This window comes from Ammospiza caudacuta, chromosome 2 (assembly GCF_027887145.1).
Source record: "Ammospiza caudacuta isolate bAmmCau1 chromosome 2, bAmmCau1.pri, whole genome shotgun sequence".
Taxonomy (NCBI): domain Eukaryota; kingdom Metazoa; phylum Chordata; class Aves; order Passeriformes; family Passerellidae; genus Ammospiza; species Ammospiza caudacuta.
Genome location: NC_080594.1, coordinates 59886013 through 60030191, shown reverse-complemented (window position 1 = coordinate 60030191; position 144179 = coordinate 59886013). Strand labels below are relative to the sequence as shown.

The 144179-nt window shown below is 41.5% G+C and overlaps 1 protein-coding gene across 4 annotated transcripts; it reads right to left on the bottom strand.

Moving 5' to 3' along the window:
* Positions 1-45083: 45083 nt before the first annotated feature.
* On the bottom strand, positions 45084-135664 carry TSC22D1 (TSC22 domain family member 1). Of its 4 annotated transcripts, XM_058825198.1 has the most exons (4): positions 135302-135664; positions 131823-134674; positions 47484-47535; positions 45084-46493 (listed from the first exon to the last, which is right to left on the bottom strand). In XM_058825198.1, the coding sequence occupies exons 2-4, from the start codon at positions 134639-134641 to the stop codon at positions 46236-46238; spliced, it is 3129 nt and encodes a 1042-aa protein (XP_058681181.1). In that variant the 5' UTR covers positions 134642-134674; positions 135302-135664; the 3' UTR covers positions 45084-46235. The 4 variants fall into 4 exon arrangements, with proteins under 4 accessions (XP_058681181.1, XP_058681180.1, XP_058681182.1 ...); XM_058825197.1 differs by lacking the exon at positions 135302-135664 and having other exon boundaries at positions 131823-134683; XM_058825199.1 differs by lacking the exons at positions 131823-134674; positions 135302-135664 and adding an exon at positions 47945-48226.
* Between the last annotated feature and the right edge of the window lie 8515 nt (positions 135665-144179).

Below are 144179 nucleotides of genomic sequence, written 5' to 3'. Positions count from 1 at the left end.
CATAAAACAGCAGGTTCCCAGGGCTGCCACACAGTGTGATGCACAAAGAAGGGCTTCATACCAGACTCAAGCCCCGTCATCCCAGAACACCAGCATGAGCACCTCTACTTTAATGTTTCCTGAGGGTTTGGAACATCATCGGGGTCAAAACTGATCTCCCATCCATGAATAAAAAACTGAGACCACCCCTACTTTATTTGCTCCCAAGGGGACACCATATGGAAACCTGTCAGCTCTCAGAAGCTCCAAGGATCTCCACAGCAAGATACGGTCTGTCTTAAAAAGTTATCTTGAGATAGCTTCATCTTTTCTGAGGGCACTTGGTGACGAGTAGAGTTGACCTTCATGGTGTTCACAGGGGACAGTCCTTGCTTTTGCACAAAAGCCCATAAAGACAAGGTTAGGTGAGCCAAACTGCCACCTCTTAATGACTTACAGAAACCTTCACTCCTTCTATTTATAAAATCATACTGTCTTGGCAATAGGAAAGAAGGAGTTGGCATCAGTTTTGTATTTTCTAGATCTGTCTAAATTCAGCCTTACTCTTTTTTCCACTGTACTTTTCTCCACAAATCAGCCCACACTTCCCACTCACCTATAGATTTTTCTTTCATTAATTTTCCCAGTAGGCAATTGCTCACAGAAACTATAGGAAATATAAAGCTAGGAGATTTCTCAAGATGTCATGTGAACTGTAGCTTTCTCCAAAAATGCCCAGATTCTACCAATCTATGTGCACTCATCACCTCCTTACAAAGGCAACAGGACTCTAGTGCCTTGAGGACTGGGCTGTCTGCACAGTATGTAGGTACACCTCGGACAGTCTGGGAAAATCAGATATATCCCTCTTTTCCTACTTTTTAAAATGGCAGTATAGAGAATTAAAGGCTGTAACTGAAAGTTTTCCATAGACCTGTGAAAAAGCCTGCATAATTCACTTGCAGGGAGATAAATTCTACATGAATTTATTCCACTAGGTTGATTTAAAAGTTATATTAAAGAGATGAACAAAGTGTGATACAGATTATGAATCATTCTATCCAGATTCTAGATGTCATATTCTTCATTATCTCTAATTTGTCTGAAGTTTCCCACCCCTTCCCCTCTCATTTAAGACACCTTTTGCTGTGTAAAGCACTCCTTTCCAGCTCTGCCCTGTAGGTAGAGCAATGATCCCGAATGCAGAGCTGACCTGGCTAAGGTCTGACACCTACCCCCGATGCAGCAGCCACCCAGTGTCTTGTATATCGGGGAGAACCAGCACAAATGTGTTTGATTTGTAACTTTACAAGGACTTTCACATTGAGGTTTCAGTTCCTTTTATTAGTAGACCTAAAGAAGGGCACCATTAACACATAACAAAGGAGGCAGAACTAAACTATTACCATAACAGCAGTGTTTTAAAAACCCCACTACTTAGAGGTTTATAAGGTTCCTTGGAGAGGTTATTGCAGAAGCCACAAAATGGAAACAGAGGAGAGAGTTTCTCAGCTGCTTTGTGCCTTCCCACATGCTTTCGGCCCTGTGCAGAGAGACCTGCCTGGTTGAAACACAACTAAAGCCTCTCTTAAGCAACCTGCTCATCTTGGGGCCATCCAGGAGCTTTCCCTGCACCAGGAGGATCCCCCATCAAGATTTAAGAGCCCACTGTTCCATTGCTCCAGAAGAGTTTTAGAAGAAAAACTGAAGGGATAATTTAGCAGCTGAGACAGCCAGTGTTTCTCTCCCAACAACCTTGTTTCAAACAAGACCCTCAGTTCAATCCTTTTTTTTCTGTTCACTTTTCATGTTTTATTTTCCAGGTATTTTGAATTAAGGGTATCCAGGCTCTGAAAATTCACCAAACGAAACATCAAAGTGTTTCAACGTGTCTAAATGAAATGCTCTATCTTTTCTAACACTTTCATATTTGTTTAATACTCTCCATCAAAAAAAGTGTTCCCAACATTGTTTATCCAATTCAAGGTCCACACACTCTTAGGCTGTCAAAAAATAAAGACATCAGCAAAAGCTGTATTATTTCAAGACATTTCCTTATAAAGCAATGGCACTGTGTATTAGCAGCCTTTATTCTCTGCAGATCCCTGTCTCAGCTGCAGAGGAAGGAAAGGGCTGGCTGGTCAGAGAGAAGGGACCTGGCTGAGCCTCTGCTGACTCGTGCCAAAGCACATCCCCATGCCTGCACAGCCAGCACAGTGCCATCCTGGGGCTTTCCTCCCTCTCCTCCACTAGCCAGAAAAATCTGGCACTCCCCTTGGGGCACTGAGCCAGAGTCCCCTCCCTGGCTGGCCCAGCTGTGCTGGAGATCAGGGGGAGCTGGAGATTGGAGAGGATGAGTAACCATGGAGCAGGCAGCAGCTGCCTTTCTTTATCCCAGGAAGAGTCGTTGCTCTGAGGTGGCATCCCTGCAGGCAAGCCAGATTTCCAGTCTATTAAACTGACTACTTCCTTCATCACCTGTATTTTCCCTTAGTTTTTTTAGGAGTTGCCTTAACCTTTGTGCAGCATGACTTAATTCACCATTTCTGATGATCTAACAGATTCCAGCGCTCAGACCTCTCTCTGTGATTTCACTGCTCTGCTGTCTCCTCTTTGCCTGGTTGCCATCTGATGTGGAAAACATCCCTTTCTCAGCCCTTCCTCCCCCTTGCCTTATCTCCTGACCACCCCCTGTCCCCAGACCTGTTCGACAGAAATCCCACCACGCACTCCTTGCCCATTGGAGCCTTACCCCTCCTGGCCCCCCAGAGCAGGGAAGGACCACAGCCCACACCTCCTGGCTGCCAAGAAGGCAGTCTGGAATGTGAGCTCATGTTTTCCTAAAATAAGCAGGAGCTGTGCATTTAAGCCCAGCACCTGTGGCGAGGCGGGAGCGGCTGTTGGCGCCGTGCAGCACTCAGGGCGCTGCTCGCACGTGGCGTGGCGTGGCACAGCGCGAGCCAGCGGCACGGAGCAGCCAGCAGCCTTCCAGGGGTGACTAATGCCGTGCTGCTAAAAACAGCTTCCAGGGGTTTTCCATGAGCAAATCTCACTATAGGTCGAGTGCTGGCTTTTCACCTGCTAAATACAAGAGCCTCACTGTAATGTCCACGCTGATGGATTTATTTATTTTTTTTTGCCGGTGCATAGTACAACTGGCAAAGGAAAGCTCGCTCTTTCCTAAGTGATGGCAGCATCTGATCCTTGTTAACACTGCTCTTAAAAGCTAAAAATATCACCCTTTAAATAGATTATGTGAGAGTGTAGAAACAAGGATCTGTGGTAGACATGCAAGAGAAGACTGGAACACAAAGTATATTGCACGCATGGACACAAAGGTACAAGGGCCAAAGAGAAGGTATGGAAAGTAACCTCCTGGTGTGGCTTCCCAGAGATGCACAGTTACATCAAATAACTCATCTTGTCAAAAACACATGACACTCAGCTAGCTCACAAAAGGACCAAGCAAAATTCTTCAGAGCCTTGTTTCAGAAATAAAGTGACAAGAACTGCCATCAGTCCTTTGGACTTCCCAGGGTCTGTGTCCCTTCTGGCCTGCAGGGCTTTGCTGCTCCTCTCTCAGGCTGCTGGGTTATTTCAGCGCCTCTGTGTGAATCAAAGCCACATCTCCAAGAAAACTGAATGAACACATGGCTCGGCTCACTGTGAGGACAGAGTATATACAGTGTGAATTTCTGGACTTATTCAATTAATGTCTTGCCTAAACAGGCTCCAGAGCTATGTTTTCCTGCATAGTTGAGGGTTTCAGTCAAGCAGCTGAATCGTGTAATCCACCATCTCAGACATGACATATTACTTGCCCGTTCTCACTGTCCCTGACAAGTTGGTTCATCTTATAAATCATTTGGGGCTTCCAAATGAAATATAGATTCATTTTATTTTGCTTACTTCATTTTAGGAGCAAGCAGCCCAGAGATGGGTGTGTCAAAGTTCCTTCGCAATACTGCTCCTAGGAACAATAAAGTCCTTGCACAAACATTAGTGGAAAGTAAAAGGCGAGTTGTGCAATTACAATTGAAATCAGATTGCCTTGAGAAGCTGTCAAAATATCTATGAATACATCACCCCCATTAGCAATGTTATACCAGCTCCTGAATTTTGTGGGAAATACATATCCATATCTTCTTCTAGCTTAGAGCACCCACTTTCCCACCTTAGAACTTCCTATTGTGACTTCTGTTCAATATTAAACACCACCAGGGGCAATGTGAGCACGATGGCAGGGACCACAGATCTTCTCCTCAGAGGCTTCATTTAGTTCATGCTGCTGTTAAGGTGATGAAGAAGAGGTACCAGATGTGTCATTTGACAGTGCAAGGGGCACTGCAAGATTGGCATGGGGCAGCTCACAGTGGCCCAGGTCCTTGAGAAGATGGCCAAGTTTGAAGACCCTGTATCTTCATCCTGAGGGCTCCACAGAATCCCAGTGTGAAAAAGATGGATGCCATGGAGTGGCCCTGTCCTGGCCTGACTAGAGAGAGAACATAAATTTTCTAACATGGTTTTGACTCCAGAGAGGGGTCAACCAGCCCAGTGTGGCAGAGACGAGGTTTCACCACCTTGAAGCAATTAATTGTAGCATTCCCGAGGGGCAGGAGACTGCCTTCAACTTACTTCTAATTAATTTACAAATTATCCTGCTGGCCCATAAAGAGCATCATGCACTAATTAAGCCCAGCTGCTTCATGAGAAGAGTTACAAAAAAATCTGTAGATTTCGGGTACCTAAAAGAAATGTCCTATCTGCAATTTTTTCAACTAGCACTCATTGTTCCTGGAAGTTGTAAAAGCTGAGAATGTGTTCAGTAACAAAGATTTAAGCATTTGTATTAAATCCTGGGGATGTCCACAATTATAATCAACAGGAGATAAAGATAGTGCCAGTGACTACCTAGGACTTGCATCTCATGCTGATGGAGAGCCATGGTTAAAACTTTTCCCACCGATGGAACACTTATAAGATGCTCTCCTGTGTGCTTTCTTTGGTTTCTGATGAGGTGTAAGGTCACCTTGAGCTGGCATGATTACCTGTCTCTGCTCACTAGGGAGCAGGTTATACTCATGATACCTGTAGGAAATTAACTGATTGTGAGACCTGCTCCTCCCTGCTCCATGTGGCAGAGTTTGGACGTGTTCAGAGGTTGCTGGAGATGGGGGATTAGACAGAGAGGGAGGGAGTCAGAGATTTGCACAGCCAGGCAGCTCACTGGTTGCATAAGCCCTGTGTCTGTGGGAAATCAGACTAAACCTTTTCAGAAGCAATACAAACATGTAGCCTTTTAGGACTAAAGTCATTTATGCAGAAATTTCCCCTATGGTCAGACTATTTCATAATTATCCACACTGGGATGTCTTGCATTTTGCTTTGAAGCATCTGGTTCTGGGCATGTCACCATTAGTTTGATCTAGCAGTTCCTATCCTTATATAATAGCAAACCACTTCATGGCTATTTCACACAAAATGTCTCTCTTTTTGCCCACTAAATGACCTGGAACTAGAACACAAACATTCTGTTTGCACAGTTTTACATAACATTCACCAGAGTTTTCACACAACACTATTAAAGACTAATTTGTTTCTGTTCCCAGGCTGATGGAAAGCAGCTCTTTTGGTAGCTTGATTGCGTCAGTGTTCTTTGAATATGTAAATAAAGATACTGAGATAAGACCTGTCCAACTGCAGAGCTCTTTTTCTCTTTATGTTTACCAGATACTTCAAGCTAAATAAAATTACTCTTTGCACTTACTCTGCCTAAGAACATGCTCAACGAACAGGTAATCAAATTTTCTTGGCCCTCCCCAACATATTGTGGTCACAAGCAGCATCTAAGAGGATTTACAATCCCACTTTTCAAAGAGGCATTCTGAAAAATTACTTAGGATCCCAAATATACCACATTGAAAAGCAACTTAACTCCCAAGAAATGAGTTTTTCAGGGAGATTTAGATTCTTGAGCATTTAATGGCCAGCTTAGAAAGAGAAGTTTCTACTTCACAGAATGTGAAAAGTGTTACCTTGCCGACTCCTATTGATCTTGACAGAAATGCATTACTGGTTGGCATCTGACAATGGCACTGAGCACCCATCCTCATCTTCATTGCAAAGTGATTGAAAGATGCTTTTCTAACTGTCTTTAAATATCATTTGCTGGGAAAAGGGCAGAAATGTTTTCACTGCCTGGTTTCTTTAGGTGTAGTGACTTGGTGGTCCATTTCCTTGGCAAGACTTCCTGAAGTGCCTGAATTGTCAATATAGACAGATGATTTTGGAACAATATTTTGCAAAACTGGCCTTAGTCTATTTAGAAAAGATATTGATATGTCCCACCCAACATGTGAACTGTCCTCTTGAGATGCCCAATTTTGAAAGACATGAGAGATCAGTCAGCTGCATATCTACTTCTGGATGAATGCGGCCCTAAACCTCATACATGTAGCCTCAAAATATGAGGTTACAAGCCTAACAGTACAGGTTCATCAAATCAGCTCATCAGATGCTGGGGACATGGAGCAGGGGTGCTGGTAGAAGGTGCCAACAGTTAAAAGGAAAAAGACACTGGCTCTCTCTGTCTTCATCTGTGTCCCTGCCTTCTTTGCCAGCTTCTTCCCTCCTGGACTTTAATTCACCAGATGCTTTGCATGGATATTCTGGTGTCTGAAGCAGGGAAATCACCTCCTATTAGAATAATATGACGATATTCCATTCATTTTGCCAGAGTTAATTTTAAACAACTGCTACAGGTTAAAGTCTTTTACGTAACATCCCCAAGCAAAAAGCAATGCCAATAGTATCTTAGGGCAAAAACAAGTGAAAAGAAAACTAAGAAATTCAGAAGCAGAAAATTATTCAGATCACATTTTAATTTTTTTTTTTTTAATAATGGCTGAACAGAAGGCATGTACCAGACAGTTACAGGAGTGAATTAGAAGGGTTCATTTGCCCTTCAGAAGGGCACATGAGCTACCTGCTCTTTATGGTATGATATGAAACTGCAAACCTACATTGCAAAGAGAATATTATATAAAGTAATAGAACTTTACTTGCCCAGTCAGTCCTTCTGACATTTCTTGGGATTGTTTTTGTCTGTGTATTTTGACAAGTCAAAAGAAATGTTCTCTATTTGCAATTGCTACCTTACACCACACCCCAAGAATTATCATTTTTTTAAAAGATCAATCAGAAAAGAAAGATTATTATTCACTAATATTAGTCATTGATAGAGGAACAAGGTCACTTTAAAGGTCAGAATATTTCAGTAGCTACAGGAATTCTGCCTAAATTACTCAGCATCCCATCCAACAGTGCATAACAAGAGGTTCTGGAGGCAGAATGGCCCAGAGAAGCATTTGGCTACCATCAGGTTTATGATGCTGCTTGAAGCAACACAGAGCCTGATGCTATTCCATGGCATCAGCTGTTGATGGAAATGTGTTCAGCCCACCAGAGTTTTCCCAGAGTACTGCCACTTCAGTATGCAAAAAACCCCCAAGCCCTTAAAAATATTTTGATGCAAAACTGCCTCTGAAATCAGTGGCCTTTATGAGGAGCTCAACACTGCCCAAGGCTCCCCAAGAGCTGCTCTGCCCTCCTCCTGCTTGGGAGAGGGAAAACCCACATGTCCTATAGAGGCATGGATAGTTCAAGGAGGCAACAAAGGCTGTTCCCTTTCCACCTGTTTCCCCCCTGGGACAGCCTGGAAATGCCACCAAAGATCCAGCATCAGAAGTTATGCCTTGCTTTAGAAATCCCCACACCTTTTCCTCTTCTTTTCCTGCAAAGCAGCAGGAGGGTGATGAGCCAGGATGTTCCCACCATTCCCACCACCCTGTGGGTCTCAGGCACCTTTTCCTGAGCCCTTCTGCAGGCATCATTGCCCTTGCTGGGGAGGAAAGCACAGCACCAGGGTCTGAGGCATCTCCTGCTGGCACCGTGCCCCAGGCAGGCTGCCGAGGCCAGTGACCGTCCCCACCACAGCCAGCTCAGCCTTATCTCCATACTGAATAAACAACCAAGCATCTGCTTTAGGATATCAGCTGGAACAAAAGCTCTGGACATTTTGAGTGCAATTTAACAATGTCTACGACCTCAGACGATTTGTTGTTTCTTTAGCGTGTGCGGAGCCTGACCCCATTCACATCCTCTAAATCCTTTTGCTGTCTTCTTCTTTTCCTGCCCTCAAAAAGGCCACAGGATGAAAACAAAAGAAAAAAATCCAAGGGGAACCAGTATTAAATTTTAAGCAGCAACAACCAAGCACTTCATCAGTGTGAACACGGTATTCATAAATCTTTATCACCAACAATTTTTTTATATTTGGAAACCACTCTCCTACAAATTAGTCCCATTTGTCCACTCAGTGCTAATGTCATTAAAATCGACCTCGTTTGTCAAAGCATATGAATCCAGAAATCTGTGGACTTGTTAATTTCTCAGTTTGAAAACGTAATCTTGATTCATAAACTAAATTTTATGGAAAGAAATCTTGTTGTATTTGGAAACTACACTCCTGTTACTCCAAGGAAAATTAAGCATAGACCACCCTTTGTTTGGGTTGGCACTGGAGGACACTTTAACACCTGTATAGCCCAAGAGCAGCCACTCATTCCTTTCCATTTCAACCCAATATTTTTCACCTCAGTCTCTGGCTGTGGTTGCCACAGAAATTTCAGAATGGTGGAGGTGAGGTGACAACAATAAACGTGATTTATCACAGCTGCCTGAGACTATTCTGAAAAAATGGGATCCTTTTCTTTTTCACAGAAGGATAACTCTGGGTATGGGCAAATGCTTGGGGAAAAAAATAAAAATCAAAAAGAAAAACAATGCCAACATTTTCCTGAAGCTCATTAATTTTGTTATTTATAATTTTTATTCCATATTTCTTTACTAATTCCACTGCCCCTTAATGCAACCCGTTCTTTTACAATGAAATCTAACTTCTAATTTCACTTTCGATTTCTGAAGTAACATCAAAATTGGTCTTAGCTGATTACAACCACTAAAATGTTCAGCTCTTCACTAATGGGCTGCTACAGGAAGAGATGGATACAAATCCTACTTTGAAAGAGAATGTGAGTGGGTATCAGAGGTAGTGCAAAAGTGTGGCTGTGTATTTGTTTTTTGCATTTGATATAAAAACAGGGAAAGCAAAAATAAAGAATCATAGGCTAGTTCACCTTGGAAAAGACTTCCAAGATCATCAAGTCCAACCATTAACCCAGCGATGCCAGGCCCACCACTAAACTATGTCCCTAACCACATCTTTTTGTTATACACACTGGAACTAAAGGATAAAAAACCCCAAAACAATGCACCAATTTCCCATCTACTCTGTGTCTTGTTTGCAGATGAAAACTCTGCAGTGTCCTGCAAGAAGCCTTAAAATGGGTACTGATGACAGGTGCAGTACAGCCAAAAGACAGCTTTGATAACAAAGTATTTCACAGCCTGCTGTTGCTTTTAAAGAGGGTGTGCAGCCCTCACAGATTGCTGAGGAGGCAACCAGGTGGGTGAGATGCATACAGTGCATGAGAACAGGCACAGATCGTGCAGGCAAGAAAACAACTTTTGAAAAACAAGCTCTTTTTCGTAGGGGCTTTGGCAAGAACCCACCGAAAGGGTTAAGACCCATCTGACCTCAGTAAGGCCAAACTTTTCTTCTCTCTTTTGGGCATCTCTGAAACAGTGACTTAGGTTTATGTGGTAACCAGCACTGTCCCGTTGCAGGTTCGTGGTGTAAACAGCGCTGTTTACACCTACAGCTCCTACAACTTCAAGCCAAATGCCTACAAAATATTACGCATCCCACTGAAGTGCTATTTGTCTTGATCAGAAATAGATTTTGACTTGCTGCTCGGAGACTACCAGGTGCTGTGGAAGAGGGGAGGAAGTCCCTAAGGACCCTAGCTCGCAGCCACAGCTCCAAAAATCTGCAAAAATGCTGCATGGGTGGCACATGGCCTGTCCCTGCTGCAGGCAGCTCACCATCCCACCAAACCTGAGCCTCAGCATCGCTCCCCTTCTGCCTCCTGCCCACGGAGCCTGTCTGGGCAGCTGCAGCATGGAGAGCAGCTGGCAGGCAGACAGGGCAGGAGGCTTCTAAGGAGCTGCCAGCCACTCCTGGGTACAGCAGCATGGCCACAGCCCCCCACAAGAGTCAAAAAACAGTGGACTTTCCTGGCCTCACCCGTGTGTCCTCCTCCAGGTCCTGGCTGTCACTTCTCTTCCTGCCCCCTACCAGGGTTCATCCCTCTGGGCGGTGTCATGCAAAATACAGGACAGCAGAAGAACCAGCTGGCCCCAGACTGGGACATGATGGTGGGACGCAGAAGACATCTTCCTATGTGCAATTGCTTGTTGCTGCACACAGGCTGGGGAGCAAGGAAATGAGGCCAGGATCGTGGGATGTGAAGAGGAGAGAGCCAGATCCCATGTGAAAGCAGTCTGTTGGAGCTGGAGACATGTCCCCACTAATGTCCAGGTGAGATGGAGGAGAGTTGCCCATCTGTGGAGCAAAACATGAGGGATGGATGAAGGCTCAGCATGGTCCCATCCCCTCAGCTGTGATCCAGGGCAGCCTGGACTGTGCATCTTTGGTGGTTTTCCCCATAATAGCCCTGGCCCATGTACTGCTCAGCCCACCTACAAGCAGCTCCTATGCTGCTGAGCCCCTGGCAGCCAGATCAGCAGGGCTGGGAGTCTCTGGGACAGCCCTGACCTGGCTGCTGCACTCAGCCCCTCTGCCTGCCCCTTCAAAGCTGCCTGCTTCACCTCATGTTTCCCTGCTGTGCTCCAAGGGCCATGGCTTTGGGAAGTATTTATGTAGCAATAAAGCAGCATTTTCACTGGGGAAAGCTGCATTTTAATAGTAAGAGGAGAGGACTGTTAAAGGCTGCAGAAGGCCCCGTTTGGCGCCAGGCACTGCTTTTTTTTCTCTCCTCCATATGTACCCCATATGCAAGTACAGCTGAGAAGCTGACATGAAAATTTTTTTAAAAAGGAGACAAATATCTGAAACTGCCCTGAGAAGGAGGTTCGGGGCTTCTGAACTCTGCTTTTCCAAGAGCTGTGAAGACCCCAGAGATCCCTTACCTCTGTACTTTCTAATTCCCTCCTTGGAGGTAATTAATAGCACAGGTAACTGTGATGTGGGTGTATTGGTGAGAACTTTACACTCTTTATGCCCTCTCAACAGCGCAGCTGCTATTCAGTGTTTTGGTTCTGTGCTGTGAGAACACATCTGTGGCTGACAGGGCACAGGCAGGGGCTGTTTTAGCAATAGTAGCACACTACTTTGGATGGCTGTGATGGGTCTTAGGGAGCAGAGGTAGGTCTGTGATGGGAGTACTATCCCAGCCTCTCCTACTGGCCCTCCACTGTCACTAGTCTAGAGTATCCAGCACTGCCTAAGGCATCAATTTACCCTCACCTCAAGAGTTCCTCCTAGCACAGACCACCAGGTCAATCAGAACCTAAACCCTCTCCAGGCCGTGTTTTCAGCTGCAGGAGAGGCATGGCAGTGCTGTGCTGTCAACAAGGAAGCCATGCTCACAAGCTCTGTCTTCGTTTCAGCTGAAAAATTCACTGCCCATAGATTCATGTGGATGGGTCTGTCTGTGTCCTTTGCATGGAACTGTTAAGGGATAAGGACTCAAAACATTCCTCCCTTTGTGGAGATGCCGTGTTCTGTGGGTTTTCCCAAGGCTTTTCTCCCATCACTGCTTAGGACATCCCCCAGCTCCTGATGGATCAGGTCTGCAGCCACCATTTCAATGGAGCCCAGTCTCATCGCAGGGCCTGCAGGTGGTGGGACCTTCACACTCTTGTCCTTTCTCTTTCTTTCTTTTCCCTCCTGCATGTCCTTGGGTGATGTTGTTGCACATCCATATTGCAAAACAAAGATTTTGTAGTTTTATATTGCAATAAACAATAATAACCAAGATGGTTACTTACCTGTTTTCTTTTGCAACCAAAGTGTTCTGTAATAACCCTTACATGTACGTATTTACAAACACTGATCATCCAGTGTCATTTCACTCTAATCCACCCCAAGGAATTAACAAGGATCTGGTTACCCTTGTCTTCTGCAGTGTTGTAATACCCTGCTGCTCACTGCAATACTCAATAGCTTCATATAGACATGTGAAATGTATCTTTAAATATTTTTTAAATGTCATAATCTCTCCACTAGAACAAATATTCCTTGGACTTCTTCCTTTCAGACTTGGAAGCACTCCCAGGATTCACTTTGGTGTCTAAACAAAAATACGATCTTTAATCAGGTAGCATGAGAAATACATAAATCTGGGAGTTTGAGGGGAATAAAACCTACATCATTACATTTCTTTGTTGTACTTTTCTCATCATCCTGGAGAACTCTTTGGCATTAGGTGAGCATCCCTCCAAGTATCCAGAACTCAACTTTTGAAACATCTGGCTTGTTCATCACATCTCCAAATCTGACTCAGCCTAAGACATCCTCATACCTGCAGTAAAAGGGGCTCCTCCCTTCATGCCTCCTCTCCCATAGTTCCCTTAATTTCACTGTGCATCCTCCACTGAGCAGACACATCATTGTCATGTGGTGGCTTACGGTGGACTCAAGGACCTTTTGCTCCCCAAAGGCTGCCCTGTGTTGAGGCTTCTGATCAAATGTCCTTCCATGAAAGCAGTAGGAGAGGAGACTGGTTCTTGCTTGCATTCAAAGAAATGGAGGTTACATTCCCAAAACTCAATATATATCAAGCTTACCAGGAGCAGTTAACATGTGGACAGATTCTATGATGCCAATTTTTTTTTAAATATTTGTCAAATGTATGTTAGCATAGAGGTCTGCAGCTAAGGCAGTCACAGTATTTCCCTGTCCCATGTCCTAGACCCAGATTCCCACCCTTGTTTGCTGCATCCTTGAGCTTCTACAACTCCTCTGGGAAGTTATTTGGTATTGCTTGTATTTCAGCTGTGTTCAGCACTGTCATCGTGCCAGACACTGTCAAACTAGACAAATCAGATAAAGCAAGGGCAGACACACAATTTCTACCTCCTATTTTATACCTAGGGGAGATCTTAGCATGCCACTTAAAAGGACCCAAACTGCAGCATGAAAAGTTCTTTGTAAGCTGGTCAGGCTCCTGGGTGGCCACAGTGCCTCTGTTTCCCCCAGCAAACATCTGCTTTTTTAAAGTTCTGGTCCTTGTTCCCACACAGACCGCAGGGTTTGTGGCCCTTTCAACGCCATGCACATGAAGAAGCAGGCATCCCCAGGCTCCCTGCCACCCCTCTCAGCTGGTCCCTGGCCAGGAAGGATGCCTGCTTCCCCAGTCTCCCACTTCCAGTGCTCTGTGTCAGCAGCTCCCAACAACGTCCTTGATGGGGCCACCTGAGAAAGAGTTGCTGCCCTTCCCCTCCTCACAACAGCCATGCAGAACAACAACCGCCTGCTGCCTGCTCTCTCCTGCAGTGCATTTTAAAACATTTAAAACATCCCTTTTCATGGCCCATCAGGTCCCCTAAGTCCCTCCCTGTTTGTTAAAATGTAACAGGAGGATGGAGATGAGGATGTGAGTCCTCTTGGCTTGCTTCTCAGCTAAGAGAAACTGGGGGGTGCTGCTCCCCATGCTTCTCAGCCCACAGGAGGAGGAGGAGGAGGGCTGCCAGGGACAGGCAAGAAGACCTTTTCTAGGAGCAGCTCACTGGGGAGCATCACCCTCTCTCGGCAGTAAGATGGAGAAGAGAAGCAGACAAGAAAGGAAAATGGATAGCAGGGAGTCAAGCTGATGAGTAATGGACTTGGGAAGTGGACTGTGGCAGGGAAAGGTACTTTTCACAGGTATAAAATGTCTCCTGCAATAGTGCCTACTGAAAAAGATCATTTTGCTCCTACTTTAACTGGTTTTTACACTTCAGTAGAGCAGACAATGATGCAGTATATGATTCTCTTACAAAGAGTGAGTTTTCTGCACTGTAATAAACACTACATTGATGGTACTTGAGTCACTTTTCTATATGGAACATCAGGGAAAATATTCAAAAACCTATGGCAACATCTTTTCTGTAGCTTTGGGGAGTCAGCCTTGAACAGAGAACAATTCACTGGAATATCCTATAGGGTAGAAAAGGTAAGATTTGTTATTTTCCATTAAAATCTTTAGGGTATTTTCTGTAAAAACTCTATAAAGCTATTAGTCTTTGGGAGATCTGAATGCCTCTGAATTTTGTTCTACCACTTGAAGTGTTGTTTTAGAACTACTTCAGCCTTTTAAATGTGTGTCTGCCAGACAATACAGCTGATAAGAATTTGCCATTAATTGGAGAGTGGGGCATGTACCAGACTAAGTGATTTACTTTTAGAGTGCTGTTATTATGGTTGTAGACTGCATTTGGTTGCTTAGAAACCATCCTTATCGATGATTCAAGTTTTCTCCTGATAGCGTGGTGAACAGATAGCACCTTCTTTTTCACTCAGTGGTTGTCAGGGGGAACAATTTTGTAAAAACCGCTGCAAGAGGCAGTATCCCTCCACAGACAGGCAATAGCATAGATGACATGTTGCTTTTGGCCAATTTGATCCTTATTCCAAAGGATTAAATAAGATTTTTAGAAAACAGCATTTGGCAACACAATGCTTAGAGACCTATTGTTCAGCTGGGGGGAGAGGGAGAAAAAAACTTGCACATCAAGTGGGAAGAATTATCTGACAAACAGCATATCTAACAAGCAAAAGATACTGAGAAAAAGGTCTCTGTAATGTTTCATTAAAACCACAGACACATTACCAATGTGGACTTTTAGGCTGGAACTCATTAGTAAATGAATTCTATCTGTGACAGCCTTGTCAAACCCAAGCTTTACTGATTACATTTGGCTTTCAGGCAGTAATCCCCAGAGAAAATTATTTATTTCAGCACTCGATGAGTTACTTCATCGATGGCAGTGATAATGACATTATCTTGACTTAGGTTAGCATTTATAGGCCTCTTGGAAGGACTGAGTGTTCAAGGGGGATTTGAATGAAGACAGGTGGGAAGTCAAGCATGATGGTGCACAAATAGTTAGAAATGTTTGGAAAGCCCAGCCCAATAGCAAAGGGATTCACCAAACTGGGCTGAAGTGGGGAATGCTAAGAGGAAATGACCCCCAGCATAGGCAGCAAGGCCACAGTGGAGAGGGACTTCAGGCTGCCTGCCTCCCTTGGCCAGCCCCTTGCCCTGCTGGCATGCACGGGCTGAGCAATGCTGGCTTTGACTCCTGCCAGCTCCCAGCTGAACCTGGGATGGAACCCCTCCGACAGAGAGGATGTCAGATTTCCCAGAGGGAATGAGAAAATGAAGCTGTATGGGTGATGATCAGCAGGTAATGATATGCAAAATCAGAGAGGTAACAGGCACAGGCAGAGCTGAGCTGGGAGGCTGAGGAGTAGAAACAGGCTGTTAATGGATCAGGCCAATATCAACTTGCTTTCTTAGCAGTAAAGAAGAGACAAAGGGAAGAGGGATGGATCAGAGCAGCAGCAACTCTGACTCCTCTTTAGGCAATCCTTTTTTCCTTCCACTGACCTTGGGTCAATAGAGACACATTGGGATCCTTAAGGGAATTTCTCCTCGAACTCCAGACATTAATGGTCCCAAAGGAATTAATGTTTTACCTTCACACATCTGCCATGGCAATTCATACAATACAGATCTGGTGGCCCAAAATACCTGCTTTAACAGGCCAGACATGGAACAGGAGCTCCAGGAGAATTCAGAGCTACCTTTGAGATATGTCTGATACAGATACCACAGGTGAGATTGCACCACAAGATCCCAAGCTTTGCCAGTTTGAGTATGAAGACATTTTCTGAAATGCAGGGACAAAACCTAAGCGCAGGAAACAAGGCTATCCCAGCAACAGCTGTTTGGAAACTCCTTCCTTTGGGAAATCTTTTCCAGTTTAGAGGACATCAAACAGGGATCTAAGGATGCTTGACAGCCCTTTAGCATATCCAAAGCAAAGGATGCCTGTTAATGTTTCTGTTGTCATCCAGCTAGCCTAGTAAGGCTCCATCTCCATGAGGAAATGCACAGCAAACCACCCTGGGTGTGCCAGGGACAAGAAATCAAAGCAGTAACACATTTGAGGGCTCATAACCTCTAAGACCACATCACATCACCCTTCTCCTGAACTGTCTGTATGGAAACTTACTCTGTGGCAGGAGCATCTGCAGGCCTTGTGTGAATTCAGGAGGTTTTATGTCTGCTGAAATTGTTCTGTCAATTTTCACTGTAGAATATGTCTCTCAAAGTGCAATGAGCATGTACCAAGTCATTCTGATCCAGTATCACCCCAGCTGTAACAATGAAAGAAAGAACAGCTTATCTTTCCCAGTAATTAACTCTAATCTGACAAGACATAGGTGAATAATTGCAAGAATAAAGGCTATTACATCTCCAAGAAATGAAATTTGATCTGCTTTTTTTTAGCTCCAGTCTTCAGCTGGACCACAAAATTGTTTCTGTTGCAAATCAGAAGGGTGATATGATTAAACAGCAAATCTACTATTACTGCTTTTAAGGCAATACTAACTTTTAATATCCTAAGCAAGTAAGCTTAAGATAGAAGCTGCAAAATTCAATTACAATTTCTGGAACAGAGTCTAAGCCATAGGGAGCAAATGGCTCAACTTTAGAAAAACTTTATTTAGGGAAAAGGAGGCTGGGTGTTAGGGTAGTACATAGTCCTAAGATACTGCTTCAAAACAAAAAATCTGCATATTAAGTCTTTCACTCAGTATCATGCATATTGTCAAAGGAAAGGAGTGGACTTCAATTTGCTAGATGACCATGACCATCATAAATTGCAATGAAACTTTCCTCAGGGAGTTTGTCAGTAAAGAGGAATTCTGCAGAAACTGCAGGAGGAGAAGAAAAAGTGAAGAGATGTTTCCTCCAGCACACCTGGTATTGAGGACACTCTATGAGCAAAACCTTGAAGGGCACCACCTCCTAAATTTCCAGAACAACAATCTAGAGAACAGCTGAGCTTATAAAGTACTTGAAAGTGCTGTGTGCAATTTAAAATAAAAACTATAAGGCTAAATGAAGTGAATTGTTTAGCCATAGCCTAAATTAACAAATAATGCAGAGGATAATACTTTTCACCATGTAGCCATATTAATTTCTGTACACAACAGTGTATTTTGAAAGCAACGTGGTTCAGAGCTACCAATAATACGTGGCTGCTGTGCTCTTTCAAATGGCCTGTCTGTGCTGAGGACAATACAAAATATGATTTTATTAATCTTTCATTCTAATTTCGTGGCACTCAGCAGTGTTTGTGACTGTGCACAATGGCAGGCACCAATCCAGAGGCTGTACTGGCACAAGCTGGGTTTGTTCCATTGACCCCAGCAGAGCCATGCTGATTTACACCAGCTGAAATCTGGCCCATGGTTTCAGCCTCGGAAGGATTAAACTTAATTAGTTCTTTATGTTTGACCCACAACATGGGGATATCCCAGCATCTCAGACCCGAGGGTGCCCATCTCTGCCCTCAGCTGTAGTAAAGATCCCCATTTAGACCAACATCATGACAGCTGCCTGGCAAGAAGCAGAAACTCTGCTGGGGCACCAGGCCCACTGACTGGTTGGGATGGCCACGAGGGGGTCACACAACAGGTTTTTCAGAGGTGGGAGGGCTCCGTGGGGAGCCCAATTCCTGCCCTGACAGAGGCAGCTTTCAAGACCAGCCCTACAGGACAGCAGCCCTTGAAAACCATCTTCTGAGACTTTCTCTACAAGGAAGAAGGGTTTGACTCTTCCAAGGAGTCCTCCTCATGCTTGGTCTGGATGTGCTCTTGGTCTGGTGGTGCTGGGAAAGGTGAGTGTGGGGTCCTTGTCTGCCTCACACCATGGCACATGTGTTGTGGCCCTCCATCACATCACCCTCCTGCTGGCTGGCTCTGCCTCCTTGTTTTTCTGCTGCTAAATTTCCCTCCTTGAAAGCTAATGTGGGATGGGCAGACTCACACAACTGCTAGCTTTGCAGTATGCTCTGAAAGTTTCCAAATCTCTGACCAACAGGGAAGCAGAGCGCCCTTTGCAGGTAAAGATTTAACACCCAGGTCCTGCCACCCAGACAGTGCTCCTGCTTCTTTGACCAAAACACTCACTGCCGACCCTCTGAGGATATCAGAAGTCAAATAATTTGGGATTTTAGAGGTTAAAACACAAGCACCTTAGCTTGCCTTGCTGTGCCAGAACCCAGCAGCAGTCTGCCGGGTTCCCAGCATGATCCATGGGCCATGGGAACCACTGCTGAATGAGGACACATTGCCACACTGTCCTGTGCTCACTGCAGTTTGACAAATGCCTCTAAGGAGCAACTTACACAGAACTCATTGTAATCATCATGCCTTGGGGCTGTGTCCTTTCTTTCCAAGCAGAAGGAGCTGAAAGCATGTATGGAAACTATTTCTCACTGGGCACACTGGTGCAGAGAAATCCAAAGCCTTTTTCCCTGTGCTTCTCAGCCTGCACACCCTCACTCACCCTCCTCACAGCCTTCTGGTTTATTAATCACAGAATTATTAAGGTTGGAGATGTCTGAGATCATCAAATCCAACCATTAACAAGCACCACTGTGCTCAATATGCAACTATTATGCATAGGACAGCTTAGGGCACCTGCTGTTGAGCAATCTGCAGTTGAGGGATTATTTTCTGGTCCTCAGCTGAACAGGTTCCCTGTGATGTGGCTACAGAGTGAACAGGAAGAATAATAAATGCAAAACTCATGGCATTCACCCTGTGCAAGCCTGAGGGAAATCCTAACTCTGACAAAGTCAATGGTTACCTCCTCCTACTGCATTAGGATTTTGCCTCTTTTTTTTTTTTTTTTTTTTTCCCCTGTTTGGAACTGAGCAATCTGTCATGCCAGGAATGGTGCCTGGGTTTGTTTTGCAAAACATAGCTAGGAATGTCACAATGCCTGCCTTCCACGTAGGCACAAACATCTTCAGTATAATCATATAAAAATCCCCTGCTGCTAAGCTGTACCTATGAGGAGTTGATTTCACTGTGTCCCTTCACTTGAAGGCTTGCTGAAATGCAGCTGTTAACCCTAAGGTATATCTCCTTACAGATCTGAAGACTGTACACTGGTTCAGTAATTTTGTCATTTCATCTGGGAAAGATCAAGTCTGGAAACCTTTTTTTTTCCTCTGTTCTCTCTAACTTGGTAATTACACTGTCTGTGAGAAAACAGAGCAGAAAGGAAATTGCTTCTAAAGGACATGGTAATAAACGTGTCACGTATATCACTTAGCTGGGTTGTGTTTGTTATTAGCTCAGAATGGAAGAAGACTCGAGCTGCAGTGCAGGAGCATGATGGACGGGTTCTCCCAAGAGTGCAATTCCAGACTGCACTGATTATCCCACATTTGCACCAAGGGGACCCAGCCCATGCCATGCACCTCATTAGCTTTCAGAGGGACCTGGGAATCCTATTTCTGTGTACATTTATCCACAGTTCAGCAGCAGAGAATTCCCTAACATTTCCCTCTTTGATAATTTCCATTGACTGAGGATACGACTAATTTTAATTAAACCAATATGTACTGAGGATTACTCCTCTGACTTCACACTAATGCCAGCCAACAGAGGTGAAAATCCTCCTTGTGGGGACTCCTCCTTGGGAGCTGTCAGCTCCATGAACTTCAGCTGTGAGGTTCACCTGTGGAAATGAACATAATGATGTTGGCTTGATGGTGAATCTCAGACAGGACTCACAGGCTAGTGAATGCAAACACTCATAAATTTCCCTGTAACCAAGATTTCCCCTTTATGTCTTCAAAATGTATGTACTCAGGATAGGCATGCTAAGCTACTGCTTTAGATCAATCCCAAGCTGTAAAATAGAGATAAATGTGTTGAACAAATAGCTGCTTTACTTGTGTTTCCCACTACTTTGCATAAATGAAATGGCAAAAAGCAGCTTGGACATGTAGTTGAATCAGGCCAAAGGTTGTCTGGAATTTCCTGTTGGAATATATGTGTTCCTATATAGACAGACCATGGATGGGCAACCAAGCAGCTGGGCTTTTGGCTAGCACTGGAGCTAGAGAATTGTATTATGGACATCCTTAATTTTTATCAAAACCCAAAGTAGTCCTGCTCAGAGGTGAGAAAGTCAGGCAGCTGCACCAGGGCATGCAGAACAGACACTCCTGGGCTTTGAAATGGGGGAAGCCATCCCAAGACACTGAAATATCTCCCAGATTTAGGGAGGACTTTCAGGTCAGCTGAGCTTGGGTCACTCCAGGGCGGTGAGTGTAGATCTGCTGCTAAGTGAGAAAATATGCTGTGATGGCGGCTGGGTCACAGTGACAATCAGATCAAATGGGGCCAGTTTAGTCTCTGTGGCCAGTCCTGGGTCAAAGACTACATACCATCAAAAAAAAAACCCTAACCAAAACAAAAAAAAATCCCACATAAAAACCAAAAAAAAAAAAAAAAAAAAAAAAAACAAACAAAAAAAAAAAAAACCAAAAAAAAAACAGGACACATATATCTGTAGCTCCTCCTTGGTCACATGAAGCACATCTGTCAAGGCACATCTTTTGAAAGCTGTATATTGGCTTTTGTTTTTTTTTCCAGGACATTACAAAGGCGGCATCCATTCACAAAATCTCTTTCTGCCTGATTTAAGTTAATAAGCTCCACCAAGACAGCAATTATTGTCCTGTTTGGCTGCTGCCTGCATCCATTATGTGTGTGTATATTATTGCTATTTATCAGCAATCTCCTTGGAGCTATACAGTGACACAGGATTATGACATTCGTTGCTCCCAGAGCTTGCTATACCAATTACAAACAAATGATCAGCAACAACCATAACTACAGAGCTTCTGGTACAAGTCAGCCAACTTTTGAGCCATGGTTGGGGATTCAAAGAATCAAACTGTGGCTTGTCAGATTATCAGGACCTTGAGTTTTAATATGATCCATCAGAAAAAGCCAGTGCTTTGGCTAGAGTACGTTTGATGCACATTCCTGTGAGGATGGTTTTCCTTGTTTGGTTGGGGCTTTTTTTCCCCACACATGGCATTGGTTTTAAAGCATTTAAGTGGTGATTATCCCTTATTTTCCTCCGTTATTGGCAACAATGAATTGTGGGGATAAACAGACTATATGCAATGGTTAAAAAAAATAAAAGCACTTTTCTGAGCTAAGAAAATGAACTGTGGAGCAAAGACCATGGCGCAATTACACAGGCTTATTCACTGATAGAAGTAAGTGCTGCAGCAGGCAATTATTTCCAGATTCTACCATGCAAGAAAGGCAAACTGTCTGCTGGAGAGCATTCATGAGGGTCAGATGATGGAGGGAAAGGCCAGGAAGACCAGAAGGAAAGCTTTCACATCCCTTTTTCAAGCTGTCACATGAAAGAAATGCCTGTAGTAACATTCAGTGAATATGAACAGGGGGACGTTTGCAAACTGCCAAAACGTCCCTCGGTGAGGCAGAGAAAGGAGAGAGAAGAAAATTATCATGAAATAAAACAATAGGAGAATTGACACCATTTTGTGCTATTTTTGTCATCTGGAGCTGTGGGAAGAGAAGCAAGCTGTGCCTATCCAGCATGTTCTACCCTGGTGCAGCTGCAGCTCCTGCACAGACTCCTCACGTGCTGCTGGGGAAGCACATCCCAATGATGGTGATAAACCTTGATGGCAACAAGGAGAAATGGAGAGAGCAGAGTTAACAAAGGTCATGGACCTGACTCACCACCACGTGAAGTAAACAACAGTGTTAAAAACATGTGCCCTGAGCCCTGGCCCAGCTGCAAAATCACCTGGGCCTGTTCAGAAACCACACTGCTCCTGGTAGCACGTGTGCATATACCAAATTAGCCACGTATTCTTACAGACTTCTGCTGAGCTAAGACTGTTGCTGGTTGCTGTTCAGCCCTGAGTTGGTGGCTGCAGGACCCCCAGATGATGGCATCTGCTCTGGATGATGGGCAGAGACCAGCCCCTTGGAGAGTCTGGAGCTGTTGCCCTGCAGTGACTGCATGGGGGACCCAAAACACGCACGTTTCTACCAAAGACACCAAGGCAGTGGGGTGGCTCTGGAGCTGCTGGCACATATTCCACCATCCCAAGGCTCAGGCAAGCTGGGACCAGCACACCACTCCTGTGGGCACAACAGCTCCATTAGCCCAGGAAGCTGCTCAGGATTAAATGAGGCTGCAGAGAAAGCTCCTCAGGAAATACAGCCACTCAGGCATAAGAAAGCGGGTCCTGCTATCTACAAGCAATGGGCTGAAAAACAGGAAATGGAGGTCAGGAGAAGACAGCCAGTTCTCATATGGCAGCGTGATAGCAGTGACCTTCCGCCGGGGTCTGCCTCTGTGCAGTGACCTCGGCTGCTCAGTCCTTCACAAACGGCCTGGAAAAGGGGTGAGGAGGGAGGGGAGAGAGCTGGCCACTGATAAGGAGCTGGCTGAGGACAAGAACAGGCTGTGAGAACTGCAGACGGCGAGGGGTCCAAGGGCAGATCAAATTCAACATACACAACTGCAAAACTAGGTATTTTGAGGGGGAAAAGAGTCCTGGATTCACATGGGCTCTGCACAGACCACTGCTGGTCCAGAGCCAGGTCCTGTGTTTAGTGTCCACCAAAGCATGAACTCAGCCCTCAGCAGCAGTCAAGAAAGCAGGTCAAACACTAGGAGCCTGCAGGAAGTGAACAAAGATCACAGAGCCTGGCAGGAGAAGAATTACAAACCTTGTCCTCCCTCCTCTTAAAACAACTGGACATGGATGCTGGACTGGATGCGAAACCAGTCTAACCCACACAACATGGCCTTCTCCATCAGCCATGCTGTCACCTCAGTGCACATCCAGGGTGGGAGGTCTGTGCACCACTCAGTGTCACTGACACAGCCTTGCTCTCTCTACACACAGTAAATGAGAAGGCATGCAAATAATATGAAAAGGAGGCCTCTACACCTTTCCACAAAGATAACTCTGTCCCAATCAATAAGTGACTTTTTTCCCAGCCCTTAACAATGGGATATAAAATGTCAATAACCAAAGCAAACACCAGAATACCAGCCTTGGGAAGGTCCATCACATTCCTTGTTTGCCAGCCAAAAGCTGGCCTAAAACGCATGTAGCAATAGGTTTATTGCTTTTTGGTTGTCAATAACAATCTACATTATTTACAGTAAAAGTCACCTGGCCATGGAGCTATGCCATGGGGCACCCTCTCTCTCCTGCCATTTTTAGCCATACTTTCACAATACAGATCTTGTTGCAGGGCTACTGCAAGCAGCTGGACAGTTTGCCATGTGTTTTCTTGCTACAGCTTGAAATAATTCCTGGGGACGTGTTACATCCTGAAAGCTGAGACAGCCCCAGACCAAAGCAGCCAGTGAGCCCGCTGCACTCTTTCAGGAACTGGTCTGTGTGTCACAAGCAGGCAATTTACACCAAAACACTCAAGATTGTGCTCATATGGGCTTGAAACAAGTAGTACTTGTGGCAAGATGAAAGGGGGTTTTGCTTTCATCTTAGATGGTAACCTTGCTCCTTCTCCCAAAATCAGAAACTGACACCTCAAGCTTTGGTAGCACAAGATGTCAGCAGACTCTGCTGCCCAGGGACAGTAAGGAATGGGGCAGCTGGGAGAGCTGGTGAGGAACACACAAGGAGAGTGCATGGAACAGGCATGAAGCCATAGTGGGAGAAGCATTGGGGACCTCTGGGGACATGCAGGGGGTTTAGTGGGGTGTGGGAAGGGTGTGGGAAGCATGCGTGGCACACAGAGACACTTAAGAAGGTGCAAAGGGACAGGTGGGATACAGGAGAGGTGCATGGGGGGGCACAAGAGACCCATGGGTGTGTGGTGGGGCACGGGGAAGCATGGCAGGACATGCAGGCAAACATGGAAGGACAGGTGTGGAAAAGTGGTCACATGTCCTTCTCCACAGCAGGACACGTGTAGAAGTGGTGAGACACATGGGAGAGCATGTGGAAACATGAGGGAGACACAGGGGTTTGGGGGCCAGGCACGGCATGACACAGGTGGCAGGAGGAATGGGGGTCACAGAATGGGGGCCCACTGGGGATTGAGGGCACCCACAAGGCTTCTCCAGGCAAGTGTCCTCACCTCCCATAGGGCCCCCCTGTGTCCCAGCCTGTGGTGGGCAAGAGGACTCAGGGGGATGTGCACACTTCAAGGGCCAGAGGAAGGAGCACCAGCAGCCCCTTTGCACCAGCCCTCCATAGAAAAGGTGGGTGTGAGAGAATTATACCTAAAACACAGAGATAACACTAAGATATGTAATTATTTGTGCATACGTACTTACAACTAATTAATATATAGATATGAAATAAGAAAGCAAAGATGGCCAGACAGCAGATCTGGAAGGCAAGTGTGAAGCACAGTGAAACCCCCATCCACCAGGGAGGAAAAGTAGCCCAGCCCTGGTGAGGCGATGCTGAGGTGGTGTGAAGGTGGGGGAGGGCATTAGGGGGGCTCTCTGAGGGTCACTCAAGTATGCTCCCCTGGGGCCTGGAGAAGGCAGGACTTCTTTTCCCAGACTTCCTCTTCAAAAGGAGGAAAACCTTCTGCCTGTTCATTGCAAAGTGTATCTCTGACCCAGTGAAACCAGTAGAGGAAGTGTCAAGCCACACCCTGCAAAAAAAAACAATGCTGTGTGAATGTGTATGTCTGTATCTGTGCACAGATGGCTCAGGGCAAGGGAGGCTTTGTGGCCCAAGGGATGCAAAATCTGCCCTGTGGCTGTGGGGCTGCTCCATGGGCTGAGAGCCCATCTGGCCACAATGGCCCACCAGCTCTCCAGCACTTGGGCTGCCAAAGCTGGTCGCAGCCAAAAGCTGGCTTATGGACGGCTTCTCATCCCAGCCTAGTGTGCCTCCACTCAAAACTAATTTACAGTTCTTCCTTGATCTAAACCCACCAAGAAAAGGAGATAGGTGGAAAGTGCACAGATGTACTTCTTTCCCTTCCCTCCATCTCAGCAGTAGAGTTTTCCCCAGGAAGGCAGGCAAGGAGATTTTCTGGTGTCCCAAAGGGGTGGAGGGATGTCACCATTATATTTTCTGAAAAATTCTTTCGCCAGGATTTTTCTCCTGAGAAGCTGAAAAGCATCAGAAAATAAATGTAAACAATAATTATCTGATTGCTTGGAATGTGGTCTGGAGGTTGCTTACCAACAGGTGCATCTTTGATTGGTTCCATGTGAATTGTTTTTACTTAATGACCAATCCCAGTCCAGCTGTGTCAGACTCTATGGTCAGTTGCAGGTTTTTATTATTCATTCTTGTCTAGCCTTTCTCTTTCTTTAGTATAGTTACATTATATTATATTATGTTATGTTTTATGTTATGTTTTATGTTATATTATATTATATTATATTATATTATATTATCAGTCTTCTGAGAACTTGGAGTCAATTCTCATCTCTCACCTCGTCCTGTGGACCCTCACAACACCACAACAATTGGTGACCACAGTGGGAGACCCACAGCCACAATTTTTGTGTGGCCAGGCAGAATGACCCACTACACCATGGTAAGTGGGACTCTTCCCCAGATGTGGTTGGCCACAATCCAGCTTTACTGTTGAATTGTCCTCACATCTCTGAAGACAAACTTTAAAAGAATTATGTTACAGCTCTTGGTGTTTTCCTGTCCTTAGGAAAAACTTGTTGATTTGCTTTTCTTACAAAAAAAGAGCAACTCCAAATCAGCTATTACAGGCTAATTTAGCCCACACCATTCCTACAGCCTGGTACCTTTCTGATAACACGGCGTGAGGGTTTGGGTGGATTTGTTTTTCTCGTGTTTACTTTAAATCAAGTCAGTCTGTTTTTCTCTTTCACTTCTGCAACTCCCTGATGTGTGAGGCAGCATTTTAGCTCAAAGTGCCCCCAGCTAACGGCAGGAGCTACCACTCACAGCATAAACAGCCAGGGATTCTCCACTGCTGCCCATCTCCTCTGCCCACAGCCCCACGCAGCTGCAGGTCTCACCCCTTGGAGTTAATGTGGTGTTTCTGCTGCATTGCCTTGTGCTGGTTACTGGGACTTTACACTCCCTGCACCAAGATTGTGTTTGAAGCTCAATTTCCATGCTTGGCATCAGGCAGACACCATGTTGGCCTCCATGAGAGGGGGACCAATGTGGGTGACACCCCTCAGGTTGATTGCTCCCAACCTCCTTCCCTGCTCAGCAGCTGCCTTGGGGACAGGGTGGCTTTGGCAGCTGCCAGCAGGGACCTGCCCCAGGACCTGAATCCGTGGGGTGGGTACCCAGAGTGGGGGGAGAGGCTCTTGGAAGGCTGATATTAAAAATGGCAAGGAAAAGGAAGAAGAAAGGGAAGCCAAAGTAGAAACTGAGAGCTCTGGAGCTGGGAGAAGGAGTCAGTCTGTTACTCTGCTTTTACTCTGCTGCTGTTAATCTCTACCCACTAAATGAGTCCAATTAGTAATTATCAGTGTATGCCAGCTGTTAGTACTGGCAACACCTGCATTTAGACAACATCTGTTTTTTCTGTGAAGCTGCAAGTGCTATAGTTAACATATTGGTATTTAATGTTTTTTTGGTTTGGGTTTTTTTCTTTTAAATCTTCAACCTGTTCTGTAGTGCTGTGCTAGCAGTACACAAGCAAACGAAACTCAGCAGTTCAAAATTACTATAAATTAATGAACTTCTCCTTTCCACATTTGTCCCCAGCCTCAGAGCCGCCCTGCCTTTTGCTGCTTCATCGTACTCACTCAAAATAAATCCAATAGAAGTTGCAACATCTTAGCACATTTCACATAAGGCTATTCCTGGCACATGCTGAAAAGCATCTATTTTAATGGGACTTGGGGGGGTGGGTAAACCATTTAGCCAGTTTTAGGAGGAGGTGCCTGTATCAATAGCAACTGAAGCATCTCTACAAGAGAAAAAGAAGAAGAAACCTTCTGAGAGAGAGAGATGCTATTAAGTTGTTGAGGCTTTCAGATCTCAGGGCATCTTCTATTTTATTTATAGCTCCTCTGTGACTAAATATTATTTTTCAATTACTATATTATGTTTTTTTCAGTTGGGCTTCTTATCCTTTCTTCGAAGCAATGTGACCACATAGTAAACTGTTTTTGAGTAGTGTTTGCTGTTTGAGGTTACCAGATGAAACCACAGAGTTCCTTATCTTGTCTTTCTGCATCTGTTTTTACATGAGCTAGCAGAGCAAAAGAGCAAAGCACTAACAATCGAAAACTCCTTTTTCCCCTCTCCCCACCCATATTTTTGAAGCCACAGGAGAAGTCCCCTGTAGGATCCAGCAGCTGGCTCTCTCTGTTTTTTCTGTCTGCAAACCAGGTAGGAACATACTTCCAAAGGGTGGGCAGCGAGGGAAAGCAGGAAAGTGGAAGGCAGTCACCAGCCTGGCATGGGCCCCCCTGAAACTTGTGTTTGTGCCTTAGGAAACAGCTCTGGAAATAGCAATAAAGTTTGATTTGCTACCTTTCCTCCCCAAACTTTCAGCGTTCAATATTTAATGGCTACTAAGTCTTGACAGAAAACCTGTCTGGACATGAAAGCTGGTGGGAGTTTGCTCAGTTCTTGGGATCCTGGGCAGCAGTGCAGGGGGTTTGGGGGCTGTTCTCCCAAGGGTTGTTATCTGGTGTTGGGAGGGCAGTGACTGTCACTGCTGCCATCTGGAATAGCTTTAATCACTCTCAAGGGAAAACTTTTGGGTGAGCCCCGGTGACAAAATCTGCTCCTGTATTTATAGTTTTAGATTACAAGCTCATTAAAGACTTCTAGCAGGGATGAACTGGGCCACTTTTTCAGGCAGGGATGTGGGGATTGGAACATCTGGTCCCTGAGCTGTGCTGTGCTCTGCTGGTACCTAGAGGCCTTTCCAACCCACTGAAGATTCCACAGACCTTGAGGTGCTTTCAAAGGCATGTTTTACATGTTCCAGTGATCATGCTGGATGTATCCCAACACAATGTTTCTACACAGGTGTGCTAGTACAAATCACCGTGTAAGGCTGTCTCCTTGCAAGGGTTCAGCAAAGTCTGGCCAGGCTGGGATTGGTGCTTAAGAACAGCCATACTTGGACTGCTGTGGCTTTTTGATCTTGTGACCTTTAGCTAAGAGGGAAATTATTTAAGAAAACATTATAAACAGCTTCTTGGAAGTATGTCTTCAATTATCATTATCTCCAAACTATTGCTCCATGTCACAACGAGGTGCCCAGCCATTTCAGGGATACTTGGCCAGACAGCACTAAGCTGCCTCTTGTGCTCTGTTCCCACATGTTCATCACACTGAACCAGCTCTGTAGGAAAACAAAGTCTGGCCCAGATCACCTGGAGCACCTGGGATGGCAAGGAGGAGGAGGAGGCAGTGGAGGAAGCAGTGAGCACAGGAGCTCAAGTGTGTTCTGGTGGAGATCAAGTCAACAGCTCATCTGCTAGGTAGCCTCCTCTCCCTAAGCTCATGGCTGGATTTCAGAGACAACACAATTTTTCTAGCATGGAATGACCTCCTCAATCAACAGATTAATTTCTGAGCAAAAATTTGTAATATCAGACTCTCAGGGATTTCATTTTTTGTGCACAGCCTCCAGTAAATCACGTGGAAATTTTGCCTGAGAAACAGAATTAGTGTCATTATCTGGAGACCCAACTTGAAAAGACAGCACTGATAATGACATGGGTTTAGTGCTGTCTCTCAGAAACTCCAGCTTTAATAAGATGGCCGGGAGAGCTGCGTTTAGACAAACATTTCCTGCTGGCAGAAGCCATTTCTGAATCACTTGTCAAGCTCCATGTAAGTCCAGGAAGCTTCACCCCAGCGGGTGACTTCTCACTGCTGGGCCATATCTAAGTCTAACCTGAATCCTGCTCCTCCTTCAGCTTCAGGCCATTGCTACTAACCTGCCACCTTCAAGAGCAGAGCAACAGCTTGCTCTTGTTTCTGTTGGTATATATCTTTGAAAGCTCTTTCCCGTCCTCATTCTGCTCACTTCTCCCCAGGGAGGACCCTAAGTGACCCCAGAGGTTATATGCACAGGCCTGTATCTTTTATGTATTAGCATGGTTCTTATAGGCCTTTTCTAAATACCAAAGGTGAAAAGCACACACTGCATCTCAGGTTGGCTGCTACAGATTCCTGAACCTCGTGGCTTTTACCCATAAACCCTTTTTCATAGAATGATAGTGTGGTTTGGGTTGGAAGGGGCCTTTAAAGATCATCTCATTCCAGCCTCCCTGCAGGGACACCTTTCACTAGATCAGGCTGCTCAGAGCCACATCCAGCCTGGCCTTGAACACTTTCAGGGATGGGGCATCCACAGTTTCTCTGAGCAACCTGTGCCAGTGCCTCACCACCCTTAAAGAAAATAATTTCTTCCTAATACCTAAAATAAACCCACCCTCTTTCAGTTGGAAGCCTTCACCCCTTGTCCTAGCACTACATATCCTTGTAAAATATTCCTCTCCAACTTTCTTGTAGCTTTCTTTTCCTATGGGACCAGCTGTCACTTCTATTCCCAGTGCTTTTCTCCCCAACACTGTAGCATTTCAGCTAACGTCCTCTTCCCTGGTAACTGCTCCCTATCCCATCCCCCGGGAGTTGGGTTCACAGCCCCAGGGTCCCTTCCAGCAGGGGCTTATCACACCCAGCCCCAAAAGGTGAGGGCAACCCAAGTTCTTGCTAACAGATCCCTTGGGGTGGATTAGAGTGAAAGGACATTGGACAATCAGTGTTTGCAAACATATAAATGAATATAAAATTAACCCTACATATACATATATATACATATATATACATATATATATATATATATGTGTGTGTGTGTGTGTGTATGTATATTTATATATATGGAGGGTTAATTTTAGAACAATTTGGTTGCAACATAAAGCAGGCATGCAGCCGTTTTGGTTACTGTTATCTACAGTAATATGTCAATATGAAAGCATAAAAATATCACTCACTTAAGAAAATGTGTAAGGGAAAAGAAAGATAAAGAAAGAAAAGGTAGGAGTGGAAATGTGTCACCACCCATGGATCTCACAGCAAGACTTGACTGTTGCAATTTAGTGTCCCTGGGTCAAAGTGATGATCACAGTCTTGATCTGTTCAGGGTGGGGAAAAAAGGCCATAAAACACAGGGTCCAATGGGTTCAAATACACTCGGGCTCCTTGGGAGCACCCAGGCACCTCCCCTGGGGGTGAGCCTCAGAAAGCCTGGTGGAAAGCCTCAGAAATGAGTCTGGGGGCACTTTGGGGTCTTCGATGGTTTGTGACACCTCCTAAGACATGACAGCTCCCTCTCATATCGGTGCAGTTCAGCCAGGAATGCCCCATGACGAGGGATGAAAACCCTCAGGACCTTTCCCAGGTGGAGCTGTGAGGGGAGCTTTACAACTGAGTGGCTTATGTAAGGGAGGGCAACTGGAATGATGAAAAGCACCATCCCACCTTATAGGATCAGCCTCTTATCAGCCTCAAAACCAGTTTGTAGCTCCAGTGGTGATTGTTCAGCCCCTCTGGCTTATGCAGACTAGAGGTTTGCCATCACACACACAAAAACTCACCTCCTCCCCTTCGGGGGGGTGCAAAGCACCATGCCACCTCCCCAGAATGGGCCATTGTTTTGAGTCATTAACCATTAACATTTCTCCAGGCTGGTTTATTGCAGGATGTGGTGGTGTGGCCTTCCCACCAGGCATGAGTGGTAACCTTCTCCCGTGGGCATTCTTACACGGCATGTCACACCTGAAAGGCATCTTCTTCATAACAATTTCATCTCCTACACTGAGTGGCTTCTTTCTCTCCTTTTTTTTTTTTTTGGTGTTCTCCCTGCTTCACCTGTTGCATGAAGGGAGGCGCCGACAGGCCTCGCAGGAGGAGGCACACCGAGCAGCCAGTGCTCGCTCTCCTCCCTGCTTCACCCTGACTGCCTGGGACAGAGCTGACACAATTCACAATTGCTTTTGCCAGTCCCAGGGGACCTTTCCCCATCCTGCCCCATCCACATCCCCGCTGTGCCTCTCCAAGGGCACCCAAAATCCGGCTCTGGTCACAGGCCCACATGCAGAGGTGGGCTCAGTGCTCCAGCCTTGCAGAGGTAGAAGGCATCCCTCCATGTGCCCTCTTTGCCCTGACCCATTTCACTCCCTTTCTCTGCTTTACTTCCTGTGACAAATGTGCTGTGCCGGGTCTGTGGAAAGCAGCTGGAAGAGTTTCATGCCCGCACTGTTTTCCTCCTTTATCCCGCTCAGCAGGCTTGGATCCATTCAAATCTCCCTTTCTTTTCTTTATTTTTTTCATCTTTTCAGTGCAGCTTCCTACAATTTCAGCTTTTTGGCTGACTCGAGGCTTGAAATCTGTCTTTCCTCTTTCCTGTGCTTCCTCCTGCAGTAACCCTTCATGTGCCATGGCCTTGCTTTCCACAGGCACGTGGAGGCCTGGTATGAACATCAGAGTGGAAAGCTGCTGGCACCCAACAGAGCCACATATAAGGAATGTCAGGGTGAAAAGTTTTCAGGACACACTGCAAGGTGTGCTGGCTCCATCCTGCAGAGAGACAAGGCAGGTAGATGCCCTTAGCACCGCACAGGAGGACTGCAGGCTCAGGCAGGCCCTCAGGGACAGGCAAGAAGCAGAGCCATTCCATGTCACAGCTGTGCCTCGGGCTCGGACACCCCTGTTCTGATGGCACAAATGCAAACACATTTCTGGCCACCTCATGTCTTCTGAGGACTTGCCACAGCCTGATGCAGGAACGCCGGCAGTCAGCTGCTCTTCCATTTGGCAGATGCCTGTGCAGCTGGAAGCCTGTGGTAGGAAACCAGAGGGATGTCCCACCACCAGCCAGCCGTGCTGCTGGCAGCTGCAAGCTCAGCTGGTGCTCTACAGTTGGACTAGATGATCTTTTCCAGCCTAAATGATCCTACAATCAGCAGTGAAGATTTTACATTATTGGATAACAGAGCAGGATGAGTTATCAGAGGGGAACAGGAACCCTCACTGGGCTTCTACCAACCTACCTAACTACAAGGACCTGCAACAGAAAAGGACATTTTTGCTTTGTCCTGATTTAAACCATATTGGTGAGCCAGCCTGAAGCTGGTCTGACTTCCCTCTGCTCTCACCAGGAAGCATTTTTTGTGTCTATTTATTTCTGGATGCTGTTCACTGTGTGCACACTATCATATGATTCTGTTTGATGCTGGAGTAATAGTAATAATAATAATAATAATAATAATAATAATAATAATAATAATAATAACGATAATGATGATGATGATGAGGATAGTTATTGTTATATGCTTACACATACAGTGTGACACTGGCACCCCATTCCCAAATAGCTGGAGTCAGACGTGGAGCTCAGCATGCTGTTTCCTGGAACAGATCCCCAAGTACCACAGATAACTGTCTCAAGTTAATGCTCCAGATTGGGCAGCTCTTCGAGTTTTATTTTTGTTTAAGAAGCGTATTTGCCAAGAATAGGCATATTTGCTGATCTGGAATTTTCCTCGGACATTAAACGAGCCAATGGCAACAACGCAGGAGTCATCCTTGTCACATGGGTCAACCTCATCTCTCTTTTTAAACAAGTCAGGCATTTCCAGCCTCACAGCCCTGTCAGCTCCATGCCCATATCCCAGCAGCAGAGTGCAGGGAAGACTCAGTGCCTGGCAAACCCAGCTTGGTCAAAAGCAAATGACAAAAGAAAATACCCATACCAAAAAAAGTCATTTTCTCTTAAGAAATGCTCTTTCCTGCTTTTTATCTCTGGTTTAGGGCTTTTTTCATATGATTTCATGGCATTTCATTTGTCCTGCATATTATAGAGGAAAACCTTATTATTTTTTAATTCTGTTTCATTTTAAAACTATTAAAACCATCTGCCACTTAGTAAACACTAGCATACTTTCTTTTCTAGATCAAAGTGTCTCCTGTCTGTGTTGTAATGGAAGTTTGACATTATTTTTTTTACAAGACAGGCAGGAGACACTTTGATCAGGTGCCAAACTGTTTCACTACAACAAACAGGCAACACTCTGAGCTAGGAACGATAAGATGTTATTATGCGCCGTGATGATTTCATGACATGTCAGCCATGATGTTAAAAAACCCTACAGAATATATAACTTTAAAAATATCACTGTGAAATTCCAGATTTTTTTAAATGAACAACTTATGAATTGAAAGTGTTCCTATTATATTTTCCCCTACAGATTTATGACCTTTTTGTAGCATAATTGGCTATTTTTTTGAGTTATTTTAATTTTGATCAGTATCTTCTGTCAAAAACACTTAATTTGAAAAAATTCTGATGGATTCAACTTAAAAAGCTTTTTTAAAAAGCCTATTTATAGACTAAATATTATTGTCCCTGTCAGAGAACAAAGGAATCACCTGCTAGCTCTTTTGTCATTCCTAAATAAGTTAATTGCTTGAGGAGTATTTGATCCATATTTCTCAAATGCACTGCTCCGACCAGCCCCCCATACATGTTTGCCTTTTATCCTGGGATGCAGGATGACTCCACAGAGAGCCCATGGCTTTCCAATAACATAAATACACACTGTGGAAAAACAAACAAGCAAACAAAACCATGCACATTGTAATTTCTATCTTAATTTGCATTCTGAAGAGAAGATGAGCTCTTCCATAGCCACCTACACCAAGCACATGGACACCACAGACAGGCTGGGTGTGAGTGTGCAGCCCCTGAACAGGCAGCTGCAGGTGGAGCAGGTAAAGTCAAACAGTCTCTCTTCCTCTCCCTAAAAGCAGGTTTTCTCCTGCTTTGTCAGCAGAAATTATTCCAGCTTTCCATGTGGACAGTCACAGCTGAGGAAGGGTTGGTTGTCTCTGATGGACATGGCAGCTGGAGGAGGTGTCTGCTGCCCAGGATACCTGGTAGCAGAAGGGAAGCAGCATGCACAAGGTCTCACCAGTGGGAAAAGATGGGCACTCCTCCTCATCTACAACTTGCAAATTATTTTACCACAAATGAGGTGAGAAACTTCATGGGCCGAGAAAAAAGTTGCATCAAAGAAAAGTCTGATTGGGTATTAGAGAAAAAAACCCAAACAACAGTGGGAGAGATTCTTCAGAAGGACTGTGGATTTTTTGTCCTTGGAGTTTTCCAAAACTCATGTGGACACAGTCCTGAGTGATCTGCCCTCATGCCAAAATTAGCCCAGCTCTGAGTGAGAAGTTGGAGCACATGACCTCCCCAGGTCCCTTAAAGGTTCAGTCATTCTACATGTATGCTACTTTGTCCCTGCAATCACGTGATGAATTCCAGGCCAGGAGATAACAAGTCTCAGGTTTTCCCAAGGGTGACCTTGTATCCTTACCCACATTTGCTGTGCTGGTGGTGCAGGTCATCACCTCCCATTCCAGGCACATGCCATTGGAGGCACAGCATCCAATCCTTCTAGGAAAAAGTCCTTGGCTTCCCAAATAACTGCATTTCAAGCATGCATTTGAACCAGTCTGGGGTTGAAGGACACCACCCAAAGTCAGGCAGAGACCCAAGGCAGCACCAGTGTGGGGGCACAGAGAGTTGTTTGTCCAACACAACCACATGCTCCCGTGGCGTCAGCACACAGAGTATGTCTGAGCACAGCCCAGGCCGCTGCACACCGGGGTTCTGTGTCAGTATGTGCAGCACAAACAGGCACCAAGTGCAGATCACTTCATATTTGGGTCTGCTTTCATCCCCTGATGCTTAAGGTCAGCAGGTGTCACAGCCTGGAAAATGACTTTCCAGCATCAGTGGAACAAAGGCTGCTCAAGAAACAATTAAGCCTTAGATCAGCCTCTCATCTTTTAAAAGCAAGTTGTTCAAAACCAAAAGCCATAGGATTGTGTACATTTGTCTTTTCAACCCAGCAGTAAGTATTTTAAAGTGCAATAAATCATTACTCATAGAATCACAGAATATGCTGAGTTGGAAGGGACCCCCAAGGATCATTGAGTCCAACTCCCAGCCCTGCTCAGCACTGTCCCCAAGAGTTACACCATGTGCCTGAGAGCACTGTCCAAATATTTCTGGAGCTCTGTCAGGCTGGTGCTGTGGTCATTACCCTGGGGAGCTGTTCCAGTACCCCACCACCCCCCGGGTGAAGAAGCTTTTCCTAATGTCCAACCTGAACCTCCCCTGGCACAACTTCAGGCCAGTCCCTGTCGCTGGTCACCACAGGGAAGAGATCCGTGCCTGCCCCTGCTTTTCCCCTCACAAGGAAGTTGGGAACTGCAAGGTCACCCCTTAGTCTCCTCCAGGCAAAACAGACCAAGAGACTTCAGCTGCTCTTCATATGGCTTCTCCTCCAGGCCCTTAAATCCAGAGCCTGGGAGGCTAAAGGTTTGGGTTGGGCATTGCCAACCAACCAGAAGCTGTGCTATTATTGTATGATTCCAGTTTTTCAAACAACTCTCCTGTCCTTTGCTGTGCTCCCGATGAAGTTCTGATGTAGTAGACTGGAGGTGGGACCATTACTGCTGCTGGTTATTTTTGCTGGAAATGGCTGTTTCTATTTTTCAGTCTCAATAACTCAGCCAGCAGTTTCTGGGAAACAGAAAAGTCAGTGCTTTCTCCTGACCCTTCAAAACTCAACCTTTAGGAAAGCTGTTGTTGGAGAGTTCTGGATCCACAGTCCTGCCCCCACTGTTGGGGCCACTGAGAAAGCCCTGCTGGCTGTAGGGTGGCCGTGCTCCTGGGCACTGAGGGGCATTATCCCTGGTGCCTGGGCTCCGGCTCCAGGGAAGCAATCTTCTACAGCTGGTGCCAAACACTGCCCAGGTTGCAGAGCCATAATAAAAGCCCTCCAGATTCTTTTGGGGTGAGCGAATGAACACCACTGCCTCTGAACTAAATGCTACTTTTAAGAGGCTCAGTCGAGCTGTAGCATTCTATAAACCCAGTCTGAACATTGTTTCTCCTCACCCATATGCACAGCTGAAAGAGAGTGGCCCCTTGCCTTCCCCATTTTTGTAAACAAGGCTGCAACCTTTATTCCTGCCTTGAGGAACAGATTGAACTGCTTTTGATGATCCAGAACAATGTCATCCTTTATTCCCTCTTCAAAAGCAATTAGTATTTCAGCTTGATTATTTGCAGATAATATGAGTCACCAGATAAAACACACTGAATACAAAATGCTCCTTGGGAGGGGAAGAGAGAAATGGTATTTAAGGTTAAAAATTCAGCATATGCTTAAATATCACAAAACTGTCACACATCGAGGAAAATAATTCAGTCCCATTTCATGAAACAGGAAGATTGATCCTGTGTTTGTTTAACCCCAAACCCTTAATTAATTTGTTGCAGGATCAGGGCACCATGACACCAAAGGCAGATTGTGTCACTGTCACAGCACAAGTTTGGTGCAGCACGATTTCAGAGCTGTCAAACTATCCAAAATTTCAGGCCAAATATGTAATTTTATCTTAAAAAGACAGTTTTTGAATTTTCTTCTCTTATTTCTTTTCTGATTTCTAGCTTGATGTATTGCAGCTCGTTGATATTTTCAGCTCTTTTATCCAGAAACCCAAGGCTAGAAGCTGACTCATTTTTAATAGAATGTACAAATCTCACAGGAGCAGCATTATTTCAGGAACTCACATTTTAATGGGAACATCAAATCTATCTGGCATTATGATAAGGTCATCAGAAATTAGCAATACTGAAGGTTTATCCTGAGTTTGCTTCTAACATAGATGATGGCTGATATATCTTTTCTCTGTACTGATGTTGCCAAGTAGCTTCTTTGACAAACTTTGAAGTAAATATAGAAATGGACTTTTGTGAAAATTTAGACCAAAAATAAAATATGCTTTTCTCTTTTTCTGAAAAGAAAATTAATGTCTGAGAGTTTTCATATATGACATCTCAAAAGAGTGTTTTCATTTCAACCTTTCCCTAGATTGGAAATGAGATTCCCTAGATTCCATGGCTGGAACAGCCATAAACTGCCAGGCTTTGCTGGAAGGATTCTTCCTTCCCCCTGGGATGTACATCACTGTGTGCAGAACTGCTGTGGCCTTCCACAGAGTGTTTTATATTTACATCAGTTTTTTAGCATTGATACAAAACTTTTTTCCTCTCTAAATTACTAACAACTGATACTTATACTTTCACATCCCCAAAAGGAAACTCTTTTAAATAAAGGGGTGCTTGCCACTGAATCAGTGTGGTGAAATGCAAAGAGAACTGTGGTGCAAGTTAATTTTACCTCCAGATTGCCTATGAGTAGCCATGCTGAGATGGAATTAGAAAATCCATGGAAGTGGAAGTGTTTTCCTCTGGGCTATAGGGTGCAGCCCTCTCCTTGCCCTATGTGCCTCACCAGTGGCTGGGGGCATAACCCTCAGGAGGAGCTCCTTGAGGGAAGGGTGGGGGGCAGTGGCCGGCTGAAAGCTCCTGTATCACCTGTCTTACAGGCCTTCCACCTCCTGATCCAACAGGCTCAGAATGTATGGCCTGGGGGGTCTAGGCACACATATGTGTTCTGCCAAAACCCAGATCGGCCAGGAGCAAGTTAAAACACTGCAGGCTTTGAGGATGCTCCAGTAGAAAAGCAGCCCCAAAACTCCTCACTATCAACTCTTTAAAACAGAAAGGGACACCTGCTAGACTAGTTCCTTCCCCTGTAAGATTTCACTTGATTTATTAAAAATAAACTAAGAGCAGCAATATTGTGAAAGGCAGATGGAGAGAGCCCATGGCTGCAGGCTTCTCACAAGGCTTTGCTGGGCCCCTGTACTCAGGGGCACAGACAGGTACAGCACTTCAGCCCAGCTGCTTCACTCAGCTGCGTTATTCTGATAATGCATTTGAAATGCTTCGCTCAGCTGCATTTGATTTTCTCCCATCCCAGGTAAGTATTTGGTTTTCCCCTCTATCAACTGGGGGCCACTTCTCCCTGAAGGCAGGGATGCTTGCAGTGAGCTGCAAACCAAATCCACTCTTCATGCTCACCTTCACTTTTCATTTCTCTTCAGATCTGGGGTTTTCATCAACTGTATCTTTTCTACAAAGAAGCCTTCTGGCTTCTTTCACTTGTGATTTTGCAAGTCTTTATAATCAGTTCTTACAAATGCTTTAAGCAAGACCACTGAAGCACTTTGTAACATCCTTCTGGAGCATTTATAAACAAGGTTGTGTCAGGGACCAGCCTGACATCACTTAGAGACAAACATTTACCTCTAGGGTCATGGAAATATTTCCAAAGAACTGTTCCTTGCAGAGTTTCAGTGGTCTAGCCTGCCCAGATGTTTGGTCCTCACCTCAGTCACCTCACAGGGTCAGTGCAAGCAGGAAGGGTGGCCCTGGAGTAGCTGGCACCAGGGAAGATGCCACTAACAGCACCAGAGACAATTAAGTCAGCGAAAAAGCCCAACTGCTTTTAGTATGGACATTCCCATTAATTCATCATGCTTTCATGTCTATGCAAAAGATACAATAAGTTACCCCTGGAGCACCTTTGGAACTCCTTAATGCCCTACCTCCCATGGCAGAAAGATTCTCTTCTGCAGTCTAGAGAAGTAACCACTCTCAGTACATTATAAAGCAGGTTTCACGGCTCCCCAGCGGTGCCAAGTTTCCAGCTTCTCTCGGCTGTGCAAGGAAGGGGAAATGAGCTCCTGCAAGCCTCCCGTGAGGAATGGATCCTCGTTTCCAGCGCCTGTAAGCAGGGCCGGCAGGGCAGGAGGGGGATGCAGTGCAGAGCACGGCAGGCTGCAGCCCCAGGTGAGCCCACGGAGGGCACTCTGTTCTGGCAGCGGCCGGTTTCACGGAGATCAGGAGTGTAAGCACAGATCTAATTGAATTGCAGATGCCTTTTCTGATGGCTATCTGCTAGCAAAGCTTCAATTAAAGCAGGAGCAAAGGCAGAACGGGGAGGTTCTCGGTAACAAAACTAATGGAAGGAAGAGTGGCCATTTACAGCAGCCTCCATAGGGAGCATAATGCAGGTAGATTCTTTTATCAAGATTTTTTTTGGGGGGGGGTGTGGGGCGAGAGATCTGAAACCTCAGCACAGATACCCAGCTTCCAAATCCTAGAGATCCTGAGTGTATGTTGGACTGGAAAGCAGCTAACCATAATTCAAATAATACACAAATAAGCTCATGTCCATTGCTTCCAATACTCCCTGATGAACAACTTCATCTGCTTTCCATTCTGAAGGCCATTGAGGTTTGTTCTTCTTGACTTTGGTTTTAAGGCTGAAAGGTTTTATTCACTCCCCTTTTGTTACTTCCAAGATTAAAGTGGCTTTGCCTTGAGCTTGCACTTGCCAGATCAGAACCTCTCATCTTCTTACAGTGCCTTTGGAGCTCCAAAGAGGGAAAACTTGAACAGAGCTCTCAGTGCACCCAAACTACAAGACTATAAATTGGAGTATTATGACTTTTTTTTTGTTTTGTTTTGTTTTTTTACCTGCAGCTACTTTCTCATTATGGCTTGAGCCACATCCAGTGTGTATTACCACATACACATCACTGAAAAGCCACCCCCACCCAATGCAGCTGAAGAATCAAAATTGAAGATGGCTTGAGAACCTGGTTTAGCTCAGCAATAAGGTTCTTGAGAACTGTTTTCCCTTTCCTCAGACGATTCTTACGCTGTACCCAAATTCCTGTTGTGCAACAGTTTGGAGGCCTCTGGGCCATGTCCTACCCAAACCCTCTTGCTTCTTGGCACAGCACAACTCTCCTGGGGGCATCTCAATGGACAATCACCCCCTGGGATTCAGTTTCAAGGAAAATAATCAGAGTTTGGCTGATTTTCCCCTTTGAACTGCTGCCCTTTTCCGATGTATTTACAATGTAAGGAAGTCAGTTTATTCATGGTTTGGCTTTTAACTTTGTTGTTGAGTTTGGCTTTGCTCCTGTTGGAAATTGGACCCCAGTTGAGGAGGGCAGTTGCCAGTGTCTGCTGGAAACTCCTTGCCTGGGATTCTCAAGCAGGCCGTTTGTTGACCTAGCTCAGCACAAACTAAATAAATGCAGTCAGAAGAGTCTGCTTACTCATCACAGGAAAAGGACTGGCCCAGTGGCAGGAGTTTTCCAGAATATCCCCAAACATTTCAAATGCCTAAGTTCACTCCAGACTTCTCAGGAGGTCCCTCCAGCAACCATTCTCCATTTAATTTCAAACATCTGAAGTAACACTGAATAGCAAAGGTTGGAATTGGGCTGATTTCCTTGAATTTCTAACTTATTTCAGGTTTAGTCCAGCAGAAAATTCACCAGGAAGTTAAAAAATACAACCCTAAAAGAGAGGAGAAAAGTGACAAATAATGCATCATCTGTAAGATGTAACCTGTTAGTAATGTGCTGAGGATGCTTAACGAGAGGTTTTGCAAATGGCACATATTAAATAAACAAGTATGCCTCCAGCCAGCAAGCTGCTATTTCTCCCTGCAAGGAATAAATAATACTTAAAATTCTTTGTATTGAGATTTTTAGCTACAAAAAATCACGGGTGGTAATTCCCAAATAGCCTTGTGGGGTTCTTTCTGCAGCTGAACCACAGGAAGCTGCCTCCCAGGCATTGATTTATTCCCTAAGAATTAGGGAGAGGCATCTCTAAGGCACTGCATTTACTCCCCTGCTGCTGGGAGGTTTTGTCTGGGTGCTCTCTGGACAGTTTCCAGGCATGTTATTGAAGAGTATTTCTCTTTCCTTCCACAACAGTCACTTGCTCACTCCCCCCTGACAGGGATGGGGGAGAGATTTGGAGAAGTGAGAAGGTTTATAGGTTGATATCAAGACAGTCTAACAGGTAAAGCAAAAGCCATGCACACCAGCAAAGTACAACAGGGAATCCATTCATCACCACCCATGGGCAGGCAGGTGTTCAGCCATCCCCGTGATAGCAGGGCCCAGTCACATGTAATGGTGACTTGGGAAGACAAACCCCATAATTTCAAACATTCCTTCTTCTTCCCCCAGCTTTATATGCTGAGCATGATGCCATATGGTCTGGGATATCCCTTTGGGGTCAGCTGTCCCAGCTGTGTCCCCTTCCAGCCCTGTCTCTGGTGGGGTGAGAGGCAGAAAGGGCCCTGACTCTGCGTCAGCCCTGATCAGCTGTAACAAACACATCCCTGTGTTACCAACACTGTTCTCCATACAAAACCAAGCTATAGCTCCACACTAGCTCCTATGATGAATCCTAGCTTCATCCCAGCCCAAACCAGCATATTCTCCATTCCTGATTCCATACCATTTATATCACGCTCAGGTCCCACACTCTCCAGTACATCCTCATTACCCACCACCACTGTCACCATCCTTTGATATAACACACAGGATCATTTCCTTAGTTTATGGATCAGCCCTGTGAAGTGTCTGTCAAGCATCCACAAACACCCACAAAATGTCCTTTGAGATTGTTTAGTCCCTGGCTTTGGTCAGGAGATGTGGTGTGCTGAGTGGAGTCACTGGGCACCAAGGCAGGTCACGTCAGGTCACTGCTGCACTTGCCCTGCTTCCTGTAAGGCTTGTCCTCCACTGGTTTGGGTGATTCCTGCTGCAGTAATTCCTATAACAGCCAAGCCAAACTCCACATTAGAACAATTTCAAGATGTTTCCATTACAATCTCCACCTCTGGTTCATTTGGAGCAGACCATGGGGTTTAAAATTGCAGTTAACTCTTCTGCTTGCCCTGCTCTGGCCTGGACTTTTCCACACTCCTTTAGGAGCGTACCTGCTCCAAGTGAAGCCTTATCTATGAACCACAGACCCTTCAGGGATCCACCTGCTGTGGCATGGACTTACCCACAGCCACAGTTGCTTTGAGGTAGACCAGTTTCAGCATGGTCTTTTCCATGGGGCACAACCTCTTCAGAGATGTTCCTGCCTCACCCACAGCCAGTCCCTTGGAAAATAAACCTGCTCCACTATGGCCTTACCCATGACTGCAGTCCCTCCAGGGGTGTATTTGCTCTCTCCTGGGCCTATCCTAAGCCACACACTTTGGAGTAGTCTTGCATGACCTCAAGTAGAACCTTGATGTTTCAAGGTGTGCCTTCTCCAGTATGGACTTACCCTTGGGCCACAATCCCTTCAGAGTCCAACTGCTGTGGCACAGACACCATGGCCACAGATGCTGTGAGATGTACCTGCTCTGGCACGGCCTTATCCAGGGCCACAGATGCCTCAGGGTGTCCAGCTCCCACATGGACTAACTCACAGATCCCAGGCCCTTCCACTCAGGTTCATGCTGGAGCTCCAGCCTGTCCAGAGCAGCAGCACAGCAGCAGCTCTGGCTATCTGCCAGCCCGACACATTGCCATGGCTGTTATCGAAATGTTCTCAGGCACCACAGAGTAAGGAGATAAGCTGCACAGCAGTGCACTGGGCAGCCACTAACGAGCACTAGACTCAGGCAAGCAAGCCCTGTGACAAACAGGAGCCTGTCAATTAATAGCAAAACAGCAATACTAGTGATAAAATCGATGGAGCACATTCCAATCACATCTGGCGGTACTCTGAGCCCCACAGCAGGTGACAAAAAGGACTGTTGTGGTTTAACCAGGCAGCTGCTGAGTGCTACAACAGCCACTTGCTCTTGTTTCTCTTTCCTTCCTCCCCCACAGTGGGATAGGGGAGAGAATCAGAAAAGTGAGAAAACTCGTGTATTAAGATGAAGACAGTTTAACAGAGAAGCCAACAAGGAATCCATTCACCACTCCCCATGGGCAGGCAGGTGTTCAGCCATCTCCAGGAAAGCAGGGCTCCACCACATGTAGCAGTGATTTGGGAAGACAAACACCATCATTCTGAACTTCCTCCTCTTCTTCCCCCAGCTCTACACACTCTGCACAACACCGTATTTTATAGGATAGCCCTATGGTCAGCTGGAGTCAGCTGTCATGGCCATGCCCCCTCCCTGCTCCTTGTGCACCCCAGCCCTCTCTCTGGTGGGGTGAGAGGTAGAAAAAGCCCTGACTCAGTGTCAGCCCTGTTCAGCTGTATCAAACACATCCCTGTGTTATCTGCTTTGGTCACAAATCCAGCCCATGATCAGCTACTCTGAGAAAAAGTAGCTCTACCCCCAGCTAGTTACCACTTTCAAGTGTTTATGGAGACCCCCAAAATCTGAACTGCCTAGACTTGCCTCAGAATTATTTGCCAAAAAAATTTTGGATTAAAAAAAAAAGGCATAAGAAGAAAAAAGACCAGCAACCTGGTCTCAGTGATAATTTGCTTTGATCAGTTTATCATATTGCTGTTAAAAATAAAGCCAGTGTGCAGTTAATTGACAGCAAGAAATGAAATGACAAACAGCTTGAATACAGCCTGAAGAGTTACTGAATTAGAGATATGCAGAGAATAAAAAAGGTTGACATATAAAAGAGAGGTTACATTTAATATGACTCAGTGCGGATGAAAACACGAGCATCTCAGAGTTTGTAAAAAGAAAAATTTTGGCGGAAAAAGACAACACTCTTGGCCACTGATAACATTTGATTTAAAGTTCTCTGAAAAATTATTTGTTCTAGAACAAAAGGAAAAATCAAAACAATTAATTCCAGAAGTATTACAACATAACTGACAAACATCTACTCTTTGTCTGGAGTTTAAGCACAGTTTTAGTCAATTTGAATCCATTTCATGAAGAGGCTGCAGCTTTGATAGTGCTATTGCTAAAATCATCTCAGCAACAAAACATTGCTTGGCCTCATGTTAGTGGTTAATAAACAGTTCCAAGAACCAGCTCCAGAGTTTGGAACTACTCAGTACATAAATGATCAGATTTGCCACTGTTTAGCACAGTGTAGTAAAATTATTAATGTATTACCTAACCAAAATCCTGAAGCCTTCCAAATAATTTCTTAACAGTTAAAAAAAACCCAGAGGTCCATTTCATTAAAAATAAAAACATTCACAAATGTTGATAGCTGAAGCGGGTGAAAAAACAGATCTGTGTAAGTATATTAAAAAAGTCAAATTTACAATGTTACGGCCTGAAAGCAGTGAAGAGACAGTCAGAAAATAAAGGCAACTGCAGACAATTAAGCCCTTTAAAAAGCACCAAAATTAGCATTCCTTTTGTCGGATCCAAATAATTCAAGCGTTGTTCTGCCACAAAGGCCATCAACAATTTCTAATTTTAGCTTAATCCATTAGAAAGAAAAACCCTGCATTTCTCACTGGTGTTTCCTCATTAAGAGCACTCCTAAATTGTACACTGAAATCTCAAGAACACAAGCTATGAATTCAAGTTCACACTCCCATGAGCACTTTAATATGGCAATCCCAATAAAGGCAATTCAACTACTTGTGATTCAGCTAAGCAGTGCCTTAACTGCTACATGGTAAGTATGCACCAAAAGCAGAAATTCAGCTATGAATTACACAAGAGTGACCTGTCCCACCTTGAACCTTCAGCTTTCTTGTTTCCTGTGCTACACTTGATTACTCTCAGTAACAAGAAGCTCCACAAAAATAGTATCTCCTGATTTCATTACAAGTGAGCAATCATATGATCCTATAAAAAACCCTTTGTAAATAACCTTTATATTTTAAGGCAAATTAATTTCTTTTCCACGGCTGTAAAATTGCAAATTCCTTTGCTCCCCTGGTTGCAGTGTATTGATCACACCTTCACTACTCTTTCATCTAGAAATTCATAAGCTCAGATTCCATTTTAATCAGTATTACTAAGAAGCATTTTTTCAAACTTACATGCACAAAACTGGAAATTATTCTCAATGTTTTTCAGAAGGCACAATTAATACTGCTGGGATAGCTGCCTTTGTCACCGAGTTAAGGGTGGGAACAGTGCACAGGCAAGGACACAGTTTGCCACTAAGAAACAGCTTATATATTGTTATATACAACAGATATCTGTGGCCCCATACAGGACTGGACCAAACCCAGCGTTTTGCTTAGTCAAAGGGTGTCCTACTCCCTTCCTCCTCCCTTTAACTTCAGTATCTGCCTGTTTTCAAGAACTGACCTCACCACCCATGTAAAACTGCATTGCAACATCTTAAACGTGGCTGTGGTTAACACCAGTACACTATACAAACAGTGATTTATCAACATTGTATGCTTTATTGAAAGTTGACAAGTGCAACAGTTAAATACATCGACGTGTTACAACTGTAGAGAACATGCACAAAAACATATGCATACTACTATACAGATCATATGCAAAAAATCCATACTGGGAAATCCAATTTTTTTTTCCTTAATTCTTTGCTAGCAGGGCTTGATAATTTTTGGAGTGGTTTTCCCCATCTTGAACCAAACTACAATGAACAATGATTTACTTCAAGATAATCAGCAGCCAGGGAACTTCAGAAGTTACACAAACAGCATTAATTTGCCAAATTCTGAACATTTGCGTAGGTGCATTCTTATTTATGTAGCATAAAAAAAAAACTTTTCAAACTTCTTCAGATCAGCCAATGAAACAACTAAACTTCAATCTGTACAACCTAAATAGTTACAGTTTTCTATTTTACAAAGTAATTACACTAAATACACAAATGTACAGTAGGCAAATAACCTTCATGGTAATAATCCTATGACCCAACAACTGTATTGTCACCTACCTGTTTTCTATATATAATACAGCTTTATGCACCTGTCCACTGGTTCAGAAAACGGTGCAAATATTTGCACTTAAGGTTTCAGGTGACAATTAAGTGTTAAACACTGAGATTACCTTTCTCCCTCTTCCTCTTAGATCCTACGCACCAATCCACACTTTGGAACCCCAATGCACTACAGGGGGGTGAGCCATCACTTTTTACTCCAGTCTATTTCTTCACGTTTCCAAGTTTGAAAAGCACTTGTATCAGCTGTAGCACTGGATGAGTGGAAGATTTAAAAACAAACCAAAAAAATTCAGGCATGCAGCTTCGTTTCTCAGCCATTTGCAGAAGCTGCTCAAGTCCCCAGTGTACTTGTGCTAATTCTCTGGAAGAAGTTTATTTTATTCAACCAACCTAAGGACATAGACTCCTTCAAGCCAAAGGGGTAAGGGAGGTAAGGGAGAGACAGATGAGTGTGTAATACAAGGGGGAGAAGCCTCTCCTGATGTGTGCAAGGCATGGAGTCCTCAGTCTGGGTTGCAATGTGCATTGAAATGGATGAAGGGTGGCTGTGGCGGATTCCCGCTAGTCCTCCTCGCCCTGGACAGTCCAGAAGCCAGCAATCATGGTGGCGATGACATCGGGAGCTATGCTGAAGGCCCTGAGCCCTGTGATGCTGGCTGAGCAGGCTGCTGCGCTGTCCCTTGTGACTGGGAAGAGGAAGGCGGAGAACCAGTCTGCAGCTGTGCTTGGAACTGGGCAAGCTGCTCTGGGCTGGCAAGTGTTTTTAGCAGAGTGTTCTCTTGCTCCAGCTGCGAGTTCTTCTCTATCAGCTCTTTGATTTGCTCTTTGAGGACCTCCACTTCCTCCCTGACAGCGTACATCAAGTGGCTCTTTACCAGATCCTGCAACGCAGAGCAGAGTGTGCGCGTTAGGGGAGCGGCGCAGCGGTGGGCCCGGGCGGCGGACCCCGCTATGCGGGGTGGCCCCGGGCAGCGCTGTCCCTGCCGTGCCGTACCGAGCCGAGCCGGGCCCGGGCTGTCACCGCGGGACTCACGTGCGGCCCGGCCTGCACAGCGGCCCCGCCCCCCGCCAGGCCCCGCCCCCGCGCGCGCCGGCTGCAGCCAGTTCTGGGCGCAGGTTGCCGCATTTCCCTCCCTCCCGCCGTCCGCGCGCGGCCGCGGGTGACGTCAGAGCGCGGCGCGGCCAATGGGCGGCCGAGTTATTTATAGCCCGGAGTTAAAGGCTCGGAGTTTGCCTAGCAACAGCCGGAGAGGCTCCCGGGAGAGCGGCTCCAGGCACCGCTCCAGTAACAAAGGGCGGCCGGGCCCCCGGCTCCGCGCCGGGCGGGGGCCGGGGCAGCGGCCGCGGCGGTCCCCGAGGCGAACCCGCCGGCTGCGGGCACCGCAGCGCCCGTGCCGCCCGCGGGGAGAAGGGCGCAGCGGCGGGCATGTCCCGCTGCAGCCCGCGGGGGATGCGCTCGCCTGCGCTTGTGGGGGGAGTTAAAAAGATAAAATGAAAAGTACCCCAAAACGCCCTCCTCTCTTTGGGAATGTAAAACCCCCCAAATACGCTCCGCTTGCTGCCCAGCAGCGCCCCTCCGCCGCCGCATGGAGCCGGGATCAATCGTTTGGGGAGGCTGTAGCCAAGAGCAATGCCGTCATTCCCTCCCCGGCATCAATACACAAACGTGCGCATTCCTCCCCGCGGGAAGCCTTTGATCAATTAAAAATAAAAATAGCAAAACAACAAAAAGCTCCCGAAACCGACGCCGTGCCTCCCCTTCCGTCCCGGCTCCGCTACCGAAACGCGTCCCAGCACGGTATAGCCGCTCTATCCCCATATTGTTTACCGCTTCAAGCACGAACGAGGTTTTATGCCCCATCGGTACTTACCATCGCTTGCTCGATTTTGTTGTCGATAGCTACTACGCTTGCACCAGAGGAGCTGCAAGAGAGAAAGAAAGAGAAAAAACATACAACATTAGCGGCGGCTGAATTATTTAAGAGACAAGAGACGCGAGCATTGGTAGCCAGTTGGCTGAGAAAGTCATCCTCCCGCTGCCCTGCCGCCGCCTCACCAGGATGCTCTAATGCAGCAAAGCAACCTGTAAAGCCGCGCCGAGCCCCCCCGCCCGCAGCCCCGACCAAATATCCCGACATTTTGCCCCCCGACGGACCATAAAGATGGAGCTCGATGGCAGGCTGCGGCAGAAGCGCTGGGCGCCGGGGAAGGCAGCAGCTCCGAGGGGAGAGGCGGGCGCCGGTGCCGCCGCTGCGGCTCCCCCGGACAAAGGAGCTCACCTGCCCCGCTACCGCCGCGCCGGCAGAGCCGCTCGGACACAACACTTATTTACCTACTGTCGAGCCTCAGGGACGAGGTGTCGGTGCCCAGCAATGACGATAAGAACGAAATCGAGAAGTGTCTTAGTTGATAAACTCCTAGATCCATTGCCACCGGTCTACAACATTGGGCATTCATGCAACCGCGGCCAGAAACGGTCCCCGGGAAAAAAAAATATTTCAGGTCTCGCTCCTCTCGGAGGCGTGTGTGCGTGCGGGGCCGCTCCGCCGGGCGAGGCGGGGCCGGGACCCTGTGGGACCCTGCGGGGCTGCGCTCGGCCGGCTCCGAGCGGGGTCAGCGCTCCGCCGCGCAGCACAAAACCCGGGCATCCCGGCCCCCCCCATCATTTATGCGCCGGCGCCGCCTCCCATTGGCTGCGCTGCCCGGGCCCCGCCCCGCCCCGCGCATCTCATTAGCGCGTTCCACCCCCCCCCCCCCGCCGCGCGCGGCGCGGGCCCGTGGCGCCCACGCGGAACGGACCTGCACGCGCGGGAAGGGGGGGGGGGGGCTCGGTCCCGCCGCCTCCGCGAGCTCCGGCACGCGCGCTGCTGCCGCAGCGCCGCTCGCGCTGCCGGCCCCTGCCCGCAGCGACCGAGCGGGGATTAAAAATAAAAAAATTTAAAAAAAGAGAAAAAATAATTAGCGGGCCCGAGGAGCGGCGGGGAAACCCCGCACGGCCCAGCGGGAGCGCGGGACGCGCCGAGGGCCGCCCGTGGCCTCGCCGACACCGCCACCTATCGGCGCGCGGCAGCGGGGAAGTCCCGGTGCCGCCTCCCAGGGCTTGTCCAGGAGCCGCCGTGCCTCCGCCGCGGCCCGACACCCGCACGTTTGTGCCCGCACAGCGCAGCCCCTAGCCCGCAGCTCTGCTCGCTTCGCCCAGGCCAAGCAGGAAAAGCAGGATACCCGCACACTGCAGATAAAACTCTTTCAGACAGCCACGAGACACCGCCATCCCTTACACACACCTAGCGAGCCCATAAAACCTTTTCTGAAAAAAATATCCAGCCACTGATCGTCTACAAAAGCACATACGGCACAAACCTGTGGATTTCTAACAAGCCGGCTGATATTATTCTGCAGTAACAGGGAAAATGCCTATTCACTTATTTTTAGGTTGCACCATAAGGCACTTAGTCTTAAAAGTTGCAGTACATGCCTTAATAATTTAGGATAAGATCCTTCTCCCACTAACTGTGGTGTTTTTCTCAACAAATGTTATGCTCTCATGCGTCATGGAACACAGCAACTAAACTCAGTGCCTGTCCAAATGATCTTCTCTATCAGTAACAGCCTAGAAAGAGAGCCAAGGCTGAACTAGACCACCATCAAATCCCGTCACAAGAAACAGCCAGCCTCTAAAACCACTCTTTTCTAGACCTGCACTTTCAGCATGTGTTACATTACTTAAAGGCAGAAAAAGAAGTCAAAAACCTCTTCCATTCTCTACAGCAAACTCCTCCAAGAGCTATAAGTCACATACATCACAGGTGCTGCTCCCAGAGAAGCAGGAAAGCCAGGAGGCACGGAATAATCACCTTAAAGCTAAATTTAGCATTTGCGTATCTGCATCATCCTTCTTAGTTTATTTATGCTGTCCTAGACTACTATTCTTTCATTCAGTAATGCCAGCAGAGTAGTACAAACTAATCCTGTTCACAGGGAGGTCACATTTAAGAATAATAATTCCTCACAGCCACTTTCCTGCTACCATACATAGAGGGTTCACATCCCACAAAGGCACAGCTCTCATCCCACCCTTTGGATATGTGGGGAATTTGCACAGGATAGCAGCTGAGAGGCTGGCAATTAAAGGAAGTGTTTCAGAAAAACCCTTGCCTGTGCTGACTGGCAAACTCGTGACAGCAAGTGAGGGGAAGCGATGCCTTTGAACACGTGCACCGGGCTCCAGCTCCCCATGGACAGCACCGGGAGCCACGGGCTGCAGGGACACCTCCCGGGCACTCTCCCTGCAGAGGTACGCACTGCACACTGCCATCGGGTGAGCCCTTCCACACACAGGGCCAGCAGCATGGCATCTCTGCTGGAATCTCCATCAGCTCCTTGACTGGAGCTAAATTCATGTTTTGTGACAGGCTGGGCTCAAAATCAGGGATGTCTCAAATGACTCCTCCCCATGGCAGTTACTCAGCACAATTAACAAAACTGCAGCTGGACAAAAGCTCTGGGAACACCTCTGTGCCTTGTAGTTCTTTATCAGAGAAAGGGCAGAGTAGGTGCAAAACCAGAAGTCCTATCACTGCTAATCAGGCTCTCATAGAAGAACTTGAAGATAGCAAACTCACAGGCCAGGACAGACTTATCCTGACAACTCCTGCTTTGCTGTTGCAGGACAGACAGCGGACAATTGTATTTGGTTTCATTCATACATGTAGAAATAAAGTCATGGATTCATTCCAAGATGGTTGTTGGTTCTGCCATAACGACTGATAATTATTAAATACCATTACTCCGTCTACAACAGAAAAATTATACCATTCTCAAACTAAATTAACAACACTGCCGTCTTTAATCTATATTAATCTTCACAAAGTAGAGATAACACATATGATCCTAAATCAAATTCCCACTAAACTCATTAACCATCTTCCATTAACTTCAGTGGGCTTTTAACAAAATCTGTCATTTATTTTTAGATGCCTACAAGCAGAGTTGTGATTCAACAGAAAGCTGTCAGCTGCGTAAGTAGGACTGCATATTAATATGCACGCTCTGCTTTGCCCACTCTACAAGAAAGCAAACCATAAGTGTCCCTTTATGGCTGAGAAAGTGGATCATCTAGGAATTAAAAAAAAAAAACCCATGATATAAATTACTTTAATCTCCAAAATTGGGGTGAAATTTTTTGGGAGGAGGGGACAGCACCACTATCTCTAATGTTCTCAGTTCAATACCCCATCCTCTGCCTGACAAGGACAGACACTGAACTCTAAGGACTGGGGTTTTGCTGTTGTTTTTTAACAAATGTCTCATGATCATGAAAGTACATGGAAAATTTAAGGAAGATAGTTCTCCAAACTCAGATTTCCTCTAGAAAGACGATCAAGATTACTACTGTGTTACTCAAAACATTATAACCACCTCTTTTAAGACCTCATTAACAGATAATACATGATATTCGACTCCTGGAAAAGCCTTAATTCCTGGGAGTAGAGGTGAAAAAGGCTGCAGAATTCCTCAGTTTGGTTACGGCACTCTAGGCCTGCACTGGGTTGGACAAATTCACGTTGTTAGCACATGCTTTGAAAGCCTGTGTATCTACAGAACACCCCAGGCGTTCACAAACTGCATAAAGTAACAGAAAAAAACTCGAGATGGGCTCCTGAGAAATCAGCAGGGTAGAGAACAATACAGCAAAGGAGTAGCTCACCAGCATCTTTGATCCTCAAGTAAACTGACTTCTTAAATTGAACATACAAACAGCAATCAGACTTTTTAGCACGTGTCACCTTTTGTAATATTTCAGCTCTTAAACACTGTTCCTCCCACTAAATAATTTCCTCTTGTCTCAATTTATTCATGCTAATCACTTGAAGAAAGTGCTTTTCATCTTAAGCACATAATGAGGTAAACTACAGCACAATCATTTTGTCTCTGTGCAAGTCGGGTTTGTCATATTTCTCCATGTGTGTTAAAAAGTTCTTTAAGTTAAAACATTTACCTTTTAAGTACCTTGTCAGTGTGTGCTCCCTTCAGATGACAACATTAAAAACCCTCGATAAGCATCTTCTGAACATAAAATAAATCTCATCTTTTGATGATGTTACAAAGATGCCACACCAGAAACCATATTAGAAAAACAGCAATTGCTGTCACAGCACACTTTCATCTTATGCCCAGACAGGCTCAGATCTTGTGAACTTCAACTACAGCTTTCAGCTGCAGAGTGCAAGTACTGAAAAGGTTAAAAATAAAATCTGCTATTTATTCAAAAAAGGCTTCAGTAATTAGATTCTACCTGACATCTGACTGTGCATTCCACTTGGCATCTAAAAATGGAGAATAAATGGCAGAGTACTATTCTGCCTTAAAATTCATAGATTCAAAATTCTTTGTGTACTGACAGAAACCGTCCTGGCATCCAACTGATGCAGAATTGTGCCAAGCTAATAACTGAGACAGCTCTGGCTGCACTTGACATCAAGGACTAAAGGTTTATTTCAAGAGACCATGATTTTTTTTTCTTCATCTTCGTAAAGGTACATAACTGGAGAAGCTGTCCAACAAACTTTCTTTCCCACAGTAAATCAAATATTTTTGACAGACTAAGGACCAAAAAAACCCAACCAAACAAACAAAATAACTCCACCCACACAAGCCCCATCTTCAGATAGCCTAAATAAAGATCACAAAATCTCAGCCAACTTCCTTCTCCAGCTCCAAACCTTTACTTAAGATCTTGATTTAAAGAAACCAAGCCACTAAGAACTTACTGCTCAGCTCCAAAAGACTTGTATTTTATTTCTAGATTGAATTCCACTATTTCAATTTACATACTTCTGCTAAATTGAAAAAGCTCTTTCTGCAAGACAGTACTCTCCCAGTTTTCCTAAATGTGAGCTTTTCCTCCCCCATAGTAATCTTATTTGCATCTATAATTTAGTTTATTTGTTTGCTAGAAATTGGGGTTTAGTTCCAGGAAAAACAGATAAAAGGGAAAGCTATGCAATATGCCAGTGAAATGAAGTGCTGTATTTGTACATCCCTTTTTTTCCCCCCCCTTTTTTTTTTTTTTTTCCAGATGTGCAAGCATAACTAAATAAATATTTAGTGGAAAGAATACACACACCCTACTGGGGCTCTGGAAATAACCTGACAGTATCTCTGATCACAGTGCATACACAGAAGTATCATGCTGTGAGCTCTGCACAAGAGAGAGAAGGCTGCATTTAAAGCAAGAAGATAACCATGTAAGATCAAAAGAAAAACAAGGAGAGGTTCTCACTGGTTCCTCTGAGGATATCCTCTTTCTCTTTGACAGGCAACTAATTACCAAGTCAATCCTAGTTATTTTTAATGAGAATTATAATGATTCTACCAATTTTAATGCTGACAAAACAAAACATTCTGTCTATAATCAAGTATCTGAACAGGCAAAGAGATGACCCACTTGTTACCCATCAGAGCTCTGCAGGGAAATATGAGCCATCTTAAAGCAATTTTGATGCTTGGAGAGGGATGTAGGGCATCCCCTTTCCCGAGATCATTCACAGATAACCATCTAGCAATGCAGTTGAGATGAAGGTCTGCGCTCTGTACATGTCCAATGAGTTTTAAAGTCCCCTCACAGAGCCAGCTGAAGTCTATCACACTCAAAACCTGAAATTACATCCAGATGCTACTCCACTTTAAATTTAAAGAAGTAATGCATTTGCAGTAACATGCAGCTTGGGAATCACAGGCTTTCCTGATTTCAGAAACCCATAAATAAGCAGGTCTGAAATATTTGACTTTACTACAAGTGAAAGCCCTCCTCCTCAGCATCCCATAAAGTGCCCTTGACCAAGGACTGCAAAGGAAAGAATCCACCAACATGTTAGCATCCTGGAAGTTTTTAAGTGAGACATCTGAGCCAGGAATATTTTCTTTCCTCCAGAAAGCTCCACACAATGTCACACTGCATGCTGACATTGTCCCCAGGATGGATGTGGGAAAGAAGTTTGGTGTCATAATGCAGTATATATAGAAGAGTGATAAAATGTTACAACCTCTAAGCTTCCCAAATTTATTTTTCCTTTATATGAAATTTGGCTTCAATAATTTAAGACTTAATGCATAGAAAGTGCTCAATTCCCTAGTCTTCTGTGTACTTTTCATGTGTAAATGCTCTTCTCAAAGGCAAGAACACCTCTAAGTAAAAACCACTTACACAAATATTTAATCTCACTTATTCTAACTGTACAACAGATATTTTCAACCACATACTCCAAAATTAAATGAAGAGGGAAGGAAAGAGTCACGGGAGCATTTTAAGTTACACTTAACATAACAAGCATGGCAAGCATAGGGAGTGTTTTGGCACACTGACATGACAAGCATTTGGAAAGATGAAATTCTCTGTTATTAAAAATCATCTCTAACCCAGGGGACAAACAGCCCAGGAAGGACTACAAGAAAATGGCTGACACCCACCCACCCCAGGTTACCTTCAATAGTACACAGTGGGTTTAGTGAGCAAATTAAAAACCCGCCAAATTTAACTGTAACTAAGAAGGGTAATCTTCTATTATTTTTGAACTTGTATTATTTTCTGTTTGCTTAAGGCTGAGGAAAAACCATACTCTCATGAAATGGGAAAATTATGTCTTACTGAGTACTGCTAATTGTGGAAGGGAGAGATATAGGACCTCGAGGCTCTTCATTTCCCCTGTTCCCAGCCCCTTGTAAAGTTTACACCCATTTTGCCTTTTTTTTTTTTTTTAACTCCTTAATTCATTCCTTCCTCTTTTCCCTCCTCCTCCCCTGTTTCTAATTGTTACCCTTGAAACTATACTGAAAATCTTGGATCAGCTAATAATTTAGTCATGCTTATTAAAAAACTATTTATACAGCATTAACAGCTGGTCTACACTTCCCACTGAATACCATTTGCCCTTTGATGGCCATTTTTTGGTATGACATTTGAAATTATGCCTTTGTTCCCTACAGAAGCCCATCACACTAGAAGCCAACTCAGGGTTGCTAGAAAAAAAAGCCAAAACCTCTGCAATTAACTGGAGTTGGCCTATGGTCTTGAGGAAGCTGGGAATGAAGTTCCCTACCCCAGCTTTTACAGAAATTATTAAGAACAGCTGATGAAAAGTACAGAAACAAAATATAAGCCCTCAGTGTGGGAAAGGAGCAGCCGGGATGTGGAATCCGATCTGCCGTGAACGAGGATGAAAATCGGCCACTTCTCAGCTTTTGTGGGGCTCATCCCTCGTTACCACCCTGCTGTGCAGAACCATTTTTAGGTAATTCTGTTAAATAACAATAACCTCCCAACACCGCAACTTGTTTACAGTATAGAAAAATAAAGACAATAAGCTCAGAGTTCAGTGCCACTTTTCCTCCTCACTAAGTATTTTGAGACAATAGACCTCTATCCAGTTGCCCATTTCCACTCCCACAGTTTCAGTCTCTGCAATTAACAGCAAATGGCTTCACATTTATCAGCAGTATCAATGTACAAGTAGGGAAATCACTTTAACTCCCCGGGTTCCAATGCATGCATATTACACAAATTTGAAACGCTGTATTTCTTAGTCTGTAAGTGGTCAAAATACTCTGCTCTAGTAATGCCACAACCCACAGTTCATCATAATTTGGTGACATCCTAAAAAAAAAATATATAGGAAAAATTCAAGACCTTCTGTATCATGCAAGAACTGTACTTTATCAGGCTGAATTTACTGTAGCAAATTTAAAGGTATTTCTCTACCTGAATGGAAATTTAAATTTCTAGAAATCAACCCCATGTATCTCCATTACCATTCAGGAAGCATGGGGAGAATTTCCACAAACAAATAAGAATATGACCTGATTTACTGCACAGTGTGTATACCCCAAAATCTTAATTTCCTTTAACAGCCAATGAGTTGAGCATTTGTGGGATAATTTCCTGCCTAACCTGTACCTTCCCCCCATCTGTGAAAACAAGCATATGAGAGGAATTTGATGAATTTAAACTCAGTACAGCATTGAGAAACAGGTTCAGCTCAACTTTGCAGTGGGAAAGCACTCCCAGGCTTCTTAATCCAGCCACAGCTTCAGTGATTTAAGAGACACAAATCCTGCTGACTCACAGTCACAGAAATCCCAACAGAGTATCTCCATTTACACTCTCCTTGCTGAAGGAATAAAATGTAAAATGATACTGACTTGAAATAGAATATAAGATACCTGGGATAGTAGGTAAGACTATGAAATTAGGTGCGCTTCAAAACTTAAAAGAACAGATTGATCAAAATTACAGTTTGACCTGACTGCCTTGTGGCTTTAGGGGTGTATTACCTACTTTAGCACAACACTTTGTTCTCAAAACCCTGCCACACTGCAAACCAGAGAGAACAGAACACAGGTGTGCTGGCTCAGCATATTTTGAACATGTCCCTGGAGCACCTTCTAGGCCAGAGACTGCAAACAGCTGGCATGGGTCCAGGTTCACTCCAAAAGGCTGTATATCCTGAAGTCTTGGTTCTCCTTTAAATGGGAGCCAGCCTTCCTCAGTACCCTACTGATCCTGGAAAGGAACCTCAGGCAGTAAGAAGCTCTAATTTTCCACAGGACAGCATCTTCCAGCTTAACTGCAGCAAGCACCTCCAGACAGCGGGATCCATGGTGGCCATGCAGGGCACACACCACTGACATTTAGCTGCCCTTGAGCCAGGCACTCTGCAAACAGCAGAAGACATTCTCTTTATCTTTTAATACACGACTTGCAAAGGAAAGATTGCAGCCTATCATTTCATCCCTAATCAGTGTCTGGGTAATCGTCTTTACACAGTGAAGGCTGCATTTGCATTTACAAGTGGCCCTGTTTAGGAAGCATTCCAGTCCTCTCCCTAAAACTGCTGATGCATGTTTTTTGGTGGATAGCCACCTAAACCGTTTAATTAGATGTCCAAGGGTCTTTTGTATATATAATGTCCAAGGCTCATGTATATACTGTCAGGCACCTAATACTTCTGAAAAACAATTAGTTCATCCTCCAGAAACCACTGTCCTTATAAAAATACCCTGAACCTCTGTGGCTTAAAACAATTCAAAACAAAACCCAATCCCCACAAAAACAAAACCAAAGTAACTGTAGTATCAGAAGTCTGAGTAATGCAGTTAGAAATGCATGGAGTCCAGAACAGCTCCCAGGAATTGTTTCCTCATTCCTACACAGGGTTAGCCCAGTAGCCACTCTTCTACAACCACAACACAATGAGCCGCCACACTATTCTCAATATATGGGAAGGAGAGAAAATCCCTACTGCAACACAGGATTTAAATTCCCTCTTCCATCTCCACTGACAGAGCCAAGGAACCACTGCTGTCCATCAAGCACAGAGGACAGAAGGATCTTTTCTAAAACCCACACTAGGCAACCTCCCATGCAGGGAGGCCTGCCTCCTCCCACACAAGGTACAGAACAGGGGAATTCCTCTCTGACTGTTCCCAGCTACTACTAATGGATAGAGGCCCTCACCAGGTGGACAGTAACATCAATCAGCAGCTCAGGTACAAGCAATCATGACAACTACAAACAAAAATATTTGTAAGTGAATGTTTGAGTCACAGGATAGCACTGCTGCCACTCAGATAGGCTACTGACTTGCCCAAACCTGTTTTTCAGCCCTATTTCTGAAGAACTCTGCATTTAAAACAAGCTGTCAATAAACTGATGCAGGTAGAACAGAAACATTAAACTGATTCTGAGGCTGGGGGGGAATTTACTTATACTGATAGACTGAAAGATGTCAAGGTACTTGAAAGGATCCTTTAAATCCTTGGGAGGACTGAGATGTGACTTGAGTGAAAAAATACCTTCAAATAGGGAAAACACTAGGTTTAAGGGGCTATTAAACTTTTGTTTTACTTCTTCATATTAGAGTACAACTACCTAATAATTGCCTAATGATGAGTTAAAACCTCTTTTTAAAAAAGATTAACAACATTAGCTCATAAATACAGTGAGATTTCTATCCCTTGATATCACAGTACCATAGCATCATTTAGGTTGGAAAAGACCTTTAAAATCATTGAGTCCAACTGTAAAACCTAACACTGCCAAGTCCACCTGTCAGAGAATAGATGCCCATCACTCAGGTATGCTTTTAATACATTTAAATTATTGATGGGCCAATAGGGATGACCTAAATATAACAGCAAGACAGATGCTTTCATGTCTGCCTTCACTATTCATGTATTTTAACCAACTACAGCCCATTTTACCCATCCTAAGAGTTAGCAGATGTACCCAGTGCTCTCTCCTTCCAGTTTATGCCATAACCAAAGGCTGAAATATCTTCTGACTGTGTTCATCTCCCCCTACCCTCCCATCTTCTACACTTCCAACCAAGTTTCAAAAAGAAACATGGAGGATGCCACACCACTATTCTTTCTGTATGAATATGGAAAGAGGGTGGCGTACATCCAAAGTGGACACAGTCACCTGTCTGCAGTCTGCACTTCACAAGAGGCTGCAGCTCCTGCACACCCATACAATCATCATTTCCAGCTGTCTAGTGCTAGACAGCTCCCCAGCAGTACACAGACATTAGGGATTGCTTTGCCAAAACAACTTGGTGGAGCTCCAGAGCATAAACTCTGAATCTTGAACTTCATTCTGGCAGCCAAACTTAAAATGCAAAATATGCATAAAGTATTTAATTTTATTAAGAGTCCAAGTCCTTCTCAGTATGCTGCAAAGTGCCCTTGACCAAGGACTGCAAGAAGGAAAAGATTCACCAACTATATTCATAATCTCTTAAGTTTTCAATGAGATGCCTGACCCCAGAATTGCTTCTCTTTCCTCCAGAAAACCACACACAAGTGCACCCACTCTCAAATTCTGCATCTACACCAGAAAAAGCTAAATGCTTCTTTGTATTTGACCCATGCATCCAGGAGGGTCAGTTTTGAGAAAAAACATAGTCACATACAATATTAGCCAAGATTGCCATTTAGCATTTGCTATTTATGGTGACAGGACAACCAGCCAATTTGAATTCACTGAACAATAACCAGGAGAAAACCAGCATCTCTGCAAGAGAAACTAGAGGAAATAAAGGCAAATGAAAACTAAATAGAAAGTAGCTTGCAGAATAAGACTACAGGAGAAACTGTCCCCATTTTCTGTATAATGCTGGCAGATGCAGACTTTGGTTTATGACTAGAGGTGCTACATCATGCTCCTGTGTGTATCACTAAAGGTCAGTCACAACAAAACCTTTTAATAATGCAAAAGGGTTAAAGAAAATTACATGTTTACTTCACCAGACCTTTTTCATTACACATTCTGTGGAATAGCTTGGTTGACGGTAGGAAACAATGCTACCTCCTCAATACTAGTTCTCTTGTTCAGTAATACATGATCCCAATCACTGCCGTATACATGTGCTGCTCACACATAACTGTTCCCATTACATATCAATTGCAGTGATAGAATATTATACTTAAGCAATCAGATTAATTTACTACAATTCTTCTGTTAATTTGAAAGTCCAACATGTTTTCATAAACTATCAATTACTGAAAAAAATAAAATTGAGCTTTTAAAAAGTTTTCCAATGTACAATTTTATATTCTTTAAAGCAACATCATTCATAGGGGAAAGCTATTCTCCACAGGCAATACCACAAACATAACGTGACAAAAATATGAAGTTGAATGTATTAGCTGATATATGAAAACATTTATATAAGATCAAGGGGTTTAGATTTTAAGGGTGTGGCATAACAAAAGCACCAGTTCAGAGATCAGAAGTTAGGAACAAATTCCATGCTCCCTCCCACAGATGGGTATTTTCCTTCTGCACACAGAAAAACAACTCTACAACATGAAGAGTCAGGGCATTTTTTCCCTTCACTGTCATGAATTTTTAACTCAGTAAAATAATTCTTCCAATTCACCAAGTTACTTGGTATTTCTTTTAAACACAAGAAAGAACCACATAAAAAACCATGCAGTTCATATTTCACTGTAAATACAGAAAAGGAGGTTGCAGAAGACTAAGCTGTATTTCAGTTCTCTCCAAACATTTAACAAGACTGATTAACTAAACTTTCCTTTCATCACATGACAGTACAGAAGATAGTGCATATTATGTATGAGAAGTATTTAAAAGTATTTGAATGAATACAAACTTCCTTTATAATGAGTTTCAAATCCTGTTTTTTTAAATTCCCTTTTTTTGGTTTAATATTACATTACTTAAGATTTGAAATAAATGGAATAATGTTCTTTGAAAAAATAAATAAAAGCACTGTAAGAGCAAATGTTTTATAATATGGATTATTTTAAATACTGCATATTTCAAGGCATGTAGATTTCCACTGAATAAGGAATCAACTCTGCATGACGCTACTCTCAACCAGTATGATGTTCCTAGCCTGAAATAGTTTTAACAAGTGCCAAGCACTTTGATTTAGAGGTATTAAATACTTGCACAAACAAAATAAAGGAACCTCCCCCAAAAATTAAAACAAATAAACCAAGCATCTACATATTAAAAATATTTACAAATACCTCTTCAGATGCTGTTCCAGTTCCAAGAATAACACTTTCATGATTATTTGGTCAGGCACTTGTTTCTGGAGAAATCCCACTTTCATTGATGTGTCTTTTTAGTACCTGCTGATTAGTTTCCCCCAGATGGAGGGCCAGAAGAAATACCTCTCAGTCCTTGGTGGCTGTAAGATTAGAATTAGCATTCCACTATTAACTGCAGGTCCTGAATTCTGCAGCACTTTAAGAATCGCAAAGCCTTGCCCGTTAAAGATTATCCACTTGCTTCAATTCAAAGTTTGCTGAGTTTAATACTGGTTGGTCATGATCAAGAAAAACAAGAAGGGCAAACAGTGACACCACAGATCCTGAGGTCACATGGTGTTCTGTTACATAAAGCATCAAAAGAGATTAAAATCTTCATGATTACGTTTTCAAATCTCAAACAAATGCATCTTCTCTCAGCAGTGCCAAATTCGTCAACTCTGAAGCTGATTCAACTTGCTCCCACTTTTTGTGAAGCATGTATTAATCACTACAGGTAGCTAATTCTGCTTAGAGGAAGGCAGCACGAGTTGTACTGTTTCTCAAATCAAAGTTTTAAGGCTTAATGACAATTCTAATTAGACACAAAAATGACAGTAGCCTGTTTGCCAGAAAATATTTTACACAGGCAAATCCTGTCCGTCATTGCTACTTTAAAAAGAACCAGTGATGAGAGTTGGAGACATGTATCTAGTTAGTGAGATAAAGATAGCAACTCATCATGTATCAAGCCAAACTACAGTCCAATATTCTTCCTCACAGATTGCCATGAGGAGGTTTTGGTGCATTGTAGTAGCTCTCTGCCATGTAACTATGAGCCTATATGCAGAGATACCATAATCCAACATTGCTTCAACGTAAGCATTTTCCTTTCTTGACTCTGTTGAATGCTTTTCAGTGGGGAAAGAAGTGCCTACAGCACACTGTAGAGAAGGAAAGATTAATTTCCTTACTCCACAGGCAAGCTGCAGAGTAAGAGAGAATGCTCACCACAGAAACAGCCAGGCACTTGCAGTATGTGTGCAGGAGCTCCCACCACACCAGAGAGCATGGGCATTGATTGCAATGGTTATGCCCTTCCATCAGACCAAGACCACACAAATGCAGAGACAAAACCAGAAATCAAACCTAGCAGATGTTATTTGGGCTTACTGCTGACTGCTAAAGTGATGTCAGATGTGTCTCCTCAAGTAGATTTGCCTTGCAAGAATACATTAGAAAGAAACCAAGAATCATAGAATGATTTAGGTTGGAAGAGACCTTAAAGACCATCTAGTTCCAACCCCCTTGCCATGGGAAGGAACACCTTCCACTGGACCAGGTTGCTCAAAACCCCATCCAACCTGACCTTGAACAGGGATAGGGCATCCACAGCTCCTCTGGGCCTTCTGTGCCAGTGTTTCACCATTCTCACAGTAAAGAATTGCTTCCTGTTATCTGATCTAAACCTGCCCTCTGGCAGCTGGCTCAGAGCATGGCCATGTATTATTTACCTGCACTTCTGCTGTACCTTGCCAAGGCAGTGAAGAGGTGATCGATGGGAAGAGAAGTAGGTATTATACAATAAAACAGGAAGGGGTCTGGCTTGGGTGAGGAAGGGAGAGTTAAAACCAACTCTACTTAGAACCAAGAAGTCTACCATCTCACACAAAGAATATTTTCTTTAGGAAGCAGTGAGGAAGCAAAGAAAAGAATGCAAATTGTTGGAAATGAGGGGTGCAGTGGGGTTAGTTTCCCATTCCCAAAGCCTGGAGGGAATTCAGCTAATTTAAATGGAACTTCAGATGTACTGACTGTGAAGGAGGGCAGAATATTTCTAAACAGCCTTCCCAGATCCTTGTACGCCTGTCTTACAAGGACAGAGCATAATGTTCCTTTTAAGGCACACCAAGAAGTTGAAGCTGACAAAAGTTACACTTTACAATAAAAGTTTCTCTTATTATATCAAGTCCACCTCTCTCAGCACAGCATGGGAATGGGTAACAGGCAAGGCTGATTTTAGCATTCTCCTCGCACTCCCACTGAAAAGGCACAGAGGTGGGACCACTCAGATGGTGGAGCAGTTGTATTCCTGGATCCTGGTCCTTGGAGAAGAGGCAGACTGATATAACAGCCCTAAGAGAGGGATGTTTACTCTGAAAGCAGAGCTACTCTTGAAAACTTCAAGTGGATACAACAACATATAAGAGGGAGGTGAATCAAAGTCAACAGCCTTCAATGGAAAATAAACAAGGAACAAAGGAAACACCAATTAACAACTACGGAGAAAGTCTGACCCAGTATTATTTAATAACATAAGTATTCAAAATGAAATTACTTATAGCATGGAATCTTGTTTATTTTAAAGAGCTGAAGCATCAAGCTGACTAGAAGAATGCTCAAAACCAACTCCAAAAAGCTGAACCAAGACAGAGATTTTACTTTGGGCGCATCCTTACATATACTTCCAGAGTTGGAGACTTGGTACAGCAATAACTCCTAATGAATCTTGCTGGTTACATAATCCCATATATCAGGTGTGCTACAACCTCTCTCAGACATTCTGCACAGCTGAGCAGAGGCAGTCAGGCTCAGCTAACTGTGTCCCACAGAACTGCACCAAGAGAGCTGATAGATTTCAAGATGCCATTCTCCTAACGCTGTTTAACATCCTTCTTGCCATCTCTGTTGCCTGTAAAGCTGCACAGTTGACACCAGGTAGGAGAACCCATCTTCCTCCACACCTACTGTGCATACAGTACCTGCACAGGTCACAGGTGTTTTCCAGGATGCCTGAAGCTATGAATATACACTGACATATGTTGGAGTGGGAAAGGATGAAAGCAGTGACATGAACCTTTCCAGTCTTTATTTTCTCCTTTCCAGTCTTTACTTTCTCCTTTCCTATTCTGAGATGCCCTCTGAACAGGAGCTCCATCACACTAGCAGCTGTGCCATGAGAGTTAAAAGTAGGGTCCAGTAAGTTGTGCACGTCTGACTAATACACTGCTCAGCTCCAAAGCTGTTCTTACTCAAATCTGGGTTTCCCATATAGCCAGAGAGATCACTAAAAGTTAGATTACATGGTGAATGGTGATAGGATAGGAATTTCTTAAGAGACACAAGTTTAAACACTGAATAAAATTTATGAAATATTAATAACTGTACTATCAACTCACATCCAAACACAAATAAAAAGATACTACTGCAAGTATTATTTTTGCAGTGAAATGAATTTCTGCTAAAATTCTTGCAATTTGCTATGCTTGTTAGAAGAAGCCACATCAGAGTCAGATTGAAAGTGAAAAGTAAATATATGCACACCTAAGCATGTATGATGTGGGACTGCAGCATATATGCAGCTGCTTCATTCTGCAGAGCAGCAAGTTCACTGCTGCACTCACAAAGAAAAGCCACAGCTAGCTCCATCTCTGGTAACACCAATCACCTTTCCTCACACTTCAGCCCCAGTTCTGGTGATGACTTTACAGCAAGGCAACACTCACAGACTTCATTTGATGATACTTTAGCTGTGTCAAGGAAAATTATTTCTATACCACTGATCTAGAAGCACCTGATTCAAATTAATCAGCTTTTTATTTGGGAGATGGTTGTGCACTATATCAATTCCATTTCTCACCTTCACAAAAGGCAAAGGATATGCTCTGTCAGTTACCAGACTGAAAAAAAATCAAAGTGAAAACACAACTGCTTCAGAGGCAGGTATTCTGACAACTGTGTAATTTTTTTTGTAAGCATTTCCCATAAATCTGACAAAGTTGGTTCCAGTGCATTCAAGTAATTAAAAGCATTACTCAGTTACGTGCAAGTCAACAACTTACAGGTAACAGAAATCGCAAAGAAATTGTAAAACAACTGGATTATCTAAGAGATTGAATATTTTTATTACTTTGAAAAATAGCCTCTAGCTGCAACTGAAAAATGCCTGAAGTACAAGGATCTCCGTTCTTCTCCTGTCACATTCAAGAATTCAGCATCAAGCTCTGCTTTCCTTCCTTTGTCCTGAACTATCCCGGCTCTTATATAAAGTGACAGATTGCACACAGATGAATTATCACTCTGGGTACATGAGAATGTCAGATACAGGCAAATTTTAACATTTAATGAAACAAAAAACAAGATTTCATGCATGAGAGCATCAGGTACCTAGGTTCTCCCCCACCCACAGCTCTTATGTCCAAAGGGGAAGAGAGGGCCTATTTTAAGATTCTTGGTTTCACAGTTTTGCTAAAAAAAAAAAAAAAAAAAATTAAAAAATACATCAGCCCAAGTTTAAATCTAACCTGTAAGTGAATGAATCTGGCATTCATCCAGCAGAATTTACTGTTAATGTCAGTCTGAATAAAGTGTAGCACTTCAGCCCACATTCCTCAGCATGTTACACATCGCTGATTGAGCTGCCATACCTTCACGGGTAAACATTTAGTAGGTTCACTTTCCACGTTCTATAGAGGACTTCAGACACTGTTCGAATAATGCAGACTTCACCATATGACAAAGCAGAAAATAAAGCCGACTTTTGAACTACAGACAAAGTGCCCTACAGTAACAACCATCAATTTTGACATGATGCAACAAACAAAGAATAAATTTAAAATTTGGATGTGCCTATGAGTGCTTGATAAAGCATAAAATATACCAGACATTCAAGCTCTTCTGGAGACTTTAAACTTACAAACACGCAATCCTTAAGATATTTAGAGGTTAAAAAAATATTTTACAAATACAGCAAAGAAACCTCTATATGAAGTTGCAGTGCTTACTGGAGCTATCCCATGCATCAATTGCATCCTAACCTACAGGATTTTTAATGCCCCGTTAATAGCACCCTGCTATTTTAAATCAATCTTCATGAAGTGCTTTGGCACAGGGTTTTGCAAGGCTGCTAGTCAGCAACAGCAGCACACAAAAACTAAAACTGACTTCAGAAAATATTAGAACCGATGAGTAAAGCAATGCATGCCAGATTATCAAATGAAATAGTTTTTATTACAAGAAAAGGTAAAAAGCACCAAAAAAAAAAAAAAAAAAACAACAAAAAAAACAAACTGTAAAAACACATCTGCACTGCAGTGAAAACCAAAGCACTGAAATGAAAGGCAAGATCATGGACAACAAACTGGAAGTATCTCACTCCCAAATGCCAGCAGCAAAAATCACTGCTGTATTTTTGCTATCTTTGTATTTTGAATGACTATAATGAAGTGCAGTTAGAGAAGATAACTTTCTGTCCATTATTAAGCAATTTCAAAAAAGTCTTGAAACATCTTGAAACATCAGAAAAGATTGAAACATCCATTTTGCCTGGAAACCACTTCTAGGCATAGCCAGAAGCAGATTATTTAGGTGAGAACCCCAAAAGGCAAGCAGATAAATGCAACTTTCCTACAGTATCCTCCAACCTGCCAGCAACCAGCAGCTTGAGGAGTTCCTGCACAAGAAGAAATAACTTAGTGTTTTTAATGATGCAAGAGAACCTTTTTCCAAGAACTGGTCAATTTATTTTCCTTTCAAGACATTACTTACATCACAGAGTTCTGAAGTTTTTGTAAAATTCTGGCTGGTTAATTTGGAGTTAATTACCCAGGCAAGACACATTTTTTTACATTATCAAATATGAAGCATCAATCATCCTGGCTTTCAAAGAGATGATTTTGAATCTCAAGAGCAGCCCTGATTTAAAAACACACATTAGAAACACCTGGAAGCCAGCACAAGCATGAAGGAGCAGCTGCAGGAGTCAGTCGTCTCCAAGAACTACAGTGAGCCATCTGCAAGTGAGGGCTGTGCATTCCACTAACTGAAAGTCACTGAACTTCTGTCATTTAATCATACAGAAGAGCAAATGTCATCAAAGCATATTCAAACTGTGCAACTCTGTTAGCATTGATACTGAACAAACACTGCCAATTAGAATAGTTACTGCTTACTGCTTTTAGTACTGTGGAGATGAATAAAATCAGATTAAGCCTACAGGGGACAAGCCCAGTATCTGTTCCACTTCTGCAAGTAAGGCATGTCTCTAGCCTGGCTGTGCTTTTAGCCTAGTCTAAAGTGAGTGCTCCCTTCCTTTGCTGTAGTACCTGTGAAACACAAACCAGCAGAATCTCTGATTAACAAGAAGCCTGATGAACATGAACTGGCACAGCACCTAACAACAGCTCAACATTTTTTGCTGCAAGGGATTGACAATTTATTCTGCATGTTACATCAGCTGAATACACAATTAAAAATTAAGGATTTGCAGAAATTCAGCCAGACTGGAGGGGAAGGAACCCTGCCCCCCAAAACATGTCAGCATTTAACAAGAATTCAAGAGAGAACTTAAGAATACTATGAAGTTATAGTTGCCAGTCATACAATCCATGAAATGGAGCCTCACAGTTTTGACAGACAAATGCACCATGAAGAAAGACTCAGAGCTTCCTATTGAAAATGTCCATCCAAAACCTCCACAGGAAAATTGCAGACTAAATCTCTGTCCTGCCTAAACCTCCAAACTGAGACTCATTGCTAGGTGTGAGCTAAAAGGAACCAGTTAAAGCGACGCTTATGATATCCTTCCTCAGTAATATTGTAGCTTTATGAAACTAAATTACAGCAGACATTCCTTGAACATTTGGTGACATCCATATTAAAGGAGTAAATCAAAGATTTAGAATAATGTAGTCCTAACCATTATCAAGATAGGAAAATCTGGGAGAAGACAGCTGTAGAGTTAAAAATTCTTCCTTTATTTCAGGTTTCAGACAGCAGCCTGTACTCAAGCAGCAGTTCAGGCCCAATAAGCTTTGGGAGCCATAAGGCTACTGTCTTATTTTTAACAAGTCAGCCTGATGAGAAAAGGAGGCAAGCAGAACATCACCTCTGAGATACTACAAAAGCACCAATTCATACAGGAGTAACCAAGCCCTTTTGGTATCGTGGGCACAGCAGCTATAACATGACCCTCACTGCTCTAAGCAAGCTGCACAGACCAGATGGACTGGGGTTCTCTCTGCCATGCCAAGTATTTTCCCACTGAAGGAAAAACACTTTGTTATCCTCTCTCTCTTCCTTCAATTAGGCCAGAAATTCTGCAAGGCAAGATCTAGCTAAAAAGTGATTCTCTGATGTTTAAACCAGAATAAAACCCTCCATTAACACATCACTTCCCAAGAGAAGGTGACTCCACCAGGCCCAAGCATTTGGCTCCTGGACCACCCCAGGACCTCTCATGAGCAGCACAAGGCAAGTGCTGTGCAAGCAGAAGATAGAAAGGTGCAGCTTGCTGCTGAAACTGAGACTTCACAGTCTGACAAGTGCTCTGTTACCTGTTCTTGAACAAATTACTTCCATCATGCTGTGAAACCTACTGAAATACTTTTAAGAGATTTGACAGGAAAACAGCATCAGTGAAGTAACACCACAGGTGGCAAACTAAATACATTGCCACTTTGAGACACTGATACCATACAGGTCTTTTCCTGTCATGAATCCCATCAGTGGCCCACCAGGAATGATTAAGCTATATTAGTTCAAGTGTCAACAACACCCTATCTTTAAGCATTAGCTCCTTTAGCAGGCATTGGAAGACAGCACTAGTCCAATACTTCATTATTTTTATTATGAACATTTAACTTTTATGCTGTGTCTATTTTGTATACTTCTAAACTGACTACCTTTGCCAATATTTATTTCAGAAAAGACTGAAAGTCATCACCTTCAATTTTCTTATCTGGCTATGTAACAACAGCCAGCAATTATGAAATTAGCTGCTTCTGACAAAGCATTTTCTTCAGAGACCTTCTGACAACATTTTCACTTCTTCCCTTATCAGTCAGAAGCACAGTATGCGACAACATTTCAGATGCGCTGAAATGCCCCTCAAGCCAGAAACTGGGACGTACCCAGTAATTATCAGTGGTTTTCTTGAACTGAATTGCTGTAATCAGGTGAGCAAAAAGCTGTGAAGGATATTTGGGAGACCAAAATAAGCACTTGGAAGAGTATCACTGCATCTCAGAGGAAGGAAGATTATTTTTATATACGCTGCAATTAAGACTAAAAAATGTATTTATAATGAAATTAAATATTAAATAACTGAACCACAGGAAAACCATCAAAGTACACATTTGGAAACTAGAAAAACATGTCAGTGAATTAAGGGAACTGTAACAATAAGAAGCAAAGATTCAAAATAAAAAGGCAAGTGGAAGCAGGGAAGAAAGAGGGGAAAAAAAGTAATCAGGGTAAGCCAAACAGTTAGGAGAGCAAAGCATTAAAGAGAGATGGGTCAGGAACTGCATGAGGGAGTGAAGAGGATAAAGAAATTATTGGCTAAAAATACCCAAAAGAAAGGTAACAGCGGATGGGGGGTTTTTTTGTGCATTTAATACAACATCTGAAAACCAGAAAAAGCATTTCTGGACATGCCATACTTTTCAAGGGGAAAAAAAAAATCTAGGAAGGGAAGAATCAAGAAATTAAATCTACAGCAAGTGGCTGCCAAAGCCCTGCAGTTTCTCTTGGCAGAACAGCACTTCCACTGATAAACCAATGACATGGGATCACTGTCTTATGATGACAACTTTTAGAAAAGAGGAAGAAAAAGGGGAAAAAAAATTTAGAGTTTCAGACTCTCAAGCTCCCTTTTCCACGTACATGAGCAAAAACATCCAGCCTGTGACGACTCTCCCTTTAGTTCATGCTCCAAACACAGTGTACTAGAGAAATGCCTTAACCTAAAGAACCAGAAGTAAAGCAGTTATATTAGCCAAGACCCTTCCATGGCTCATCTTACCCTCTGGAAAGGGCTAAGGTGACAATGCTAGGGTAGCTCCTTCCAAAATGACACATCCAGCCCTGAACTGTGCTGTCCTGCCTTTTGGAGCCACCAAAGCACCTCCAGCACACAGGATGTCCCGCCAGGGGCACTGCAGCTCAGCCATGCACCAGCAGCTGCCCTTCAGTGCAGGCTGGTTAAGCACCATCCAAAGCAGCCTACATCCATCTTTCCACAATCACAAAACCCAGCCTACATCCATCTTTCCACAATCACAAAACCCAGCCTACATCCATCTTTCCACAATCACAACTGATTCGGTCACCGCACGTGTGAGGATTTTTAGGAGAGCAGCATTCCCGTGTGAGCTCTGAACAATATGCTGCTGTTTTCACTCCTCTTCAGAGCACAGTCATTTTGAGTGGGCAGGACAGATGGATGGATGCAATACCACTTTATTGACCTATGTGCATTTCAGCTGTAGTTAATAATGGCTAACACTTCATATTGTTCACTGAAAAATGCACCAGAAGTAGTAAGGATGATGAGTTCTAAATGTATTCCAAAAACTCTCTGTACTTCTGGCTTCTGAATATCAATTTAACAAGTTAAAAGAATGAGGAGTTTTGTTTCCAAGGCAGTTGGGGGAGGAAAAAAAAAAACCCAAACCAATCAAAGTTTATTACTTTCCCCATTGGTGAACAGTTCAATATCCCATGAAACCTTTGCATTTATCCTTATCAGTACTTACATACTGAGCTAAGTCCAAAGATGTAAGTAACCTGCTCAGCATTCAAGGCTACAGGCCTTCCACTGACAAAGGCTAAACTTTATGTGTTTTAATAAAAGGCACAAATGCAGCTAACAAGGCAAGTTGAGTAACATTCTCTTACTCTCACTCCATCACACATATTCCACTATTGTATTTCACAATGGGCTCCAACTAACTGCCATGAAAGGTTCGCCTACTTCATCCTGCCCACATGTTTTTGCCTCCTCCTTTTCACTGGATCTGAAGGAAAACCAAAAATTACCACCTGCTACTCCATGTGAACAATATGTCATGGTTTGACGACAAATATAAAAGTGAAGGCAGAAATGAGTGACTGGCAGAGTGGGAAGAGTGAGACTGTATAAACATTTTTCTTTCTAGGCTGCTTTCCCCCTCCTTACTCACACGCCAACTCCATTACGAGCATAAGGTCTCCCAGGAAACACCAGGCAGGATATACTACCACCAAAAAGCAAATACGAAATTTTGTTATTTTCTATCTGGAGATCTATTTTACTGTTGGTAAAAGGGAGGGAGGAATAAGGAAGACCAGATAAGGAAAGAAATATTCCTGGCTAATTATCTTTTCTAAAGATGCACATAGTTGCAGTAGCATTTCCCTTTCCCAGTCCACAGCTGTGTGGCATATCTGATTCAAGATTCATTGCACACAGCCAAGCTAAGGGCATACTCAGTAAAGACGGATACAAACAGACTGGTATTTACCTGTGTCAGAAGTTTATCAGAACAATTGAAGAACCACATTCCAATGAAGATAAGCAGGCAGGCAGAAATGACAGCAGAAAAAAGAAAAAAAAATCTCAGTTATAATCAAAGTTATTGTATTAAGAGACACACAACAGCAAGTACAATTAACATTAAACCTGTTATTCAGGGTCACTCAAGAAGTGACTGAATCACTTGTGCCTAGGAAGAGAGAGGTATTGACACAGATACAACATTATCCAATTATTTTATTCAAAAGTATTATTAGAGTCATTTTCACATTTAACTGTGTGGACTATTCAAAGGCATCCTGCAAGGTAAGTGCACAGTTTAAAAAAGGCCTGCTCATAAGCTTAGTACAAGTAATTCATATATTGGACATCAAGTGGTGTTTCTAAAGCCCACTTTGGCACAGACAAGGTTAGATGTCTAGAGGATAGCATCCAGGGTCGCTGCCTTTTCTCCACTAATCACAGAAACAGCAGAATGAATATCCTGAGCTGATATAAATACCTATAAATATCCTTCCCTCCTATAAAGCAGACTTTTCAGTGGCCAGCATAAGCCAAAAGGAAAGCCCATAAAACAAAGCACAAGCACACAAAACCCCCAAAATTAAAAAAGAATTCTGGTAGCTAAAATCTACTATGCACAGCAGCCACAGATACTATGACTTTACAAAGCTATTGAAACTGAGACCCTTACTGGAAAGGATTTTAGTAGCACCTTTTGTGTTCCTGTGCTTTGTGCTGGTTTCTGAGCCCATCCATTTCTCTGTTCCCACCTCTTCTGTATCCTTTTCTCTATTCTTTCAGGCACTTTTCCCTTTGGTTTACCAACCTGGCACATAGTAAACCTTCCAGGTGTTCTCCTTTCCCCTATTCCCAGAAGACACAGTTGGCAACAAAGTTCCAAGCATGAGGGAAGCATAAGAAGATGGGTAGAAGGTGAAGGCAATGGATACCAAGTATGCAGAATTAATCTGAGCTGCAGATGTCTCAGCAGAGAATGCAGAGAATTCTAACACACCATACTGTAAGGAAAACTGAGATCTGCGGCCACACAAAAAGGTCAGTCCAGCACCTTTATGAAAGCCAGAGATAACAAGATTTATTGAAAAAACAAAAGGAGATTTCTCCAAGGAGAAATCATTATGTATTATCTTAAGCTGCACAGACTAACCTTAAAATAATTTCAGCTTCAGATATTTTTACATTTATTTCAACAACTCAAAAAGAGTGCTCAATATCTGCTCAATCTTCAATTCCCATTGAAGAGGAAAATAATTGTTTTTTTAAGATTTGAACCTTTGCTCAATTACACAGCAGAAGGTACTTTCAGAAACTGGAACATTGTCATCTTATTGCTGTTTTACCATTTATCCCAATGATTTTCTTTTCACCCTGAATTAAGAGAAAATTAGACAGTTTTCAGTCTCAAATTGCCACTTGTCCATAAAAGAAAGTTTTAAGTAGGATTAAAAGGTATTCTAGATTTTGTTTTTAAAGCAAGTGGTTATTCAGACTGATTTGAAACTCCCTTCATCAATTTTTTTCCTCCAAGCCCCTGTTATATAATAATTCAACTGCCTAAAAACACTAGTTTCCATACAACAAGCATAAAAGACAAATAATCCATTTTTTCAACAAACACTTCTCTTTTGCATCAACTTAGAGCAAGATGGAGCGGCCACTAATATCAGTACTGCAAATATGCATCTGAAATACAAATGCAGCTTAAAAAACAAAAACAAAAAAAAAAACCCAAAAAAAAAACCCCACAAACCAAACATAATCCCCCAAAACGACAAGAAGCCATCCTATGACCACGTGCATAATGTAATGCTTGGAGAAAAGTAAAGAAGCAAAGAAGTCACACAGATTCTTAAGCTTCCCATACAGCACACTGTGCCCAAAAACACAAATTAAAAATGCATAATGCTTGCATAACCAGAAATTCCTCACTCTCAGTGCAGAATGGCTCAATGTTATCAGCACCAACCTTGCCCCCAGAGGGCTCTTTATATGTGGAATTATCTGTAACAGTCAGATAATAGCTTTTCTGCTATGACAGAAAAGCCTTCCTTGTTTATTACTGGGAACTCAGACAAGAAAACTGTAAAGTGTACATACAGCTCTAGAGCATTCCTTATTTTTCTCACAAGCTTCATCCTATTTGGGAGTTATTCAACCACTACAATAAGGGATACCTTAAGAATGTCCTGCCCGAGCAAAATTTATTCCAATGCACCACACTGCTGAGACTGCAGACTCAGCTGAACACCACCCTACCCTGGCAGCTTTAAAGCTTTTATTGCCTTTCTTTCCCTCGATGCTTCCGTCCTTTTGGGGTCCATGGGCTTGGAGAGGCAGATGCTTCTCTGGTCAGACATGCACGTCAGGCAAGCCCCTACTGACAACTTTGCCCCAGAAGTCTAACTCTAAATAACTTTTAAGTTAAAGCTGAATCGATGTGAAATTTAAATAGGAAATACCAGACCAGCCTCTGCAGAATCAGTCTGGAAGAAAGTGGAATAGTCACCATGATACATACATGCAAAAAGCAACCTTAATGCTATTAACTACTTCCATCAACCCTGTCCTCCCAAGAAACCCATATATAGGGTCAGTACAAAGCTCTGCCTAACTTACTGAGTTCATTTCACAACTGTCATGTACAAACAGAATCTGCATTCTCATGGGGCACCACTGTCCCTCGCTGGACCCACTCCCCACTCATCTTAACTACCGCTAGTTTGGCCGGTTGTGGATTCAGCTTCCCTTCCGACTCACACGCTGGAGCCGTTTCCCCTGGGCACATGAACTCGGCACAATGCGGAGCAGCAGAGGCCGCTCCCCGCAGGTGCCCGTGCTGCTGGGATCGGTTATTTCAGGAATGGGCTGGACACAGCCCGGAGCAGCAGAGGCCGCTCCCCGCAGTTATTTATCAGTTATTTCGGGAATGAGCTGGACACAGATCGGTTATTTCAGGACACCGCGGCCGCCCCGGCGCTGGGCAGGGATGGAGAGGAGGCGGCGGTGGCTCAGCCGCGCCACCTGCCGGCCGCGCCCGCGCCGCCGCTGCAAGCGGGACACGCCGCCGCACGGACGCTGTCGCCGCCTCGCTCCGCCGTGTCCTGCGGAGCAGCCGTCCCGCCCACCCCGCACAGGACGCGGCTGAGGAGGGAAACATCCCATCCCATCCCGTCCCATCCCTCCCGGAGCCGCCGAGCCGCGGGCGGAGCCCGTACGGCCGCCTGGAAGGCGACACTGCCCCGCTACGGCCGCCAGAGGGCGCTGCGGGCCCGGGCGCCGCCGCCGCAGGGCCCGGCGCAGGGACCCTCCCCGTGCGGGCCCCGAGCCGCGCTCGGCGCCACCGCGCACCTGCTGCAGATAAATAACTACACACATAAACCGTGAGACACGCACACAGAACTGCACGCAGCGGTCCAGGCTCCCCCTCCTTCCTCCCTACAGAAAACGGCTTTATCTCCCGGAAAACAGCCTGAGAACGGAGGCACAACGACTCAGCTATCTGGCCTTCACCCACAGCGATAACGGCCAAGCACGCTGGCACAGAAATATCTCGGCTTTACACAGACTGGGTATATAAATAAGAGCATCAGAGCAGACAAAACCCGACTGACAGTGAAAGGCAGTTTTGTGGATGTCGGTGGAGCACAGCCGGATATGGGAAACCACGGCTTGCTGGGCATATCCATTCCCAGCTACCGTTCATCACCCTTGGCCTGGGCCACACGCCGTTTATACATCCCTTTCTGTTACTATAGTCCCACTGCATGGAAAGAGTTCCAGGGGAAAGCTCACAGGGACAGAGTCCTACCAAAAGTTTGAGAGAGGGAGCCTTTACACTGAGACATGTTCCCACCAGCAACTCATCTCTCTGACTGCCCTGAGAAGAAGGTGCCTCCAGGACACTGTACCAACCCCACTACCAGCCTCTTCCCCTGGGCATCCACCAGACATTCACTACACTTTCAGGTCTAAAAAGACCTTGGAGCCAAAACCTCTGTTGGTTTTTCCCTCTAACCAAATATTTAAGGCTGTGTGCACGCAGGAGAAGCCCAGAAAAATCTCCCTGGTGCTGCAGATACAGGAAGCCAGCACAGCTTTGACTGCTGGAGCCTGCTAGTGAATGGAGGCAGAAAGAGAGAGTCATCTGAATCAGACTGAGCACACAGTGTTTTTCTTGGGAGAGTAACCTGCAGAACACCACAGCAGACAGGCTGCAGTATACCATGCTTGCCAATTCAAATCAAGCTAAAGTAACACAGTCCCCTCCCCTCAGTCCTCTCATCAGCAAAAACGCCACAGGTAGCAAGATACTAGTGTCACACCAGAAAATCCACACTTAAAGAGAAATGGGGAAAATGACAATTTCAATTTATGGTGGCATAATGTATAAGAGAGGTGTTTTTTTGTTTTCCTTTCCATACACTGAATTGACATTGTATTTAAGAAACCTTCTCTTTTTCCCCACTGTAAAGCCATTGTCATTTCTCAGACTGAAGCAATCCTTTATCAATTTGATTACCAGACTCCCTCTTATGTTTTCCTGAAAACTCCCCTAAATTTAGTCCTTTCTATTGCTAGGAGGTCATTAGCCAGTGCACAAAAAATGCATGCCCACAGCATTGCAGCTTTATTGAGAAGGGACTCTTATCCTTTGGGCCAGCTTCACAACATATGACAGGAAATAAAAACAATCCAAAGAGTTGTTTTAGCAGAAGCTGCCAAAGGGTCATCGCACTCTCACCTCCAACCCAGTCCAACTTTGGTAGCTGGTGGTTACCTGCGAGCAAATACTAAATCAGTGAGATGCTGTGCACTCAAATCCTGCCACTGTTCCCAGGGATACCACAAGAAACAAGCCCTTGCTGAACCTAGCTTAAAAAAATACACACAAGTGTGGGTATGTACACAGCGCACACAAGTGAGGCTTTATTTCAGAACACAGATTTTAGAGTCTTCATTTTCAAGACTTTTTACTGCTAGAATACATTTACAAATCAGGTTTTATGGGGTTTTTTAGCATTTCTTTATGAAAAATGTGAAGCTTAAAGAGAGTGTACTCCCCTGTGCAACCATTTTCAGTGTTGGTGAACATCCAGTCTAGTGTTTTTCCTTTTTATGAACACACAAAACACTTGAAGGTATTGTTGTTTGGTTTTTTCCTTCCTTGTTTTTTTACTGTTTGTTTGTTTTAACAGAGCATCAGCCAACATGGCACAGACTTGTTCTTCAACTGCCAAAAGCATCACTAGTATAAAAGTGATGTCAGCACTGTTTTGTTAGTAACACTGGCCTTCCCTCTGAACAGGCAGAACATACACATTGCCAGGTCAAGCATTAATGGAAACTATTGTTAGTTTTCTTAGCCCAGCAGCGTGAAAGCTTGTAAGACAAAACAAGATAAAAAAAAAAAAAATCTGGATTCACCTCAAACAATCACTCCAACTCACATAAAGATCCATATGTTCAGAAACTCAAGTGACTGAAGAAACGGCAAAGGTAATAAAAAAAAAAAGGGATCAAGTCTTGAGTTTTTTTGCACTCCTCCATTTCACCTTCTCCGTCACTGACTTACCTACACCTGCACTGGAACACAGCATGTCAAAGAAAAAGATGTGCCTGCAGTATTGTGAACTCAATGAAAAACAGGTACTTTATGCAACCTACTCTTCCAAATTTAGTATTGAATCAACTGTCATAACAGGATTTGATACAAGAGTCTGAATCTTTTGTTACTGTGCCAGCCTGGAGTTTTGTCTACTATGGTAGTTTCAATACAGCACGTAGGCTCCACAAGTTATCTGATCAAACCCAAATGTATACTTTTACATTATCAAAGCAATGTTTTATTCAATTATTTCACTGAATCATCTTAGCTTTCTTGAAGTAGTCAAGTTCCTTTAACTCTTTACTTCACAAAAAAGTGAAGCAGGCAGTGAGTTTTCTTTATGAGAAAAATCTCTGAAAATGGACCTTTGCCAGGATGCATAGGGAAGAATACTGATGGGCAGTTCTTATTTTACCAAATGTCTCTTGCTATAGGTTTTACAAGTCCAAGAATTGAAAGTTTCTGCCTTCAACATATGTGAACAAATAATAACACGGCAAGTCCAATAAAATGAAAAAAAACACTGAAAACAAGTAGGTAAAATGTAAGACTTCAAAACCACTTAGTTAAGTATAATACAGGTGTTACCAACCACAAAGTAACAGAAAAAAACAATTAGACTGGAAGGGTCCTTTGGCTTCCCTCTAATTCAACCTCCTGTTTAAATGAAGGTGAACTTCAAAATAACGTGAGGCTGCCTTCTGAAGCAATGGTACAAGAACAGACAGAACCCAAAGCTCATGAGCACCACTACCCTGACAGACCACAAGTTGGAAGGTGCCATCCAAAAGACTCAACTTTAGGAATGCTGAAGAGCAGTGAACAGAAATGGTGCAAACTTCATATGGACCTTGAAATTCAGACCAACAAAGACACACATTTATGATCTGCTTACCCTCAACTAAAACAGCACAAGTTATTTTCTGGAACAGCAGAAAGGAAAAGAGTAGAGTATCCGAAGAACCAATAATCAATTTCCAAAATATTACAGCTCTAGGATATGAGAACCAGGAGAAACTGTATGGCTCATCCAAAGTAGAGTTACAAAAGTACAGCAGGCAACTCATCAGAACATACTAACATACTAAGCTGTGTTTGAGAAATTACTTCAGCTATTTGGTTTCTGCACTCCTGGTTGGAGAGCAAACCAGAATCTCAGCTCTCTACAAGCACTAACCTTTAGTATGTCACATTTATTCTCTTGTGACAGTTTAAGGTAAGAGACCATACTGGCCTGAAAAATGAAATACAACTCTCCTCCCTCATGGATGTTTTTAAGGAGGAAGGTCTCATACTAAGACTTCTACTGGCAAAGGTGATCAAGGCAACAGGCAAAGACAGCAAGAAACTTAGTACACGAAACCTTTTCATAAATGCCCAAATTGCATTTGAACTAGGGCAGGACGGGTATCAAAGGGAGAAATGACAGTGAAAACACCACCAAATACATCACACAGAAGGCAACAGGTTTTGTAGTACTGTCCCAGATGAAGCCCTGGTCTCTGCCTAGCAAATGTAAGTAGGACTAGGTCATAGCTCCGAAGCACCCCAAAACCTCAAGAATTCAACACAGTAACTGTATTAGCAGATTGTGCTAATTAGATTCAATTACATATTTAAAAACAACGGTCGCAAACAGTTATGTTGTAATTAGGTATGATATCATGATCCAGGCTGCAGACAGCATTGAAAGAAGGCAAGAGAGATTCTATCCAAAAAATAACTCCAGAGACTGATCCAAAACATTCATGCCAAGTAGAATTAATTTTAAAAATGCCACATCTGCAATACATACATATACATAATAATATCACAAAAAAACCTTGATACAAAGGCAAGAATTAGCTACTTTAGTCTTAAGTTAAAAACCCGTTTATGAACCTGCACAAGTTTTATATATATGCTTTGGTGCTGTTCTGTAATACTCAAATGACCACTTTCACAAAGCTCATCACCTGTGTAGCTTGGGACTGCTTTCTAATTTATTACTCTGAACAACTGTTTCAGTCCAAGTGTTTAGATGAATGCTGCCTGAATAAAATCACTATTAGTAGTTTGTTAAAGTTCAAAGATATATATTTAATTAGTAACTCAGTGGGTACAGCTCCATACAATCACAAGTCAAAAGCAAAATACAGCAGAAAAGGAGGACAGAAACATTAGAGATGTAGAAATCAACATTGCTATTACTACAAGAGGAAAAAAAAGCAAGCAGGTTACACAAAGACTGTAAATGAACTGGAGATGTATATTAGCCTTATATCATCCCAATTTAACATTATTCTCAAAACATCTGTGTTATATAAGTACAATATTAAGTGGTTTTGAAGTCTCTTTAAGACCAGTTACTTTTTTTTTCTGCACTCACTGCCAATACCAAACACACCTTTCTATACTATAGCTTCCAATAGTTAAAATGTTCCAAAAACATGATGGTCGCAAAGTTATGATGGAATTTTCCTTTTTTTTTTTTCCCAGAAGTTGTACTCTAGACTGAGCTCTAACAGCAAGGTTAGACATGCTGGAAATGTTTGCAATACATGTTTGCTGAGGTTAAGAATAGCCCAAAGATAAGCAGTTGCCTAAACTTGGCAGTTATGAACTGGGACTCTACACAGGCACAAAACATTCTTCTGATGCTCAGACTCATTTGTTCTCAAACACTGACTGTCCTGGCTCCAAAGCCATACAAAAGTTTAATGAGGTGACAATCCTCTGCTGTCACAAAGTTTTGAGAGATTCAGGTCACAGAAAAAAAAAAGAAAAAAAAAGTAACAAACCATGGGTAATTTGACACAACAGGAACTCAGTGAAGAGAATAAGATAATAGGTGCTGGGACTTGGGTTTTTCCCATCATCAAGATAAAAATCTTGTTTTCTTCCCAACACTAAATGAGAAGCTCACACTTGGTATCAAAAAATGTGTGTATATTTGATCTCTGAATCCTGGGTAGAATTTAAAGAAAACCTCTGATAAAACATTCTTTTCAGAGGAGTCACAGTCATTTCTTCCCCAAAGCGTCTTAAGGTAGTCTTACCTTTATATGCATCCATGTAAAACTAAACTTGAAGGAGAAGGCTAGTGCAGAAAGGAGAGTTTTAACAAAGCATGTAATGTTATCCAAGGCAATTAAGTCTGCCTTTCATCAGAAATACTGCCGTATTAAATCTGCCTTCATTAACAGCATAGAATTTCCCATATTTGTCAGAATTATAAATTTTGAAAACTTAGGATTATTTGATCTCACATGCATTCTGTACCATTTCTCTTGAAGCCACTGTCATATACTGAAAAAATAAAGTCATAGCAGCAATAATTCTCCCAGCCCCTACAACATAGCCATCTTGTCTACAGTAAAACATGTTTTTTTAGTTTTGTTTTGTTTTGTTTTTTTTTTTTTTAATTCCACTTTGGAAAATGAAGACTATTGAATGCCTTGTTTTATACCAGTAGACCCTAGAATAGATTCACTATTTCTATTTAAAATTTGATTAAATAACACTCATAAACACCTTGAATTCAGACACTCTAACAGTAACTTCAGTATGAGTAATTGTACCTGCCTGCTCTGGATTAATTTTATTTAACACCAGTTAGCATAACGTGTAAGGGTCCACTAATTCAAATGATGCCCTATTAGGAAGCTGCACTGAATAATTTTTCAGCCAATTTTAACGGAACAAAACTTTTCCCTAGAACCAGTCATCAGTTTCTGAAAGCACATAGGGCACAAACATGGACAGATCCTTCATCTAAATTAGTCAGATATTAAAATACTTCATATTCTTTCTTTTCATCACAGATTCTTACTAGGAAGGACCCAGATTTCCATCCATTTTAAAAGCAAAACCAGAAACAATGGTATTTTGGTCCCTGAAAATGTAAGGGACGTCTACATTCAGTAAAGCAGCGCTGCTTCACAACAGCCTGCAGAACCAGTGCAAGGCCATTACATTTCACAATCACTAAGAAAATGGAATTTCCAGATTGAAAAAAGGACAGGCACAACAATCTGGAGATTTCCTCATCACATCTAATGGACAAAAATTATATGATAACAACTTAGACTAAAACTTTACATCAGTAACCGTCCCCTTGTGTGTGCACAGAAGACAGCTTTTTCATTCTTTTCTAAAATAGCTTTGTCCCAGAATTAGCTTTCCATGAAATGTTCCCCTACCTATTAAAGCATACTACCACTATAAATACCTACTGGAATAAAGTGTTAAATAAATCATAAAGGCTTAAGGGAAGACTTGTTTTCTTCCTTGGATTGACTCCCAAACTAGCCATAATCAACAGTATGATCCTCAAATATTAGTAATTAGTAATATTAATAAAAATGCTAACAAAAGCCACAAAAGTTAAGAAAAAAACTTACCAATCAGGCAGAATAAATAATCAAAATATACCACAACACAGGAAAGCATCATAAACGCCAAAAAAAAAATTTATATATATATATATATAGCTTGAAAAACCTCAAAGTATTTTTATTCCTTTCTTACCCTAGATGACATGAAAAAAGAGAACTTCAGCTTCTCTCCCCTCCATGTCATGGGAAAGAAGTTCTATGTTTTCATCTTCATAATTACTAGTTTTATCTTTTGTGAACTACAGTCACCTATTTCCAACTGAAGCCAATGCATTTATTATTAACCTAAGCAGGGAGGATTTGGACTTCAAGTCATTAAGGATTTCAGAAATATAGGTTGGATGATCTATAATTAGCATTCCTGATGATTTAAACATGGTTTGATGATTACTAAATTCATCATCTTTAAATAAACACTTCTGACTCAGCATCAGCAAAATAGAGACATTTTCATCAACTAATTTAGCCTAAGACTTTTTGGCAAACAAGAATAGGAAAGAACCAACAGCTTTATAAGATCAGTGAAGGCAGGAATAGACATGCAACTGTGTTAACAAGTAGAAGGGAAAATATTATCATGAAACTGAATCCAGAATCACTGCAGACATTTGTTCCCATACCCCAATGTTTTGCATTTTAAAGTGACTAATCAGAAAGCAGACACTACATAGACAAGAAAAAAGTCCTTATCTAAGTATTCAGGTAAGTGACCTACCCTTTTTAAATTATGATTAAATACTAACACACATTAGAAGTCAAGCTGTATCTTGTAGAAGCTCACAGAACATAATATAGAAAACATTTATTTCAGTACTTAGTAGTCAAAAGGATGAAGCTAATGACTTCTGAATCAAAGTTTTAATCCTATAACAGAGCCACAGTATTCAGTTGCCAGTGACTTCTCAGGAAGTCACCTGCTAAGTGAGCCAGGAAACAAAACAAAAGCACTGTGGACCCATAATGGAAGAATGCACAAAGGCTGAAAGAACACGTGCCCATTATAATCCTCAGCAAACAAACAAAAACCAAAATCAGGTACCACAATTATTTCATCAGTTCACTGTTGTCCAGAACTCAGACCTTCCCACAGCTCTCAAAGATCTGACCCATATTTAACAGCCCGAGCCAGAATATCACAGGTCATCTGAACTGCAAAATCTTGTTTCCAATACAATGGTGTCACACAAGGCTGAGTGTCAGTCTTTCTAAATTCTCACACAAGGATCTGTTCAAGGATAAATATAATTCTTTACACCAGATAATTGATAGTACACATATCCCCAATAATTAATTGCAGTAGAACATGTATCATTTTGCATATCAGGTCTTGAACTCTGTTTTGCCTACAGACTCCTTAGAAACTTGGTTTGCATAACATGTTCTTTCCAAAATATTCCTCTGCTGAAATTAGTAAGTAAAAAAGCTAAACAAACAGATAAAGATAAGGCACTTCTAGTTTTCAAAAACTTGTCCAAATTCTTTTATTTTAAGTTCAGCAAAGGACTCTTCCTTCCATTTTCATGATGCAAGCATTCCAACCTACATATTTAGAATGAACTCATTCTTTCCAGATTCAGTAACCCCCTCAGCTTTTATATATTGCATTAACTTACTCCACATTAAGACATCAGAGACCTTTAACTCTCTTTTTTACTGTGTTACCTCAGTCTTCAGCCACTGGGCTTCATACCATTCCCCAAACAGCACAAGCCATGCTGATTTTTTACCAGTATGTACTTTGTATGAAGCAAATCATTCCTCATTTTCCCCCTATATCAGTTGCTTTAACATAGATGAGACACTAGAATGATGCCAAATGTCTAATGTGAGCTTCTTCAGAGGTCTGAGCTCATTTTAAGAACAAAATAAATAAAAAGGGGACAGGTGTATCAGGGTACAAGAATATGGCTGAATATACTACCAACCTATTTACACAGTGCCTGTGACATTTTGAAAGAGCCTTGCAGCACAGTATCTGAAGCTTCACAGAGCACAACATCAAACATTTATTCTCATGATTGCTTCAAGGAGCTTTTCAGTTTTCCTGGTTTTCTGTATCAAGGTCGTTGAGTTGGTTTTTTTTTTACTGATAGTTATTTCCTCCAGCCAAACAGGTGGCTGAGAGAATTCACCAAAGTATTTTTTAAAAACTTGTCAATTTACATAAGTTTAGACAATATTACTGAGTAATAGCTTAAATATCTAGAGGGTTTTATGAATGATGGCTTTCCTTCAGATGAAGTTTCTTATACCATTCCAGAGAAACTTATTGTAGACCTAATATGATTTGCAACCTCTGCTAAATCAAAATAGAGAACTATCCCAGAAAAGGGAGACACTTAAGTATGTGCTGCTTGTATGGATTTTGCTTTAGGGTACTCATGCCTAGAAAAGGTTCCAAGGTCAGATCTAGGACCCATAGAAAAGGTTTCAAGGTCAGATCTGAATTTCCCTAAGCTGTCTGAAAACAAAGTGCAACAGTAATAAATAAATGACAGTGCACTACCAAAAAGATTTCATTAACAGTCTGAAAAGTAGTGATCTAGCAGGGGAACAATGCTGCCCAACATGACACACTTAATAGCTGTATTTTAAACCAGATTTTATATTCTAAATGGTATATATGTTCTAAATTAGTTATAAATGCTGTACGCTCAGACTTCTGATTTTCTGAAAGGCCCAGCATCTGTGAGTCTTTACATTGAAATTATTTCCCATTATACTACAATTTCTCTAATGTGTTTCACCAGCACAGTACATTTGAAAATTTACTTCAGAAGATACTGATTCCAGTTATCTCAGATGCTGAGATAAGGAGAGATTTCTCCAAGAGCCTTGGCACCTTTTCTCAGACCCAGAGCCCTTGAGTAGCAGCTGCCGAATCCAGCAGCCCAAGAGAGGCGCTCCAGCCCAGCTCCCCACTCCAAGGTCGGGTAGTGAAGCTGAGCACAGCTCCCCACAGGCACACACAAAACACGTGCACAGCACACACACGTCTGGCAACACAGGTCACTGCAAACTCAGCACTTGGGTAAACAGAGCCGGCACCAACATCCTCTTCCCACTGCTCGCTGCGGGGTGAAAGTCCATTAGGAGACAGCGTACACACGTGCACACGCACTCAGAGCGCAACCGGCCTGTGACTGCCCTTGGGCTCGCTCACACTTTGCCCAGCAGCCGGCTCTGCCCAGCTAGCAGCACAGGGCACAGCAGCCCCCACGGCCCACCCCAGGTGCTGAGACCCCCTCACAAACATGCAGACACTCATGACAGAGCCCTCTGGGATGTGGCCTTGGAGCCTCTCCACCCAGCAGCTGGCCCCCAGAGCCTCCCGTTACTTCCTGCACAAATACGCACACTAACGGGGGTCTCAGCCGCACCCCAAAGTCTCTGCAGCACTTGGCCTGCGCTCCCAGCTCCTGCAGCTGTATCACACAGATGCACACTGGGTTTTTTCTGGACTTCACGGCCACTCCCAAGTCTCCTCTCCCACTTCACTGTCCTCAGTCATCACATCCCACACACACCCCACCACGTGGGCTCTTGTGACCCATGGTCAGACTCGAGCTGCTGGCACTGAGACCCCCTATAGGCACACACACAGCATTGAGCCCCTTACACAATCAATTAGAGTTCAATGAGACTGCACTGATGAGGCCAGGGCATGGCCTCACAAACATCCTGAGCAGCCACCTGTTTACACACAAGCAGCTCCCTTTGCTCCTCTATTTTACCCATGGTTCATTCCCCACAAAGTCACCGATCCCTCCTTTCCCCAACCTTTTCCCTTCCCCAAACATCCCATTCTGAGCTGGGTATGATTCCAAAATGTTCTTACCTGCATCTACCCCTTTCCAGTCTGCAAGCTGGCCTCTGTTAACTCAAGTGTCTGCCACCCAGGTCCCCAAGGGCTGATAGTCTCCAGTGACAGCCCTGGCAGGAGACAGGTCAGGGGGCTCATTTCTCTGACGAGGTTACCGAGTTCCCCCATGCACTGCTGTGCCTCAGGGCTTTGCTGTGCACACGGAGACAAGCCTTTCAATCACATAACCTATCACCCTTACTATTTGCAGCCTGAACATCCCAAGCCATTACAAGAGTATTTATCAAAGCCATGAAAATAACATTTCAAAGTTCAAAGCTAGTGTATTTGGAAAACCATCATGTTCACAACTTGTTTCAAGTTGTGGGGGTTTAGATTAAAAAACACAGGCATATAATTTATCAGATTTATTCATTCAAGTTGTTGCTTTTAAGTGTCAGGTGCTGGCTCATGTGTAATCCTAATAAACGTTTTCCAACAGTTATCAGGACACTTAAGTAATACAAAAAGCACCACATACCTTGTTGACCATATCGTATTATATTTGCTTTATAAACACTCATGACTGTTAATGTTATTGCTAAGCAACTGGATGATCTACCATACCGTATTTGCATAGCACTGTCTATCAGTAAATAAATGACTTTCAACTCTTTTGGTTGACAATTCACAGAATTACACACCTAACTAACACTGAACAGGTTTTTTAAAACTTATGATATATTATCCAAATCACTGGATGACAAAAACTCATTCACCACTAGTATTTAATAAATTTGAACTATAAAGAGATTAAAAAACATGGGAGGTTTGGGTTATATAGGAGATAAGAGAAAAGCTGAAGTTTTAATTAGACAGCAGCTCAGCAAGGCAGAAGTAGAACTGCAGACATCATCTGGAATTCATGAAACAAATTTTATGCTTAGAAGGTGAGAGAACTCATCACTTCTTACCTAGTGGTTACGGTAGCTGCAAAATGCAAATCTGTTCACGTACAGAAGAAGAGAGTTAGTCAGAAGAAAAAGAATTAATTAGAAAATGGAAGAGGAACAGACAAAGAGGAAGCAGGGCTGGGGTTTTATGTTAGGAGTAAAAAGCTGTCCCCTTCCACTGCCTCCTACATGTTGCCTTCTCCAGTAAACCTGTGCTCTCCTTCACCAGTACAGAGGGTGATAGCTCTTTCAGATCCTTCTTCCTTTCCATTTTCTCTGAAAAGCACATGTTTTATTTGAATCAAAACCTCACTATTTCCAAACTATTTGATCTCAATGACAACGTACAACCTAGCAGAAGAGCTACTATTACTGATAACTTTTAACACCCTGTTTCCCAAGTCTCACTGTTAAATGGCTCACTGCCTTGTGCAAAACATCCTACAGAAATTCATATTCTGAGGGAGCAATGAGCTTGGCCACACAACCTGAGGGAGGAAGTATGGCTGGGCAAGCCCACTAAGGGTGAGCAAAACAGGCTTTTGTATGGGAGCAAGTTTGTAAAGGCTGAACTTCAGTGAGGGGCTCTGAAAATCTGACTGAATAAACAAAACACACTCTCAACACTGCAGTGATGAGCTGACCCTGTCTGTCACTGCTATGGAAAGGTCAAACATATAGCAAGTCAGCATAGAGTTTTACATGCCCCATTCTTCCATGCAGAAGTATCATCTCACTTCAATGGTCTAAGCAGCCATACACCAGCTGAACAGCAGCAGGAAGAACTCACATATTCCCATTTGTCAGGTCAAAACAGTGGGTAATTTTACAACTACTCCACAAGAGACACATTAAAATACACAGATGAATGACAGGAATTTGGAGCAGTGGGCATGACTACAAAAATTCTGATTACCAAGTGTCTGGAACTGAATGCTCTACTAGCTAGAGAAACATCCAAATATTAGTTAGGCAGGTTTTCTAAATATGGAGCTCCAAAAAGTCTATGGCCACCCACACAGCCACATGCTTAGGTTATACCAGACATCCCTAACTAAATGCTTTATTTTTTGGTTTGCTCTTTCCCTCATGATTTTTAATTTCCTACTTGTACTATTACCAGAGAAGCTGTAGCATCACTGTTTGCAGCCTAAAGCTCAACACAGAAATAAGCGCAAGAACCCTCACACAAGAGGATAAGATAACAGATTTAAGCTGCTTTTGCAGAAACATCGACCTCTTAGTATAGTTTGGGAAGGTCCTAGGACAGAGAATCTCCTTTCTATATTAAACATCAGAGAGGAAGTTTCAGTTTGCTTGCAAAGTCAACAATAAAACAGCTGGGGCAGAGGGAGGAAGAAGGGACAAGAACAATGTCCTACCCACCAAGTGGAAGTGGGCTGCCAAAACAGAAGAATATTACTACCCTTTTAAAAAGGAAAAAAACTTCCAGGGCAATGCTCCTAAAATTTTGGTTGTCAGCAGGAATCAGAATTAGAAACAGTAAGTTTGAAGAGAAAGGACAACTGCCTACCTCTCCAGCCCTACAATGCCTACTTAACATGCACTGCTCATTAACAAAAACGCATTCCAAGCAGAATAATAGTTTCTTCAGGTTAAATACTTTTATAAAACAATACACACGTAATATGTATATAATGGCATTACCTGGCATCAAATACACCAAAAGTCTCTGTGGATAATGGACTATACTTCAATTCTGTCTCTGGGTTAAAATGTAAGATATTCTAGAGACTACATCTTTGAATGTTTGAATCTTTTTCCAGGGAAAGTCAGAAGGAAGTGATACAAGACAGACAGAAGCTTTTAAGTACATTATATAGGCTTACTCCGATTAACAGTCATGGGTTTTTAAATCCTATAATAAACCTACAATATTTCAATATAACAGTAAAAGAGAATGGAAACAAAGCTCCCATCATCAGTGTCAATGGAGAACTACTCACATACTGATAGACTAGGATACCTTTAGAATTTGAATGTGATAGCATCAAATTTGTACAAGTTTAATGCCATTATCAAAATAACAAGTTGGACCAAAATTAATGCTAAGTCCTGATACATCCAATTATGCTGAAACTTGAGTATCACCATGATAACATGAAGGCATGAGAAGAGGCCTTTCATGAAATTGTCTTTAGATAGATGCAGTAGTTACGCATGGCCTAAAATCCTCAGAGGGAAATATTACTGAAAAAAGAGAATGTTGTCAATTTCTGTGATGATATCAGAGAAACACAAAAATTGTCAAACTGCTGAGATTTCAGCACTCAGATTACAGAGGAAATGACTGACCACCAAGAGTCTGTTACACCAACATTATTTTAATTGCTCTTTGTGCAGACTCTCCTCTCATGTAAAATCATGAGTACAGTACTTGGTCCAAAGTATATATATGATGGAAGGAAAAAAAATCTTTATGGCTCAGAGGCCATTTCCTATACTGACTTACACTTTCAATCCTACTTTAAAAGGCCATCAGCAAGACAGCAGTAGATTTATTCAGTAAATTGTGATTCCTTTGTTGTAACAATTAACATTTTAAGAGCTTTTAGTTGGTCTACATAACATCAAAATAACCGTTAGGAAAAGGACTGGTCAAACCCAAGAACTACGGCCTCAGATGTGTGTTAGCACAATTCAAAAGTTACAACCAAGCTGTGTAACATTGTCATGTAACTGCATGAGCAGAAATCATTTATTTCTGCATGTGAAGCACCATCTGCAAGCAATAAACTTCTCTATCTTATTCTGGCATCCAGAAACATGACTAATGGCCTTTCACACAAAAGATACACAGCTGGAGAGGGTGCCAAGATAAACCTGGAGTACTTGTGTTTATTGTACAAAATCTTACACAATTGTTAAGAGTTCTCAGGAACTCAGCCTCTCCTGAAGTCTGTCTCTTCTCCCTACACATGCCCCAAACACAACATCTATTCTAACATGCTGTAACAAACAGGTTTAGTATAATCCAAAACCTGTTAATATGCCCCAGATCTCCAGGTGAGATGTTAGAACAGACCCAGCAGGACTGCTCAACAGAGCATTTGGGGGAAAAGCACTGTCCTATGCACTGCCATCCTTCCAAGCAACAGGATTAATTAAGCACGTGATTGGAGTCAGAAGGCACCCCATAATTTGCAAGGCATATAACAGGTGACTATATCAACCAGAAATGCCAGCATGTCCTTCAAAAGTACATCAACTCACAACAGCATAAATCAAAATGAGTCCTAAGAGGTTAAGATGCCACAAGCTGGTAACAGCGTTGGATAGCGTCTGTCTATCTATGAGCACCACAGCATTTCCATGAAAATTCAGCAGACACCTCTCAAGGAGGCTGCCCTGCAGTAACAGGTCCTCTGTTAAAGCCATACAGAATTCTTATGTCTTCCCCACAGAGCACTCAATGATCCTTGTGGGTCACTTCCTACTTGCAACATTCTACAATTCCATGAAATTAGGAGTGGTATTAATGAATCCTCTTGAATTCATAGATGAATGTAAGATCTTTTTATGAAAAATCTTTTTACAGATGGCCTCAGGACTAAAAAGCACCTTCTAAAAACAGAAATCTTTAGTTCATGCTCTTCAGCATTTGAAACTACTTCTAAAGCATAAGGATTTAAATTTGTTTTCTCCTCCAGTGGAACTTTTGGTCTTAATCTTATCCACCATTATGGTTGTAACGAAATACTTGAAGTCCACCATATCTGAAGTTTAGAAAGCATGGAAAAATTAGGTTATAGGTCATGTTATTTCAGTACCATCTAGCAGACATGACTACCACCTTCCTCAAACCCTAGCCCACTTTATTTCAAGTTTCACTGAACCAGCACTCAGGTACTAAGCCACAGGAGTGGCAAAGCCACCTCTTGCCCAGTAAATCTAGAGTTGCTTTGTAAAACAGGAAAATCACTTCTAAGAACCACATTTACAGAGCAAGGCTTACACAAACTCATTTAAAACCCTCCTCTTTAAACAAGTTAGTGACATACCTGTTTTTCAATACCTCAACAGCTACCATGAGCAAGCAAATCCAGCAACCTAATTTCTGTGAACTCCACAGTTTAAGACTGAGGACTAAAACTACCAAAAACTTCAAATAGTTTAGAAATCCACACTGCTTACATAAGCTATCTGTTTAACTTGTAATGCACATCAGTGACCACCAAAACCACATTAATACTTTATTTAAAAATGAAAGAATTAACTGACTTAATGCCTTGTTAATCAGTCTGTGCTCAGCATTTAAACCTTACCGCCCTTACTGGTCAAGAGCATTCAGGTCAAGTCCAAAAATCAGCACATAGGTGTAACAAAAAATAGCAAAAAAAAGCTTTGATAGCCATATGTAGTGACAGAGAGACACCACTGCTGCAGAGGGTGATCACTGCTCCTTGTGGGGACAAACCCCTTTGATTATACATTAGTGCTGAATCATCAAAAACTAGATAACTGCAGTATAATAACAATGCTTTGAAAAGCTAGGGGAAAGTTATTTTAAAGCCCATAGTACCTAATTATTAGAGGCTGGGTTTGATAGTCTTTAAAATCAAATGGAAGAAATATAAATTCTAAAGTCCCAAAGCTGTTAACAAAATTATATTCCACACCAACTTGCTTTAACTGTAGAAATAGACATAGCTATGGATCTGTTTATATACAGACATATAATCCCATTTCCACAGACAAAATAGATCCAGCACTCCAATTTATTCTTAAAAGCAGCAGGAGCTTGGAGTTGACACAAATTCATTTTTTAAATTTACTAAGCACTTAAAAAGATACCAAAAAGTAATAGGTTTGGAGCTGAAGAAAACAATATCCTCTCTCACTTAGTGACCTCATTTTAATCATCTGCATCTTTAACCCAACCTCCTTATGACCACTGGAATTGCTTCTCCCAGAATACTCAGAGAACTCATTATCTTAGTGTGGTTTTTAGAAAGCAGACATGTTAGCTGCTTTAGTTTGAGCTTCTTTGGGGTTTAGCTTTCATTTTAAAGGTCAGTATGAATGCCTAGTGACATGAAGCAGTTCTTTAATAAGATATCTGTATTTAATTGACCGCTTCTATATACAAGAGCACGATGTTTATTTAAAAAAACACTAAAAATATATACCTTGTTCCCCTATCTGTAAGAATGTTTTCATTTAGCAAAAGGCTAACAAACTCACAGGTGAAGCTGTCACTAACACCACAGTAAAAAAACAGCATATAAACATTCAAATATTTAACAAAAAAAAAAATCTTTCTAATGTCTTCAGATGAAGAAGACACTACTACAAACATAGCCAAAAAAAAAGGTCAGTGTGCTAAGTAAGACAGCAACTAGGCAACAAGGGCAGAGGGCTTATTAAAAAATGGTAGTGTTCACTAACAAAGCTTCACACCATTCATAGGTACAAATTATTCCTTTCTAAAACACCTCAGACTGGGAGGAAAAAATCCCAAGAGAGTACAGTCTCTGAAGGTAATTATTTTTCTGTCATGTTAAGAAGAGATATTGTATCACATATTACACCATACTTTATACTACAGGTCCCAAAACTCCACCTTAGGGAGATTTTTCTGCCATAGCAAAATCCTTGTATGACAGACTATGTTTAAGACAGAATTTTGAGGGAACAATCTTTAACTTTAGGTGCAAATGAGGAATTGACATTCATTTGGGGTGTAAATAAAATCCCTTGCCTTATAAAACAAATTAGTTATGTTTGTGCTGAAACACCATCCAATGGTCTCATGTAATAAGCAAAGTCTCCTTCTTGGCATAGAGAGAAAAAGGAGAAAATAATTACATCCTGAATTTTATACAGACTAAGCTGAATTTTAGGTTTGAGGGAGTAGGTGGAAACAGCATTTACATCACTTTACAGTCACTGTAATTTTAAGTTGAAAGATAAATTCCTACATTTTGATACAAGGTGAGGCTTTATTGATATTAATGTACTTTGTAAATTAAATAATGGATCATATTAAAAGCAATTAATTTTCCAGGCTTATCTAACCTGCATGGATTCTCCAAATGGTGGATGGAGTTTGCCAAGTAAATAAACCTCTTAATTGTGTCAGAAATTAATGAGCAAAAACAAGAGTGAAGAAGGGGAATAAATACAGGGCTTTAGCAGTTCTATAGTATTTTTTTTTAGGTAGTGCAGAAAAAAAATCCTTCAGGCAACAAGAATACCTGCCTCACAGAAAGCCAGTTACTACATGATTTATTCCAGTGAAGTCCACATAAAAACAAAGTTCCAAAAAGTAACAACCTGAGAATAAGTCAATGTCACAGGTCAATCAAACTGATGAGATTATTCACTAAACCAAAGGATTACACAATGTGGTTCTCAAACATCTCCAATCTAATTCTGCATTCTGTACTAAGAACCAAACAAGAACAGCTAGTCAAGCCATAACATCTTGCATACACTTTGGTATTTACAGAACAGCAGAAAGGAGAATTTCTTTAGGAAAAATGTACACAGATTCAAAAAAACAGGCCAGATTTTGAAACAGCAGGCACTTAAGGAGGGACACAAAACAGATGGTAGTTCAGGGTGACAAAATGTGGCAATACAAACCATTCACTGCTTAAGAGCAATGGCAAGTGAAGATCTGAGACTTATCTCATCCATTCATATGTGGTGCTAAAGACTGGAGAAAAATGCTGAACTGGCAAATTTGTATAGAGTGAGCAAGGAGCACAGATACCCTTGTCTATCATTATTACACTGTAATCAAAATTACAGTTTTTAAAAAGTCTTTGAAGGAGGCAGAAAATTAATCTGAAACAGTAACTTGAGTTCAACTACAAGCAGGAATTTGGGTGTTAATGTTGCCTGGAGAGACAAGCAAAATGCCCTGTAGCTTCAGTACTACCACACTGGAAGCACTGGTTTGACTGCTAGCACAGGAGATACAGTCAGGTCTTCCAAGTAGCATATCTTTTTGGAGAATGATGTGAAGACTGACATGGGAACAGAAGTTTTTATTCTCTGAACAAATGTAGCATTACTGTTCATTGTTCTCAAGCTGCTTAATTAAAAAACCCAACAGTTCCCAGCTAGTTAAAAAGGAAGTATCAAAGATTAGCATACTCATTGAAAAGGGATAAATGGGAGAAATCTCTAGAACAGATGCAAGCATAGGGAAGAATAGCTAAGAATTTATTATAAAATTTAGCAGTAATACAAGGGAACAGATACTGGCTTTTGATGAATAGCACATTCTTGTTTTCATCACCACTCTTAATTTATTAGGAAAGAAACTAATGTAAGTTCTTTCTTTGAATATCCTTACTCCTATGTTCTTCTCAATTTTTTGACCTGCTCCTAATTTCAAGCAGCTGCAAGTGTTGCAGATATAAAAGGTCTTAAAAAGCTACAGAAGAATAAATGTACAAGTCCATAAGCCCTTCTAACTTGTCCCTGCTTTCTTCCCTTTAAAAAAAGCTGCAGCATCAACTCAGGTTTCAGACACCACTAGGTGATAAACACAACTGGTGCCTGAGGCATAATAAAGCTTCAATTCAGCACTTGTACTCTATTACACACCAGAGAACCTAACCACACAAGCTATAAATCTGGGAGTCCAGACTTTTCTATCATTACTTACAGGGGGGAAAAAAGACTTAGCTGCTTGAAGTGATTTTATGTCAAGCCTACTGCCTGTTAAGGGAGAGCTCCCACATTAGCTAGCTGCTTGTAAGTCCAGTTCCTGTGCTGTTCCAGTATCCAACTAAGCTTCAATTTCACTGTAATCCTGAAGTCAGCCAGGAACATTCCATCTGTACATAGCAGCTGTGCTGATGTCAGCCGTTCTTCATTTACTCTTACACACTTCCGTCTGATTTCATCTCTCCATTGTTTATATATGCACACAAAGATTGTGCAAATCAATTTTTCATGCTTTCTCATCTAATACAAAGTGCTACCAGAGACCAGGAAACCATTTTTAGCTCAAAAAATAGTTCAAATTTTACTATTCATAAAAGTTCTAAACACATCAGCAGCAGGTATGTGGAAATTCCTCTGAAACATTCAAATGGATAAGGACGCTTTAATGTGAGCTCTAAAGTAATTTCATCCAATGATGAAAGTTTAAGTCAGGACAAAGTTATAGTTTGGGAAAATCTATATAAATCACATTTCTATCTTTGAAGGCCAATTATGATCTCATTAAATCAATTTATAACCATACAAGTTGTTATTTATTTAAAAGTTATTTTCTTCAGCATTACAGGTGATATCTTAACCTGAATCTGGCAAGAGGAGGTCAGATACTGGTATGGTTACAATTGTTGAAGTAGTTACCCAGAAGAAAACCACCAAAAGCCACATGCCTCCTTAACTGTGCAACCTCCTACAACCTTCTCTCAAGATAATATTTTATCTTGCCCCCATGAAAGTGACACCCATCTGTGCAAGGTACAATTTCTTCACTTACTGTTTTTTAACACCAGGCTAAAACCTACGCATTTTCCTGTCCTCCACTTCTTCAGTACACGGAAAAAACAAGAAATGTCACTTTCTACCAGGGAGAAAGCAAAGCCACTCAAGTGAGAGCAACCAAGGAAACAAAACAATACAACACAGAACAGTTCAGGAGAACAGTAAATTTATATACTTTAAAAAAATTAGCAAGTGATCAGGGAAGTGTCACTGTCATCAGCAAAAGAATCACAAACTTAATATGGTCTTTAAACTGACAACCCAAGTTAAATGGTAAAACAGCAATTCCTGCAACAACCCACCAACTCACCTCACGTTGCTGACATCAACTTACGGACCTGTCCTAGGAGCCGTGCAGCCGTCAATTCTTCTCAAAGTCCATGCAACACACAAAACTGGAATGGTTCAACCATTAGTCACCACTGCTTGCAGAAAATGCCTTTTTCCAGCTGTCAGTTAAAAACACTTTTTCTAAACTTACCCCTAAATCACATTCATTCTTTTGAGACTCAAGGATGCTTTCATGTCTGATAAACCAAGGTATGAACCTACTTTCCTCAATTAAAGAAAGATCTGAAAAATATTTTTGACACTGTTACCTGCTCAAATCCCCACATCCTGCAAACTGGACTTAAAGAAATCTAACTTAAATAACACCATTGCTGAAAGAACAAGTCTGGCTTACAGAAAATCACATAAAATTGTTCATCTTTTGTTACCCACCTCCTAAGTATAAAGCAAGGGAATAGAAACACCCCAGAACCTATGCTCTTTCATCCCACTTTCTTGTTTATAAAATCAAAGTAATTTTCTGGCTTACAAAAATAACATTTTTTGATACATCTCCCTTCCTGAAACTAAACTGACAAAGCATCTCTCACACAAATGACAAGTTTAGCTCTGGCTGAAGTAGCAACATCAGCAAGAATTTCCCCCAAATTTCCTGATCTTTGCAGCGTATTTCCTCAAAGCATCCTGTAATAGAGAAAGAGCTGCAGCATAAGCCACAAAGCGTGGACATAAGGTGAAAAAAAGAAAGCAAAACTTTCAAGTTACACAAGACAGCTCTTCTGGGACAGGCAAAACAGTGTCAAAAGCCAGGATTTTATTAACTGGCTATGAAACAATTATAAGGGGCTGGTATCTGGTCAAGAAGACATAAAGGATCACGTGAAGTGAGTTAGGTAGCTCAAATACTCAAAAGAAATCTTTAAGAGAATAGAAAGAGGAAAAATAGGCCTGTTTTTTGAAATTCTGTTAGTACCAGGCATTAAAAATCTCTGAAATCATAAAGTGTTTTTCCACATTTCCTGGCATTCCAGAATTTGTCAGAGGAGTCACTCGATACATACACTTATGGCAAGTACAATATAAACAAGAAGAAAATTGTTTCAGGTATCTTTATTATTTAGCAACACAAAGGCATGAGTTATTGTTCTAAGGATGTACCAAGAACCCAGGATTCCAACTGTAAAACTCAGCATGAGAAACATGCCAACACTACGGTGATAATACAAATGTCAAAATACCAATTGTAGAATTCCAACAGGCTTTTTAGTTTGGTTTTTCCTTTTGTTTTGGTGGTTTTGTTTCCTAATTGTGATGGGAGAAGTAAAGCCATTTTAAGAACTGAGACAGTAACATAAACAGGCCTCAGTGCCTGTTTCGTAAGTATTTGACAGTCCTAAATTTACCTACTACAGAACAAAATGACCAAAAACTGGCTGAGGCAAGTGTAAGTAAACCTATTAAGGCACAAAGGATATCAGACCTCAAATGGACTGGAAATTTGAAAAACAGGTATTTTCAACTAAAAGCACTGCTGGCACAAAACTCTAACTCACAGATGTTAGAATTCATTTCTGAGACCCACAGATCTTCAGCTATTAATGTCTAGATTACTTCTGTTCAGTATACAATTCATGTCTACATCTGTAGCAACTACTCATTTTTAAGTTCATCACATACATATTTCCACATATTATAATAGGATTGAATTTGATACATTAAACTGGTTTTTTTTTAAACTTCAAAGTTAACAAGTGTTACTGTGCTTGCATAGTTTAACACAGGCATGTGACTATCAGTTCTCTAAAAATACCGGGTTATAAATTCAGCACTTTACTCAATAACCACAGAAGCACCAAGATAAACAAGTTTGATAATCACAGCAAAATAAGATATTAAAAAGCCATCCAACAGAAAGCCAATTTCAGAAAGTCCAGTGAAAATGGCTCACTACGTAAGTATGTACTTAAACAGCACCATCTGAACAATTATTTTTAGAATGTACTAGGACTGCAGTGCATTCCAGAATAGTAAGAAGTGACAACTGCCTTGAAGCAGTAGCCTCAAGGCTATGTTAAAACTATTGAATAATTTAAATAAGCTGGTGAATTTAACAAAAGATCTAGGCATTAGTTAAAAAATAATGTTTTGTGGCAACTGATGTAAGAAATTAATTGGATTCAAGTATAAGCATCTGGCTAGTTTACTTTAACTGCCAGAAGCAGAAAACAGAAAAATGAAAGTGCTCTTCACCTACTGCCAGAGGGTCTGGTACACCCTCCTGCCTCCTATTCTCACATTCAGCTTCAGAACAAAACTTTCCCCTTTCCTAATCTGAACATTAGAACTAAGCCCTATTCTTCGAAACTAATTTCCTATAGTAAGAACAACACAAGTGCACAGGCATGTGTGTGCTGTTCGCTACTGCCAAACAGAAGGTTTTCATTTGAGATCTTAGAAGACATTTAATTAAGTTTGACTACAGAATCCCTTAGGGGGAACGATTAAAAGGTTTCTGCTTTCTAACAAACAACTTCTCACTCTTAAAGAAAAATCTAAGATTTTTCCTTTTATAGCTCTCAACCGTTCCAACACACTTCTTTGTGACACAAAGCCACAGGAAACCTCAAAAGATGCACTACTTCCCATATTGCCCATTGTGACATTTTGGCTCAAATTTATTTTTTAAGTATACCCAGCAAGGTAGAAGTCTAAATACCATTTTCACAAGAACCTTTATTATTTCTAATGATTTTAATGTAAGTAGAAAAGGCTTTACAAATATAACAGTCTGAACCACAGCAGAACCCTGTTTCACAGATTCACGTGGCATCTCCTATGCAAGGGACAGCAAGACCCGATCACATTATTATACCAGTACACTCTTTATCTTGGATTTATTGACTTGATCTTCAGATAGGAAGATGCCAGGTTTAGGTTTTATAAAGGATATCTATATGACATTGTAACAAAAGGACCATGGGAGGCCAAACACATTCCCTAAAGAACAATGCATTACAAGTAATTTTCTGCCTAGGCCTCCATTTCTAGGGTGGTTCTGTGTGATGGAAAAAGGAGCCATTTCTTTCCCAATCCCATTTTTTTGCCAGGAGATCCTGCTTAGGGAAGGCCAAGATCCAAACCCAGTCATCTTCCAGCAACATAAGATCTTCTGCTGAAGGCTTGTGATGCAGTATAAAGGTTAGAAGGTGTCCTGAAGCAATTTGGAGGGAATGAAGAGGGAGAGAGAGTCACAAGATGCATCAAAGTAATAATGCACGTAACATAGTTCCAAATGACTTCAAACTCAGCACGAAAGAGGAACTGGTAAAATCTCCTTAGAATTTCATTGCCAGTTTTCAAGTGATTTCTTTTGCTAAAAATCAAAAAGGAATTTAGAATAAACTTCCCGTGCCAGCAATGACATAGCTGGAAAAAGAAAGGTCTGACTGTGGGCTACCGATGTTTGCAAGGAAGAGGCTGTTGCTCTGCACAGCATGAACCGAGAAAGGCAGAATTTACCTGAGCTGATTCCCCTTCTCTGGGCCTGAGGGATTGCTGATCATGTGGGATAGCAGCACATCCCTTTAATCAGAGTATTTCAGTCTATTTCCTTCACATGGACAAAAGAACAGGACTTTACAAACCCAGCAGCCACAGGCTCCTCTAAAGGAAGAAACGTATTTACATGTTTAGAATGGGGAAACTTTTTCAGTGCTGGGAATCACATCAGATTTCAAACCCATTTGACAATCTCTGCCTTACTGCACATTCAAACCTAGCAGGAGTGTAAAGAGACAGGGAGGAGATGAAAACTGTGTGGCTATGGACCATACACAATCACTGGCCTTATCTTGGCTCCAGCCACCAGTTTCTGCTCTTGACTTAGTTTCCCGTCTAGAGAAGGGTCACACCAAGAATGCCATCAGTGCTTCACAGAACTGAAGTACAAATATGACCCATGGACAGGAAGCTTACACAGAGGCATTCTTTCCAAGGGCCCAGAACATTTTTCTCCTCTCTCTCTCCCCAACACTTTTTCTTTACAATGTTCACACGCTTTCTCTCTCTCAGCTTAGAGAGGTGGAAGACAACATCAACAAAAAAAAAAATGCAGATATAAACAGCATAAAGTCATCCTTCACACCTCAGCGGATGGTGGTTCAAAGGGGCCCTACCTACCTGCAACCCTGTCGTTTGCTTCAAGAACTGTTTGCCCAAGGAAAAAGAGACGAGCAAATCCTGGAAGCAGATCCTTCCCCAAAGGAAGTTTCTTTCTGAGTCTGCAACCTGGAGCTTTTGCTTGAGACTTTGAGCGGATTCTTTCTTCAAACTCTCACACTGGTTCTTTACTTTTGTGGGCAGCTGGAAAAAGAATGAAGCCGTAGGCTGAGGCAGGGACTCCATACTTCCAGGGTAGGGAGGCAGAAAGACTGGAGGGGAAGGAAAAGTGCTAGTTGGTAACTTCTTGAATAATGATCTGTATTCCCTCATTTTCTGCCACACAGAGACATACACATGGTCACTGCAATAGGGGAGGATGACAAGAGATGAGTACTAGTACATGCAGTTTTTTCATGCTCTGATGCCAAAAAAACCAACCCCAAAGTGTTGAACTGTGAACTTTCAAGACTATTAAGACATCTAGCAACAGATGAGATCAATCATAAGATGTTTTGTCCAGAAAGTTCTCTCAGTTTGTTACAAGTAGATGTAGGTGGGGGGGAGGGAGAAATTTAAGTGCTCATTTCTTGGAAAAATAATTCAAATCTCTCCTCTGTTCACTTTTTCTCAAGTGAATTAAAAATGGCATCTATTGCAATGCAGTGAACATCTCCCCATAATCTCTTTTAAGAAGAAATGGTCATACTTACCTGAATGTTTCCCTCACCAATGACTTCCTAACACCTCTCCCAACTCCTCTGTAAAGGCCTTAGTCCAATCTCAGGTCTTCTACTTTATTTGCCAAAATCAGACTGATTGAACACTAATAGTATCTTAATGCTGTTGTGACAACCTTTGATCTAGCCTAGGCAGATTATGATTGCTGTGGAAGATAAGAACCTACTCAAATTCCTGCATCATATTTCTGGATTTCTAAAATACTCCTCTTTTTATTCCTGAAAACCCAAATGCCCTAGGAGTTGTAAATTACAAACAGCAAACAAAAGTAATGTGTAAGAGAGCAGAAATTTTCTTCTTCACAAATCCTGAAAGCTGGTTAAGACTCCTGTGAAATTTTATAAGTAGCATGGAGTCCACATACAACACAACAGAACCAGAAGTCACTGGACTGCCAATAGCTACAGGGATAGCTGCTCACATATGCATTTACTGGTTATTATCCACTGCAGCACCTTCTGCACAACAGCAGTGCCAGGCATTTGCATGTGGGGCAGTCACTGTGCTGAGGCACACAAGGCACCATCACTTTACCAGGCAGGCTCTTCTTTGCTCTCAAGACATCAGGTAGAGCATGATCCAACAGTTAACCAAGGAGGTACGTTACTCCTTATGTTTGAAGAATTTCGCTTAATTCATTTGGGGACAATTGGTGGTATTTCTTCATCCTCTCCTCTAGAGCACACACCTAAACAAAATAGCTTCAGATGGTTAGATACCTCACATGTTCTTCAATTACAAGCTTTCTGCTGCTCAAAAAAGCTTTCTTTTGTTCATTGTGCTCAAAATAACACAAGAAAGTTGGGGTGGTGGGGGAAGGTTTTGTCATTAAAACCACAGCAATTTTGCAGTTAGAGTAGCATACAGGAAACATTTTTGTTTTTTAAACTCGTGACAGATAAAGCCATCAAGGACAAACTCTGATACTCTAAAGTAATTAAAACAGAAAAATCAGCAAGTTCTTTCTAGAGAAACTGCTTGGGCATGCAGAAGGATACTCTGCTTCTTTGTTCCTGAATATGGTTACAGTATCTCAAGCTAAGGTAAGAGTTTGTAGTCTAAATAGAAAGAGTAGCTCACAAAAGAGGGTTTTTTTTTATTGTAATTTCATTACTTTTCATCAATTCAAGATCTAGATATGTTTCTATGCCTTTCAACTGGACAAAACATTGTCTTATTATTTCAGAACAACTTTCAAAGATTAGAGAGTGAGGCTCAGTTTTTCATCCCACATGCATGTTCTTGTTTCTTCCTATTCAGAAAGAGTAAGTGATGAACACAAATAGAAATGCACTTGGCCAAGAGATGTCTCCAGGCTGATGTTTGCACTCTCCTCTTCCAGTAAAGAGGATAGAAGAAAATGAAAGAAGATAAAATAACAATAAACAGAATGTGTTCAACCCAAGTGTCTATCGCTCTGTATCTGCTGGCTAAGAACAATATTATAAAAGGACAGTAGCAGCTGAAAGCATTATTTCTTCTTAAAGACTCCCTTGTGAAGAGAAAGTTCTTCTTAACCAGATAATTTGATACGTTCATGAGATTCAAGGCATTACAAGTTGCTCTAATATTAGTTATCATTCAAAACTACAATGCCATACACGGCACTACAAGCTTCATTTCAGGTGATGCATTGAAGCTTACAAGCACTACTGACTTTCTAAGTCAATATTCTTTTCCAGCAACAGAAGGTATCAAGATATTCAAAACAACAGAAGGTATCAGAGCAAATCAGCCCAGACAAAGCAGCATGACCCAGCTTATTGCAGGGTCCTTTCAGACAGGAATCTGTCTAGGCCCTCTGTAAGAAATAGACCTTAACACAAAATACCCTATTTAATGGAAAAAACTCCAGATTCACCTTCAATACACTAAACAGTCTGACATCACCTATTGCAGCTTCAGGGGCGTAGGAGACAGGAGCACTTGGTCTTATTTGATTTGTGTCTCTTCTTCAGCAGAAGACACAAAGATCCAAAGTGAAATTTAAGGGGAAAATAAAAAGCATTCTGAGGATTTTGTCCATTGGTGTTCTCACAGAAACAGCTGAACAGCTTCTAGAAGATCAATCTGAAATAAACTGCTAGGAATGACTTGATGTTAAATTCTTTTTCTTTCATCAAGATCACGGTATCGCTCTTTTTACAACAAAGGAAGAACTCTTTTCTTTTTATCCTTTCATACATAATTCTTCCCTTGAGCAGACTTGTCTTGAACTGTATAGAATAAATGAGCTTGGTAATTTTTGTGTTCTAGCTATCAAAAACCCGAGCCTGATTGATTCCTACACAGAGATATGTATTTCACGCTGAAACAACTAAATCTTTCTGCATTTTGAGATGAGAAATGTTAATGAATACTCCATTGCCCTTATGAAAATTCTAAAGAAAGAAAAGGAAGTCTAGAAAAGACCATCCAAAGTACCTGAATCCCTCTTACAGGAATTTTGGGAAAAGTTCTTTTGTTGCCTCATATCAACCACCAGAAGTGATTTGTACTACCTAGATGGGATGTTAAGTCAGCTTAAGCAGCTGAATATCCAACAGCTTTTCTCAGTCACTGTACTGCAGTTTGTTGACAGGGCAGGCTCTGATGGGATCCTTTGGGCTGAAGCAGAAAGAAATTATGGCCATGATGACACAAGAAAAACACACTGGTGATCTACAGATAGAGATGAAGTCAGGAAAGCACCAGCACTTCTGTTTGTGAGCATATGGAAGATGGTCATGAATCCTATAATCAATACCCTCTTCTTCTTTGGGCAAAGAGAGGAATCTCTGCAATGTGTTTCCATAGTGCCCTGACTGTTGATAAATATGCCTAGAGTAAAACTCCCTTTATTGCTTTCTTCCTTCTCTATAAGGCACATTCTACAGCCAATTCACAAGTCCCTGAGGAGTGGTCTCCATTTGTCTGCATCAGTGAGCAGAAGCTCATTAGCCAAGAAATTGAAAGTTTAAACAATTATGAGTAAATTGTAAAGGATACCATCTGCAAAATAAGCAAAAAATTGAATCTCCATATTTGGTTAATAGTACAGAATATAAGCAACAATACTTTTCATACTTCTAATACTGTAGCTCCAACAACTGCAGGATCCAAGTGAAAGAATATAGAAAACAGACAAATTGCCATACTCAATTCAAGTTACTTGCAGTCAGGTCTAATACTTCTCAAGCCTCAAACTGAAACTTTAAAGCAATATGCAATTATTTGAGATGTAAGGTGCAACTACCCCTGCAGAGCATTTGCAGCTCTTATAATTGCTGTCTCCTGCTGCCATTAATTATACCTCTAGACATATGTGCAGGCTGCAAACCCACCATGGGATCTACACACCAGCATCCAGCTGAACTGTTATTCAAAATAAACATTACAAGAATAACAAATTTTCGTAAAACATAATTTTCCCAGAAACTAGCACCAACATGGCTCATAAGTATCAAAATGAGTGATATAAGCTGTTTAAATTCCAAGCTACTGAAACTACAAAAAAAAATAGCTTTCCAAAATTTCTGGTTTAGGGCGTTTTGGGGGGGGCAGGGAGACAGGAGGAGGAGACTTGATTGGAGAGAAGGGCAGAAGTCCTTGAACACTATAATAGCTACATTATATAATGTTATTTCGTCCCAAGATGGATAGAAAAGGCAGCAAAAACCTTGGTCAAAGTGTTATTTTTAAGATTATCATGCACCCTGTCATTAAAAGATAAATATGCCAACAAACAGAATGGCAACAATCTTGACTTTCTAAATTCCAGGAGGTGTTTTAAAAGCATTTGGCCTCTCTCCAGAAATGTTTTGTGCTCAACTTCTTTAAAGACCCGGAGGGTCACAGCATTGCCTAGATTATCAGACAAGGCATAGACAATATCTAGTTAAGACTGGCAGGGGTACCAACCCCTGAGAGACCCTCCATAAAATCCTAGTTTAGGAGTGGCAAAAAGCCCTGGCGTTTCTGAACTCAGCATGACACAGAATTCCAAAATTATATATAGCTATCACAACACCACACATTTGAGACACCCAGCCAATATTTCTTGGCACATATACAACAACAGGAAAACACTAGAGGTATGAAAATGAATGACTGGTTGATTATAGAAAATACTACCTTTTAAAAACAATTCCATTAATAGAAGCATCAATTTTATGCAATTAAAGAAATGGGTATTTGCTAAACAATATTATAATTATTTTTCTTTTTAAAACTGTTTATATTGCAAGAATATTTTTAAATGTCCTCATTAACATGCTTTTTATTTCTTGTCAGCTTTTATGCCAAGTACAGTTGAAAGCAAACCTTTTTTGGCCCAACTAAACCACATTTTAATCAGATTAACAGACTTTATTGGCACTAACATACATTTCTGTCATAAAAACAGACCTTCTTTCAGTCTTAGGGAAATTCTATGCTTCTGGGCAGAGTGCATGAGCCAATATTTAAAAAACCTTTTTTTTTAAGACATCATACGATTGTGATTTTTTTGCAATTTGTTTGCTTTTTTCTGCTTTAGAAAGCCAACTAGAGAAATAAAGGTCACAGCATTTCTTTATACCTTGAACTTCCTTGAAAAAATTAAATAAAGCCTGTAGTTTCTTAATGTTAACAGTGGTTTTTGTATTTTCCTTTGTAGCTCTTGATACATGGCTTGCTCAAAATAATTTGATTCTATTTGCATACAATTAGGTAACAGAAATTTTTTACACAATTTTTAAAGCACCATTTCTCTTACTAAGTTTTCAATCTTCACATAATTCCTACACTTCTCAGGTCAGAGTCTTCCAGACCAGCTATCTAAGCCTGGAAGCTGAAATACCACACAGTTAGGAGGAGTGCTTTCAGTGCTGTTCCAACAGCCACGTCAAACTGGATGCTTGATTTTATGGGGCTTTGGGTGGGCTTTCTGGTTTTTTTGGTGGGCTTTTTGGAGGTAGGGTGAGGGAAATCTGAATTTCCAGATGAGAACAGCTCAAGGCTTTTCTCTGTAAATTTTGATACTTCATGACTTTCCTCTGGAGAATTCAAACACAGCAGAGAAATTCCCCTTTCATGCAATATTTACTCCAATATAAGTATTTAATAGATTAATGCTAGTAAAAGGCAACATGGGCGCACTGATAAATAAAAGCTAAACAAATTACCTGGGTTTTTAAAGTCATAAATTTCACAAAGTTTTATTTTGGAAAGCACTCAAAAGTTGTATTTCATATTTGAGCACTTAGGTTACTTCCCATATCAAGTCCTGATTTCTACAAAGGGTTTTCTTACTCTTAGAGTTAATAAATTTAGAATGCACTCAGAGCAACAGGCTTGATCCCTTCTTCATTTTCAGAAGCAGTAAGAAGTCTACAGCCAAAACTGAATTTTCTAGTAATTGTTACAGCTCAGGCACAAAGTGATGTCAAATGCTATTGTAAGCTGTCTTAGTTCTTCAGCATTAATAGGTCTGGGATCAACAGAGGATTATTATTGTCTAACATGAGCAGTTGACAGTGAAGACGAACTGATTTAGTCATGACTTGCAAATGATGTGCAAGCACACCATGATACACCTCTGTAATACAGTCTGACTCTCAGGTTCAAGATACAAGTTTAAAAAGTCTCATATGAAGCCAGTGATGCTTTAGATCAGAATTACATTTTTATATTTTTACCTAATATGTGTTAACAGTATATGAAAAAAGCACTCTAAATTGTCCTGTACTGCTACCAGCATACAAAATATGCTGTCTTTAATTAGCTAATTTAATGTTCTCTGAAGATTTGCTGACTTAACTTTCCTTATTGGACTAGTGCCTCAATTCACCCACATTTCAGTATTAAATTAAAATTGCATCATTTTTTCCAAACCGCTTGGAATAAGACCATTGCAAGTTTTAAAAATGTTTCAGTCAGCTGAGGTAAAGGCCATTTGGAACGTATAATTTTGTTCTGTTTATGTAAAACTATTTGCATTGACTCCCCTTATCCTCTCTCCATGCAAGCACCTTCACACCTACCTGCTTTGATCAGCCAGAACTCCAAGCTTTTGCACTAGACACAATTAACTTTGGCAGTGCCTCTTCACAGGCATACCAGTGTGTAGTGTTTGACTGTCATTCTGTATCTGTTGAAATATTAGCACTTGGTTTAGCTTGTATACAAGAAAAAAAAAAACAGTATCAAGTCATACATAAAAGAATACATACAAAACCACTGATTTCTAGGCTAGGCATACTGTCTTCACAAAAATTATTCACAACAGGGAAAAAGTCAGACATCACATAACGGTACCAAAATAGCAACTTACCCCACTGACTGATCTGGGCTGGAGAGTGTTTAACCACACACTGAATCTCACAGGACCCTCTTTCCTGCATTTGAGTCGAGATTTCATTGATAAAAATAACCACAATCCAGGGCAGATAGAAAAGAGCTTCCCACGCACTCAGGCAAACATGCAAGACGGTATCACAGAATCATTACGGTAGGAAAACTTAGGAACCCTCTTGAAAACAACACTACCTTTTGAATCATTACCTAACATTTCTGTATATGATGAATATCTACAACACGCAGAATTTATTTTGAAGCAAGTCTGACAATAACATACAATGGAGGTATTCTTGACATGACTCTTTTAGCATGAAATGAGTTGCCTGATCTCTGATTGCTGTATCAAACATAAGTAAAAGTCAGTGTTTCCTCAAAAGAGTTGTTACATTTAATAAAATGCTTCTGCCTAATACCAAGTCGCTCACAACCACAATCAGGTAATGATTTGCTTTCATACTTACTGCAGTTCATTACAATAATGTGCAATAAAAGACAGTCTGCATTTAAAAAGTTACTTGGAAGATGCTACCCATCTCCAAAGCTCGGACATAGAGCACTGGGGCAGGGGAGCACATGGGGAAGGGTATAATTCCACAACTCCAGTGGAATCACTTGATCACCTGTTAGAAGCATGTGGCAGACTGTTCTCCAAGAGCTGATAATTTCACCATGATAACCTTGGCCTTTAAGGAAATGAATCATTAACTGGATAGCACAGATTTTTGAACTCTACTGTATCTAGAGTTCTTTAACTGCAGCAAGACAATACTGAGTACAGACTAAAAAAAATGTATGCAAATATATGACAGGCATTGGAACTATGTTATCTTTAAGGTCCTTTCAACACAAAACATTCTACGGTTCTAGGAATCTAACTGCAATTTAGTAGCAGTGGTAAAAGACATTATTGACAAAGCTTAAGTATTTTAAAGGGAAAGTTACGAGATAAAATGTGAGCATTAACATTCTTCTTACACACTACCAATCCATCTTTTTCCCCATTCCATTCCCCAGTATGCATTAACACATCTTCCTTTCCTCCTCTTCATCACTTACAGCTAAGCAAACTGTTATTCTGAGCAGTGTCCTAAATAATAACGTAAAAAAAATTATGCCTGTGCAGCAGCTTGCAATCAGAAAAGCCAATATCATCTGATTACCCTGTTCTCCAATTATCATAAGGCAGATTCAAACTACCACTACACATTCATTTGCAGAATGAATATGCAGCAAAACCAAAGCTAGTCTGATGTAAAAACATGATACTATGGACAAGGACATCAGTAATCCATCTCCCCATGGCCCAAGCAAAGTACACAATTCAAAGGGAGGAACCGGAGTTACTATGAGGAAGCCAAATCCAAGCAAGTTTAACAATCTCTCAGAATTGGAGCTAGCATTAAACACAGAAACATTCAAGTTACAGGAAAAGGGGGCTCATAGCTACTGTAACAACTAACTCATCTCCATGTTTGATTAGAACCATTAATTTTGTTCAGAAATTGACAAAGTTAATAGAAATGTATTTAGTTCACACAGAGTTTGTAACTCCATGGACTTGTAAATTTTCTACTTATTACATTTAAGTAGTTTGCAAACATAAAGCTCTCATACTCAACAAGATTACTGCCTACTGCACAATTCTTACTGGGTCTTCAAAAGCACACAAACCCTAAATAACAAAAGAAAACAAGTATTTCTATTGCACATTTGCTACAAAACCACTTTTGAAGCCACTGATAATTTTATATCCAGTGTCTCACCTCAAAGAACAGAAGACTGGAACAATGAAGTAGATGAGCATGGTCCTATTTTTGCCTCTGGAAGTACAAGGTGAGGAACATAAGAGAGGCATCCCCAACATTACTTATTCTGACGGACAACCACCAGCTGGCCAGGTAGTACACCACAAGTGGAAAGAGCAGCAGCAGGCCAGCCAGGGTTTCTTTTCAGACAGTCAGCAAGTCAAAATACACAAAACAAAAGGGAAACTACAATAGGGAACATGGGAAAGAGATATGAGAAAACTGAAATACTGGGGGCAAAGTGAAGAGCATCATGGTAATAGAAAAAGTGTAACTGCAGTGCCACAGCCAACGAGACTTTTGACAGAAACCCCTGAAAGTCATGCACGCAGGTTTTTTTTTTTTAACTCCAGTACTCATGGATCTTTTTCTTTCTCAAATATTAAACAAAAATACCCAGGGCGGCAAACATACTTGAAAATAAAATCTTTCAAGGCTGGTTCCTACATTAACCCTGTAGCAGAACCACTGACTGGATTGAACTCCACTGAATTCAATGCTCCTGAAGCATTAACTTTATTCATTTATGAAGCCACTGGCAGGACTAGAGTCAGTGTTATGGGTAAAATACTTAGGCTTCAACATTAGCCTGACTACTGCATCAGCCATGCTATTTTTAAGTACAATTCAGTTTCTTTCATGATCTGATGCAAGTCTGTATGGTTTTTATCTGGTTTTCAAACACTGTTCCAATGCAAGTTGCCATCTTATTTGCCAAATATTTAAGAACCATTCTAATATCACACAACAGTATCTACTGGTAAGACTATTTATTCATAGAAGTGACTGCTATGTTTGACAAGAGAGCTGACATTAAAATCTATCCTTCTAAGTAACACATAAAGCTGGCAAAACATTTTTTGTTATTACTTCCATGTTATTACTTTAGGCTGAATGAAGGTAAAAACATCTGGCATCACTGTGCAAAAAAATTTCAAAAGCATCACAGGTACCCTGCAACTAAAATTTTTCTAATAGAGGCCCAAGAATTTACAGCGGACACTTGAAAAATCAGACTGTATCAAGGTTTAAACAAGCAAAGCAGAGGAATTCTCAGGAAGACAGCTTTCAGTCTTGAAAATTTCCAATCAGTACACACCTATTTGTGTTGTGTTTCAAAGAGCCTGATCAGTTGAATTTACGGCTCATCAATTTAATGTATTTTTAATTCTGAATTTCTACACAAAATTTTTTGGATGATCAGTGAACACATTAGCACTTACCAGAGCTGGCAACCAAGTACTTGAAGAAATTAGGCCCTGTCAAGAATATTTTGCAATAGATATAATTGTTCTTTCCCACACTTGTTTTAATTGCTCATATTGGGAGAGAAGAACATTAAGTTCCCAGTTTTTATGTACCCAACATTTTAGAAATCTCTTCCTGCACTAACCAAATCAGGAACAAATGTTTTGAATGTCTTCTCCAATTGCAAATGACTTTGAGTGAAGAATCCTTGTCCCAGTTTCAGGAGCATTCTTCTTTTGAGACCACTAGTACAAGTGCATTTTAGAAAAATATTAGATGAGACTATTCTGTGCTAGAATAAGTATCATCCAAGAGACAGCATGAAATTGAGAATTAACCATAACTCAAGCAGTTTTATTAGAAAAACAAACCAGTAAAAAAAAGGAATGCAATAGTTAAGTCAAAAGTACAATACACGTGACCATACTTTTGTTTCACCTACACAAACCAAAGTTCAAAGTATTTCCAAAGAAGCAAAACCACACTTACGAAACATTTATGAAAGCTAGTGCCATACCCTCTCAGAAAGAGTTCAACATTAAAAAACACTCACCTAAAAGGCTAATTGAAAAGAATTTGGGAATTCTCAATCTAAGACTGTAGCAGGAAGGCAACAGAATCTTTTAAGCAGTTTTGCTGAGCCGTCCCCAGTTCCTATGCTGTGTACCTAACAAAGTGCCTTCCTACAATTTTCAGACAGCCTACAACCTCAGAAAACATTTTCAAGTCTGATTTGTCAGGTAATTTAACTCAATTAGGAAGTTAGAATCATTGTTTTGTTTCTCATGCTGACCTGATCCTCAGACTTAGACTTACTTTCCTTTTCATCAAGACACATTCAGGATGACATTTGCAACACTAGCAGTTTGTCAGCCCTAACGCAAATGTATCTTAAAAACACACCATGGGAAAACACATTCAGCATTTGTAAAACTACCACTGTCATGATGAAATTATTGGTCCCCAAAACACAGGACCTGGCTAAGGGAAGACAGACTTCCAGATATCTCCCTCTTCTGTTTATTTTAATATTCAACATCCAAGCTTTTTGAAAAAGTTTCACAGAAGTTCACAAAAAGGTAATCAACAGGCTCACAACAGGGGAGATACATGCAGTTGCCAATTCCTCCACCTTTGTTTTCCCTCAAGTTACCTACCAAAGCCATTTAACAATTCAGCAATTCAGCAAAGAGGAGGAAGAAGAGTTGGAATAAACCTGAACAATGGTTCAAAAGCATATTCCATTTCCTTGGCTCCAACACACTCACTCTGGTCTGCTCACTGGCCAAAGTAAACCCACATGAAGACCTAACAAGTTCTGAATTACTGGTCTAATGATAGTCTGAGCATGTCATTTTCACTCCCATCATGCGCTTATACCACATTCTCTACCAGATCAGAAGACACAAAATGACAAAGTGATGAACAGAAACTTTCCAGTTCTAGAATATCCAGAAACAGTAAGTCTGAAGTACTAGGCATAGTGGACCCTTGAGAACTGGAGATGCACACAACAAGTACAATAGATGTCTCTCCCCTTGTGTGCCAATCCTGCCTATCCAGCTGCTGCTTCCTCTGGAAGGACTATTGGACTTGCACAGGTTGTCAGCTGTCCAGAAGCTTGTAGGCTGCTGCCAAAGCAATGGGTTAACAGTGCACCACAAAAAGTGGAACTGCTGACAGAAAGCAGCAAATTCTCTGCTATACTCTGTCAAACTTTGCAGTTCTTCACTTCAAGTTTCTGTTCCCTTCTACAAACAGCAGCGAAAAGGAATTCAAACATGGGAACAACACCAAGACAGTCATTCCTTAGGTATCTCCCCAAAAATATGCATAACAAAATTTAAAATCCTTCAGTTCCAAAAGTTTGAGCTCATAGCAGCTTTGCCAATAGCACTGTAGATTCCAAGACTGTAGGAGCCAGAAAAGGGGACATGATATGGCTATAACCAAACAAAAGTTAAAACAGGCAAGCACTAGTTATAGACTGCAGAAGGAACAGTAAGGTTTTTCATGGTCCTTCCAGAAACTTTATTTAAAGTTGGATGTTCTCTCTCTCCAACTACACTGTAGTAAATTAAATTCATTTAAAAAGTATGTTCACCATCATCACACATAGTGTTATATACTGATGGCAAATACTTATTTTTATGATTTGTGTTATATAAAACACAAATTTTATCACTTCCTAAAACTCACAATTTTTAAGTTAAACTTACAATTGTACAATGTATTTGAATTAATATTAATATTAATATTAATAATAACATAATAATAATGTGATAATAATATAATAATAAACAGTGCTTAAGAGGGAAAATACTACAGTGAATTCATCACATCATCTTTCCTTTCATCTTCCCAAAATATCCCACCTGAAGCCTTTCAATAGAACAAACCAACAGGTTGGGGAGAAAGGCAAAGGTACAGATAGCAGGCAGAGAAAAGTAAAGGGACCATAGGAAGGAATCTCTTTGAAACAAGGCAGCCACTGGAATTTACAGCAGTATCTATATAAAGTTTCATGAATAACATTCCTGGTGAAAAAAAATCTAAATAAAATACAGGTGTGCATCATGAGCAAGTCAAAGGTGTTCTAGAGAACCAATAATTAAATGCAAGCTTAAGAGGATTAATAAAACTCTGGCTTGCAGTCCATACATCATCCTAAAATACTCAGAGCTTCTGGTTTCACTTCTGTGATTGAGGAAGAACATTGTTTTAGTGAAGCACCACCTTCAGTTCTGGTTTTACAATTATTGGTCCCAATTTCTATGTTCATTTCTCAAAAAAAAAAAGCAACAAAAAATAGAATTACCAAACAAGTATCTCATCACCTTGCTTTGTAAGAAACAGAATTTAAAATATAAATTTATGCAACTGTACTGAATTTCTCACAGGACCACCAACTAGGTGAGGCTGGAAGGGATCTCTGGAGACCACAGAGTCCAAACACCACTGCTCATGGCAGGGCCAGCTAGCAGAAAGCAGTAAGAAGCTACAAAAGAATACACCACAGTGTGCCAACTTTTAAGATGCAGAAACAAATGGGGCTAGCAACTAACAGACCACCTTCCTCTCTTCCTGCCTGGTTTTTTAGAGTGAGTAACAATGGTACTTCCCTTTATAAGAAAGAGAAGCTTCATTTTAGAGTCCTGTGTTCTACTTATTGGGAAAACAGGCTTTTTCTTTACAGGAATTATCAAACATTCAGTGATGCACAATGTGCCACAGCCCACGAGGCAACTATATTTAACATCTCATTTTGACACCTGATTATCAAATTGGTAAACTTTTTTGTTTACACATGTGTCACAATTTGATATTTCCCAATTTAGGGGAAGCCTTTCTCTATTTGTCAGCAATTTCTTCCAGACCATATACCATGCCTGCACTGCCAGGAACTGTCTATAACTGATTTGTTACTAAAGACTTCTCTACAGCAGAATTAGGGTATCAAATAAAAAGCTCGCCATCTTAAAGTCTTAATTTCAAGAGTGTAAACATTTAGTGAAGCTGTTAAATTCTTTTCCAACTGATACAATCCAATAACTGCATTTTTTATTTATAACTACTTGTTTTGAAACCGAAGAGCAAAGAGACAGCTACAGGAAATGTGTGAATTTTTTTCTATCTGCAAGACCTAGGAAACACCAAAAGACATGAAAAAACAAAGTGTGAACAGACAGAGAAGCTTCAAAGAGCAAGTTCCAAAAAGTGCAAAGACAGCAAATAATGTTCAGGGACACTATTTTGATTGACTTCAAGAGATTTTCATCGGGATGCTTTGGAACACACAGGTTTGAAAAGAGTATGTGGCAAGACTACAAAATAAACCAAAAGAGCAAGAAAGCAAGTAACATAACCTGAAACCTGAATACAAGCAGGAGGGACTTTTTTGGTTGATTGAGTTAGTTTGTTATTGTGGCATTTAAGTGTTGAGTTATATTAAATCCATAAGAAGAATTAAAGAGACAAAACTGCTCTTCCCTAGTTTTCAAGTAAACACTGACAGTTACTTGGGACCCATTAAAAACAGTGATTTATTTAAACTGGACCAAAGACTGAAATTGTCATGGGCATTCCATATTACACTTCTTTATTAAGTATTATAAAATAAAGTTTTAAACACCAAAGACTTTTTTTTAAGCTAAGACATCTCTTCTAGCTTTCATAAACTAATGGCCACATTAATGATAAAGAACAGACTATACTGCAAACACACTAGGAGAGATATAACACAACATGTGCAATCTCAGTGACTTCAATAAAATCTCTTGAAGTACATACATGTTTTCAACTGAAGTTATATTAAATACATAAATAACTTCAAAACTACTCAAATGTCAAAGTTATGAGAAATTAAAATATTCAAGGAATGTATCTAGATTCCTATTTTTGAGTTTCATTGTTACAAGAGATAGATGAAGTTCAAAGAACTAATATAATCAACTCTGTATCAAAACCATGGCAATTCACATTTCCCACTGTCTTGCGAATGTTCCTTAGAGAGCCATTCTGACAAAAACCCCAAAACATTGATAAGCAGTTGTAATACAAATATTCAATTTTTAGGCAGCTATGAGTAAATTCCAATAGAAAATTCTTCCCTAGATACATCACTCTTCCTCGGGGGAAAAATGGGCTCCAAATATCTAGAAATAATAGGCATTTGTCAAAGGCTTTGAAATTCATTCTGCCTAGATACAGCACAGAAATAACTACTCACATACAAATATCTTAGGAATGCTTTTCCTAGATCTATCTAGTACTGCAAGAATTATTAAGTATCAATTAAAAAGTTAAGGAAAGTATTTGTTCATCTCCCTTCAGCTGGACTTCCATGCATTAAGTCTGAGGTTTAATGGGATTTTATTTATTACTAAGTATGCTTTTCATTACATAGCTAATCATCTGAACCAATTACATTAACCTTTAAAAGACAAAAAAAAAATTTAACAGTTTGTTTTGATGCTGAAATACAATGTAAGGTTCACTTGTTCAACATGTGAAAACCTTAAATTACATGAGGGATCATCCAAACCAGAACAGAAAATCGGCATTACACAAATACACAAAGGTCCCACAGCGTTTACAACTGGTCACATATTCCATATGAATTTCAAATAATGTAAAAGTACTTGCTTTTCCATCTCATATTCCAACAAATAGTGCATATATTGATAAACACAGTCACTGAATTTCTACATCTATTCTACTCCATCTGATAACTCCTTAAGCTTCTGGATTTTAACAGTTTATCTTTTTTTTCAAGTAAGACTTACTAGAATGAGTAATAAGCTTTACAGTCAAGATGTACATAACATGCAAGCTTTTCTATTTCCTTTTGCATTTTTTAAGGGCAATGACATCAGCGGTCACTAATTTCAAAGCAATTTACATAGCATAAATTATGCACTGAGTTGTTCTGGCTTATTTTTTCTTCTGTGTTCAGCCTTACTCTACTTACATTTCTTTTTTTTAGCTAGAAGAACTTCAGTACCATCTTGGTACACAGTTTTTAAATCTATTTAATCCACATCAATTAACCAAACCTAACTATCCAAACTTGGCAATACTAGAAACTCAGCAATCCCTTTCATAACTTTCTTCCATTAGTCTCAAACCCCTAATTACAAGAGCATGAATGTTTCCAAAGCACAAATAGCAGTGACAATTCTTTTCAAAGGCAAAACAGAGTCAATACAATTCTTGGTTTTAAATAAATAAAAAGAAGAATATCAAGAGCACCTTAGCTTAAAGTCCTCATCCAGCAAAAATAAAATTCCATCCATCTCCAAAGCCTATTAACCAACGTAGCATACTTCAAACACTTATGCTGAAATCCAAACTGATTGCATAATAGAAGGTTTTGCAAAAGGCACCTATTAAAATTTCTGGCACCAAGTTATTAGACTAATTAGATTTATAAACTTATCCAACCCAATTGCCACTGTTCTACAGAATCACATGGCTAGTTCAGAGGAGTTCAGTTTCTTATGCTGTTGAGCTGTTCATCACAAGCATATCTGCTTGCATCCAGGAAGCAGCACGTACACAGACACTTCTTACAGACACATCTTAAATATCGTACAGTACCATAAATATGGAAGACAAGAAGACAAGACTAACACTTGTAAGTTGAGCACAATGCTCTAGTCAATGACAATATGGAACATGTTTCTGAAATATGCTAGCCAGTCTAATTACATATACCTAAAGATACTCAGTACAGTGGCTTAAAATAATGGGCTAAAATAGCACCTGCTGTTAGAGAGCAGTATCTGGAGGAAGAGGATATATTTACAGCCTTGGCTTTATCTTCCTACCTGCCCCTTCTCACCCACCAGTGTTTATAAACATTCCCTACAAGAAGATTTCTTACTAAAGAACATACTCTTATAGTCTTTATTATCAGCACCCCTTCTTTATCCTGTATGTTGGGTACTTTACCACCTTCATGAGCACAGTCTTCCCCTGCAGTCAAGCTTCTACTCCTGATCTTCAGAGGCCATTTACTGCTCAGCCACATATACAAATTGCTGTCCCTTTCATGATACAAAACAAGCCCAAAAATCAGAGATCAATAAAGTCCCGTCTTTCTCAGACCCCTTTCTCCTAGGATGCTTTACAGAGCAAATCAACAAAGCTATATTAGAGAGGATCAGGTACATTTTCTTAAGAGTAAAGCTACACAAGTATCTTATACACATAATTGCACCACCTTCCTCAATCTTCAGCAGTTTTTCTTCCAAGAATGTAAAATGCTCATGTTTCTGTGCCTCTTCCAGTAGACATGAGCAAGATGTGGCACATGGCAAGGACTAACACAGTAAGAATTTTAGTTGTTATTGCTTTACGTGTATTTTATTCCACTTTCGTAATTCTGCACCTATTTTCAGAGAACTTTAAGATATTCAAAGCCTACTGAAAAAGTAATCCATCACCTCAGTGTTCTCAGCAAACAGCATATTACAATATCACCCAGACAATAATATGATGTAAATGACTACCCAGCATGAGGAAGAAAAATTTCCTGAATAATAGTTGAAGTATAAATAGAACACTTGGCTAATCCTTATTTTAGGCACAAGTAATTTAGTATATTATAATTTCATATTCAAGATGTTTCTCTAAGGCTATGGAAAGATACTATAGATCAACTTACTACATAAAATAGGTTATAGACAGAAAAAATGGATGAAGAATAGAAATTCATGCCAAGACTAACACTAAGCAAAACCACATTTGCTAACCGGCCTCATACATTAGTTATACGCCATGCAAAGCCTTGGAGTATACTACACTGGGTTTTGAATTTTGTATTTTCAGAGTAATTCTTTCCAATGCTACCTCATGTGGCAGCAAACAATATCTGAAGTAACATTTTCTATACAGTAAATACTGTATAGAAAATGTTACTTCAAATATTGCTTGCTGCCACAATTTCTGTATTTCTATACAGTAAATAGGGTTATTTATTGACTTTCATAACTGCAATTAGTTTTTACAAAAAAAGCTTAAGTTTTGCCAAACATTTTATATGGAAAACAAGATCAACAGGCTTCCTGCATTTCTTATTCTTTTTAGTGCTGACTTGCAACATTATGCATCATTTCTATATAAGCCACAACACACTCCACTTTAAAACCTAATCAAACATCCTCTCCAAACACCCTCAGTATAACCCCTGAAAAGTTTGCAGACTCCTCCAGCCTCTGAAGTGGGGGTCTGGAACAGGTGCTGTAGATCAAACACAACACTAATACTTAGCCAGAGAGAAATGGCAGATCTAGTACCTGGGCCTTGTCTTTAACCCAGGTTTTGACCAAGTCCTTCCCACAATGGTACCCTTTGGGGGATCATATTCAGGTCTTGTCTAAGCACACTTGTTTCCACACACTGGACAAGATACAAATATCCTTCTCTGCTGTTGGATGGATTAAAACAAAAATACAGCACAATGAAACGAAAGGTATTTTCAATGTATTTCAAACTGGAAGTTATAAATAAAGTCAGAAAAACCCCCAAATGCCTAAGTAGATTACTTGTCTCCTTTAGGGTTTAGTGATCTCTGACGTGCTTCCTGATCTGCAGAGAATCAGATATGCCAGCAACTCTGGAGTCCTGGAAAATGTGCTCCAGCATTTATTAGCAGCATAAAGTCAAATTCCTCCTCTATGATAATTGCTTTAAACATTTGAAAAAGGAGCACTGTGATGAGGGCATATTTTTAAAACTAATGCCAGATGTCAGAGACTTGGTAACTAATTTAAAAAAGTAACTCCTAGTCTCTTGGTTGCAAACATGACCACAAAGATATTAATGAACCTAAAACGTCCATTTTCCCTTTATTTTTCTGGGTTTTTTCAGAGTTTTTTGTTGGTTGGTTTTTGGTTTTGTTTTTTTTTTTTACTGTGAAGACAGTTCACAGCAACTTTGGTAACAACATTTAGCCAATACAATTACACATGGAAGCACAGGAAGCATTTACCACCCTTTATTCCAAGTCCTGCTTTACACAGCAGTAAAATTGAGAATCTGGTAATATTAAATGCTCACCATTTGCCTATTCATTCATTAGCAACAGCTAGGAGTTATCCATAGACACTCTAAGAGGGGTTTTACAACAGGAGGCATCTTTCCTACCCCGAGGCAGGATGTAACTACCAAGAGTAGGGAAAAGCAGAGAAGGAGGCTGCTAAAGGCCACCCCTCCCTCTGGCACCAGCAGTGTCCTGCAAAAGGACAAACACATCTCAGTTGCATCAGGTAACCACTAAACCTATTTGTATGTTTAGAAAGAAGAACTGACCTAGAAAGGCCTACACTGTAACCTGACAATGGAACTAAGAATTGGAAAAATACACAAGCAGGGAGAACAGAAAAATACAGCTACTGAAATTATTTCTTTTCCTCTCACTGGTACAGTGACCACTTGATTCTGTACACAAAAAGTTTGAGTAATTCTTTGCAGCTACCTACCTACATGCATTCCTATAATCAATACAATTATTTTGCGCTGCAAATAAGAATTCTAGTGTGTTTTCACAGGATTTTAAGCTCACTCTCAAATATTTGACTAAATAGGTACATAATTGGATACTATTAGAAAATTTAAATATAAATGAAAATTTAAATTAAATTTAAGCAGAAGCTTTTGAAACTCACATTTAAGGCATTTTCTTCTTTTACAGACCTCTTGGATGTTTGCCAACGAGGCTCTAATGCCAGTGCTATAATATCCAAAATGCTATTTTGAGCCATTGCTGTGCTGACCGTTACATTTTTCAAGCATAAGAACAGCTTCCCAAAAAATAATTGTGAATAAGGGGTTTTGTTCTTAATGACACCACAAATATCTTGCTTCTACTTACACAGTATCTTAATTTCTGCTTTGACAGGATAGAGCAGTTGTTACCCTTTCCCCTACTTCAAAGGTGCAACAACCTCTAAACGTTTTTTTCTTGTAGGTCTCCACAGGATCTTCGGCCAATGGGCTCCACAGACAAAATCTTTCTTAATATTAGCCCAGGAAATTCTACCCATGGTCTCTTGTTCCCAAACTGTTTGAGGGCACATCCAGTCTAGCTCATGATCTAAGCTAGCCCTCATTTATAATTTAAAGCACAAGAAAGTGACTATGCTGTCATAGCTTTAAGGCTCCTTATGAGTCAATGTCTCAATCAGAAGTCTGAAGTAGGTTTATCATTCAGCTTTAGAGATTTACTTCTTGGTTTAGGTATTACTTGGTTGTTTCATTTTGAATTCCTTCTAATCCCTTCTAATCTAATTTTTCTTAAATGACAAAAGATTATCTTTTGTCATTTAAGAAAAATACAACACCACAACTCAATTTTGAGATGTTGTAGGCCTCAGCAACAGCAGCTTTTTGTTTTCAAAGAACCAAGTTGAAGTACCATCTTCATTTATAAGATGGACATTCTGTGCTTTTCACCTGTCCACACCAAAACCAAATGACCCTTCTGGCACATTTAGCAAGAGATTTGAACTCTTCAACATATTAATTCACCATAGTAATAGTGGGTGAGAGTGAAAAATCCTCAGAAAGGCAAAAATGACCAGGGTACGATTCTCCATTGTACTTGGAGAACATATCAGTGACGTAAGAGAAAAGGAAAGCCAGTGACCCTAACATTGTCTCCACTTCCTATAGACACCAAATGTTTGGAGCAAGCAAACCTACAAGGACAACACAAAAGCCTTCTGGTTCACTAAGAATGACTTTCTGAGAATACAAAGAAGGGAAAATAATACAAATGGAGGTCTTCTCACAATCTGATGTGGAATTAGCAGCACACCAACTTTAGTTAAATCATTCATACCATTCTTTTCTTTACTCCCTTTTATTGTTTCCACTCTTCAGACTCACCAACAGAAGCCTCACTTTCCTGAACCCAAGTGTTTACCATTCATCAGGAGTCCTCAAGCAAACAGCAGATGCTGAACCAAAGTGGACAAATGGAAAAAGCACAGGACACAAACCTGAAGCAAAAGAACTCTAAGACATTATTCCAGACTTAGAAATGGGATGCATTAGTTCATGCAGCGTAACTGAGCTTGGCAAGTGTTGCATCTTGCCAACATTATTAGGAAAGAAGCAGAACAAAGTTCTGAAGCCTGTCCTTCAGCATATAAGCAGAGCAATATAATGAAGCTAAAATACAAACAGTTCATGCCAAGCAAAGAAAACACACTACAAAATCTTGAAATGCAATTTGTACACACATAAAACATACTAGCCTAGGAAACCTACAATTAACATCAAACAATTGCTTCTATTGCATATAAATCTGGATGGTCTTGGCCTCAACAGTTAAGTATTGATTAAAACAGTCACTTTCAAGGACATATGGCATCCCCACAACACTCAGTCATACCAGCCAGACTCCACAAAACCCACTTCAGCCGACCAAATGCTTCTCCACTAGCCACTTCTCCCTATGGCAATGGGTCTCCAACCATGAACCATTAAGAAAATAACCCTTCTACCCCCTCCCAAGAAATTGTACTGAAGGTATAATAGGACAGAAATAGATTTCTAGACTCAAAAGTTTCTAGTAGGCAAAAGTTTGGAACTCAAAACCAAAGTGGTCCAAAAGGCAAACCTCAATCCAGGATTTCCAAGTTCTTCACCTCATGGGGTGAGGTGAAGAGCCTTATATATTGAGCCTTCTCAGGCTCAGATTGAGCCTTCTCTTCAGCATCTCTCTTTTCTATTAGTGTTATCATCAGTTGCTCAGTTAGGTGAATTAACTTGATCATTCTTCAAGAAAATCACTCTGCCAAGTCAACAGCAGCCACACTGACATTTCAGGTGTTTATCACCATGTTTCAAACACTTCCTATTCAGTTTTAAGTTTCAAAACAGCCAGAAGCAAAAAGTTCTAATTTTCATGTTTCCTATCTGGGCCATCTTCATAAAATCCCCCACATCAATACTTAGAGAAAAAATTGCATGCTTCACCAGAAAAAATTGCACATCTTTTCAAACAGAGTACTTCATATCTTACCAGTTTGAGATTAAAAACAACCCTTGTTCACCACTTAAGAACAATCTCAAAGAAACTAGTCCATTCACTGACAGACACTATAATTAAATAGTATTCAGACATGGCTGGATCTTCTTTCATGAAGAAAAAAGCCTACTTTTCTCAGCAATTATTTTTGGTACATTTTTCTTGTGGTCACATTAGGAAGATGAGACTACCAATGATAGCTACTTTTAACTCTTATTTCTGAAACAAAATGCAAATCTTTCCAGCAATCTCATGATTTCTGAAATGGCTTCGTTTCTAAATTTTGCCTCTTCATCAGAAGCAGACAACATAAATCAGTGGTGAAAAACATGAAACAGATGAGGAAAAAAAAAATTTAAATAAAGGGTTACCCATATGCTTGAACAATTCTGCAACAGAAGAAACCATTTTAATAACATAATTTTAAAGCATACCTTGGGTTAGAGTATATAATTTAGTATATAAAATACTAAAGAAAATATGTTTCATTTAATATGATTTCTCATATTATAATTACATTTTTAAGAATGGTATCCAAGAAAACTGAAGTTTTTAGTAGAAAATGCATTGTTTAAGAACTTCTGGCATTTAATTTACAGAAATTCTACACATCACACATATTCCCATCGGCTACAGACAACCAAAACTTAGACTTGACCTACTGTGAGCACAGACCTCACACTGCCAATCTGCCTATGCCAAGTTGAGCATGGCTACATGGCAATATCATTTGATTAATACAATATGTATGACTCTAGTGATCACAGTAACAAAAGCATGAGAAGATTTGTCTGCATTCACAAAGGCTACAGATGTAATCCAGAGCAACCTGACAGCAACTTCAAGAATGTATTTTTAAAGAGTAGCTGTAAATCCACAAAATCATAAGATTTTAAAGCCAAACTAGCAGGATGGATGACTGGGATTTCGGTACTGCATGGCTCTTATATTGATCAGACTTATCTTCTGGCTAACATATTAGGTAAGCTTCATTATTTCATAAAAAGATATCCCAGGGTTTGGGTGCATTTTTGTTCTTTATTGTTGTTCTTGGAATATAAAAACAATTAGAACATTTTAAATAGTTATAAAATGTACATGGTTCTGAAACATTAAGAATTATTTAGTCTATCATGTTCAGAGGTTGGAATAGGAGGAAATTTTTAAAAATAAAATTTTAAAAATTAAAACCCTGGACAGCTTTCCTTAAGCATCTCCCCAGATAAAAAGCATTAAGAGGGAGGATTACATGGCTTGCTTAAATACTCTAAGTATTAAGACAAGCCTCTATTTGAAAATACATATGAACACCTCATACAAGTTCAATGTCCTTTACAAAATTCATAGGAGAACTTTTTCAGAGAAAATATTTTTAGTCAATAATTTCACAGGAATTTAAAAAAAACTGTTCTAAATATTTTAAGAATTTTGACAGTAAACCTACATAATAAAGATTCTACATTGGATTCTGATGGTCAAACGCAGGAAGTGAAGATAACTACACCTGTCTGCTATAACATGCTAACATTTCTTTCTCCCCTTCCACAGATCACAGTGCTCTAGAAGCTGAGGTATCTTAATGCAAATCATTATCTTCCATTTCCATGTTAAATCCCAGTGAAATAACAAGACTGCTCAGTTTCTTCCCCACATCCAACACCTGAGCAGCACTACAGACCTACACACCCCAAGGGCACTCGGTGACACCTCCTGAAGAGGCTGACTGAGCCTTCATGGCAAAACAGCAGCTCCAGCAACTGTCAGTGCAGTGCTATTCCTGAGAATAGGCACTTCATTATTAGGAGGCTACAACTCCACAAGAACACAGAGATTACTAATCCTGCTTTGCTGCTCTGTTTTTCCATAAACCACTAAAAACATTTAGGATGTTGCCTGCTTTAAAGCATCTCTGTCTTAAAATCGCTTCAGAAGTTGTATGGACATCAGACACCAAGTCCTTCACCATTATCTTTTCTGCTCTTTGTTATAAAGCAGCCAGCAAAGCAGGGCACCAATACACAACAAGGCATTTTTGCTACTATCCCATAAATAGGAAGAGGCTGTATTGCCAACAACTGCATATACTTGACTGACACACTGCATGCCTGACAATATTTCAAAAACTAAAATCCCTTTCCCCACCAGAAATAAAGAAGAAAACCAAAACCAGCATCATGAGCATTTCTTTCACACCTTCTCCCCTCCCTCCTCTCTCTCCAATCAAATAGAGGCTCAGCAACTCCTCTTTTTCACAAGCAATTACAGAACTGGAAGGAATCTCATACACTTGGAAAGAAAAAAAACCACAGAGGTAGACACACATCCTACACCAATCCCTGAACATTTATGAGCAATTCGACATTTCACCTAATTTGGGATATTAGGCCTACTACAGAAACACTTGGCAGTGCAATATGCTGATCCATTCTTAACATAATAACCTCATTCAGCAGATTAAAGAGGTACATTTATACCTGGAATTCATTTGGGTGCTACAGTAAATTATTTAACAAGTACTTAAAGTACGTAGTCATTAATTCATGGTTCCTTTTTATTTTATTTTCACTTGGTCTTATTTTGTAAGACTGCAAGAAATGAGACTGTAAAAGCAGCAATTGCTCATTCTTTCACCAATAGGTTGGTTTCGGGTTGTTTTATTAAAAAAAGCTTTATATACTTTCATATGCGTAAATACAGGTAAGGAACGTGAACAATTTCAGACTGAAGGATTTCAAAAGCAAATTTACCAAGATGTTCAGGAGACATCTCAAATTAAGGTCAGATCAAGATTCTTCACTGAACAGCTTAGAACATAAACCATAATGCTAAATATTAACTAATTATTACTATAAAATCCTTTTTGACAGATTTCAGAGATGTCTGAGAATCCTCTACTGAAAATGACATCAAGAGAAAATTACAATTAATACCATGCACAAGTTGACACACACACACAATAATCATGAAACAGCCTAAGCTGCTCTCCTTCCCCTTACATTCCTTTCTATATGGCAGGCATTACAGCATGAACCCTCACAAAATCCTAAAGGGAAAGAAAAGCATTCCACTTCTGTCAGGCTCAATCTGGAAGTACAAATTAAAACGCTGTTTATAGTCCACAGACAGACTTCCTCAGAAAAATATGGAATCTTTCATATGGTACAAAAACACATTATGATATTTCAACACACATACATCCAGTAAAATTATGAAGCTTAAAATAATCTTCCAGGAAATCTACAGAAGCCTTTTTTTCCCCTTTGCTTATCCCAGCTCAGTGGCAACATATGCCAAACAAGTCACTCATTATTCAGATTCTGTCTGAGAAATTTTTGCTTGCTTTTCTTCAAAAAGAGAAGTATTTCAAAATTGCAGTCACAACAGACATAAAAGCAATCATACATGAATTACTGGGTTAATTTTTAATCACTGTCTTCCTTTATAGCTATAAGAGCACTAAATATTATAGAAACCAACTTAGTATGGTTACATTCTAACATTTTTGATTTCTAGAGTTTCTTATATATAAAAGTTAACTGCCGGTCATCATCTCTCTTTTTTATCTATCCATGACTGTGATGGAATTGGGTGAAATGAAGGTCAGAGGAAGCTTAAGAGGCATTTAAGTTTTCTCTCATCTTGAGGGAAATGAGGGATTTCATCTCTCTACATTGCACAGACTTCAAAGTTACTGGAGAAACATTGAGAGCTATTTCTATAACTTTTATTTGTTTACAAGGATTTGGAGGAAAACACCATTTATAAACCAGCATAAGCAACACTTAATGGATACCAAACTCAGAATTTAACACTTTATGTAACTAAAAGGACTACTAACTAGATATGTAAGAACCAAAGACAATCAACATATTGATAACTCAGTTATCAATAACTAGGACCCACAAGACAATGCATTATAAATAAAAGGCTAACAACATCTGCAAAAAAGATGGTGTAGCTTACTTTTGATCCACGTCTTGTGATCTTACAGGGGGAATGAACCAAGTGTAACAATGAGGATAGAGACACAACCACACAGTAACAGCACTGCATGCTGAAATTACGCTACCTGTGTAACTCATCATTACGAGCTACACTGCAGTACTGAGGTAAAAAAGAACCCTATTATTAAATGCATTAAGATGCTAAAACTATTGTTGAATGTGTATCCACATTTTCAGCAGCTTTCAGTGCTATCCCTAGTACTTAGCACAGTACTTTGACACTGTTGCTTAAACAGCTGCTGGAGAAGTTCAAAACTCACTAACACACCGGGAAATCAGAGTCCTGAAAACTTCCTGCTGATATCCATGCTAACTCAAACAACCAAACACACACAAACAAAAAAACCAAACAAAACCAAAACAAGACCAAAAAAAAAAAAAGAAAAAAGAAAAGACATAAAAAAGAAGGCTAGAAAAATACCAAAACCATACAGAAGCTCAAACAATATGCCTGGCCAAGCCATTTAACCAACTTAAGCAGAAGGTTATAAAACACTCTACAACCAACTTCTAGTTGCTATCAAATCTATACTTTACTAGAAGTACTGCCTGTCTTTTTTAACAGACTATGGTCCCATTCACCTAGCAGCAAGTTCATCTCTAAATCTAAACTTAGAGAAGATCCTCTGCTGCCTGTTTTAGCAATTTATAAAATGGTACTTCTCAGCTACAGAACTCAAAAAAATGATTATTCAGAAGTATATAAGCAGATGAACAAGATACCCCTTAAATTTAACTAAAACAACTACAAAGTTATTTTCTGAGAATTTCCTTGAGGAAAAAAAAATAGCATCAGTGGTAGGTGTATTTGTTGCTCTTTAAGGACTTCAGTAAGCTCCAGAACTGTGTTAAATTTCCAAGCTATAATGATAAACAAAATCCCCAACTACTTTACTTCTTACTCTGTTCTTCTAGCACATTTTCAAAATTTCAAAATGTACCCATTTCAGACTGTACAATACCTACAAGCCCCTGTAAGGAAGGCTACTTATAAAGAGTAGTTTGCTTTGGTAGCCACACTCTGTTGAAAGAAGCAAAATTACTTTTACTGTTCTGGACCATCACTAACCTTGCACTGCAAGAAGAAACAGAAATTGGAACAAGAACTACAAACCTGAATGCCTACAATTCTTAAATTTACATCCTGAATGTCAGATGTCATCAATATAGGAAGCCTCACCAACACCTCAAAACAGCAAAATAAACCATTAAACATGAGGGACAAGCATCTAACAAAACCCAGTGGAGAAGAGAAGAAAAAACACAGGAGTCATTTTTGGTACACAACAATACCAAAATAATTTAAAGGAAGCATAATCAAAGTAACTGTTTGCTCAAAGAAAACAGTGAAAAACTTCACTGCGACTTTTCTGTTTTACCAAAACACATTAAAGATCTTACTTTTGCAAGTATGAAAAAATTTCATAAAATTGAACAAGTTCTATTATTAAAGCATAAGGATGTGTTTGAACATAATGAATACCATTCTTCATCTCTGCACAACACCAAAATCAGAAGCCCTCATTTAGTAGGTACTAACAAGTGACTCGGTCCATAAGGTAACCAACAATGTCAGAACACCTGAACTACCACAGGCTCTTCCACTTGCCTGTATGGCATCATTACAATTCCTGCCTGCCAAACATTTATAACCTCTAAATACCTCTCTTGGGAAAGTCAATTCAGCCTCAGTGGAAGACAGAGATTTCTGCATATAACTGCATCCACAAACCAAATCCTGCTTCCAACACTGACAATGCACAATAGGTGTTTGGAGGCTTGCACAAAATGAGCTGATAAGGATTTCTACACCACTGACTGTAGCACAATTACTATCTTTGTTAGCAAATTCCAAAGGCAGAAAAGGAGTTAAAGTGTTCCCAGACATTAAAGCCAGAAGGATGATCAGGTGCTCCAATTTGATACCATAATTACGCTGCACTTCCATCACACAATTCCTAAGTCTGAATGCTTTAGAGCAGTCTAAAATAAATAAAATGCTGTATCTCCAGTCACTCAGGAACTCTTTCCATCTTAGCTTTAGGCTATAGTTTCCTGTACAACCATGCTGAGAATAAACTAGTTTCTTATTTACAGCAATCATTACCATGAAATAATTTACTGAATAATCTTACCCTTAGTCCATCTTAAATAGCATTGCTTTTGGTGGTGTAAATCCATAAATGAAAGGTATAGGCTCATTTTAAGAAGTTTTCAGTCACTTGTTAAAGTATAATATGTATTACACACAGTACATTTTAGTCTCATAAATTAATCAAAAGAACAGAAAAAGAACCAGTGCATTAAATCAATGAGAACAAAGACACACTATTCTTTTCTAGTCATTTTTATGTTTCACCTACATCACACTGCAAACCCAGATCACAAATTATTCCCAGAAAGGTCATACCAAGAATCACTTGCTATAATTGCACTGATATTCAGGCATGTGCAGTTTCCTCTTTAAAAGACCAGACTAGCAATATTGCTGTTTACAATTTGATGTACTTCCTAAGCTGTTAAGAGACAGGTCTGAAAAGGATTATTTACTTTATTTCCATCTGTAAAATGAACAGGTCATAGGAGGCCTTTTTGTAGCATAGGTGTGCTAACCATATGCCCTTTTATTTATGCCTAAGCAAGATACATTAACATATTGGGGGTTGCTAGGGTTAGGGTTTTTTGGAGAGGATGGTGGTGTTTGCTTGTTAATTATTTTCCCCTCACACTCTGCTAACTTTGCTAGCTTACTATGGACTGATACAGTCTTTACTCTGTTCCCCATTATCTACATCACAGTAACTTGTAAAGGCTGAAACACTTCACTACCAATCCATTTGTCAGTGGGTTTAATTATAATTTTCAGATTAGCCTGTAAAGAATGCAAACCTTGAGACAGTAACAAAGATCGTTTATTTAATTAAATACTTCAAAATCTTGTTTGTTCATTTTCACATACACATACATAGATGGTTTCATATTTATACCCTGCTCCAAAGAGCAACCAGAACTGCAGTGCTAAGGAATGGTTTCTGGAAGTCACTTGAAGAGATAATTTCTCAGCATCTGCCTCAAGTGCTAAATTATTGCTTTTATAACCCCCTGGTATCAGTTGGTTCTTCCTGTCTTGAAAGGCAATGTAACACCAAGCACTGCAGCAACCCTTAGTTCAAAGTGTATCATGGCATGCAGAAAATGCATCCATAAAAGACGCCAGGAAAAGCTCCATCAAAAAAGGTATTGCCACCTACAGCTGGTCAGCAGACATACAAGGTGCACACCCTAAACTCCTCATTATTCTTTACTTAGAGCAGAACTAACAAAGTCAATTCCACCAACAGTAGGTCTCTTACTCCATCACACGAAGTGAGAAACTGGACTTGTCAGCATGACACAACAGCAAACACATTTTCTTCCTCAAAGGTCTCTCTTTCTACTCACTTCATTTGACATTAGTGAGGTTAATAATTTTTTCAAGTTCCACAGAAAGCTCAATTGAACATATGAACAGATTGTTTTAACAGCTCATCTCCTAGAACTTAAATTACATGATTTTCAAAATGGTGGCAAAACTATGAATCAAGTTTAAAATCTGCAAGACAGAAAATAACACCAGTGCCCCTAAAATGCAACTAAAAAAAAAAAAAAAAATCACTATAAATCTATGCTAATCCACCAGAAATCCTTTGTTGTAAAGTATTGATTTCCTTTCTCACCAAATATAGAGCAGCAAAACTTCCAGCAAACAAAAAAACCCATATAAACTCTAAAACCACTTACACAATCAAAGTAAGTATGCAAAATAGTTACTGCAGCATAAATATAATTGAACCTTCCAGTTCTACCTTACTTACTTCATTCACTACTGCTTGCTAAAATCTTCAAAAAGTATTGAATTACATCTGTAAAAATCTCACTTGTAAACCTTTTCACTACATGGCTGTATACATGATGAACATTAATCCAGCTTCCTGATGTACTTCACTTTACAATCTAGTACCAGTTACTACTGCTAGAGATCTCTCAAAAGTTGCTCACAAGTCTTGATTCTCATGTTCAGCTTTCATCTTCCAGCCCCTCTACAAACTTAGTGCCAAGCCAAAAGACACATCCTACACAAAAAAAAAAAACATTTCTAAAGGGATCTTTTATTAAAATTTTCTCTTAAAAAATAATGATATTGTCAGATAATAAAACATATTTTAAATCCCTGTGCTTGTTTTGTGTTTGGATCATCTTTTCCTCCTTTCTCTTCAGCTTCGTTGGATGACATGCACAAACAGGTGAACACAACTTGCACCAGCCTAAAGAATGCAAACAATTCTGCAGGAAATGTTGTCAAGGACAGGGAGGCAGTTACTAGTTCTCTTATCCTTCATTCACAAAATCTGCTTTTGAGTAATGGCAAACAACACTTCAGATTAAGTTATTTTTAAATTCACATATAGCAGCCTTCACAGGATGCTGTAAAATACATTAACTTTTGAAGTCTTCACTTTACAGGTAACTTAAAAATAATATAAGTCCATACAAAATCTTGCTGCAAGCGTGTACAGCAAAACATTGTCTACAATGATGTAAGACTGATTTTGCAACACTAAGTATAAATACATAGAAAGATTCACTGTGATATCAACATGTATTCTTCCACGCTTAAATATCAAACACAGGAAAATAAAAGCAATCCTGCAGTTCTAAAGATGAAATACTAAACTCAAAAGACCATGTCTACAATTAGCAAGATTTGGTAATTATAGTGAATAAATCAAGGTAACCACTCCAAATCCAAGAAAATAATTAAGAACTATGCACTGAGTCCATACCATGGCTCAAGCTAAGGAGAAGGGGGAAAAAAAAGTATTTAACAACCAAAAAACTGGCCAGCATTTTTGTAGACCAAAAAATGAAGAGATGATGAACCTACCAACACACAAACATCTACGGCACACACAACAGGCTTAAGAAAGACTAGTCAGAAGAATATAATCTGTTTGGTGATTTTGTTGAGGTTTTTTGTTCAGCAGTTTGATTTTTTTTTTTAAATACAGAAAATACGGGGAGTATTATTCACATCCTCTTTATTTATTAACATTTGCAAATTAATTTTCCATATGGCATTCTGCCAAGCAGCTCGTTTTTAATATCTAATCTTCACTATGACTTGAAATAAAAGTCATTCATACTGGGGAAGTAAAGGTTACGGCTCTCAAAGCAGATACACTCCACACTGTCTATATTTAAAAGGCCATGCCCTGTTAACAGGCATAGAAAGAGCTGCAAATGGCATTCTAAAAACTGAACAGAGTTAAAGATACTGGCACAGCCTTAAAGGCTGCTATATACAGCTTTAAGGAAAGCTGGAAGTTAATCTATACAAGGTATTACATGGGTCAGATGTGTTTTCAGAGGCACGCTAAATGGAATTTTACAGCTTCTTCGCTGGCCCAATTATGTCACCACTCACTTCTTTTCTCCTACCTTTTCCTTTGCCAGGTTTAGAATCACTTGGGATGTATTGATAGAAATCTTCAGTGATATATGTGTGTTCAGATAAGAGAGAGAGACATGGGGATTTCAAACACACATAATCACAATACATCTGCTTCTGAAATGGTTATGTCCTTTCACAATACACTACCCTTTACCTCCTGTGAAAGAGGGGATAACCTAACAAACCAGCAAAAAATGAACTAGAGAGATCCCATGGCCAGAAAAGTGCGCAGTAACAACGTATCTTGCACTGCCTTCAGTGAGTAACAAACTCTCAGCTCCAGCCTGAAAGTCCAGTGAGGATAACAACAGAAAGACCCTGCCCTGAGATCCCCTGGAAGTGGAAACCGAAGCAATCTCACCGAGTTTTTAACGTCACATACAAATACAGGGAGACGTGCTGCTGCAAATGGTCTGACTGTACACAAAAGTAACCTGGCCACTACTGCGTGCAAAAAAAACCCCAATTATTTTTGGTCTCCATTTAATAGAGTCATATCCTGCTTTGTGTAAAGAATATAAATGGTTTTCCAACTGCAGCGAAACAAAAGTGTAGCCTACCTGGAGATGACAGATTGAACAAAGATGCAACGTGCATGGGAGAAGAAAGGATATGATCTTTGGCTGGCCAAACAACAGAGGAAGAAGGTATTTCTGGCTATTGTTACCCTGAGGGATTTAAACATTCTGGAAAAACTACCAATCATGTCAAACTGTTAACATATGCTGTTAAAATCAAGGTACAGACATATTCTAGATGTCATTCTCCAAAACCCTATCTTTAGGTTTATGATTTTTCTACTTGGCTAGGATCCCCTGAAGGCTTAGGGGGATTTTTTGGTTGATAAAAGAAAACAAAACCCAAAAACAACAACCACACTACAACAAAAACAAACAACACCACAAAACGCCAGTGGGACTCATGAATAGAAGGATTAGGGTCTCAGTTTACAAAATTCAAATGAAAGAAAACCAAAAAATATTTCTGAAAAACTGCTAACAGCATAATGGTGACACTGTTGGCTTTAACAACCCAATCTGTCTTCTATCACCTTCATGTACTTATTGACTAAAAAAACATAATCAGAATGCAACAGTGTTGGAACTTGTCTTCTAGCACTCCTGGAAGACAAGCTGCTACTCATTACAGTTCTCTGGCATCTTAGGAAGATGTGATGAAAGCCACTACGGCCGTCAACACCTTATGATCGACACAATCAGAGACTGCTGATAGAGTTAGGATTTTCAATATTAAGAAAAGAATCCAGCCTCTCCCAGCAACCCATTTTATTAAAAAAAATAAAATTAATAAAGTCTGGCCACTGGTATTACTCCTGATTTAAAGTTATGGCACCAAGAAGGTATTTAAAAAGTGCTTCACCTCCCATTGCTACAGCATTTTTCCCACTTTGTGTTTAGTGCCTTATTTTGTCTCCTCACCCTAGTCTCAGTTTTTCTAGTGTTTTCTGTCGTGCTCCACATTCCCAAGGAGGGTTATTTATCTTAAAAGTTACTTCTTCATTAATGTAGCTTCTTAGACAAGAAGTTCTTTGGAAGAAGCACCAGTTTTCCTGGCCACTCAGAAACCCATATCACAAGAGGTCCTCAACACATGGAGGACTCTCCACACATAATTAATATCAAACCATGACACTTTAAAATTGATGTTTCAATCAATTCAGCCTGCACACACAATGGTCTCAACTTCTCTGCACACAATGTCAAAGAAAGGAGAATGTTCACACGCACATACTATTAAGACTAGGCAGTGGTCATTTACTTGAAAAGGAGAATACATTTAGTTTGAACTGGTGAAAATGGGAAAAAAAATGCAGTTTTCTTACTCCAACTGCACAGAATTGGTGCAGCAGATGCAAAGGTTCACCACCCTTTGGCAGGCCTGAGCAGATCTCACCATGCATTAACGCTTTGAAGCAACACCATCAAGACCAAAAGTACCCAGGTTCAATTCAAAGAGCCACAACAATGTTGCTGAACATCCCTTATCCCACCATACTCATTTGCCTAAAGCATCTCTTGGCTGTCAAAGAGGTTTGGAATACACCACAGAATCGCAACTGGTTCAACCTTAGTAAAGTCAATATTTTAAAAAGACAAACTAAAGCAGGATGAAGTCCAGGCTTGTGAAAAAAAATATACCTAAGAATAAATATTAATTATTTCCATATAATAAATAATCTAAACTGCAATCACCACTAGTATATCCACACTCTACAGTATTCTTGTCTTCCTCAACACAGTGGGAATATACACACTGAACAGACTGTTAAGCACAATTTACCCACACAGTAGTTTCAAAGCATAATCAATACAACCCACCCCCTCAAGTGGAAAACAAGTTCTTTAATACAATAGCTGCATGTGCTGAGACCTGAGAAATAGTATTTTAATTAGACAGAAACATCACACTGCTTCAATTCACAGAATGGCTGTAACAAGACCTGCAAGTTAGTGCAAATCAAACTATCAGAGAGCCCATCTTTTAATAAAGTTACAGGCAGTCTTACCTCTCATCCTCACCATCTACAAGAGGCGTTGTCAAGGGCAGCACCTTCAGCGGGAAGAGGGAGGCCGAGGACGGCACGTTGCTGCTAGCGCCATCTGAAGCGGCCGATGCTCCACCACCGCTCTCGACGCCGGCAGCTTGAGGTAAACCCGCCAAGGAAGGTTCTGTAGGGCGCCTGCCGTCTTCCATTTGGCTTACAATGGACTGAGCTAGTGATTGTGCAGGGAACTGGGTAGAGCTTAATGGCATCTGCTGTGGCACACTCTGTGCCACTGGCATACCTATACTTGTTGATATCAAGGGAGGCTGACTAACGCTCTGAGCCAAGCTGCCATTCTGCACAGCCGAAGCCTGTGCTATATTCTGTGGCTGTCCCAAACCTACGGAAGCAGAAGGTATGCCAGGAGGCACAGCTGAACCAGCTTGACTTGGTGCAGGAACAGTACTAGCAGAAGGTATAGGGCTTACCGCAGGCAGCTGCTGGCCAGTCATCCCTTGGACTACAGATTCCACTCCTTGTGCCTGTGGCTGTACAGGTAACAAGGTGTTTTGCTGAGCAATGACCATTTGTTGAGGAAGGCCTGTGGCACTAGCCTGTAATCCTTGCTGCATTATTCCTGTCTGCACAGGCTGCACTACCTGGGAAGATGGAGGAGCAGCCGTTGATGGCATAACTGGAGGTGGAATTTGGTTTGCAGCAGATGGTGGTTGCACCACAGCAGCTACACTTCCTTGCTGGCCAACATTTAGCATTTGACCACTGGCAGCTACACCTGGTATTGCTGCTGGAGCATGTGCAACAGGCTGAGCCGGGGCAGCAGCTGGATGTGCTTGCACTGAAGGCTGCATGCCCTGTGCCTGGGCAACAGGAACCGGTTGCCCAGCTCCTACTCCTGTAGAACTTGGCTGCATGGCAGGGGCTGGAGTCTGAAGGATCTGCTGATGTTGAATGTAGTCTGGCATAGCCCCTGTGACAGAGTTTTGGTTCACCGCCTTAACGTGACCCGCGGCCATCTGCGTAGGAACTGGCTGCTGCTGCTGCTGTCCGTACTGCAACTGCTGCTGCACCACTGGCAAAGTCTGCACGGGCTGTGCCGGCTGCGAATACGGCAGCTGCTGTGGAGCCATACTCTGAAGGGCAGGTTGCTGGTGGCCCAGAGATGGGGATACACCTAGTATATTAACTGGGGCTGGCTGAACCCCAGTAACAGTGGTTAGACTGGCCTGTGCAGGAGGTGGGACCCCTGGCTTCTGCTGTGGATAGTTTACTTCTTGAGAATGCAGCTGGACTTGTGCAAGCTGTGATTGAGAAACACTCTGTGGTATACTAGATGCTGGAATTGCTGGAGGAGCAGCACTGCTAAAATCCATCTGCTGCGGACCCACACCTTGAAATGCTTGCTGCTGTACCACAGTAGGTGCTCCCATTTCTCCACTTCCCACACTTTCTGTATAGTGACTCAGTGTGCTTACATTGCTGCTAACAGAACTCCCACTGGTGCTCTCCCTTTCAGAAGTCACTTCAAGCGGGTTTTGTTTTATCGTCTCTACTGCTTTGTTTACTGCTACTCCCTCCGAAACTGCAACAGTGTTTTCTTTATCATAGAATTCAGTGCAAGTCCATCTACCTTTTTTGAAAGGTTCAGAACTAGAATCTAATTTTACAACCCTAAACCTTGACGTGCCAGATGCAGGTTGCTGCTGGCTTGATCCCACTGCCATTCCTGCAGTTGGATTAGTAACATTGTTAATGACACTAGAGGAAGCACTCGTACCATTGCCAACACCACTCAAGATATTCACATTAGCATTGCTGCTAGTTCCAGACAAAGCATTTACATTACCAGTACTCATGATGTTGCTTAAATTTATAGTACCAAGCACATTGCTTGCCACACTAGAACTACCAGCACCAATATTACTTAAGGTACTAGTTCCAGCAGCAGAACTTATACCTAAATTGCCAGGACTACTTGTAGTGCGGATATTAGACACGGCAGATGCCGGGGAACCAGTGGATGATGCAGCAGAAACTGGTGCAGTTGATATAACATTGTCAGAGCTTCCAGTTGTTGATAGTTTTCTAAACGATGGACTGGGCGGTGGTCCTCCAGAAACTGGGGCACTACCCACCCCAGGATGGGATGGATGATGGTGTCCATGATGGTGGTGGTGAAGATGGTGGTGATGATGAACGTGATGGGGATGAACACTTCCATTGATCACAACACTCTGCTGTGGGTGATGAGGCAGAGGACCATGCTGCTGAGGAAGGTGAGGCTGGTTAGGAGAAACAGCCCCAGGAGTCTCTGCCTCTTGGAAGTTATTTAGAGTCTCTTCAGAGGAACTCCTCTCAGGTTCTCCCATATCAGTGGCTCTGGATAAAGACACATCCAAGATTTCTGAAGATGACAGGTCTTCAGTGTGAGACTCATCCAGGTCATCATAGCTCTCTGTATCCTCAGCTATGCTGTTATTAGAGCTCATACTAGCTGATATTTGAGCAGGGGTGACACTGGTAATTTGAAAGCCACTTTTCTTTTTCATTTGAGCTCCAGTCTGTGCAAGGGGCTGTGGCTGGAGCTGAGACTGCGAGAGGAGGTTCAAGCTTTGTGGATGAGGGGGTGTCGGCTGTGGACCCGCTGTTGAAGCTGCTGCAGGAGATGGAGGCGGCGGCTGGACCAGCAAAGGCGGCTGATAATCCTCGGCGGAGAGGGCAGCGCTCCCAACGCCAGTACCTGGTGCAGTGGGAGCAGTAACGCAGCTGCTGCCGCTGCTACTGCTGCTGCCCCTTCTAGGAAACATCGCCGGGTGCGCCATCTTCCTAGCACTAATGTCTGCGGCTGAGTCAGGCTGGTGCATTGTATCGAGTGTATTTTAAGAGTGCAATCCCCCGGTATGGAAAGAGACAGACAGACACACATACACACACACACACAGTTAGCTGTGTGCTCAGGGCAGGGCAGACACCAGCACGCACAACCCGCCCGACTCCCGCAGCGCACGGGCTGAGGCGGCTCGGCACCGCCGCTCACCACCACCCCTCTCCCCTCCCCTCCTCCTCCCCTCCGAGACAGGGAGGGGGCGAGCACCGGTCCTCCGCCGCCTCTGAATGTGACACTTTCAATCCTCCGCCATTCACTTTCTTTCTCCCTACCACCCTCCCCCCGCCTCCCTTTGATTTCTACCACCACCTCCCTGCTCGGCCGCCCCCCCCTTCCCCAGCCCCCCGACTGCGCCTCACCCGGGAGGGCAGCCAGCCGGCCGACCCGGGGGCGAGCCCCTTCCTCCTCCCCGCGGAGGCTCCGCCGGGCGCCGCGGCTCGCCGGCAGCCGGCAGCACCGCCCTCCCTCCCTCCCTCCCCGCCTCGGCGGAGCGAGGGTAGCCGGCGGGCCCGCAGGGCAGCCCGGCGAGGCGGCCGGCGCCCCTCGCCATCACCGCTCTTAGTAGTAGGAGGAGGAGGAAGGCGCGGATACGTACAGGACTGGCGCACAGCAGGGCGGCAGCGGCAGGCTGAGCCGGGCAGGGACATCCCCGTCAGTGGCAGCCATGGAGCTGAATCATTTTGGGTATCAGAGAGACGGAATAAGGACGGAAGAAAAGCAGCAGCAGCAACCCGACAAAAGAGTCCATGAAAAGGAGAGAGAGAGGGAGGGAGGGAGGGAGGGAGGAAGGGGGAGCCAGCCAGGCAGCCTCTCCTCCCTGTGTCTGGCTGTCTCTGGAGGAGGCTCCACTCCGCACGCTCTTCCTTCCCCCTCCGCCGCCTCCTCCCCCTTTATAACAGGCGGCACCCGCTCGTCCTCCGCAGAACCGCGCCTGGAATCCGTCCTCCTCCTCCTCCTCCCGCGTGTGCGTCCGCCCCGTCCTTTCTTCCCTCAGGGTCTACTCCCGGCTTCCCCGCCGCCGCGGGTCTCTCCCTCCCCGTGCCTGCCCCGTCTCCTCACGGAGCGCTGGAGGAGGCGCCGCGGGGGGGAGGAGGGGAGAGCTCGCCAAAGGGGAGGGCGGGCGAGAGACAACGTAAGATGGCGGCGGTCGCCGCGCACGCGCGGCCCGCCGGCAGACATAAAGCCTGTCTGGCCGGGGCCGGCGGAAATAGGGCTCGGCTCGCGTGGCGGAAATGGCCGAGCGGCGCCGAGCCCGCCGCGGGCGGGTGGGGGTGTCCCGGCTGAGGAGGGGGCGAGGCTGCGGCCACGGCCATGGCGGGCGGTAGATAGCCCGCTCCCCTCCCATCGCCGGCTGCATCGTGTACCCGCCAGGTGCCCCCTCTCTGCCCGCAGCATGACTGTGCCTCACATGACCTGCCGCCGCCGCCTCCCTCCCCCTCTCCTCAGCTCCGCTGCAGATTTATTCAAGTTATTCATCACCTTCTCTCCTTCCTCCCCTCCCTCCGTCCAGAATATTCCTTCCCGCTCCTTCCCCCGCGCACGGGGAGGAAAGCGGAGTGCGCGCATCCCCCTTGCTCGGGGCCGCCTTTCCCTTTGTGCTCGGGGCGGGCGGCTCGCCGCGGTGCCCCGCTCCATCCCAGCCGCGGTGCCCCGCTCCATCCCGGCCCCGAGCCCCGGCGGGGGTCGCCGCCCGCACCGCAGGCGCCCTGGGCACCGCCGGTGCCGGGGCAGGGATGCCCGGAGGTCAGGTGGAATCGTTCATCCGCATCCACATGCGGTGTGTCAATGCGCGTTTGTGTGTACGTGTGGAGGAGCTTCTCGTGAAAGCTCCAGTAGAACCGTACCGAAGCGCTGATTAAAAAAAAAAGAAAAAAAAAAGAAAAAAAAAACCAACAACAAAACCAAAAAAACCCCACAACATATTAAATGGAATCGAGGTGAAATCAGCCGACCTTCCTTCACTGTTCCAGTGCCGGCATCGCCAGAGCCAGGCGGCAAAGCTCAGCACGCCCACCACGGCGAGGCTGCTCCCGTCCCATCCCAAAGGGAGCTACCTTCTCCCCTTCGGTGGGCAGCAAGCACCTGATCTCCAGAGACGCTCGATGCACCCATATCTGCTCTGAGGTTTTCCTTTGTGCTCTTGTGCCTGTTGGCTTGCACAGAGCTGCCTGGCAGGTATCTCATGGCCCCACCATGATCAATGGATCCAGCCCAATGGATCCCCGCACTGCTCTCCCTCTCCTGGCAGCAGAACCCTCTCCCGCCAGCCTTTCAGAGCTCGATAGGTGTCCTGCATTCCTACAGACACGGGGACAGGTTCACACCCTCTGCCCTCTTTCTCCCTGGTAGCATGGCTTTGTCTTCAAACAGAGACATCCATGAGCAGGCAGGAGATGTCTCAAATCACTGCTTTGAGATTGGTGGGGCTTGCCTGGAAGCACTGGTGAAGTGTTTGCAGGACTTGAAGGGCTCAGGCTTGTGTTGTAACCTGACTGTGGAGCCCACAGGTCAGGGCAATCAACAGGGCATGGAGAAAAAACAGGGCTTGGCTCTTGCTGCAGTGAATATTTAAGCACATAAGGAAGAGTGGTAGAGCTTTAATGGGGAAAAAAGTTGTGAGAGTCCAAGGTATTATATCATATAGCTGAGTCATTAGAGAGTTCTTATGGGAGATGTAAATGTTAGTTCCTTTAGGCAGAGAGGAGATTTGAGTCTCCCATGTTTAGTGTGTGGCATTTAATCACTGAGGAACTAAAAAGCTGCTTTTCTTGCTCCATTTTGTGAAAAGAATAAGGATTCAAGGTCACACACAGTGAGAGCTTTTGCTGCCTGTTCCTGAGTTTCAGACTTCCATCTTGTCTCTCTCTGCTAACCTTGCTTATCTAGCTCCCATTTGGTGTGGGGATAGGGATGGCTTTTGAGAAAACCCTGCCTTTTGCACTTTAATTCCTTTCATCTGGAATGCAGGCATTCAGCTCAGGTCTCCAGGTACCTGACAGGTAGACTTGCAATTCTTGCTCCTTCCATGGCTGTACTGCCTTTATACAGAAACTAAAGAACAATTGACACATAGTTAAATAAGATTCTTCTTTTCCTGAGGGCAAGCCAATATTATTTTTAAAAAACTGACAATCAGACAGAAACCTATACTTAAAGACCATACTACCTGAAAGTGAGCTGCCTACGTGTAACCTTCACAGATTTCAGGACAGCATCACAAAGGTGCCCACAACCCGTCTACATCTTGATCCTTTGTTCAACACTAAAATCTTAGATTGTCTTTAGATACTCACACATGTAAACATTTTTGAGATGAGAGCTCCACACTGCAAGTCAACTGCCATTAAAAATCCCTCTTCTGTCTGCTTATGACTTTCCCAGAACAATTTCCTTTGAGGAATTAAGTCTTCTGTAATAATTCGCAGCTCAAAGATGATTTTTTGAATGTTTGAACAAAGTCCAACTACTTTTAAAGCACAGAGGCTATGAATACAGATGAGTTGGTTTCTAGACTTAAAAATTTGTGCAAAAGCAACCTAAAAAGGATTGAGCTGTAAAGTTTGTATGTACCTAATCAATATCAACAAGGCTGAAAAAGAATTAAAAGAGCAGTACTGTTAGTAATTAAATGTTTGCTTTGCTTATGCTAATTAACTTATATTTAATTTGAGTAGTTGTGCTGCTTCATAGTACAGTGTGTGAAATGGGGGTTTTATTAATTGGGTCCATATTGTTCTCTTCTTATAAAGAGAAACTGAAGAAAAAATGAAATTTAGATTACAGTGTTAACTTATCTGCATAATGTGGTCACTGATTTGTTAACAATCAAAATAATGGTGTATACTAGACAAAGCTCATTGGAAGTGGCACATTTGAAAGTAATTTTTTAATGCTGTTTGTAAACATGAACATTTTCATGTTACACCCTTTTTCTTTCCCTACCTATTTTCTTCAGGTATAAGCTTAATTCTCTTTCTTTCATTTTTTTGTAAGCATTAGTCTAAGCATAAAAATTGGATTCTCAGATTAACAATTTTAATTCCTTTTCATGTCCACTAACCTATATGAAATTAAAATTAAAAACTGAAATTTATAATTGTTATGGATTGTGTTCTTTCATTGTTTAAGGTGAGAAAAGAAATTTCATCATATGCCTAATTTACAAAACATCAGGTATTTCAAAATTCAGCCACCACACAACCGACCATGTGTGGAAAGTAAGTGAAATTACCCAGTAGTTATTCCAAACAGGTCTACCTGCTATTTTTTAATTAACTGTATTGATCAGCCAGCTGGAACCAGAGTTACTTGTGTCATCACTGGATGGATTCAGCAGCTTGTTGACCGTGATCAGTGCTCATGACTACAAGGCAGCCAGTCCTGCAGTCCCATCATTACCTCAGCTGCAGACCAAAGAGTGCTGGCGAGTTGCCAGGATAGAGGAATCCCTTTGGATTGCATCTCTTACATACGTGCTTCCCAAATGAACAAGCACAGATGAGCTTGATGGGAGAGTGAGTGTCCATAATAACCCTTATTTCAACTTTAAAATCTTATCATTCGGGCTAGTGCAAGAGAACAAGATCTTCACAGTGTAAATATTTAGAAATCTGTCTCCTGTATATGTAATATTTCTTCAGACAGGAAACAACAAGCCTTGTTACCACCACAGGTTCTCCAAGGATACCAAAAGAAGCAGTATTTTAATATTTTCTTTCTTTGGCTCCTTCACTATTTGACACAGTTGTGTGCATTCATCCTAGCATGTGCAGTAGTTTATGTCTTTGTACCAAGTAATTATAAAGCCAACAAGCAGGAATACTATGGGGTTTTGACTCAAAACAGTCAGAATTATGACATATCAGTCTGATGCATGCTTTAAATCCTGTGTGACTGCTTCATAAATATTTTTTTAAAAATTTAATGAAAAGAATTTTTTTCCATGAATCTGCCATTGTTGGTTTAGACAGAAAGCTTCTCTCTTCATTAATATTGCTGACTGTAGTCTCTCAGTTGATTTGCAAAGGTGTATGCATTTTTTTCTTCCTTCTAAGAGAAATAGTCATAAGAAAATTCTCACCTTTCAGCCCTGAAAAAATGGTAATTCTGCTTCTGCATTTTCTTGGAAAGTTCAAGTCAAGTCTTGATCCTCCTTTCTTGTTTTGTTTTTAGTTGGCTGGTTAGTTGGTTGATTGAGTTTGCTGATTCCAAAACGCCTACTGAGACATTTTTCATCCCTTATTTTAATTCTTATTAAATAATGTTGAACATTTGGGAAAGGGAAGTTTTCTCACAAGTTTTTATTAAATAAATGCTTGCAGAAATTAACAATTCAAGACTGCAATCTAGCAGTCTTGGAAAAAAAGTCAGTTCTCTTTAGACTAGTAAGGTGTATTCCAATGCCAATATACACAAAATCATATCTTTCTAGATCATCTGGAAAAGTTGTTTTAAAATATTCATTATACTTGCACTTGGGGAATGTGGCCAAGTAGGCAGTCTTTTTAATGGGGATTGTATTCAAATTCAGATTTAATGAAAGATGTTTAGAAGCTTATCATCACTTTAAATTTTATAGGTGTGTAGACTACATACAGGACTATATTAACCGTATTGTGGGAGCAAAGGTTAAAAGTAAACCCTGCACCAGCCCATGACTAATGAATTAACAGCCAAAAGATCACCATGATTTTATCACTGTATTCATCTTGCTCTCCTTTATTCCTCCATTTTCTCTCGAATTTGTAGTCAACTGATGAATTTGCATCTTATAGAAGTGCCAAATTATGGAAAATATTTCCCCAATACCTCAACATGCAACTGTAATGAATGCAGTACCACTGTAGTGTGAGATCATTTATTTAATTAAGTGTTTGTAGAGTACAGGTCTTAGATTGCTAACTGTTTGATCTTTGATTAGTCAGCCAAATGGTATATATAATTAAGCTGAAGATTAAATAAAATAGATGATCAAATCAATGGAAAATGGTCATACAGTTAAATAGAGCCTCCCCCCCCCCCCTTTTTTTTTTGTCTGGTAAATCAATGAGCAAAGTAATGGGTCAACCATTTTTTTAGATTAGGTTTTATGAATTAATCATAAAAAATTGCATAGGACTGTTTAAGAATGCAGAAAATGTGAACTCTTGGTTTGTAGTTCTCAGTTACAAAGATTGTGTGGAATTGTTTTCTTCTGGCTGATCCTAAACTTGATAGAGAAAAGCATTTAGGAAAATGCTTTGTTTGAGAACGTACTTTGTGTTCCCTCACTACACTGGGAATTTTGTGATGTCTAAAAGTTCTGTGATTTATGTGTGGTTTTCTTGAATGGTCATGAGTGAATGTGTCTGTTGTGATAAGGCACAAATCTTTAAAATCTCAGCCTAGAATTAAATTCTGTTTTTCCCCTGAAGAGATGGGTTTCTTCGATGCTGAATTCTTTGGAAAAGTAGAATGTATAGTTAGTTAGTATTTAGTACAGCCACACAATTTTTGTCATATTATCACACAGTAACTGGAGGCAGATAGGATCTCCTGATTGTGGAGGGTACAGAGAAATTCTTCTTAAACTCATTTAATTGTCTGAAGCTTCTGTATCTAGTTTTCGTCTCCCTTTTGGCTGTGTCAACAGAATTTCTGGCCATTTAAAACATATGCTGTGGAAGCAAGCGTTTGTTTGCAGAAATCCAGAATTTACTATGGGACAGTACTTGAGCAAACTTTGGCTTTGTTTTTTATATGCATTAGTTGTAATATAACTGAACTGCTTACTGAAAGTAAGCACAGACTGGTCATGAGCACAGCAGAAGTAAACACAATTTTTATCAGTAGTCTCTTGGTAAGTTTCCTGATAACTTCAATAATACAAGTTATATATACTGCACTGTTTCTCTGCTAAAGGACTTACAAACTCATTCACAATAGCAGTAAATTTAATTCTTCTGTATCTGTGAGGTCTTTGTTTCCCTATATTGTGATTTTTCAAGCATCTTGTCTCTGATTTTCTCTGCATTTTAAATACTGTACATGTCACTTTTGCTTCTGCACACATACACTGACAAGCCTTGAAAGTTATATTAAAAATGCCCTTGTGACAAAATTCAGTTGGAAACAGGTTTAGGATTTCTAAGTCAAGCACAAGAAAAAAATTTGTCTTTATCACTTTCAGTAGAACAAAAGATGTGCCAAGTCCTGACAGTTCAAACACAAAGTCAGAGGCTTAACTTCAGTCATGTGAATAGTCCCTTTGATTAACGTTTGGTCACCAAACCCCTAAAAACTTAGCATTAAATGTGTAAATATTTGTAGGCTTAGAAGACAAAAAGATGAGGTATGTGCTAAGGTGTGGCCTTATGGAGACTTAGGATTTTGTTTACCTTTAGTTGGTAACACTGTTGAGTCCTTATCAAGAAGAAGGTTACTCCTCATGCTGCCAATATTTTTTGAAAGATGCTGACATTATATCTGATGGAGCTTTGTGTCTTAGCTTAAAAGCCAGTCCTGCAATATTTCACAGCAGGTTTTAGGTTCAAGCTACATTACCTCATTTCCACTTTAATCTGTTATTAAGGCATCTTAATTGTTGTTCATAAGAAATCAGAAAGTTCCCTATTTTAAATAGGCCATTAACAAAAATGCATGCTGCTATTGATTGGAAAGTGCTTTATTCCTCCTCAGTCTTAATATCTTTATTAGTAGTTTCAGCATGGGAGCACTGATGAGAGTTTAAAACCCACTGGGGTTACTTGCCACATCTCAGTGCTGAATGAATTCTTAGATAACACATGAGGAAAGGCAGAAATAGTGTCAAAACACACCTCAGACTGTGCTGATGGAGCCCATCCTACTTGAATAAAGGGCAGTATGTCAGTGTGTCTGTCCTGTGAGACAAAATGTGGTGACATTGTAAGTGAGGGGATTGCTTCCTGCAGCAAACACCCCCTGCCCTGTGTTTCCCAGTTGTCTCTTTGAAACCATCTGTGGGAAGCAAAAGACAAGCCCTGGTCAGCACTCATGCTAAATTGAGCTCAGTAACATGCAGAACACTTGCTCTCCAATTGACAGGTGCCTCCTCAGCAGCCTAGCGAGGATGGTCAAAGGGAATCCTTGGTGAGAGGACTCCTAACTACTCCCTCTTGGCGTGGGCTGCAGGAGATGGCACTTTTTTCATGGTGCATAAAGGAGGAAGTGAATGGGATACAAATGAAATTCATTGACATGAAGGTGAGAGGTGATGCGTCAATCACACAGGTCCAGGAAATAACATGCAGGCTTAGTAGTTCCGGAAGTGTTTGCTTAGTTCACATGCTTAGCAAACACAAAATTAGACCTGATTTTGGAATATAAAATGGATGCAAAGCAACATTTTTAATGTTTGGTGACATTTATGGAGCTGGTGTTGCTGATATGCCCTGTGAATTGTAATAATTTTAGAACATTGTGGTACTAGAAATATATTGGAGAACAGCAAATAGCCCAGAAAAATGCCGCAAACATTGATGTTGGAAAAAGCAGGAGTTTCAGTCATAGTATGTGTTTGTTTGTGAGTGTCCTCAGGTTGAGGCATTAAATCACAAGATAATCATCTGTGACTATTTAAAGGGGAGGGGTAGTATTTCAAAATCCAAATTCAGCTCAACCCCAGTGAGGTACCTGAATTAGAAGTGTTGCCGTAACATTGCTCAAACAGAGTAGGAACATTCACCTACAAGCTCTGCATGCTCTGGAGCTGTCTCCACTGACTGCTAGGAGAATCCAGGGTAATTAGATGTCTAGTGGGTGTCCATCAAAAGGGACCTTGGGTAAGGTGGGAAGTATGTGAGCCCATGGCATCAGAAAAAGAATATTTAGACTGAACATTAGAAGAAACAGTTTGGAAGGTACACTGAACACTAACAGTGAATGACAGCCCATGAGAAAAGGGTAGAAAATCAATTTCAGTGACACTCAAATTTAGCCAAGATAAATTACTAAAGAGTTGCCTGTACAGAGTAATCCTATGCTTACCAAGAGAGGGTTCATATAATCCGTAAGATTATTCCTGCCATTAATATATACAATACTCTTATCTGGCAAAGAACAACAATCAATAATTGAAGACTTTTACCTGACACCAGGATTAAAGTGACAAGTGATTATCCAGAGCAGAAAGGAATGTGATTTTAGTCTTTAACATTATGCTGGGGAATAAAATCACATTCTTTATATAGATAAATCTATGCATGTATATAAATATGTGCATACGTAAGTAAATATTTTTATCTGTGGTTTCCTGTTTGAAAATATACATTGTATTATTTTATATATATAATCTTAATATATGTTTCCTAAATATATATGTTAGGAAATAATAATCTCAATAACATTTACTAACATAACTTGGTGGTGCTCTCACTGTCTGCTGATTGACAATTCCACCTCCTCCTGCTGTCAGATGCTATTAGCCAAGGGTGCTCTGGGCTTGGTTTAGCCTG

Coding starts and splice junctions, on each gene's coding strand:
- TSC22D1 (XM_058825197.1), bottom strand. CDS start 134,683: ATGCACCAGCCTGACTCAGCCGCAGACATTAGTGCTAGGAAGATGGCG. Junction 47,536..131,822: donor GTAGATGGTGAGGATGAGAG/GTAAGACTGCCT, acceptor TCTCTCTTGCAG/CTCCTCTGGTGCAAGCGTAG. Junction 46,494..47,483: donor ACAAAATCGAGCAAGCGATG/GTAAGTACCGAT, acceptor TCTGCGTTGCAG/GATCTGGTAAAGAGCCACTT.